General features: G+C 42.1%; 11 protein-coding genes and 1 non-coding gene across 16 annotated transcripts in view; 8 read left to right on the top strand and 4 right to left on the bottom strand.

The window, feature by feature from the left end:
• pex7 (peroxisomal biogenesis factor 7) overlaps nt 1-4,840 on the bottom strand; it is an 87,926-nt gene extending 83,086 nt beyond the window's left edge. The window contains exons 1-2 of one of the 3 annotated variants that reach the window (XM_033647896.2): nt 4,702-4,840; nt 1,309-1,453 (exon numbers count right to left, since the gene is read on the bottom strand). In XM_033647896.2, coding sequence (XP_033503787.2) covers nt 1,309-1,417 — 109 coding nt within the window. In that variant the 5' untranslated portion in view covers nt 1,418-1,453; nt 4,702-4,840. Of the gene's footprint in view, nt 1-1,308; nt 1,454-3,434; nt 3,623-4,701 lie in introns of those variants that run through there. The other 2 variants (XM_033647897.2, XM_033647895.2) reach the window with 2 other exon arrangements.
• A 529-nt stretch (nt 4,841-5,369) lies between these two features.
• LOC117270631 (uncharacterized) lies at nt 5,370-9,166 on the bottom strand. Its single transcript, XM_033648348.2, has 3 exons — nt 8,965-9,166; nt 6,510-6,782; nt 5,370-6,223 (listed from the first exon to the last, which is right to left on the bottom strand). The coding sequence occupies exons 1-3, from the start codon at nt 9,092-9,094 to the stop codon at nt 5,550-5,552; spliced, it is 1,077 nt and encodes a 358-aa protein (XP_033504239.1). The 5' UTR covers nt 9,095-9,166; the 3' UTR covers nt 5,370-5,549.
• Nucleotides 9,167-36,809: 27,643 nt separating this feature from the next.
• On the top strand, nt 36,810-47,366 carry hey2 (hes-related family bHLH transcription factor with YRPW motif 2). Its single transcript, XM_033649071.2, has 5 exons — nt 36,810-37,572; nt 39,957-40,035; nt 40,138-40,221; nt 42,539-42,620; nt 43,656-47,366. The coding sequence occupies exons 1-5, from the start codon at nt 37,487-37,489 to the stop codon at nt 44,372-44,374; spliced, it is 1,050 nt and encodes a 349-aa protein (XP_033504962.1). The 5' UTR covers nt 36,810-37,486; the 3' UTR covers nt 44,375-47,366.
• A 4,846-nt stretch (nt 47,367-52,212) lies between these two features.
• On the top strand, nt 52,213-65,805 carry tdrd6a (tudor domain containing 6a). Of its 2 annotated transcripts, none has more exons than XM_033648370.2 (15): nt 52,213-59,071; nt 59,303-59,382; nt 59,502-59,582; nt 59,770-59,815; nt 60,803-60,882; nt 61,080-61,134; nt 61,649-61,716; nt 61,805-61,856; nt 62,483-62,586; nt 62,971-63,022; nt 63,155-63,207; nt 63,297-63,351; nt 63,443-63,516; nt 64,998-65,052; nt 65,282-65,805. In XM_033648370.2, the coding sequence occupies exons 1-15, from the start codon at nt 52,213-52,215 to the stop codon at nt 65,371-65,373; spliced, it is 7,806 nt and encodes a 2,601-aa protein (XP_033504261.2). In that variant the 3' UTR covers nt 65,374-65,805. The 2 variants fall into 2 exon arrangements, with proteins under 2 accessions (XP_033504261.2, XP_033504262.2); XM_033648371.2 differs by having other exon boundaries at nt 61,805-61,868.
• Nucleotides 65,806-66,441: 636 nt separating this feature from the next.
• Nucleotides 66,442-81,120, bottom strand: pla2g7 (phospholipase A2, group VII (platelet-activating factor acetylhydrolase, plasma)). Of its 2 annotated transcripts, none has more exons than XM_033648243.2 (11): nt 80,963-81,120; nt 79,166-79,287; nt 76,293-76,443; nt 75,727-75,820; nt 75,554-75,622; nt 71,907-72,078; nt 70,778-70,891; nt 68,434-68,525; nt 67,990-68,160; nt 67,753-67,901; nt 66,442-67,255 (listed from the first exon to the last, which is right to left on the bottom strand). In XM_033648243.2, exons 2-11 carry the CDS (start codon nt 79,259-79,261, stop codon nt 67,155-67,157), a joined length of 1,209 nt encoding a protein of 402 aa, XP_033504134.1. In that variant the 5' UTR covers nt 79,262-79,287; nt 80,963-81,120; the 3' UTR covers nt 66,442-67,154. The 2 variants fall into 2 exon arrangements, with proteins under 2 accessions (XP_033504134.1, XP_033504133.1); XM_033648242.2 differs by lacking the exon at nt 80,963-81,120 and adding an exon at nt 80,787-80,944.
• A 295-nt stretch (nt 81,121-81,415) lies between these two features.
• On the top strand, nt 81,416-89,934 carry ints9 (integrator complex subunit 9). The gene is made up of 17 exons (XM_033648241.2): nt 81,416-81,696; nt 82,345-82,472; nt 82,571-82,631; nt 82,827-82,889; nt 83,163-83,302; nt 83,492-83,578; nt 83,874-83,994; nt 84,300-84,434; nt 85,037-85,148; nt 85,238-85,418; nt 86,049-86,109; nt 86,393-86,564; nt 86,666-86,790; nt 88,485-88,652; nt 88,921-89,019; nt 89,107-89,244; nt 89,552-89,934. The coding sequence occupies exons 1-17, from the start codon at nt 81,688-81,690 to the stop codon at nt 89,726-89,728; spliced, it is 1,977 nt and encodes a 658-aa protein (XP_033504132.2). The 5' UTR covers nt 81,416-81,687; the 3' UTR covers nt 89,729-89,934.
• A 991-nt stretch (nt 89,935-90,925) lies between these two features.
• glrx5 (glutaredoxin 5 homolog (S. cerevisiae)) lies at nt 90,926-96,538 on the bottom strand. The gene is made up of 2 exons (XM_033648245.2): nt 96,125-96,538; nt 90,926-93,634 (listed from the first exon to the last, which is right to left on the bottom strand). The coding sequence occupies exons 1-2, from the start codon at nt 96,420-96,422 to the stop codon at nt 93,462-93,464; spliced, it is 471 nt and encodes a 156-aa protein (XP_033504136.1). The 5' UTR covers nt 96,423-96,538; the 3' UTR covers nt 90,926-93,461.
• A 1,123-nt stretch (nt 96,539-97,661) lies between these two features.
• On the top strand, nt 97,662-99,805 carry prkrip1 (PRKR interacting protein 1). The gene has a single exon (XM_033648081.2). It carries the CDS (start codon nt 98,142-98,144, stop codon nt 98,709-98,711), a length of 570 nt encoding a protein of 189 aa, XP_033503972.1. The 5' UTR covers nt 97,662-98,141; the 3' UTR covers nt 98,712-99,805.
• A 122-nt stretch (nt 99,806-99,927) lies between these two features.
• Nucleotides 99,928-100,203, top strand: LOC117271328 (small Cajal body-specific RNA 13). Its single transcript, XR_004502874.1, has one exon.
• Nucleotides 100,204-105,054: 4,851 nt separating this feature from the next.
• Nucleotides 105,055-117,025, top strand: clmnb (calmin b). The gene is made up of 10 exons (XM_033648374.2): nt 105,055-105,487; nt 105,904-105,965; nt 106,056-106,151; nt 109,264-109,347; nt 109,465-109,557; nt 109,685-109,911; nt 111,442-111,635; nt 111,972-112,054; nt 112,285-113,801; nt 116,277-117,025. Exons 1-10 carry the CDS (start codon nt 105,409-105,411, stop codon nt 116,401-116,403), a joined length of 2,562 nt encoding a protein of 853 aa, XP_033504265.2. The 5' UTR covers nt 105,055-105,408; the 3' UTR covers nt 116,404-117,025.
• A 1,610-nt stretch (nt 117,026-118,635) lies between these two features.
• On the top strand, nt 118,636-126,472 carry LOC117270655 (serine protease inhibitor A3N-like). The gene is made up of 4 exons (XM_033648387.2): nt 118,636-119,524; nt 121,149-121,416; nt 124,402-124,546; nt 124,778-126,472. Exons 1-4 carry the CDS (start codon nt 118,741-118,743, stop codon nt 124,964-124,966), a joined length of 1,386 nt encoding a protein of 461 aa, XP_033504278.1. The 5' UTR covers nt 118,636-118,740; the 3' UTR covers nt 124,967-126,472.
• A 3,171-nt stretch (nt 126,473-129,643) lies between these two features.
• LOC117271293 (alpha-1-antitrypsin homolog) lies at nt 129,644-138,837 on the top strand. The gene is made up of 5 exons (XM_033649452.2): nt 129,644-129,798; nt 132,258-132,882; nt 133,114-133,384; nt 133,559-133,706; nt 138,150-138,837. The coding sequence occupies exons 2-5, from the start codon at nt 132,267-132,269 to the stop codon at nt 138,339-138,341; spliced, it is 1,227 nt and encodes a 408-aa protein (XP_033505343.2). The 5' UTR covers nt 129,644-129,798; nt 132,258-132,266; the 3' UTR covers nt 138,342-138,837.
• The last annotated feature ends 2,616 nt before the right edge of the window (nt 138,838-141,453 follow it).

The following is a 141,453-nucleotide window of genomic DNA, read 5'->3' as shown; positions in this document are numbered from 1 at the left end:
ATTTTTAAAACTCAGCAGACAAGGAGTCCTCTCATTCATAGCTTCCACCGCCATGTAAATGAAGAGACACGCCAGAAACCCAGCAACAACCTCAGCTCCTTCCATGTTGATAATCGTCTTTCTTATGTCTGCTTTCTTCTTCTTACTTCTGCTTCTTCTTCTTTGTTGTTGTTCTTCTTTGTTTGTTTCTTTGCCACGTCGCCCCAGTCAAAATGGTCGCGCAACGATTACGTCACATCCAGAGCCCGGTAACTTTACAGGAACCTTCCTCCTACTCCGCTCTCAGTGGAGACACAGCGGTTGAGAGGGCCGAGCAAGAGGACGTTCCTGTAAAGTTCCTGCCCCCCAAATACTACCAGGAACTTCTTGAGTGGAAACGGGCATTATGAACTAAAATAGTCACCGATTATTTTAATAGTCGATTAGTCATCGATTAGTCGACTAATCGTTGCAGAAATCTCTAATCGTCAAAAGTGTTCGAGACCGAATCACAGCATGGATTTTTCTATGTTGTTCCTCAACGTCTTTGTGTCTTAATGTGGCATTCTGAAGGGTTTTCCAACATTAACTCCATCTTCGCTAAGTTGGGGTATGGTGTGACATGAAACAACATGTTTTTATGGTGCTCTGTGTGTGCCACCTCTAGATATCTAAAGATCAATGAGTAAGGCAAATAAAGCTTTGTCACTTTGCTAGTAAACCTCCTCTAAAACCTTTTATCTTTCCCTGTTTTTTATGAGCAGACAAAAAATATGTAGGTAACAGGCTTCTTATTTTCAGCCAGTAACAGATTATATCAGCCGTCACTAATTGAACTCTATGATGGCTGTAATGAAACATTTGGTTTTGTGAGTTCTTTGCACGCCGGGGTGCGTACTGACACAAAGATCATATGTGGGGAAAGAAACATCCTCAGTAAGACTCTCAACCAGAGGGGTGGCTCTTCTCTAGAGTCACATCCAATTTTAATGAGAATTTCCCACTTCTATGGATATCGTATCAACATTATGAGGTCAACGACTTAATAATCATGCACAGAGAGAAGTATTTTGAACAAGCCGCTCATGTAAGTGGAAACATCAGCGTGCCGCTCATTCAGGTTGCAGCTGCAGACTGTGAACATTAATGAGGCTGCCTCTAAAAGCTGCCGTGTTTTCAGCTTCTCAGACGACAAATGTTGAGTTTTGGCTGGCTGGAAATGTTTAAAGCTGAAGCTAATAACATTTATTAGTTCTGGATTTCATAAGCAGATTGGATACTGGACTCAGATGTGTATGAGCCATTATACAGTAAATGCACCATACTGACCAGCTATGCCATAGTACTGGGAGGCAGCACAGGCCACTCTGTTGGGTATGAACGGAGACACCTCCACAGCGTAGCCATGACGGTCCGGACAGCGAAACACCTTCACCATTTTCAGTAGCTTCCTGCAGCCCAGCTGGGCTCCCTGCTGGAAACAGAAATTAAAGTGTTGGCTATTTTCTTCCACTGAGACCGACTGTGGAGTTAAAGGAAAACTTCCCCTCTAAATGATCATTTGTATGTCAGTTACTTGCAAGGTGTTGTATTGAATTCATGAAGAAAACTTTGATTTTCTCTCATGGTTCCACAGTGAACCAAGAATCCAAAAACAGAGAAATGTCTTGATGAATTGAGGTCACAGGGGTCCACGTTTGACAACAGGAACACTGTATCAAAACAGTTTATAAACTCTCACACAACACGTGCAGTATAACCCAAATTGACAGCCCTTTCTGAAACTGAACAGAGAGTGGAGCTCACCTCTGCGAGCCAGACTCCATTGACAAAAACAATAATTTCATCTCACTGAATCTGGGAGCTGCTGGTTCGATCAGTAAGGGGGCGATCACAAAGAAATGAGACGCTAGAAAGGCAATGCCATTAAAACCATTGTTTTCCTATGATACGGCGCATCTGACCGGCGTTCAAGCGACTTTTTAGACAGGCGTTTTTCCGGCGTCTTTTTAGATGCACATTTTTAGACGCGCGTAGACGCTGAAAAGTTAAAATATTTTCAACTTTTTGAGTGTCAGACACCAGTAGCACCATTTGTCATTGTTGTCATTGGGCCAGGCAGCCAATCAAATCCTCCTTCCTGTTTTGTTGTGGCAGTTTGGTCAGTTACGGCAGTTACGAGCGACAGACAACACAATGCAATCCGAAGACGAGAAATTTATCCTGACAATATTTGATTTTGATGAATTATACAACACACGCACACCTCAGTACTCGAACAAACACAGGAGGAGACACGCATGGAGCTGTGTGAGCAGCGCAACAAATTTGTCTGGTGAGTACAATGTAATTGACGATGACGATAATATGCTAGCTAGCTAGCCATCGTAGCAGCTAGTTAACTTTCAGACAGTGGGATATGTGAGAGGGCTGGTGACTTTATTTCGTAGTTCACAGTTTTTGTGCTGCATTTTTATGTATGAAAAGTGCTGTATAAACAAAGTTGGATTTGATTTGACAGCTCGTGATAGTTTCATGTAAGCTACTGTCTCTAATGTCTTTGAGGGAAACACTAGATTCAAGGGGAGACATAGGGAGATGACAGGAGGTGTGTGCGTGTGTTGCGCACGCACCCCCGCTCCACAGACGCCCCTTGATGTTTTTTTTGTCTAGCGCGCATTGAATAAGCGCTTCCAACGTTTCAAGCGTCTTTGAAGCATCCGCGTTTCTGCGTCTCATTTCTGTGTGATCGCCCCCTTAGTTAGTTTGTGTGACTGTGTGACTTTGGTGAATCTGAATGAACCCTCTGAAACACCAAAGTCACACAAACTAACTAACTTATAGAGGCAGCAGTAGACCAGCAGCTCCTGTGTTCAGTGAGGGAAAATTACTGTTTTTGTAAATGGAGTCTGGCTTTGAAGAGAGCACAGGTAAGTTTCACCTTTAGTGCAGTTTAAAATAGAAAGGTTTTATTGAACATTCTGAGTACTGAGAATACGACTGCACAAATGAAAAATGTTTTGATGTAGTTTGCTGTTGTTAAACACAAACCCCTTTTACTCTAATTCATCAAGAATTTTCTCAGTTTTTGGATTCTTCGACTGAGAAAACTATATATAAAACTATAATGTTACTTATGCTAATTCTAAATAATGGAAGAAAACTATCTTGGAAAACTTTTATACACACACACACATTATTATTATATTCATCTTCAGTTGCCGGCCCCTGTGTTTTGTTTTTGTCCACGTCACATTAAAGCTGGACAAATATATCTAAAATGAGGAATTAATGGACACAGTTAAACAAAATTTTGTTTGAACTTATTGACACTTTCACTCGCTCTGACTCTGGCTCATTTTTTTTTTTTTTTTTTTTTTCAAGATATAAGTGCGCAGTCTCCACATACATGCATTAAAAACTCTACGTCCACTGGATTAAAATGGAGGTTCTACCTTTTCTTGACCTGTTGCCATGGTGAATCGTTGTATCAGAGCTCCACTGATGATGGCTTTTTTCATTCAACACTTAAAGATAGAAAATACTCAGAGTAAACTAAACTGACTCTGATCAGCTGTTCTGAAACCAAAAACTAACTCAGAGTTCAAGGTTAGACTCATGTTTGTTAAGTCTGACGTTCTGAAACCGGCCCCTGAACTGACTGTGTAACTCATCAGCAGATATCATAAATAAACAGTCTCCAACTGAGCGATAAAATCACCGCTGCACATCTGATTTAGAGAACACAGCACATATTCAGTCAGTCATGATCTCAGTTATTCATCTCCCACACACAGGGGGACAGAGTGCAGGTCAGAATGACCTCAGAATGACCTCTTATTCAGTGGTGCAAAGTAACTAAGTACTTTCACTCAAGTACAGTACTCAGGCACAATTCTACGGAAGCGTATTACTTTCACTTGACAAATAAAAAAGCCCTGTTTTTCTAAGTAATTTTTTCTGTTTTTCGGAGTAATTTTTTTCTGTTTTTTTTTTTTGTTTGTAATTTAAGTATCTTGTCTCCTCCTTCAGGAAAAAAAAATTACCACGAAAAAACAGAAAAAAATTACAAAAAAAAACAAAACAGAAAAAAAAATTGCTCAGAAAAACTGAAAAAATTACACCAAAAACAGGGAAAAAAAATACCCCGAAAAACAAAAAATATTACTCAGACAAGCAGGGCTTTTTTTATTTGTCAAGTGAATGCAATACGCTTCTGTACAGTTCTGAGGTACTTGTACTTGAGTATTTTAATTCTATACTTCTTTCTACCTCTACTTTACTACATCTCAGAGGAGGGCAGTTTTGTAGATTCAGATTATTAATCCAAATATAAATCAACTAATAATATATGATGTGTTATTGCAGATTAAAGTGAGCTGCAACAATGAAGTGATGAACACATTTATGCATTAATGATTTAAATTATATAATACATTTTGCTCTGTGATTGGTAATTCTGCATAATGAGCACTTTTACTTTTGCATGCTGATGCTACAGATTATTTCTACACTGTGATGTCACTACTTTTATTAAAGTATACGATCTGAATACTTCTGCAATATGCATATATGAGTTTAAGACTTTTATAATACTTTACATCTTCTGTAGTGGTTAAAATAAATGTATAACATCCAACATGACCAGATAATCACTGTAACACGTTATAAACTGACTCAGACAACCGTTACCGACCGTTACCGACATGTCCCTGTACTCACAGATGGAAGAGAATCAGTTTCAGACTTCACCGGAAAGTCGAAACGTTAAAACAACTTGACAACGGTCCACAAAACCATAAAGAAAGCGGTTCGAGCTGCTCCTCTGCTCCTTAGCGCCTGACAGCTTCACTACTGCAGCACTACTTCCGTGTTTTGATCAGCTGATCCAAATACCCGGATGAGCGCTGTTGCAGTTGTAATACTCCTAAGACGTCGGTAGATGGCGGTGTTTCTTCTGAATTAAAACACCAGCAGTGATCCAACCGTCTCTGTTACAGAGGTTCTGAGTGTAACCCTGGACTCTGGAGTTAATTTGGTGATGCTGTCACCATGGCAACAGGTACATAAAAAGCCTCCATTTTAATCTGGTGGACACAGATATGCCTACTGCACATATTTATCTGAAGAAAGGGAGCCTGAGTCAGAGGAAGACACAGAGAAACTCATTTTCATTTTTGTTCTGGGTGCTTAAAAAATTATTTCAATAACTCAATTTCACTTTGAACTTTTCTGATTATCTGTCTTCAGATAGCTTTATTTTGTCCATCAAGTAGGTACAGATGAAATCAGTGCGCTATGCTATGTTGTGTGCTGTGATTTGCATGATTAAAAGGTGCATCACCTCTCAGATAAATCAAATATAATTCAGACTCAGACAAAAAAAAAAATACTGTCACAGGAGTCATTTTATTATAAACAGCACAAAAACATGAGGAAGAAAGAAAAGTTCAGTTGCTGTATCATAAAAATGCAAAAAACAAAAACTTTGTCAGCAAGTTAATTATTGTTCAAGTCCACAAATATATATGATTCATATAGTATTTATAAAAATGTAAAATAGTTTGACATCACTGAACACTCATCGCACCAAACTCGGCCTCGTGCACAAACTGCTGGATCTTTGTTCTGAGCCACGACTGTTTCTCCGCAGGAAGTCTCCTCATGGCTGGAGCCAGGCTCAGTAAGAACAGCGTGACATCGTCTCTCTGGTCCAGGTCGCGCTCTTTCTGAGCGTCCCTGGCCTCCATCCTCCTCAGGTACTCCTCCAGCAAACCGTCGCTGCTCTTCCTCTTGGCGCGGGTCGGCCGGGGAGACACAGCAGCGACACTGAACTCCTCCTCTCCGTCAGTTTGGTCCAGCAGCTCGGCCGCCTCGGCATCCTGCTCCTCTGTCTTCAGCCTGGAGGCGGAGCAGGGTGGCAGCAGGCCGCGGTTCGTCTGAGGGTGATGGAGGTCGGACTGCGCAGCGGGAGGCATCAGCTGATCTGAGGGCTGCGAGGAAGAGTGCGAAGACGCTAAGGACGCAGCTAGAGACGTAACTGAATGCATCATCATCTCAAACAGCTCCTTCATGTTATCCTGTTGTTGGATTTGGACGCAGTCGTCTTTGGCGGCAGTGTCCGTCAACTCCATCTTTGGTTCTTTAAATCTGATCATGTCTGTGATGGCAGAAGACGAACGCTTCCTCTGAATAAACTCCAAGGATGACGATGACGTCGTCGTGGCATCTACCACAGAGATGTCTGCAAACACAGATGAAACAATTTCATTTTCACCCCACAGCAGAATCTTTTAATATTCAATACACGGCCACCAACTCCAGCTGAGTATCTGATCTCAACACCTGATGACTGACACACACCAGGAGACTTCGAAAGACTTTTAAATTGACACCATCCCTCGTCTTAAGACCACGTGAGTTTTTTGCCATCTTAAAGAAAAAAATGTACGCGAATAAACTTCCTCAAACTGTTCCTTCAGCCTTGGATCAATATGTGGGAGGAATTCTCAGCATCCTTTTCTACAAACCGTAACTGTCGTCGTCGTCGCTCCGCGGCTCTGTGGTCGTGCTGCAGCCCATTTCAGACGCGTGGAGGTGAGAGGGCTGCGGGTCCAGAGCCCAGCCGTTGGTGCCTGCAGCCCTGGCATCGATGAACGGGTTCAGAAAGGACAAAATGGCCGAGTATCTCCACGGCCTGTAGTTAAAGAGCCCGATGCCGCTCTCGCGTCTCTCCTTCTCCCGCTGCCTCTCCCTCCGGTGTTGGTCCCTCAGCGTCTTCCACTTCCTCCTGCATTCAGACTCTGATGGACACAGGGAGCATGAATATGACGACATTAAAACAAATTTGACATTGGATTTTTTTTTTCTTAATATCCAAAAAAAAATCTCATGTGAAGACTCAAACCAACCAACTACTCTGTGAGCATTTCGATATGTAACAGTAGAAGGATATCTTACAGTTAAACCATAAACTATATTGTCGAGAATGACATCAGTGCACTGACACAGTAAACTTCATTGGGAATTTAATAATCCTAAATTACTCCAACCTTTTTTTTTTCTACATTATGTTCTGTTTAAAAAAAAAACAACTTTTCATTACAGTGCATAGTGGACAACATAAAGTCCAACACTGGCTGATAACTAATGATTATATTTGTTACTAATAAATCTGTACAATATTTTATCGTCATCGATTGGCCTACAAATCTATAGAAAACTGTGAGAATTGTCTGTTTCGAGATCCTACGGCCTAAAGTGACTTCATCAAATGTCTTGTTTTGTCCAACCAACATTTCCAAAACTAAGAATATCAAATTTAATATTTTATAAGACCAACGGGCGAGGCAAATCCTCACATCTGACAACCTGGAAGTATCACAGTTTGCCATTTTTTCTTTGTAAACCATAAACAATTGATGATCAAAATAGTTGCTCTTTAATTTTCTGTTGAACAATTATTAATAATAATAAAAATTATAGCTGCTGCACAGCGATGGGTTGGGTCCGGGCATTTTAGGCAATTCTGGGCAACAAGCAGAAGAATTGGAAGACATTTAGGAATTTAGCAACACAATCTGCCTTTTGCATCAGCTGAGGCTTGAACTCACAACCTCTGAGACTACGAATCAATTTCTATCTCACTATCTCATGTGTAGCTTCACAAATTGACTAAGCCAGACGTGCAGGTTTAGCAGCAGTCCGTGCATGGAAAAGCAGATTTCAAACCACTGTAAAAAATTCAGTTATCGAAACAAAAATCTGAAAACACACATATTGCATCTAGACAGCATGGAGATGTTGGTAATTTGTTTGTAACAATGATTGATTTGCTCCATAAGTGAAAAACTGATGTTTAAAATTGCCATTTTTACATTGACTCCAATTGTTCACATTAGAGCAAAATTCAAAATGCTGTCAAAAATTCAGTTTTTGAGATTTTGAGATTCTGAAATTTGCCACACATCATCTACCATGACTCTAGAATTTTGTCATTTTTTTCATGAACATTGAAGATTTATTTAGCAAGAATTTGCATGTATATGTTTACAGTACCGTTTACAGTCAAACATTTTGGTGCACTGTAGGCTCAATTTTTGATAAATCAAAAATCTGAGAAACATAGGACAGTCTGAAGATGCTCTGGTGTCAATTGAGCAAACATTGTGGGAGGAGATAGGTTTAAGAAGTTTTACAGTTTTTGAAAAATAACAGAGTGATGAACTTCATAATTTTTAATATATTTAAATGTACAAAAGTTTCTTCAGTATTGGGGCTACAGTTTGATGAAAGCTGTGAAGTTGTAGCACGTATGGTTGATTTGTTATGAACTTTCAAAGTTCTGAACTTTAGACGCTTACTGTAGCGCCACCATCAGGACTATTGGCTTGAGTTTACAGCTGAGGATATCTGGCATGAGACTGGACCTTTGTGCAAAGTTTGGTGAGTTTTCACCCATGGGAGGTATGATTTCCTCAGAAGAAGAAGAATACCTAGGATTACAATAGTCTTAGCTTAGCTGCCTGGGCCCTAGTAAAATAATAATAGTACTTAGAGGGGTATTTTTCAGCATTAAGAGTACTTCCACTGTACTTATAATGCACGTGTTTTGCTTGTAAAGAAGTGTTTTGTTCTTGTTATAGTGAAAGTTACCAATAACTGCAGTGAGCAGCTTTTTACTAAACCTATTTTAAGGATGAAACCATATATCTGTATCTGTGAGGTGCTTTTAAAGATTGACGTCCTCGGTAGGAACCAATGTGTCCGCAGCCACAGACAGTCGGACCGTGTTCACAGACGGACCTTTGATCTTTTGTTTTGATCTTTTCCAGAAGAGATTTGTAGAGAACTGTAAAACTAAAGTGGCCTGATAAAGTCTCAGGTCACAGCCACGGTGACTCTGGTGCGTTCGGTCCGGTCGGTGACACTCCCGGTGGTCACGGAGAGTCCCCGGAGCGTCCGGTAACATCAAAGCAAACTCACCGGGAACACCGACGATCTCTGAGACTTGTCTCCACGAGTCGGCTCTCATGTTCAGGTCCCGGTAGGTCGGAGAGTTGGTGTCGTAGAGACTCGGGAAGCCGGAGACAGCCATTATGAGTTTGTGCTCCATCTTCTATTAAAACTCCTGTTACCTGCCTGCTGGGGAAAAACGAGAGAAGAAGAAGAAAACAACGGTGTGTTTCCGTTTCCGGTCAGACGTTAAACGACCGCCCCCGCGCGTCACAACGTCACATTTCAGAGGTGATTTGCATAAAGTTTTATATTATTATTATTTATATGATACTATTTAATCATCTATCTATTGTTCTTTTAAAACAATTTAATAATGTTTTATTGTTTTTTGTTAATTTATTTATTCTATTTTATTTATTGTTTTTATCAAACTTGATTGTTGCACATTGTTTTGTATTTATGATATTAAACAAGTCTTACTTTGAAAAGTAAGAATCTTGACCTGACAAACCATATTTCTTTACTTCCTGTTTCATTTCTTACTGAAGATTTCATCACTTAATTGTATTTATTTATTTATTTATTTATTTATTTATTTATTTATTTTATTACAGATTACAGGGACAGTGCATAGTAATAAACATTTCTGAAAATCTTCCAGTTAAGCCAGCTTGGTGAATTTTCAGCTGTAGTTCCTGGGCAGGTATGATGACAACTACCTTAAAAAACAAAGCACATTTAAAATTTAAATGAGTTACAGTCACACTCTTGATTGTCTTACAGCCGTGATTTTAGGTTATTTTTAAATGAATGTGTCACAGTCTCTGACAAGTGTTCATAGACTGATCCATGTGTGCACTGCTCTCACTGAAAAAGCTGACTGTCTGAAGGCAGACCTTCCCTCAGGTGTTGCACAGTCCCCTCTTGCCACAGATCTACTGTGTCTACCGTCAGTTGTTTTCTGCTTTAAAAGAAAAGTTTGAAATTTGGAGAATATGCTCATTTGCCTTCTTTCCTAGAGGTGAGGAAAAAGGGGCTCTTGGGGTGCTTGTAGGTGGATATGTTGCCTTTGGACAGAAACAGGCAGCTGTTTTCAATACATTCACATTTCAGGACAAGACAGTGAGGGCTGCAGGTCTCATCAGGAGCCTCTAGGAGGCAACATCGCTCCAAAAAGTCCTGAACTCCAAACTCAGATCTGATCTGATAATATGAATATAATGTACAGTAATAAATGTGCCTGTCTGCATCATAAATCATATTTTTAAGATATTTTGGTTAATAAAACATATAAAATTGGGAGAATTTCTTTCAGATATTTTCTCCTTTTGCACTTATTACTAAGTTGTTGTAAAAAAATATAAGGATTTTTTTTTTTTTTACCTGATTGTTCTGACAACAAAACTTTTGTCAACTATGTAAAACTTTCTCTGTTTCTCTGTTCAGGAAACGTCGCCTTCATGATTTAAGATAAACTTTGGGTATTTTTTTAATTGATGTGGAACATTTTTAAACAATCTGTAACCGTAAAACAAAAACTGAGACTTTTCTAGAAGAGATTATGAAGTACATTTCATGTTTTGTCAGCTCTTTGTTATTTATGTTTTACTATAATTCATAACATTGATTTTTCATACTGTTCCTGCTTCTATAATTTTCGAGCTGCTGTTCACATGCAGACCTTTGTCCAACGTTCTTGAAAGTAAAGATGGTTATCAGAGGGTGTCTTCTTGGAGAGAACTTTTTTGGGGGAAGGGAAGTTTTCAAGCACTCCACAGAAGTCTGGTTGTCTGATCTGTGGTCGTCATATAAGTTTGCAGCAGCAGTCAGTGATTGACTGAGGACTGAACTTCTCAGTTACTGAACGGACCATTCAAGAAGGAAAACCAATTTGTATCACTTATTTTTGGCTCCCAGATTGACTTCAGGCTTCAGCTGCCAGTGTACAGACAAATCAGAAGGTTTGACGCTGATAAAAGTTTTTGTTTTTTGCTGAAATCCCCTTTTAATTAAAAAGCTCTGAGGATGCAGTGTAGCTGACGTTATCCAGACACTGACGTTACATTTCAGGGAGTATCTCACGAGAAGCTCAGATTTCAGAGGAGTGAAAAGTCTCATTTTATGCACAGAGCACACACACACATGATCACAAAAATAAATGCAGCATGTTGGGGAAATCCCTTTTTGTTTCCCAGACTGTTAACTGGCCTAAATAAAGCAACAGGGGGTCAAAGGTCACCAAGTCTAAAAATAGAGCCTCTAGAAATCAGAGGGCTCAACTGGGCAGCAGGAAATCCTAAAAACACACACAAACCACAGACTGAGAGCACCGTGGATGTGCAGTTTATGACGTCACTCTGAGGTTCATGAAGGGATGAAGAAAATCTGTCCAGAGAATCGACCATAACATTTGTCAGAATCAGCAAAATATGCAGCCATTTTATGATTAGTTTTTATTTACAACACATGTAAGACACAATCTACCGCATCAAGCTCAGATCTGTGGAGTGAATTCAGCTGGAGAAACATTTAAAGCTTCCCAAAATTAAAAAATCACAAAGCAACAAACCTGAACATAGTCAGTGGTGCTGGAGAATGTCTGGTAACATGTCTGCTGGTCACTGTTGTATTTTTTTGAGAGTGTCCTAAAATGTCTTCTTTTACTGGATTTTTACTCAAGTGTAGAGCGGAATTTATACTTCTGCATCAAATCGACTCCGTACCTAAAGTTTAGGCTCTGCATCGACTTACAGTCTATGCTGTAGCCTGATGTGCACCTCCCCAGAAATGTAACCACACATCTGGGCAGCGCAGACCTCCTGTCTGTTTCTGTAAGCTGAAACCAAACAAAGCGTTTATTTACTTTAATTTCACAGATAAGAAACAATAAATTGTGAAGACAATAAAGCCTCCACAAAAATAGCATTTTAAGTCCTGTGTGTGATTTATCCTGGCTTCATATGAGCAGAGAAAACCTCCACTAGCTGCTAGGCTAATTTATACAATGTAAAATGCCATAGGCTTGTGCTAATAACGTTAGCATGTTGTATTTGTTTGGAAAACGTGTTTAGTATAAGACAGTTGTTTTGTCAGTGAATGTTGTGAGTTGTAATGGAGCTGAATTTTGTAACATTACCTTTGTTAAATGTTGCTGTTGTCCCTGGCTTCATATGAGTAGAGGAAAAGTCTGGTAGCTGCTAGGCTAATTTATACAATGTAAAATGTAATAGGCTTGTGCTAATAACATTAGCATGTTGTATTTGTGGGGAACATGTGTCCAGATAAAGACAAGTGTTTGTCTGTGAATGCTGTGAGTTATAGTGAAGCTGATTTGTGTACGTGTGTTTGAAGTTGTCTCTATTAAGCCATGTTTAATGTGTGTTTAATGTGTGTTTTGAATCAACTAAACTTTACAGCACTTCACAGAAACCCCAACACCGACTAGTGTTTCGGACCGCACTGCAGAAGTATAAATGCTCACAATGGCGTTGGCCTCGTGTGTAGGCTACGGCGTAGAGCTGACACACAAGTATAAATCTGCCTTAATGTTTTTGTGTCAACTGGGCTGATAAAGCAGGACAGATATTTAGTACAAAAAATAGCAGGTTGTAAAAAAACAATAACCAGGACATGGCTGAGTAAAGAGTCTCCAACAAACTCTGAATGGATAGAAATAGTAGATTGAAGTTATGGACCAACTGACTTTTTCTCTGAAACGTGCCACTAAAAAAGTCAGTTGTTCCTGTTTTACAAGATATTAATCATTTCACCTTCACCGGTGATGTCTCCGCCTGCTGACCTTGGTTTTTCTAAAAAAAATAAATAAATAAAGTAAATATTTAAATAAAGTAAAGACACAGTATTTTACTGTAAATTCAGCCGTCATTCTGTAAAATCTTCGTCTTTCCTTTTCGTTCGTATCACATTTCTGTCTTTTTCTTTCTCTTCTCACTCCATCCCTTGTTTCGTCTCGTTCTCTGTTCTCTTGTTATGTAACAGTGAGCCGATCAGCAGACAGCGGCAGCTCTGTGTGTGTGTGTGTGTGTGTCGGGGTGTTGGCAGTGTCTTGGGAACGGGGTGATCAGGACGTGGGAGCAGACGTATGCACACACACACAACACAGTCCCAGACAGGCTGAGAAATGGGTCACTGTTGGCCAGAAGAGATACAATTACACACACACACACACACACACACACACACACACACACACACAGTCTTTTGAATTACAGAAAATGCCTTCTGTAATTACTTTGCAGTACAATTCAATACCAGTTCGTACATAAACTGGTCTAGTCATGGATCCAGTTACTAAACCAGTGAGTATATGAACTGGTCTAGTCATGGATCCAGTTACTAAACCAGTGAATATATGAACTGGTCTAGTCATGGATCCAGTTACTAAACCAGTGAATATATGAACTGGTCTAGTCATGGATCCAGTCAGGAAACCAGTGGCTCAGAGAGTATTTAAAACTGTCGGGGACTCTGAGCCTGAGAATCTGACTTCAGGGACTGAAACCAAACAATTGCTGTCGTGCCTCTCGCTGCCTGAGTCAACAAACACACACACATACACACCCTAACACACACACTCCGGCCGCCGTGCGCTACTTCCTTGCTTTCTGCCTCTCCAACATCCTAACGCTGCTCTCGCTCACAGTCCTCTTTCTTCTTCTTCTCTCTCTGATTAATTACCACTAAATCACCTTCAGTCACGCCACGACGGGCGGCATTTCTTTCTCCGAGTCCTTCACTCTCTTCCTCCTTTTCTCCCACTTCCCTCCTTCTTCAGTGGTATTTCTGATGGTCCTCCTCCTCTCTCATTGTTCTGCAGTAAACTGGAGGATTGCTGATTCACTGGCGCTGGACTTGTTTTTCTCCTGATTTTATTTATCCAGGGCAGAAACAAACGTACGGCCCTCTCCACGTTCGTGCTGCTTCACGCATTCACACCTGAGAGTTCCAGGTTTTTAATGGATGATGCTTATGGAAGAGGTTACAATCACCAATCACCTCCGGGCCAAATGACTCTGCAGTAGTCACAGGTATTTATCAGCTCTGATCGACATTGATGGAAATGTAACACCTGGGTGAACACACAAATTTTAGTCTCCTTAACCAGAGAGTTTGCAGAGAGATTGCAACGATGCAATCTCATCGTCTCCCTCACTCAGCCACACTCAAACGTCGACTGAGTTTGAAAGAGAGACTGAATAAATAATAATGATGATAATAATATTTATTTATACAGCACTTTTCAAAACAGAGTTACAAAGTGACATGTCAACAGTTAAAACAGACAAGACATGAAAACAACAAATTTTAAAAGAACCGATAAAAACACTTTGGAAAAACTGAAGAAAGAAAAGACAGTTTGACCTCCTGGACCTGAACTTTTGTTTGATGTGAATTTTTGATTTCTCATTAGCCCTTTTTAGATAGGAATTGTGCAAATTTGCGGGAAAGCCCAATCAGTCTTCTTTCAGCATTGGCAGTATGAAAGCAAAATCGGGGAGTGCAGCAAAATGCCGCCTACCTACTTTTGTTTATACAGAATGCGCCTTTTTCGGGGCAATGGGGGGCGTGATCAAGTAACAAAACGTGTAGCTCAGCGTGTGACATAAACAGTGACGTGGGAGGGAAGCCGCTGCTGGTCAGTCCTTTGGCGATTCTCTCATAAGTCGGCCCGTTCTTCACCGTCCCCGTCATCTGACAATTGATGGCCTCTTCATTTGCGAGGGCAAGGAGGGCGCACAATTCCTTGTCGCCTCAGTTGCTCATCTTTACAGTGTCTGTCAGGTTTGTGTTTCCCTCTTGCTACTAGCTGCTCGCTAATTCCTGCTATCAGCGGTTTCCTGTTTATCCACGACCAGTGGGTCGCACGTACGGTGTCATCAACAGCTCCTCCCGTTGTGGAAGGCCGCCTCGGTCTGTTTAAACCAAAAGTGTTCCGCCAATATGTCTACCCTACGAGGCGGAAAATTGGGCACCTTGGATCAACTCGCCAATCCGGCTCTGTGTCTAAACGCTCGCAGCTTGCCGGCAAAACGGCCCAACATTCGCTGAAAATCTGGCAGTGTAAAAGGGGCTATAGGTACTTGAAATCGGTAGGGCTCAATAACTGTAATATGTTCTCAAATGAGACAACCATAAAGTCCCAGTGACCGAGTATTTCCTAATGAAGAGTGTCTTAGCTTGTTACTGTTGCTAAAAATGGTCAACTTTGTTGCCATGTTACACTATAGACATTAATCATAAATAAACAAGTTTCATCCATAACATGTGATCAGGTTTTGGACCTTGTCAACTTTTGTTGGGATCGGCTGCAGACTGACCTGGCATTGATGGCTGTCATCTTGTTTTTACATGGATTTGTGTGTTGTGCTCTTACTATCACTAGATGGCACAAAAAGTGTCCACGAACGAGGACAACAGGTCTATGTAAGGAAGAATTAAGTATTAGGTCAAGTAAACCCAAAATGTGATGTCCTCATATGAGGGCACAAGGTCTCAGGAGGTTTTAAATGAACTTAAAACTCAAGTAAAATCAGGAGAGGCTCACCAATAAAAGTATGTTTTAAGAGACTTAAAAGAGATCACTGACCTGGCTGTCCTGATTTCCTTGGGCAGACTGTTCCAGAGCCTTGGAGCCCTGACAGCAAACTACCTGTCCCCTTTAGTTTTCAGTGGGACCTCTGGAAGAGACAAGAGACCTTTGTTGCCCAAGGACCTCAAAGTATGTTCTGGCGTAAACGGTACTAAGAGGTCAGAGATAGAGCTAGGAGAGAGACCATGAGGAGCCTTAAAAGTAATCAGTAAATCTTAAGATCTATTCTGAAACGTACTGGGAGCCAGTGTAAAGAGGTTAAAACTGGAGTCATGTGATCATGTCTCTTGGTTATGGTTAAAAGCCTGGCAGCTGAATTCTGCACAGTCTGGAGTTGATTCTTCTCCCTGTGCTGTTACCTTGTCGTGGAAGAGAGGCTTGTGGTCTCAGACAAGGCGCCAGATGAAAGTCAGCACACTGGTCCTCCAGGCTTGGGGATTGGGCGTGACGCCAGTAATGCCAAACCATAGAAAACACACTGTTACAGAAACTACAATGAAGAAGACTATTGACATCAGGCCCTTCATAGACCCCAGCCACTAAAATGGTGGCAGGATGAGCACTCCTGATGAAAGCCGAAAAGAAAGGAGTGTGAAAGAGGGTCCACTCAGTGAGATGAAGAGATACCACCTGGACATCCTGGGGATAAATGAAAATCACTGGACTGGCTCCAGATGCCAAGTGCTGCGTGATGGATCTGTCATCCTCCATTCAGGCCATGAGAATACCCACACATGGCGTAGCCATAGCTGTCCTGGAGTCAATGAATAGATTTTTGATTCAGGCAAGAAAAGACTGTTGCAATGATCCAGGCTTGAAAGGAAGAAGGCACGTAAAATTGTCTGTGTCTTTAAAAGTTATAATTGATTGTATTTTTGAAATATTTCTAAGATGACGTAAACATGATTGCTCAAACTTTGTGACGTATCTTGCAACAGGTTTTATATAATCCAACAGAGGACCAGCCAAAGGCAGAATTTGTTGGGTAACAGTCTGGGGCCCGATGACGATAATCTCTGTTTTGTCAGCTGAAGAAAATAGTTTTAAATCCAGCTTTTAACATCAGCAAGGCACTCATTGAGTGAACACATTGCTCTAGGGTCTGTGGATCTAACAGTCAGGTACATCTGTGTATGATCAGCATAAAATTGAAAATGTCTTTGAGTAATGTGTGCAAAGTGAAGCATTGGTCCCAGGACTGAGCCCTGAGGCACACCATACTTAAGAGATGAAAATTAAAAGAAGTGATTGTTGACAGAGACACAAAACCTCCTGTTCAGCAGATGAAAACCACTCCAAAGCTGAACCACATATCCCCACCCAGTGCCTCAGTGTGTCTAACAGGATTTTACAGTTGACCTTGTCAAAAGCTAAGTTAAGGATATGCTGTGATATAGAGATATATATAACAAGAAGTACCCATGGTCACATTCACACTGGCCTCCATGCTGCTTTCTACTGTTTACTATGTTTTCCAGCCTGCCTATGACATTGAACATGACACACCAGTACAGAAAAAACAAAAATCAGAGAGGTTCGCTTGTCTGCAGCAGAGCCATGTATGCGGCTCTGGCCTACTGGTAATGGGACAGGAGTCTATCTCATATCTTAGCAGGTTTTCCTGTGTTTAAAAAAACCTGCGCTAATGTTAGTGGAGCAGACAGAACATATGATGTGGTTCTGTTGGCTTCATCACACCGTGACCTCCAGCATGCACTGGGGCGGTTTGCAGCTGAGTGTGAAGCGGTCGGCATGAGAGTCAGCACCTCCAAATCTGAGGCCATGGTTCTCTGCCAGAAACCAGTGGATTGCCCCCTTCGGGTTGGGGGAGAGTTACTGCCTTAAGCGATGGAGTTCAAGTAACTCGGGGTCTTGTTCACGAATGAGGGTAGAATGGAGCATGAGAGCGGTTTGATGCTGCTTTTGCAGTGATGTAGACGCTGCACTGGACCATCATGGTGAAGAGGGAGTTGAGCCAGAAGGCAAAGCTTTCGAGTTACTGGTCCAGCCACCCCATGAAGTTTCTTTCATGGGGTGGCTGGGCTCATCCTTAGAGATAGGGGGAGGAGCTTGAAGTAGAGCCACTGCTCCTCCCTGTCGAAAGGGGTCAGTTAAGGTGGTTCGGGCATCTGATCAAGATCCTCCTGGGAACCTCTTGCTGCAGGTGTTTTGGGCACATCCCAATGGTAGGAGGCCCCGGGGCAGACCCAGAACACGCTGGAGGGATTATATATCTCATCTGACCTGGGAACACCTCGGGGTCCCCCAGGAGGAGCTGGAAAGCTTTGCTGGGGAGAGGGATGTCTGAGGTGCTTTGCTTGGCCTGCTGCCCCCGAGACCCGGCCCTGGATAAGCGGATGAAATGGATAATTTAGGTGGAAAAGGGGTCAGCTCATACAAAGACAAACATGATTAAAATAACAACTAAACATTCATTAAATTGTTTCATCCACTCACAGTAGCATTAAAGTAACCAACATATGTTAAGTAGCAGTAAAGCAGTGTCCAGTAAAAATTGGTCATTTCATTTGACCAGCCAACTATGTTTGGTAAACATCGGTTTTAATTTATGTTTTAGTCTATGTCTTTACTGTTTATACATTCTAAAACATTTTCTATACACACAAAAGACCATTTCTCACAAATATTGTTCACAGATCTGTCTCAATCTGTGTTAGTGAGCACTTCTCCTTTGCCGAGATAATCCATCCCACCTCACAGGTGTGGCATATCAAGATGCTGATTAGGCAGCATGAATATTGCACAGGTGTGCCTTAGGCTGGCCACAATAAAAGGCCACTCTAAAATGTTCAGTTTTATCACACAGCACAATGCCACAGATGTCGCAAGCTTTGAGGGAGCGTGCAATTGGCATGCTGACTGCAGGAATGTCCACCAGAGCTGTTGCCCGTGAATTGAATGTTCATTTCTCTACCATAAGCCATCTCCAAAGGTGTTTCATACAATTTGGCAGTACATCCAACCGGCCTCACAACTGCAGACCACGTGTAACCACACCAGCCCAGGACCTCCACATCCAGGATGTTCACCTCCAAGATCGTCTGAGACCAGCCACCTGGACAGCTGCTGCAACAATCGGTTTGCATAACCAAAGAATTTCTGCACAAACTGTCAGAAACTGTCTCAGGGAAGCTCATCTGCATGCTCGTCGTCCTCATCGGGGTCTCGACCTGACTGCAGTTCGTCATCATAACCAACTTGAGTGGGCAAATGCTCACATTCGATGGGGTCTGGCACGTTGGAGAGATGTTCTCTTCACGGATGAATCCCAGTTTTCACTGTTCAGGACAGATGGCAGACAGCGTGTGTAGCGTCGTGTGGGTGAGCAGTTTGCTGATGTCAGCGTTGTGGATCGAGTGGCCCATTGTGGCGGTGGGGTTATGGTATGGGCAGGCGTATGTTATGGACAGCGAACACAAGTGCATTTTATTGATGGCATTTTGAATGCACAGAGATACCGTGACGAGATCCTGAGGCCCATTGTTGTGCCATTCATCCACGACCATCACCTCATGTTGCAGCATGATAATGCACGGCCCCATGTTGCAAGGATCTGTACACAATTCCTGGAAGCTGAAAACATGCCAGTTCTTGCATGGCCAGCATACTCACCGGACATGTCACCCACTGAGCATGTTTGGGATGCTCTGGATCGGCATATACGACAGCGTGTTCCAGTTCCTGCCAATATCCAGCAACTTCGCACAGCCATTGAAGAGGAGTGGACCAACATTCCACAGGCCACAATCAACAACCTGATCAACTCTATGCGAAGGAGATGTGTTGCACTGTGTGAGGCAAATGGTGGTCACACCAGATACTGACTGGTTTTCTGCCCCCCCAGACCCCCCCAATAAAGCAAAACTGAACATTTCAGAGTGGCCAGCCTAAGGCACACCTGTGCAATATTCATGCTGCCTAATCAGCATCTTGATATGCCACACCTGTGAGGTGGGATGGATTATCTCGGCAAAGGAGAAGTGCTCTCTAACACAGATTTGTGAACAATATTTGAGGGAAATGGTCTTTTGTGTGTATAGAAAATGTTTTAGATCTTTGAGTTCAGCTCATGAAAAATGGGAGCAAAAACAAAAGTGTTGCGTTTATATTTTTGTTCAGTGTATATTATATGTTGTACTTAATTGTCATGTGTGTGTGTTTGACTGTATTTTTTTTGTTTTTTCTTAACTGCTGTCACTGTCGTACAACCAATTGTTCCTCTGGGGACAATTAATGTTGTATAGTTCTTTAAAACTGTGTGTGAATGTGAGTGTGTGTGACGGTTGGGCTGGTTTTCCCCCTCAGTCACCAAGGAGGCACGAAAGGAAGGGTGTGTGTGTGTGTGTGTGTTTGTGCTTTCTACATACATGCATCTTAAAGACTGTGTGTGAGCTTCCTGATCTTGATAGTGCTTGGTGGAGGGGCTGACCCATATCTGTGTGTGTGTGTGTGTGTGTGTGTGTGTGTGTGTGTGCGTGTGTGTGTGTGCGTGTGTGCCTGTGTGTGTGTGTGTTGGTTGAATGTTGTGATGTCAGGTGACCAAAATTCAATGACAGACAACGACTAGCTGCTAAAATACATGGGATGCAGTCACGGTGCAACACGTCTGCCGCAGGATGTCCGCAGCAGACCTCCAAAGTTGCGCTTGTACGTTATTTTAATGCAGCTGGTGTATTTATTTTTCTCTGCGTTTCTGTCTGCTGCCCTCCAACAGGTAAAAACTACAAAGAACTATGTGAAAAATACAATCAGTTGTTGAAACGATCCAGTTAATTAATTCAGTGCCAGTTAATGGAGTGTAAACTTCCAAACCCTCTGTTACCAATCGTATTATTACTTTGCGAAACTCAATACACACAGTGAAACTAGCAGCAACCACATGCTGCAGAGATGGAGTCTGTGTAGTAGATAAAAAGCCTGCTCTGTCGCGTTAGCCCAGCGTTAGCAAAACATCATAATGTGCATTACAGTATTTCTCTCTTGTGTGTTTGCCTGCCTCTGTATGTATGAGCATTTTTAATATGCCTAAGTGGCAGTGGCAGGCGTAGGCTCTGCTACAATAAGAGCCTGTGTCGCTGCAGCAGGGGGCAGGAAAGCAGCGAGAGGGGCAGAGAGAGGGCAGAGAGGGGCATGAAGTCGGGTCAAACACCCTGGGAGAGCAGGCCTGGGAAAACCATGGGAACAGAGGGGAGGGAGTGACAGGAGGAGAGGAGGAGGGGAACATGTTCGAAGCAGTGCGGATATTTCCCACCTTCCCACAAACACCTGAACTCACCATCGGCAATCATATTACCACACAAACATTGTAAGGAAGCCAACTTTTGACTTTAAGTTTAAAGTCTTTGCAGTTACATTTTCGTGCTTCAGCGCCCTGATATGAGCGAGGACTAATGGCAGTCTTCCTGTTTTCATAGGAAATGTACAGTTTGCATACAGTCTCTTTCAAAATAAAAGCACTACGTCAGTACAACACTGCCAACAAATGCATGTGGTTATGTTTACCCAACACACACACACACACACACACACACACACGTGTTTGAGTTCAGGAAAATAAGAACAGAGTTTGGCTTTACAAATGAACACCGGCCTCCTGGGTGAAGGTGAGTGGTTGTTGGACCAATCCAACACCCCTCCCGCCTAACCTACTACCTCCACCACTTTCATTGTTGTCCCACTGCGTTTTCAATGATGCCGCTGGGTGCTGTTAAACAATATGGAAACTGGCTGTGTAACATGCCGACATGAAAGGAAGGCTTTTTTCATTCGTGTCTGACGTCGGAAGTCACTGACCAAGCACTTGTTTTCGACGTTTTCGGAGTGAGACAGGGTTGGGTTATCTTGGAAAATAGGAAGTGCTCACTAGCACCAAAATTTAAGAGAAATCTATATTGAGTGCATGAAAAAAGTCTTATAAGTTTAGCTTAAACTTGTTGAATTTAATTTTTTTTCAGTGTAATTTAGCCTCCGACCTTCTCCAGTCTGAGTTTTAGCACTTCACATCCCTCAGATCAACGTCATCTCGCCACTTTTTATTTTTCATCCCTCTGTATCGCCCTGTTTTCACCGGTGTAATTATCGTGTCTGTCCCCCTGGCCTAAAGACAGACAGCTGTAAGATGCATCACACTGATATTTTTTCTGGGACATCGCACATGATGCATGAACAAACAAACGAGTAAACAGGCGGTCTCTCAGTTTTGTGGTCGCAGTCTTTGTGCTGAATCAGAGAGATAATCTTGGGTAAACCTCCTCCGGCGGCTCGTGGAGATCAGGTCTGAGGGCGACTATCAGGATGTGTGATCTCAGATGACCGCTGCCACTGGTAAACTCTGCTCAACAATGATCGCCTCTCAGCAGCACCAAAGAATAACACGCATTCACAGCAGAAACACACAATTATCCTTTTCTCTCTTCATCCTCTCTGCGTCTTCCTTCCTTTCTTTCATCGGCCAAATGTTAATTCACTTAAAGTGCAACTTTACACAAAGAAATCCCCTTCATCCTCTCCATGAGGGTCGAACACTGACAAAGCTTCTCGTGCTCTGTATTTATAGAAACTGATGGGAAATAAAGAAACGGGACTTTTGTGGAGTTCGTGCTCGCTCTGAGGCTCGTTTGATGGATGGTGCAGAGTGCTGCTTTTTCCCAGAAACAAACCCAAAAACTAATGACTGGCTTTTCACTTGTTGTCAGGTCGACAGGATCAAACAGAGACTCCTGTGTTAGTGAGAAGGGCGAGGACATCAGCACCGGCAATGATAAAGATCAAACACTTGTGTGTGAACTGTTTTCTTTCATCAGTTTAAAGGACATTAGTTGTTCTTTTCACAAGTAAAGGCAAAGTAAAGACGTGTCTTCATGGAAGCGCACACATCTGAGTTTTAAGAAGTAAAAACTTGTCTAAGATTTTAAATGGAAACTAAAAATCATGGCAGATGTGAATGTGAGTCAGAGAACTTGACCAAACTTAATGTACCACAGCAGGAGATTAAACTCTGCCCCACTGGGATTCAAAGTGAAGCAAAGCACACAGCAACAAGAGAGAAGTTGTTTCATTTCAAATGATGTCCATGTGAACATAATGTAATCTCAACGTGAATCTGAAAATCATCTACATTACGTCTTTCTCACCTGAAAATTTAGCTTTTTTTAAGTGGTAGTTTGGATTTTTTGAAGTGGAGCTGTGACGGGTGGGTGTAGGACTCAAAAGCAACACTGCTGACAAGCAGGACAGCTTATAATGAACTTTAATACACCACTTTGATAAACACAGAATGAGCAGACAGGTGATACAACTAGGAGAGTCAATATCTTGGCTCAGAGCCTCCCAAGAAACAGGTTCAGTCCAAGGTTCCTGGCGTGGCTCGGCAAAGCTGAAAGCAGGTGAGTAGCCGGCATCTGCCAGATGCACACACACACACACACACACACACACCAAACAGCTCAATAGTGTGCAACTGTAGTGTGAGAAAGCAGGCAGAAGACAATGTCAGACAAGCAGAAGATACGAACCCAGGAGAACACACAAGGGAAGCCAACACCGCTGTAGGTAGGGTGGCTCTGGTGAAAAGTCAAACAACCAGCGGTGATGATGAGTTGAATCCATGGTGTACTCACAAAGGCAGAATGTGCACCCACACTGCGAGGTAATCCACAGCACAGGAAACCACAGGCAGCACAGCAGGTAAACTCACAACAGAGCTTTTGGTCGGGCACAGAAGGCGGAGTGGTTTACCAGGGAGCAGACGAAGCAAGAGAGTCAGAGGCAGGCGAAGTCAGCAACGAGGAAGCAATCTGGGGATTAAAGCTGGAAAGAACAATCTGGCAATGAGTCATTATAGTAGCAGGGAGTAATGAGCCACAGGTGAGCAGAGTTGGCTTGATAAGGTTGGTGTGGTGGACCGGCAGGAGCGGGAGATGTGCCGACAGGTGATTGGCTGGCAGGTAGATGTAGGGGTGAGGCAGGTGAGTCGAAATCTACTGGGTGAAGAGAGAAAATAGAAAGTATGGCAGGTCAGAAGTCCATTACCAAGCGACGATATGTGACGAGGTCGGAGTGAGAATGTGTTGGCTCTTCAGCAAGTGTCCTCACTTATTTTGTGGTGGTTACATAATCCTCTTTAGAGAAATGTTCACTGCAAATGCGAGTTATCTCAGTCTTGCAGGTGGAGTGTCGATGTCTATATTCAGTGTAGCTCACTATAACTGTTTTCATGTCTTTGTCTAGAAAATATAGGAAGTGAAAGGAAGTGGTTGTCTGACAGCAAGGTAAAGTGGTAAAAATATTGTAAAGATAGCATCCAGTTGAGTCCAGTTTAAGTGGTTCAAAGCGATTCTGAAGAAAACCCTCACTGAGCCTCAAAAACGATGGTTGGGCAGTGACTTCCAGTGTCAGACGTTACAAAAAAAGCCATCCTTTCACGTTGGCATGATACACGGCCAGTTGCCATTAATGTTTAATGGCGCCCAGCAGCGTCAGGGGGAAACCAAGCCGGACAACAGTGAACGTTAAGGCGGTGGAGGTCTGATTAGGGTGAGTGAGATAGATTCAACAACCACTGACTTTCACCTGGGTGGCTGGATTTTGCTTCCTGTGTGATTGTAAAGATTGTAAATCTAACTAAATTCCTACAAACACGTTTGCCGGTCATTACTGTTTATGAGAGGCTCAAATGTAAAACAACAAAACTAGTTTTCAAGGGTTTCCCTCCATATTTGTAGCCTGGAAATCCAGACCCAAATCTAGAAAGATTTAGGGTCTGGCTATGAGTAATGCAAATGGCCCAACTTGAGGGGTGGCACCAAGCATGCATTTGAAAATATCACTGCACGCAATTGGATAACACTACGGCCAATCAGAACAATACACGGGGTGACGTATCCAGAGCGCTACCAGCGGAGCTAATTGGTAGATTAGACTCTTGCCGTATCCGGTCGGCAAAACAGCAAAAACATCCTTCTTGCAAAGGAAAGATTCGAGCGCCGTCTTCTGTTCCTATTTTAGAGAAAAAGCCAAGTCTAACTTGTTCATTGTAGTGGCCAAAGCCGTTTCAAACAACTGGTGTTCATCTGTAGCCATCTTGCAATGTTTACTGACTGATTCCGGACTTCGTCGTTGCAGCGCTGTCGTCATCTGTTTAGCTCGCCTCTGGCCCGCCTATATCAGATACACCGATGTGATTGGTGCAGCTTGGCTCCAACGGCATGGGTAATGAGCATCGTTACTGATTGCCAGAGTGACTCGCTGAGCAAATTCAAATTGTGCTCTCGCGAGAACTCTGGATTTCCAGGGTATCATATTTGTGTGTATAGAAAGCAAAAATTGTTAGAGATTGAGCTGACAGGGAGAGATGGTGACGGACTTGGTGAGGTCAGCAGAAGGATACACGTTTGACTTCGTCTGGTTTCAAAATAAGAGGTTAACAAAGGGAACATAATGCCAGGGTTGGAAAAAAATTCGTCGCACACAAGGGCAACCCATTGGGAAAATTCCCGAACCGTCTGATGGCCAGTCCGCTCCTGGTTCACAGCAAACACACTAAAACATGCAAACCACTGTGAGGCTCCTCTGAGCTCTTCAGCTGGACTCTGTCTGCACAGATGTGATCAAAATTTATTTATTTCAAAGACTAAAATGTTTTGCTTGATGATGGTCAAATTGAAATCATTATTTCTGCAAGAGAGACAGTGTGCAGGAGTTTTTACTACAAAGCCTAAAATGTGAAAGAGAAGAGATGTTTCTGAGAGTCTGACATCGAGTCACACTGAAATATTATCAAAGCTGACGGGACTTTCCCAGCAGCTCTGCTCTCAAACGACACACACTCTCTCTCTCTCTCACACTCACACATACACACACACACACACACACACACACACACACACACAAACATAAGAAGATAAAGAGCTGGGAGAGTTGGGGGAGTTGGATATCAGCTGACCATGTGTGAGAGTGTGTGTGTGTGTCGTGGAGAGATGGGCGAGCAGGTCTTTCCCACACCCACTTTCTCTCTTTAGAATGTGCCACAAATGTCAACACACACACACACACACGCACACAGGCTACGGCCCCCCATCGGTGGAACGTGTGGGGTCAGGAGGGCCACAATGAGCCGGGTCACGTTCCTGAAGAGAAGAATGTCAGAACCAGCAGGCTGATCTGAGGTCTGCAGTTAAATCTGAATTAAACTTGCATGCATTCGGGTCCGTGCCCACAGGCTTCATCATTTCCACGCTTCCCATTCATTGCCTGTGTAAGCAGCTGCGGGATGCATTCTGGTAGCGCCACCACCAGTGGCGTACAGTATTTAGGATGGGCCCCGGTGAACACTGTTAAGATGGGCCACATTTTGCATCGAAACATCTCTCATATATTTTATAGTATTGTCCCATGATCAAATACAGACTTGACATACATGTTACCAGTCGTCACTGCAAATCTGTGTATGACAAAAATACCCAATAAAATAAGAAATTATTCATTAAATTGATTTTTAAAAGTTTAAGAGTTTATATAGTTTATGTAAAATGAACACGTAATTTTGTTATAAATTGCTCCTGACTATTTCACAAAAGAAAAAAAGAAACAGACAGAGATGGGTTTGCTCGAGGGCAGATATGGCAGAACAGTATTTAAATTTTACCGTGTGTTCCCCTTTGAACCCAAGTGTGTTTCTGACGTGTTTACAGTAAAAATTTTTTTTAAAAAAACAGCACAAATGACGAATTGGAAGTGTGCAACAACATTTTTTGCCGACACTAGATATCAAACAAAAGTTACCGACTGTGTCATATTATCTGTGAGCTGTAAAATCACCACTTTTAAGCAGAAGAGAGAAGATAATAAGAATTTTTGTTAAAGACCTTTTTTCCATGACCAAAAAGGAGACAATGATGCACTAAAAATAGATTTTGTTAATAAAAACTAAGACGAAATCTATGTTTAATTTTAGCTGAGAAGATGTAACGAAAATGCTGGTGGTGGACTACCAGGCACTGAAAGCCAAATACAGCCGTACTTGTAATTATCTCCAAATGCCACATGAGCGACAGGCTGGTAAACTCCAGTAAATAGTCTGCACCAGCATGTTTAGCTAGCTGCTGAACGGCGGTGGAGCTAGCAGCCAGCAGCTGCCAGACTGGGGGGCAGAGTAACAACATCAATCAAAACTTTTAAGATTTTTGAAAGAGCTTATCAAACAATGTTGCTGCAGACCACAGATGCCCTTCTCCAGTGTGTGTGTGTGTGTGTGTGTGTGTACAGGCATTAACAGGAATGTGTGTGACGTGTGTTAAAGCCTTCTGAGGTGAGACAAATGCTGAACAGGACGTCTGAGAGGAAAGTGGAGCTCTCACTGCAAACACAGACTCTCACACATACTGACATGAAGAGATGAGATTAGTGTTTTAATGACAGCTGGTGATGATGATGAAGAACATGCTGCTTTAGTTCTTCATTAAATATGTATATATATTTTTTTGATGCAGGGAATGACCTGGGACTCTGAAGATGTTGCTGCGTCACAGCGTTACAAAACTTTGCTCCAGCAGAAAGATGAGAGAATAAAGAATTCAGAGGGCGGCTGATAAAAGGAAATCTTGTGTTGCATGTCAACAGAGGAGACAGATTTATGACAAGAAATATAAGAAATGTGTGTCATCTCAGGCAGGGGGAAGATTATTAAAAAATGTATTTCACCGAGTATTTGTAAAGTCTGCTGTTGTGAAACCTGCGGCGGTGAAACACACACACACACACACACACACACACACACTCAGCAGCCTCCTGTGGATGAATAAAGACTTTATAAAAGCACTTTAATCTGTGTGAATTTCCAGACTGGGTGTTGCCTCCGATAAATTCAAACCGAGGACGACTCTGGGCGACAGAGATAAGAAACGACTGGGAGAAATCGACAGCACCTTTTTTCCAACACAAGAAACAAGTATCAAGAATTTAACTAGAACATTCGAATTTAAGACCTAAAAATGAACCTGTGTGTGTATGTGTGTGTGTGTGTGTGTGTGTGTGTGTGTGTGTGCACCTGTGTGAACAGACTCCAGACTCAAAGGTGTGACTGGAGGTAGTGGTGTTGCTGGTGACAGCTATGCTCCATAATCTGGACACATAACAGATTCCTGAGGGTTCCCGTTGGCTGTCGAGGGTGTGCTGACGTGTTGGGAGATTACAGGTTCAGGCCTCACTGCTGGGAACTCCTCTTCTTCTCCTCTCTGTTCCCCTTCTCCTCTGAGAGAATAAAGGGTTGCTAAGGGTTCTTCAGTGAGGTCACTGCATCTGTTTAAAGAGTAACTTTGGCATCTTTCAACTTGCGGCAGTTAATTGATTGGTTTCAAACTATTAAATTCATCACCAGCTGATTTGTAACTTAAAAAATATTTTCTGGTTTCTCTCTTCCTCTATGGCAGTAAACACAATATCTTTGGGGTGTAGCCAAAAAAGACACTTGTGGGGTTTGTGAAACATTGATCAGCATTTTCTACCATTTTTCTGACACTTCTTTTGCCAAACAACTAATTGATTAAACGAGGAAATTAATCAACAGATTAATCAGCAATGAAAAATCACCTATAGTTGTAGCCCTACATCGGAAAGATCAGCCAAGATAACTGTTTTTTTAAATGGAGTCTGGTGGGTTTGCTGATGGTTATTTTTGGGCTGTTTAACAAAAAGCTCTATTTCTGTAGGGATCCTTTCCATAAGGTTGTCCGATACTTAGAATAACAATCTGAGCCTGTCACTGACAAAAACAAACGCTTTTAGTGGATGTACATGGACGAGTAGTGAGATTTCAGTCTGTTTCACTGCTGCCAGTTTCTTTTATTGTTCCCATTAGTCATTTAGTAATAAAATCATGGGGAAATTAAGGTCCAGGTCATAAAATACAGAACTTACCTTTTAATACAACAATAGCTCAAACAAACTTTCAGATTTCTGCAACTTAGCAGCAGCAAGGACCTGAATTTGTACCAACATTTGGTTCCTAGACCCTGACACACCAAGCCAACAGTCGGCCGCCAACCAAAGTCGGGCCATTGGTGAGTGTCTGTCAGCCTAGTTTTTGCAGTGTGTCCCGCACAGTCAGCACTTTGGCGTCGGCGTCAGCGGCTTTTTGGTCGATTCAGCATGTTGAATCGGCGGCGGAGCTTGTTGGTGAGAGAGATCACTCTGATTGACTGTTCAGGTTTTATTTCCTCACCCCTGTAGCGAGTGAATCTGCCTGTAGTGAAACTGGGGCTAACAGCTGCTTAGGCTCCACTTCACTTAGCTGCCCAACAGATCCGCTGCTTCTTCACACTTAAACCTGAATAACAAACCAGAGCTAGCTGGGAGCGGCTAGCAGAGCGTTAGCCACAGCATGACCGGAGGGAAGCACAGCCAGTTAGCCTCCGCTCGTTTCCCAGCTAGCCCCGGCTCTCCGTTAGAATCCTAACGAAGAGCCGGGGCTAGTGGAGCATTAGCCGCAGCATGACCGGAGGGAAACACAGCCTGTTAGCCTCCGCTAGCCTCTGAGTTAGCCCCGGCTCTCCGTTTGGATCCAACCGGAGCACCGAGCCCTGGTTTGTTATTCAGGTTAAAGTGGGAAGAAGCAGCGGGTTTATCGGGCAGCTGAGTGAAGCTGAGCCTGCAGAGGAAACACCGGGACCGTCTGGATGTGATAGTCTGTGGAGGTGCTGCGGTGCTCGGCTGCAGATAGGAAACCCCTCGGCTGTCAGGATGTACCACTCTCTCTCTCCGCTCTCTCTCATGCAGGCGCAGAACATACGTGCCACTTGGCCGTCGGATGTAGTCTGTGTAGTGTGTTCAAATGCAACTGACACAGGGCGACGTGAGGCGACGTAGACGACGCAACAGTTGGCTTTCGTCGCCGCTAGTTCTTTGATGTTGGTTTGGTGTGTCCGCACCTTAAAAGAACCGTTTTATGGTCCTATGTTAAATCATTTTTCTTCACAGTGTTTCTGACAACTTGTCCTTTATTTAGAGGAGAGGTGGGAGGAGGGTCAGAGGTCAAGTGAGCAGTGAAATAACTCTCGACACATTGGAATGATAACAATAAGATTCTTTTGTCTCTGGATCATTGTTGAAACGCTCTCTGTCGGTCATGTCTGATGTTAACGTCTCTTTGTAATTGTTCCAAAATTTCACAAAAAAATTATATTCTACATGTTTTGCACTGAGATTGGCTGAGTGTTTTCCAGAGCTTTTCACACTCTTACTGTGACATGAATCAAATGGAGCTCCTGGATCACACACACACACTCCGCTCTTTCCCCCCCACATCGTGTCCTGATGGGAAGCGTGTGTCAGGTGACAGGAAGGAAGTGGAGTAGCGCAGCACCTGCAGGTTGGTAGTACGACGCTCCCGGAGGACGTGTCTGCAGGTTTCCTTCATCACAACAATAGACTATTATATCCTCGAACAACAGACATTCATACAGTGTGTGGGAGTGCATTAAAGGCTGCTGGTGAACGTCGTAAATTTCTCTTCACCCAGTCTACACACAAACAATCACACACACACACACACACACACACACTGACCTTTACACGCTCCAGCATGCTCTTATTCTAACTATTAGCAACAATTATTATTATTATGGATTTTTTGTCATTTTATTATTATGTGTTGTCACTTTTTTACCAGTTAATTTTTAATTTTCTCTGAGTTTGAAGGTCAAGTGACTTTGATTTGGTTCTTCTTCACTTCTTGTGACACCAGATAAACAAAAGATTAAATTAACTTCTGAACTATTTTGTCTTTTATGTCTTGAATTCTTATTTTTCCTGCACATTTTTCTTTTATACATTTTGTGGTCAACGTATTTTCGTAGAACGCTGCATATAATAACCTACGAAAATGGCATGCCCAACAGTTTGTATGATATTCTACGAATCTGCACCCCACAAATGACTTTACCTACATCCCTAACGTACAGTTATGTAATTAACGTAAAGTTACTATGGTTAGATTTGGAAAAAGAAACATGGTGAGGACGTACCTTAAATGACTCAAAGTTCACATGGATCTGAAGATGTGACTCTAGGGCAAAGTCCCTGGCAAAAGTCCCAACCTGCCTCCTTACAAGTGCTCGGGACTGCTTCCTTGTTCACAGCCATCAGCGCACTAGTCACATGATCACAGCCTTTCAAAATACGTGGGATGTGTACGAATTTGTGAATTAGGAAAACATACAGTGTGCTAGTGTTGTTGGACAGATCCAGAGAACAAAGAATTTCATCGCTAATGACGGCTCTGCTGGGATTGTTGAACATAAGACAAAGAAGACCGGAACCAGATTTGTCCAGATTACAGAAAAACAGATGTAGCTTTAAAGTTCAGCACATCAAAATGCTACGTTTTTATTGGAAGAGAAATGTCAGCCAAAAAATGAGTAACTGGGTAAACTGGGATGAAACGCTTCTCTATTCTGATAGAAGCCCAGCAGGCAGTCGGGTACAGAAGTCCAGTGATATGTCATACATTTGTGAATTGACCTATGACTAAGTCCCGCCCTCAAACGCGATGAGCCAATCACAGTGCGTATAGCCATTCCCATACACTCGGACATTCTCTGCCTGGACGTTCATTGAAATGCATTACAGAAAGTCAGTTTTGTTCGGTTTTATGAGCTTTTTTGGAGATTTGAAGTTTAAAAATGGTCAAACGGTGTGCATGGGGTACATGCAACTCTGACACAAGGTATCCTGAGAGGCTGGGCGACCAGGTGTATTTTTTACACTTTAAACCACATCTCAACCGAGAAAAGTGTCTCCTTTGGATAAAGTTGTGTGGTAACGTTAGACCACAACATCAACTCAACGTGAATAAGATTAACAATGATGTCTACATCTGTTCTAAGGTAAGTCAACATTGTGTTTGAGGCAACATATTGTCACTTTGCTGGAAAGAAATATAAAGTTATCTTTAACATCTCTAGCTAACGTTAGCTAAAGTTAGCCTAACGTTAGCTCCTAGCTGCGTTGTTCATCATGTCACCTTGTTTGCTGGGAGTTCATTAGCCTATTTTGTTCTAGTTTTGTACTTTGGTGATCGTACATCATTGTTAGCTGTTGTCCAAAGGGCTCTAGTTAAGCTAACGTTAACTTCTGGAGCTTAGCTTCATTAACTTATCTGTAATGGCAGAGATAACAAAGGTTGGCAAACGTTATGCTGAATGATTCAGTGTAAATACTGTAGCACCAAACTAACGGAGAGACACTCTTGGTAAAGATGGTAAAAAGGCCGTTATCCTTTTCTCATATTCTGAGCCAAAAACCTTAACTTCAGTGGCACTTTAACTTGTTGTCTTTGATGGTGACGGCAACGAGATGCGGTTCACAAGCGTACACTGTGACCTGTAAATTTTGGCTTGTAATTTAAGCTTTTCATCGAGCTTCTCAACAATAAAATGATGAATATATCCCTCCAATGCGTAGTTTAGGCCCTTTTGGTTACTTCTCAATGACATCTGATCATTATGTCCCCAAAAATCATCAATTGCCTCCTGTGAAATGCCGTGTACTGTGACACCTGCCATAGCGCCGGTTACTGAATGTTGATAGTTTGTCCGAGTGAGTTGAGGGGGGCGTGGCTTAGCCATAGGTCAATTGGAAGGTTTATTAGCTGTACAGATATTTCTGATACAATGAGAGAGGATCAAATCTGTCTCCAGGTGAGTCCACCTGCAATGTGCTTTTAAAAATGTTTCTGAGTAACGATTCCCAAAGTGAAGAATATTCGAGGAAAGTAGCAGAAACTCAAAACTGTGCTGAGGCACATCAATGAAAAGTGGACTCAGTTTGTTTCTGCGTCTTTAAAATGGCCAAAAAATAATTTATTATAGTTACGGGGAGGTGAGAAGCTGCTGCCAACACAAACCCAGTGTGTGTGTTAATGTGTGTGTGAGTGTGTTAATGCGTGTGTGAGTGTGTGTTGATGATATCAGGTTTATTAGTGTCAGGGGTCATGAAGGACAAGCAGGGCCATCCTATAGCAGGAAACACTGAGTGTGGAGAAAGGAAGATCTTTGTGTGTGTGTGTGTGAGGAGGGTAATATCTCGGGGAGCGCTGGGCCAGAGCGCCGAGCAGTAAGTCGGAAATCCTTTGGGAACAAGAGAACATGACTGGAAGCTGTTTGTGTGTGTGTGTGTGTGTGTGTGTGTGCGTGTGTGTGTTCAGAGAGAATGGGAGGAAGTGGTGTATTATTCTCAGTTAGACGGAGCTCGCCACCCGTCCGTCACTACGACGCCTCAGACCTCACACCGCTCAGCCCCTTGTTCCCACAGGACGTCCAACACACACACACACACACACACACACACACACACACACCATTTACCAGCTACCTGCCATGACTTCATCATCACAAACACAAATATCCAAAAAACAATTATTAGTCATATTATTCCAAGAAGAAGAAGAAGTTTACACTTACTGTGTACTTACTATACGACTTTACAAACTGCCCCTGAGTCGTCCTAAAATATGCCTGTAAACGTCCATCATGGAGGAGAAGCTCCTGGACCAACTGGTGGTACTCCCCATGATCCAGCATCTTTTTTAGTGTCGCATGTACCCACACAGATCTCTGCTTATCTGCTGACAGCCTCTCACCCTCAACCAGAGCTACACACAGTACCCTCTGCCTCAACATGTCAGGAACTAGATACAAATTACCATGAAATAAATAAAAAATAAAGAGTAGATTGATTACATGGGAAGGTTAGGTAAGGAGATGATGGGGTGGTTGTCCGGCAACAATAAAAAGACACAGCAAGCATTTTTTTTGACGAGTGGTATTCAATTAAAAAAAAAAAAAATAGTTATGTTGTTACAGCTGAGTTTGACACGTCCACCATGAAAAAACATCTGTTTTTGATTGTTCTTGTTATTAGAAATAAAAATACATTTAGAAAGTCAAATTAAAGACTTAAGAAAATATAAATAAACATATCAGTTTTTTTAGTTTTACAGCAGCAAATGTTCAAATGAAATAAAGCGGCCGATGTTTGGACGGACTCGCTGATGTGTAACAGCCACAATCTGAGATTAAGACACACTGATTTATTTTAGTGACAGAAAGAGTTCAGCCAATGAGAGGCTGCTGACAGGTCTGAAGTTATCAGCTGGCAGAAGAAAGTGTGTGGTGTGTGTGTGTGAGTGTGACCTCTCTCACACGATGATTGGGTTTCAACGCACACAGGCAGGAGCTGTGGGAACGTCTCACACACACACACACTCTCTATTTTCGTCTCTGTGTTTCTTCAGACTCAGAACACACACACACACACATACACACACTGCGGTTATGTGAGAACGTCGCTACTTTAGCATGCTAACCTGACATCACTTCATTTCACTCGATGGCTTGTTGGACAAGTGGGAATTTTTACCTCGTGGTGACACAAGAGAAAAATCTCAGGATCAATTAGAACCCTCCTCAGGAGAACACGAATGTCAGAACAAAACTTCTTGTTAGTCCATCAAACAGATGTTAAGATATTTCAGTCTGGACCAGCCACCACTAATGGTGTCAGGTGGAAGCACAGTAGGACAACAATCAGTACGTTTACATGCACGCAGTAGTCGAGCTAAGCTGATAGCTCGGCTAATCAGTCAAGTCGGACTTCTTGTCTTGTCTGAGCGTACACAATCTCGAAATCCATCGGTAAAAAAAAAAAAAAAACACTTTTTTTTCCCTTTACCTCTGGAGGCACAGCCCGGAGTTTTTCGACTAACGGAAGTGCAGGGGCCTCAGCGATCGCTCACGCCCTTCACTTCCGGCGGTGCCCCAGGGAATCACCGTGTTGTTTACAAATACTTCGGGTAGAAAACCAGCAGAGTTTAGCTATATATCACATTTTTCACGTCACTATATCACCATGTAGACTAATCTGATGTTTGTTAAGTCTATTAACACAATGATTGAACAAACATTACTATTTCTGTGTGCACGTTTTGTAATTAACATGGTTATCGTAGATTAGCTGGGCTAACCGTTAGCTGTTAACGTTAGCCGTTAGCAGTGTCTGTAATAACCATAGACTGTATAAAAATAAGGTAACGTTAATAACTCAATAAACGGTCTGTGAAAAAAATTTTTTACCAGCGGATATCGCAGTTACAACATGATTGAGCTAGCAAAGCAGTTTTGTGTTGCTATGTGTGGTATTTATTCAGTTATGGGAAATCACAATGTCTAGAAAGCATCAGTGGCTGCAGTTAACAGAGACAGTTAGCAAAGCTAACATCAGGACGTCATCTGTTAAAAGCCTCCCGTTGTCAGATACGACAAGAAAGTACTCCAGTTAGCTCAATCATGTTGTAACTCAGACATCTGCTGAAAAAAAAAAAAAACATTCACGTTGACGAGACGGGTGTTTTGGGTGGAGCGGTCACTATGGACGCAGAGCTTGCTGTTTCTGTAGGTACACATTTCCTGGGGACACCTGCATGTCTCGGCCACACCCCCTCCCCTCCCCAAACCACAGCATCGTTCAAACTCAAAGCCCCGTCCTCCCCCCCTCTGTAGTCGTCTTTCACACAGGGCTGCCGACAGATTTTACGATGTAAATTGCAGAATCTGTTTTGAAAGATTAGAGCGTACGTGCAGAAGAAAAAGTCAAATTTCTGACCAAGTACGTCTGACTCGGCTTTGATAGGCGGCGCTATGTCCTTTTTGATACAGTGCGTATTGAACTAGTTCCGGTTGACCCATAGAGGAAGCTAACAATAGCCATGTTTCCATCAGCCTGTTTAGATGCACATCTAGAAGTATCGCATCAGAAAATTATGATGGAAACACCAAAATTTGAATTAAAATCCCCTGATTCACACAAACTAAAATACACTCGCTTTAGCCGGGTTTTGGTTGATTCGAAAAAAAATTTGATTTGCAAAACAGGGGATGGAAACAGTTATGTTCGAATTAAGTCTGACGTAGCGCACCTCACTCCATGGTGATATCCACACTTCGGGTCGGGAAGGCGATAATGCATTTACAAGCTGGTTGCCAACCGCCAGAAAACGTAGAAGAAGAAGAATGTGAGACTTGTTTTGTTTCCGGTTCTGTGGAAAACTCGTGCGAGTTCATAGTTTTCACCAAAGTCCGTACATTTAATGGAAACACACAGGATTCGTATTTCTTTTAATGCGCATTTCCCAATGATTCGAATCACTTTTGGATGGAAACATAGCTAATGAATGAAGCTGGTGGAGCATGAATGTAGTTTCCTCATCCGTCCAGAATCTCATCTTCTGCTTCTTGGTCGCCATGGTGTTTGTTTGTTTGTTTTTCCGGGAGTTACTGCACTGCTGCTACATCATCTCCTTCTTCTTCTGGGTGAAAGCCCGTGAAAGAAAAAATGGTGCATGTGCAGAACGCCAAGTCCGACTCCAGTCGGACTAAGTGAATACATGCAGCAGTAGTTCGATTTTCAATTGAATTATCTAGGTGTGTTAGTCAAGCTACGGATAGTCCAATTTCAGTCGGACTAAGCTGTTAACATTCATTTAAAAGTCAAGTTTCAATCGGACTAAGCCAATAATTCGATTTTCTCAAGCTGCATGTAAACGTACTGAGTTTAGAGAACTTTCACCTGGGAGGTCAGTGTTCACCTCCCATAGGAGCATGGGCCAAACCCTGTATTTTTTCTAAATCCAACCAAACGTGTGTGTTGTTAAGGTAGAAAAACATCAATTCATGTTGTTGTACAGACGTAGTGCTTTTATTTTGAAGGAGACTGTATGCAAACTGTACATTTCCTGTGAAAACAGAAGTGTACTTTGAAAACAGACAATGTAACAGACTGAAGTTGACACAGCGTCCCAGAACGTCAACAACCAACACACCCAGGGTACCTTGGACGTCATATGTGGACGTGGAAAGTCCATGACCAAATGTTGAAGAATTCAGACTTCATAGAATAAAACAGAATAGAATTGGCACTCTGGATGTGTTCAGCTTCACTGCATCAGTCTGAAACCTGTTGACTTATATGATGACCATTTATTGAGTGTCAGAAGTGGCCTCATTCCCACACACACACACACACACACGCACACACACACACACACACACACACACACCGACTGAAGCAGACAGGCGGTGTTATCAGGAGAGGAGGAGCAGAGCTGCAGAAATCTGCCATCTCAAAATTGTGTTTGAGAGCATGTGGGCGGTCCCAGTGTGTGTGTGTGTGTGGGAGAGAGGCTCCGTGGGAAAGCTCCAGCAGAGGAGGGAGAGGAGGAGGAGTACACACCGGTCACCAGTCCAGTCTGCAGCCGACACAGGGGCCACCTGCCCCGGACTATTTACCGGCCACACACCGCTGGATAACAACTCCTGGAAGAGAAAAGATTTCACACTCAACATCAGGACTTTTACTGAGACTGAAACAGTTTAACAGGATGATTTGCATCGTGTTCACCAGTTCCTGCGTTTGCTGATGTTGGAAAACTTTTTGTAACAAGTCCTGTTTGACTTATTTTTGGTTAGGGATCACTGATGTCACGGCTCTGCTAGAGGAGAAAGTTTGGGAACTCACCTGAATCCTCATCAACTCCTGGATTAAACAAACCAAATAATCTCTTAAATGTCCTGTAATGTTCCTGTAAAATTATTTAATTCATCACTCTCTCTCTCAACAGTGCCTTTGTGGTGTTTTATATTATTTGTATGTCACTGCAGGACCTCTGTTAAAACATTCCTGTAGTGTCTATATTTCATATTAATTCACTCCTGAGGTGGACTTTACATGTTATTCAACAAAAATATATCATAGGAATCAAGGAAGGTGCATTTTTATTCAGAGAGAAAGAAACTTAATTTTCTATTTTAACAAACCCCCACTCCTCCATTCCTCGACACGGACTGTCCTCCCCACCGTCGGTGCACCATGAAGCGGCCATGTGAGGACAGCAGCTCGGCAGAGAGTGACATGGAGGAGACCATCGATGTGGGCAGTGAGAGCATTTATCCAGGGTGAGTCAGGAGCAAAATGTACTTCTGTCTTCATCATATTTTACAATGAAAAGCTTCTGATGCTCATGATTAAATCTAACAATAGGAATAATTGAATATCCCATCTGAAACACACTTTTCACACTGATTTAATAGTGACACACACATTGTGACTTTACGGTGATGATTTTATACTTTATTTATAAAACTGTGAGTTTTGTCTAATTATTTTTATATTGTATATTACTGAATTGTTCGACATTATGATCTATGGATATATTACTGCTTGTTTTTTTTAACTGTGTCTTGTAAGATGTCCTTGACTTCTTTGAAAGGTGTCTATAAAAAATGTAACATTATTATTATTTAATTCATTATATTAAAAATAAATTAAAGGGGAAGATTTGACACAAATTGCTTAAATTGATGCTTTTTGGGCCCAAAAACAATTTAACATAAACAGTAAGCTGCTGTATGACTATATGGCAGCATGTTTTTCATTTTATTAGAAGTAAAAATAGTGTACTGTAACAATTACAGTTAAATCTGTTATATTACAATAGCAACACTGTAAAAAATACAGTATATTACTGGCAGGTTAGCCACAGTGTTACACTGTAAACCTCACATTCTACTGTAGAATACTGTAATAAATTCAGTGGTAATATACTGTTGTAAATTATGGCAGTGACACTGTAATATTACAGTAGAATGCTTGAAACTACAGCTGCCAGTAGTTTACTGTAATTTTACAGGAAAAATTGTTTAATGGTTGTTTTTGCTTGAACTTGTGGAGTTTTTGCATGAAAGCAGTCTGCAGAGCTCAGCCTGTAATCTTAATATGTTTAACAGTATGCTTTCAAAATATTTAAATTCTAACTGATGGTCTGAAGATTTTTAATTTCATATAAAAAATATAATAATTTATGTAGCTACAAAGATGATTTAATTGTTACGCCAAGATTTTTAATCTGCTGCAAAAAGCTACCATGATGTTGGTACAACATTGCCCTGCACATCAGACAGTATGAGACAAATTTAAATAGAAACTGAAACCACAGGTTTATTTAATATACAGTAAAAAGTTCTACCTTTTCAAAGTAGCCTGCAGTTTACCACAGTTTATCGTTAATTGGAGGTAAAAGATGAAACACACCAGATGTTCTGCACTGCATGCCACTATTGAAATGAAATGAAAAATAAATAAATAAATAAATAAATTTAGGGCCTGTTCTTATCAGAGGAGGGGTGTCTTTTTTTGACACTCCCTGAAGCTACAAATATTTTTCCTTGATCCTCCTTGAGTGACTGGCAGAAAATTCATGGCCCTCCCTCCACCATGAATGAGTTATTAGATATTTAATATTTATTCAGCCTTTGATGTTTGAAAGTTAAAAGTTGAAGACAAAATCCTGGAGATGAAAACAGCCTCAGAGTTTCCACATTTGTTGTGCACGCTGGTTTGTTCATGCAAGCGGTTTATTATTTTGTCAAATTCGAAATGAAACATAGAACAAACTGATTTTGATGAAATATCACTATTCCAAGCTCAGATATATTTTCTCACAGAAGTGTTCGTCACACCAAGGACTGTGGGAAATTTGGAAATCCAATGATAATTTCTGTTTTTACAGTTTTCAGCTGTGATAAATGGTGTAATTTTGAGGATTTTCAAATAAAACATACCGATAGGTTTGGAGGGCATGTTGCCTCTAAAACTCGGTGGTGAAATAAATACAGAATACAGCCATTTACATGTGTTTGCCTCTCCCCTAAGCCAAAATAGAAATAAAAAAAAATCCCTTTCCAGTGTTTAAAAATGATTTGACATGCCTCCTCTCCCGTCATAAATAACCAACAGCCCATAATGAAGTTATCCTTTTGGGACTTTTCTTTCCAAGTGGTCCAAAATTCTCTCCGTGCTGCCATCAGTGTTTCTAAAATTAGTGAATTGAATTTAGAAATGCACATTTTATTTTGTATAAAAGACCTCATTTATATGTTATGTTTGTCTTATTTAGCTGACAAAAAGGTTCAGTGTACTTTCACAACTGACAGTGTCGAGCAAGTTGCTCTCAAAATGTAATATATTACTGTGACACCTTTGCTACAGCTGCTGGTTACATTTGGATGTGACGGCTGAAATAACAAAAGCACTAAATACTGCTGATTCTGTGAGACTCGCTGTTTGTCCTCTCTACCAACAGCTGTAGATTTTCTTTATTTTATGTCTCCGCTTTTAGACATTCGTCCACTTCTGCAGCAGCAGGATCATTTTTCTTGATCTGATGTCACTTTTAAAACTGAAACATTTCCTTCACTTTTCTTCTGGATTTAAGTCTCTGATAAAACTGCTCACTTCAGGTCAAATATCATTATTGACTGAGTTAAAAATTTTGTTTCAGGCACATGAAGGCGTCCTTTATAAGATGTGGATCACCGACCACGACCACTCAAGTGATGGCGAGGAAAAAGCGCAGAGGGGTAAAGATATAGACTGTATTAATAAACACAGTATTGGCTCTGGTGTTGTGTTCACAGTTCACAGACAGTTTGAGGTTTTTATTGTTTCCTTGTGTTTGTCAGATTATTGAGAAGAGACGCAGAGACAGAATCAACAACAGCCTGTCAGAGTTACGGAGGCTCGTCCCCACAGCTTTCGAGAAGCAGGTGAGTCTGTTTCTGTAGAGCCACACGAGGTTCCTCTGGGTTCTCACAAGATCCAAATATAACCAGTGCTGTTTTAATGCTGCTGTGATCAAGTCTTCATCTTAATCAGCACACCTGTCTGATTAATGATTCCTTTCACCTGTTTGTGGCAACCTCAAGGAGGTTGATTAGACCTTATTGATTACATTACATTATAATGCTTGGGTTTGAATTATTGCATGTGATTATTATCAAATTCTAGACTAGCAAGAGTAATGCGACAACAACAAATAAATAGTAGATGACACAATTTTTTAAGCCTTTATTGATAGGACAGACAAGCGTGAAGGGGGGAGAGAGAGGGAGTGATATGGGGCGGCAGTAGCTCAGTCCATAGGGACTTGGGTTGGGAACCGGAGGGTTGCCTGTTCAAGTCCCCGTCCGGACCAAAAATATGAAGCGTGGACTGGTAGCTGGAGAGGTGCCAGTTCACCTCCTGGGCACTGCCGAGGTGCCCCTGAGCAAGGCACCGAACCCCCCAACCGCTCAGAGCATCTGTCATGGGCAGCCCACTCTGACATCTCTCCACTTAGTGCATGTATAGGTCCAGTTTGTGCATGTGTGTGTTCGGACCTGTGTATAATTGACAAACAGAGTGAAAAATTTCCATTTCCCCTCGGGGATTAATAAAGTATATAAAATTTAAAAAAAAAATGCAGCAAAGGGCTGCAGCAACAGCCTCGTACATGGGGCTCCTGCTCTATCCACTAAGCCACCCACGCCCCAGCCAGTAGCTTTCAACCCATTCTGTCACAGCTAAAGCTTCTACTTCACTTCTTCTTAAACTTTAAAGGGGCAAAAAGCGAAATTGTTTCACTGTCAATTGTTTCACTGCTAGGTTTGCTATTGTGCACTGCCTGTAGACCAAACCAAAGTGTGTCATGAGCCACACCTCCCTCTACCTCTGCTCTCCACCCCCACCCCCCACTCGGCTAGAGCCATCGCCGGATCCTGGCTAGTGCTAACATCAGGAGCTAACGCTAATGTTCCTACTCTTCTCCGTGAGTGAGGGCGATGTTTTAGCCTGGCTACATTTTACAATGTTAATTGCAAATGTTAGCTGGGCTGCCGGGCTACTCACCTAACACTGACCCATTGCTGGGACCGAGCCACTAATAACTCAAGCTCCAGACATTAACCCATGCTACGATTGTAACATTAAATTTAATTGAATCGACATAGCAACATGTGCCTAACGTTACTGTAACACTAATTAAAACAGACATTTGACTTTATGTTGTTACTTAACGTTACCTGTCCAGGAGAGGAAGAGCTAGCTCCGAGTCAGATTGTAGCCCCTTTAGCTCTCGCAGTGCTCTCCACCTTGGAAATGCAAGGCCAATGTTAATCCGAGTTCTGTCCCTTTCTATATCCGCCAACTTCTTCGCCAGCAACCGTTGTTTCTTTAGAGGTAATGTCGGATCCTGGTCGTCTTCAGGTAAACGTTTCGTTCCGCTCTCCGCCATTTCACTTCGAAAATACGTGCTGCCATTGTTCACTGGCTGTAGCCTTTTACAGGGAGGGAGGGCCAAGGGCTCTGAGAGGAGGGGGGCGGGATTCACATGAACGTACATGAACGCGCAGCCAGACCAGCTTATAAACAAGGGGCTGGAGATCAACGCAGAGAGAGGGTGTGTGACGTCATGCTGTACTCCAGATGAAATTACACCTCTAGTTCTTCACATAGCGATTTTTTAATTCCTTCAATCTAGAAATGATGAATTTCTGCTTTTCGCCCCTCTAACTTAAAGTGGGCTGCTTGGTCGTCATTAAAATAATAATAAAATAACTGTCATTCACTCACCTCGTCTGTCAGCTAGCAGTATCGTCGTCTTCCTGTCAACTGAATTCAAGTTTTCCGCATTCTGCCGATACATCAGATAACTTCCTGCTTGTCATTTCAAAATGAAAGCTGTCCGGTGTGTTAATATGTTTACCATGCTGTTTGGGGCTTCTTCTGTTTTTTTCTCTTTGAAATTTTTACCGAGGTCCGGACCTTGGTGACCTCATAGCTGGCTACTGCCATGGAAGCATCCATGTTTTCACAGACATGGATGGAAACTGTCAGAAACACTGGACTGGTGCACAGAGGCCTACAACTGGCAGTAATTCTAGTTTTGGAATATCATTTTGGGGAACTGTACAGTCAGTGGTGTGTGAACCAGTGAATCCAGCTGCTGTTTGATTGGACTGAAAACTAGTGCAATCTCAGGTGTAACTGTCATGATTAAAGCTGCTGAACCTGGTTCCTGCTTTAACAGTTAATTTGTTTTCTCAGGGTTCAGCTAAACTGGAGAAGGCAGAGATTCTGCAGATGACCGTGGACCATCTGAAGGTGCTGCAGGCCACCGCAGGGAAAGGTAACTCTGACTCTGACTCTCTCCAGTCTGCAGTTTAACACACAGTGCAGCACTGGCCCACCGGCCCCAACCACTCACTACTTTTGTTATTAATCCACCACGTCCTTAATGGATGATTCGATCACGGGTGTGTTCATCCACTTCAGGGTGCACACCTGAAGACATACAAAGAAAAGAAACACAGGAAACCAGTGAAGAAAAAGGGCATGCCCACCAACAACGTCTAATCAACATGCTGAGTGTGTGTGTGTGTGTGTGTGTGTGTGTGTGTGTGTGTGTGACAGAGGGAGATGGTGAGTCCATGGGAAAGCGCTGCAGGGATAAAAGCACCACTTGACCCTGAGCAGCGCTGCATGCTTTCATAAAGCCAGCAGGGGTGGGGGAGAGGGGGGAGGTCAGTGTTGGCTGCGTTCACAGGCCGTCTCTCTGCAATGTTTGTTTGGGTTTACCACCAGCAGCGTGCATGGATAAATAAATTGAAAATATTAAGCAAATGTTTCAGATCCGACAGAGCAGAGGACTCTGGGAGAGAGGGAGAGGAGGAGTGTGCTTTACGGTGAATAAGGAGTGGTATGACAGTGGCAATGTGAGGTGCTGTCCTGTTCCTGCTGTGGATCACTGTGATACATGACCGTGCGGCCATCTTATTGAGGTCGGGATGCGTGAATGTAAATCATTCCACAACCCTTGTTGAAGCTCTGCCTTCTAGTGCCATCTATTGGCTGTATCTATGCCATCATTAAGGACGCACAGAAGTACGAGGGCAGTGATGTTTACAACGTTTGAAACCAATGTATCTATTTCCATACGTGAAGGGAGAATACATGAGCCATAAGTGGAACCAAGGAATTCTCATTTGTCAGCCTCGGCTCCTCCATCCCTCTCTTCCTCACATCCTCACACTGGGAGGAGCTAACAAGCAAGGAAAATACTTGAGGGAAGGAGACAAGGAGACACGTTAGCACATTGAAAAGCACTCACTGTTGATCTGACGCACAGTGTTTAACCTCTCTCTCCTTTTTTCTCTGTCTGCAGGTTATTTTGACGCCCACGCTCTGGCCCTGGACTTCCTGTCTCTTGGTTTCAGGGAGTGTGTGACGGAGGTTTCCCGCTACCTCAGCACCGTGGAGGGCCTGGACTCCGGCGACCCTCTGCGATCCCGCCTCCTCTCCCACCTCACCACCTGCGTCTCACAGCATGACGCTGCTGCCTTCACCATGACCTCGCCACATCACCACCACCACCACCACCAGCCTCACCCTTTACCTCCCCCCTTCCACCCCCATCACTGGGCCGCTGCAGCCGCTGCAGTCGCCACTGCAGCTGCGTTTCGACCTCTGCCGGCCGCTGCCACTGCCACGCCATACGGACTGAGTGGGCTGGTTGTTTCTCCAGATTCTGGAGGAGGTGGAGCCCCCCAGAGGCTGGCGGAGTTGTCACAACACGGTGTGGCTGCCTCCTTCGCCTCCCACGCAGACTCCTCCTCCTCTCCTTCCTCCTCCTCCTCTTCGTCATCATCCCTCGTGCTCCCTTGCACCCCCACTCCTCTCTCTGCTTCCCTCCTTTCCCTCTCAGCGTCGTTTCCCATCACCCTCCATGGAGGTTTCCCCATCCTTCCTCCCTCCTCCTTCACCTCCACCGCTGCCACCACCAGTCCTCCCATCTCCTCTTCCTCCTCCTCTTCCTCCCAGACTCCTCACAGCAGCAGCAGTAAACCCTACAGACCGTGGGGAACTGAGGTCGGAGCGTTCTGACTCTTTAACTGGCTGATGATGCTGCTGCTGACTAACTTCTGACAGTTTAACAGTCTGGAAAGTGAATTTATAAACCGTCTGGTTTTAACTGTTAACTTGTTAACCTGTGAGGTGTTTTGACTTTTTTACATCTGCTAATTTCGCAAAGTGACCAGTTCTGAAACTTTTTTAAACTTGCTACCTTTCTTCGTTCTGCTCAGATTTTCTGAGCTGTTTTAACATGTTTTAAAAGTTCAGCTGATGTTTTGTTCCTGTATGAGATGTAAAAGAAGGTGACACTCGCCTTTGAAATGTTGCCATGAATGTAAAACCTAACCAAGTTACTTTTGAAGAACATTAAATCCTCAGAATAAATGTTGGCATTGTTTGTTTCTGCAAATGACAGATAACATTTGTTTGTTAGCTATTACGCAGAGGATATGTTGAAACTTTACGTTTCTACAACACTGTGGTTAATCTGGGGTTATGCAAAAAAGCCACTTGGTTAGGAAAACATCATGATTTGGCTTTAAATATCCAGTTTTGGTGCCACATTCAAGGCTAGAAATGCCATCGATATCTCACTTAGGGCCCGTCCTAATACCACCCCCTTAGCCCTACCCCTTGACCCTACCCCTACATCTGCGTGTTCCCCCCGATGGGTAGGGGTGTCCCAATTCCTTTTTGCGTGTAGGGGTAGGGGGCATAACGAGGGGTAGTGGGTATGAAACTAGCCCTTTGGAGCGAGGGATTTCAGATGCTGACTTGCCAGCGAGGGGTAGACGTCGCCATGGCTACCACTGAGCAAGAGACGGGGGGAAAAGCTCATACATAGCTAACGTTACCATCGTCAGGTTGCTTGTTAGCTAGCTAGCTAGCTCGCACTATCTGGCGTCTGTCACCTGTCCTGCTCTGCAAAATTGTTGGATTTTTCACATTACGATAACACGCCAGCTAGTATAACTATGCTGCCTCGTAATGTTAGCTGGTTAGCTAGCTAGCAGAAGTCCCCTGTCGTCTGTCGTTCATCAAACGAAGCATGATGAATACAGCAAATGCGATCGGTAGGATGAATGAGACTCCATTGTAGATGCTGGTTGGAAATGTAGATGGCTTGCAGCTTCCTGTTTAAAATAGTTATGTATGCATGAACGCGTGACATAGTGAGTGGTGTCCCAATTCCTAGGGAAAGATTTCAACCCCTACCCCTCGTTGCTTCATTTCGAGGGCCAAGGGGTAGTGGGCAATGGCTAGGGGTAGGGCCAAGGGCTAAGGGGTAGTGGACAAGGCGGGGTATTGGGATTGGGCCTTAATCACAATCCCTTTTTGTTGTTTGTAGGTCCCAAACAGTGGTGGCTTGCCAGCTGTTTAACTTGCCATTGTCACCATCCAAGACAATTTATTCTTGGACATACAGTTAAGGTGACTGTACCAGGCGGGGAGGTGAAAAGTTAAAACACTGTCAGCCATAGTTTTGTACATTAATTCTAAAATCTGCTGACTGACACTGAGGCCACCGAGTTTCCTAAGGACATAAAGTCACTGTGAGCATCTCTTGAGAATTTACTCAGTATTTTCAGAGAAGCTCACATGGGAGAGAATTGTACCAAGATATTAAAAATGTTCCCCAGTTTCAACATGTTGGCCATCAATCGTTCCATGGCTTCTCGCATTCTCGCCCACCATCCCCTCCACCCTCCGATGACAGTCAGCTCATATACATGAAATCAGAAGTACATTACTTTACAGACGTTGATATGATCCATATGAAATATACAAATGTAAAGTACAATACATTTTCTTCTGGCGACTGGGCTGAGACTGGACTTTTACTGAGCTCACTGAGAGAATCTCGCAGAACGACCACGTTTATTGATGTTTAACTTTAAGTCTGCTGATGTTCTGTATTTCTTTCTTATTGTCAACAAAACCCATGAAACCAACAATGACTGTATCCACTAACAACTACAGTGTGTGTATCACCAGCCTGATATATATTCTTCCTCCATTGTTGCTAAAGACACATCAGTGAGCCACATTGTGTCGATGGGTGACATGTTCCTTATGAACACACACTGTAGTTTATTTGGACTCAGTCCCACACACACACACACACACACACACACACACACACATTTGATTATTTTATTAAACCAGTTTTTATATTCAGCAGCCCTAATTTCAGTGCAAACATTAACTGGCATAAACTGTAAATTGCTGCGACAAATCACATCAATGTGTGTTCACTGTTCACTACCAAAAATGTTTTGGCTGGTCAGGCTGAGAAATATTTCAAAGGGGGTACATTATTTAAAAAGGGTTAGAGCTGCTGCACTAGAGCACCAAATGTGGACTAATCTGCCACTGAAAATAGTCCCCAGCAAATGCATTATTTCCTCCTGTTTAATAAAAGCTACAGTGAGCAGATGTTGGAATTGATGAAACTTTTTTTTTTTCAAGTTTTGCCCGATCGTTCACTTGGACTCAACAATGAACTAATTAGATTTTGGTGGTCATGGGTAAAAGGTCAAGGTCGCTGTGACCTTGCATCCATCTTATTCTCGTGAATGCAATATTTTAAGAACACTTTCAGGGAATTTCTTTAAATATGATGAAATATATAATTTGTTTTTATATAATTTGTGTTTGTAGATCTGTAGATGGGATTTTTTGACAATAAGAAAATGTATGATTACAGCAGACTGATCCTTTCAAACCTTCAGACCTTAAATGGCGACTATGTGACAAAAACCAATGAACCAAAGTTTGCATCTGAGATAATCACTTCACTGAAACTAACAGGAATGGATTCTTTTTAATTAAAGAGGCCAAAACTGTGCGACTGCAGACCTGCCTAAACCAGCACAGCCTCAGATGGCTGTTTGTTCAGACTGGTGCAAACTGGGATGAAAATTAACATTATAATAGTGGTGAATGTAATATTGCACTTCATTAAAAACCCTTTTTCCACTTTTATTATCTGTGGTTTACTGACTTTATCATCAAGTCATTTTCCCAGCAGTTCTGACACTTGTTGAAGTGTCCTCAGGTTCATTGTGGCGCATTGGCTCCCCCTAGTGGTGAAACACAGCCAGGGAAATTATGGATTGGGTGGGAAGGTGCTGTATTTATGTTCTTACTCTCTTGAGGTTCATCCAGATTGATTGGACAGCTCAGATGTTACTGATTCGTGTTGCTGTATTGCTGCCATGAGTTTAAAGTCCTACATACATTCAATGTTACTTCAGATCCACATGGAGTAAAACATTCACATTAAAATACTGGGGTATTATGACATAATCACAGGTTTCAGTAGTCCAGTCTCTCAGAATATGCACTACCTTACAGGCCATACTTTGTTCTCTTGTTGCTTTCTCTAAAACCTTTTTTTATGCAAGGACACTCTGACGTGCCAAATAACTCCTTCATTGGTGACAATAATAACTGAAACTGAAAACAAACATGTTGGTTCCTGTGGTCGGGGGTGTGTGGCAGCTCTCGAGCTCATCGTGATGAAACCATCAGCTTCACTTTTGTGGGTTTAATGGTTCTGCAGGACAGAAGATGGCTCTGTTACTTAGGCGATAATCAACCAAATAAAACTTTTAAGACACAAAATGTTTTGTGTTGAATCATGCTGCTGCTCCTGTTTACACATTATGAGTGACACAGTGGATGATAAAACGCACTCTGAGTGATGTTTCCTTTTGTTTCCATCCTGTCAGTGTGGGGAAGGAGCTGGTGAAATAACTGAGGCAACACTTTCCCCATCAGCCTTTCGAAAGTGTTTCTTTGAAACAAAACATATAGAGACTTGAGCAATGCATTTGGCGTTTTGTTCCTTTCAAGACTTTTAAGAGTTACAGCAGTCAGAGGAAGACGTGTCATTTCAGTGTTCACAAACAGCAGCTTTAATCTGCAAGTGGTAAATGAAAATGTGATTAATTTGGTTATTCTTTTTTTTTATTCTTTTGTTTTTGGCACAAGTTGCCCCAAAAAAGCATTCTTGAAGAGATAAGAATAGAGACCAGTCACTGTTTTAAATGAGACCACATATCTTTTCTCACCACCCCTCAGCTTCAATAATCATGTCTCATCTATCTTAATAACCTTGGTTATTTGTATAATCCCCTTCAAAAATAAATTGGTGTTTAAGGAAGCTCTTAAATCTGTAGGTGTTTAAAGATTCTACTCCAGTTGCCTTAAAATGGACCTTTCCCCCAATAATATGAGGTGTAAACTCATTTTTGAGCACATTTTGTGAACCTTACCCCAAAATGCAGATACAATACCAAAAAAGAGAGACTGTTGACTCATCAGCATTGATCTGATTCTCTAATACCCCGTGTATTTAGCATTTTTCTATGAGCCAGAAACTTATAAATTATTCTTAATTGAAAATACTAGGGATGCACTGATCCGATATCTGGATCGAATATCGCCCCGATATCATCAAAATAGATGATACCTGAGGCGATCCTTTGCCTTTAAATCTATTGCGACGCGAGCTATGTCAAACGTCATGGAGCGAAGGAGAGAATCTGCTGTGTGGAGGTATTGTTTATTTTTGTTAAAAATAAATAGTTCATCATTGCTTTAATCTGTTTCATCTTGTTTCATTTTATCTTAGGAAAGAACTGTGTAGTCATCAATGCCTGATGCCTCTAGTCTTTTCTGTTCTATGTTACGGTCAACTTCAGGTCAACCATGGTATTGGATTGGTATCGACTGATACTCAAAGCCACAGCATCGGGAATGGTAACTGAAAAAGCTGGATCGGTGCATCTCTAGAAAATACCTTGTGAATGAGTCAACGGTTGTTTTATATACTGTATCAAACCAAAAACCAGTTTCCATGGTATAGGGCAGTCGAGAGAATCCTCCCATTTTTGATAAGTAGGCTTCTGTATGGAATATTTCCCAAGGACCAGTATGTTAAATTAAAATGATAAATGTTTTGGTTTATCTTTCTGTTTTGCAACCATCTGTGTTTTTTTTATAGCTGGTTGACAAACTAACAGTTGATCATTTCCATCATTATTTTTACTTTTCTAGTGCACTCTAAGAGCAGAAACCAATTGATTAACGTCTTTTTTCTTAATAAACTTTAACAGAGACCTACAGTAATGCAGTAATGTGGTGATACATTTGGTCTTCAAATACTAGTTTTTTAAGTATTTTTATTGCATTATTATCTGTACTGTGTAGATGGTAGGAACAAAAAAAAAAGGCGCGGGGTCAACACCGACAGTTCCGGGTCAAGGATGAAAAACGGGGGGGAAAAAAAAAAATCGGACTTTTCCGGAGTTTCTCGGCAGTCGGCACGCGCGTGCTTCAAGCTAACCGCCGTTAGCTTCTGTCTAACCGTCACTAACGTCTGTTTGCTGCGGAGTTTGTTAACGTTTTGGCTCTGCTGAAGAATTTTTGGAGGCAGTTAACGGACCATCAGTCACAACAGCGGATACCGGAGCAAAAACACCGGGACTGGACCGACACCGGGCGGCTGAAGGTGAAAAGTTTCGGTGGTCGGAGCAACGCTAGCGCCGCCGCGGCTGTGCGCATAGTCTCTGGGTCCACGGTCATTTGGTGAACCTGTGCTAACCGTCATTGTCGTGACTTCAAGAAGACTCAAGAAATAAAACAGGTGAGTTATTGTGTGTCTGTCGAGTTACTGCTAAGTAACGTAATATATTAAATCATAATGCTAATGTGCTGGCTGATGATGATTGACCGTGCCGCAGTTTGCTAACGGCAGGTGCTAACTTTAGTAACTGTTAGCTTAACTACATCCGGTTGTAAGGTGGTTAGCTAACATTCAACATGTCCCTGTTGTAGCACTTTATTTATCTCACTGTGCAGTGTTGGGTTTATTTTTCTGGAAGGTCTGTGGTAGTTTTATGATTTATAAAAATAAGTGATAGTGATTCGTGAGCTAAATGTTACCGGTCATACAGCAAACCGACATTTTTAACGGTTGTTAAACGGTTGTTGTGTGTGTAAAAAAAATGAAAGTCATTATGTTAGTAAGTCATGTGTTTCTGTAAAGCCTCATATGGTCTTTAGAAAAAGTAGTTGTGTAGGATTGTTGTTGTAATAAATAACTTATAAATAGAACAATTCATGCATAAAACGCAAAACATCTGTGATGGAGAAAAAGATGATAAAAGAGTATGATTAAATACAAGATAAAGTAAAATCCAATTCAAACTACATGCTAAGACAAGATAAAATGTGTCATAGGTTTGAAAGTTGAACAGATTTCGAGCCCCCAGGCAGACTGTTGTTGTTTTTCAGGGTCGCAGGTTTTTGTCTTTGTGGCTCATTTTGTGTCACTGGATAATAAGGTTGAAAAACAAGACACTTTTATAATGTCTTTCTGTCATAAGAACGTTTGCCTACTGTCACAGGAGTTTGGTGGTGTAGTGTGGGTGTGTCAGGTTCACTGCAGAGTATGTTTAATAAGGGAGGGGTCTGATGATGGTGACTGAACATGTGTCTGAAGCAACTCATAATGACGATGGCAATGTGTTTGTGCTTTGGTCATTCAGATAATATGGAGCAGAAGTAGAGCCTGAGTTTAACATTGGTTGCTCTAATTAAGTACATTAGCTACTAGCACAGCTGCACAATTAATCAGAAATATTATTGACATCTCAATAGGTCTAAGTGCAATATCCAAATTGCATGAACTGGAACATTTTGATAAAGGTAAAATGTGTCATTTATTACGTTATAAATGAAGCATGGTGGTGCCACAGAGATGCGTGGGCCTGTAAATTATATTCCAGATGTAAGGCAACATGCTAGTTTGGTGTAGACCCCAGTGACCCCATTTTTTTTCTCTGTGAAAATTAAATGCAAAAATAACAATTCCCCAAATTGCGACTCATTTTGCCATATCTGTCAAAATAATATTATAATATGATTTATTTTTGCATATTGAGCAACCCAGTGAGCACGACTGCACCACCACGTTGCAGTAAACACATAACAGTGACTTTGACTTTCAGTTACAGGGTGGCCTTATTTGTGTTGCTAAGAACCAGTCAATGAGCAGTTAGAGCAACCTGTGAAGAAAAAAACATATATAAATAAAGTTGTGTAAAGTTTTAGCATCTGTAAACAAATTAAAAATATCTAGAAAGTTTTTTTTTTTTTTTTTGAAGTCAACGGTTGTCACTTTAAGGTTTGTATTATTTGAAAGATGCGTGATCAAGAAAATATAATATCCATTATAAAATTTGGGCAACCTATGTTATCAAACAGGTTTTAGGGCAAGTTTATGCCTATTTTAAGTTATATGAATATTAGGGGTGGGGGAAAAATCGATACAGCATAGTATTGCGATATTTTGCGTGGCAATTTTGTATCAATACATGAAAGCTAAGTTTTGATTCTTTTATTACACCGAATATTAATATTGCAACTAAAAATTTAACTTTGATAGAAAACTTAAATAATACAATCAGTTGCTGCAATAAAAATGACTGACACAAAATAAACAGACTGAAACCTTATTAGATAAAACAAATGTTATTTGTTCAATAACATCTAGGATTACACTGTCATAAACCAAAAACATCAAATTATTTTATCCAACCAACACCCTAAAACTTAAAGATATGCTAAGGAAATGATGGGCAAATTAATCTGGAATGAAAATTGTTAGTTGCAGCCCTTATTATGATCTGCCCTCTACAATGCATTGGAACAATAATTCTTGGTGAGTCATATTTAAATGTGTTTTTGTGTGTGTGTATGCTGTGTGCCTTGTGTTTTCCAGATAACATCCAGTGCTCACAGCTGTGTTGACGAGAGGTGACAAATCATGAGTAGCTGGATCTCATGAAACTGCCAAAATGTCTTCAATCAAAGGACTTCCTACAAGAGGATCAGATGTAACAGTTCTCATAACCAGGTCTCACTTGCATCCCCAGTGTGTGCTCGTAGAGTTCTGGGGAAAATTTTGCCAGGAGAGGACAGCAGATTATGAGTACCTCGCTGAAGACATTCAGTCTCCCGGAAACTCATTTCAAGAGTTTGAAGGGAATCCTGGTGACCAGTGCTTGGTTCAGATAGATGGTATTTGGTACAGGTCCCGCATAGTGTCAAGAAGCGGCCTGAAATGCAGTGTGTTCCTCATTGACAAAGGAAGGACATGTAACACCACCACAAGTAAGTTGGCATGGGGTAAGAAGCAGCACTTCCACCTGCCACCTGAAGTGGAATTTTGTGTGCTAGCTAACGTGTTACCCCTCACGCCTGAGAACAGATGGTCCCCAGTGGCTCTCGAATTTCTGAAATCTCTGTCTGGAAGGTCTGTGAAGGCACATGTGCAGGATGTACTGGTGCCACATAGAACATTTCTCCTGCACATCCCCTGCATATCCAAACAAATGTATGAGATGGGAATTGCAAAGAAGCTGTCCCCAGATGCGTTTCAGGGCTTTGTTCTTAAGTCACTGCAGCCCCATAGTGGAGCCTTAGTGTCTCCAGAGGCTCAGATTTCCATGGGAGCAGTTGAGCAACTGCACAAGAAAGAGCTCTATATGTACCCAGAGCTGCCAGCAGGAACTGTGGAAACTGTCATCGTCACTGAGGTGACAAATCCGCAGCGGATTTTTTGCCAGTTGAAGGTCTTCTCACAAGAGTTGAAGAAACTCTCAGGGCAGTTGACACAGCGCTGTGAAGGCAGAATGGCCAATTGCATTGTAGGGCAAGACATGATTGGGTTTCCATGCGCTGCAAGAGGAAGTGATGGCAGGTGGTACCGCTCTGTTCTACAACAGGTTTTCCCAAACAACAATGTGGTGGAAGTGTTGAACGTCGACTATGGAACCAAACAGATTGTTCCAGTGGAGAATGTCAGACCACTGGCTCTCGAGTTCTTCAGGATGCCCGTTGTGACTTACATCTGTTCCCTCCATGGAATCATTGACAAAGGGGTCGGATGGACAACAAGCCAGGTTGAGTATCTTAGGACGCTTCTCCTGCAAAAGACAGTGATTGCCAAATTTGAGTACCAAAGTATTTCTGAGGGTGTTCACTATGTCACGCTTTACGGGGATGAAAACACAAACATTAACAACATGTTTGGTACCAAAGAGAGCTGTTTTCTAGAGGGAGAAAAAACTCTTGGAGATTACGCCATCTGTAGAACTGCAGGGAGCCGCCAGCATCCAGCTCAGCAAGAGAGGAATCAGAGAAAGATGTTCTCTTTAGGACAGGAAGAAGATGGAAAAGATGAGAAAGGAATGGCAGAGAAGTTGCCAGCTGAAGACCTTGCTCTCAATTCATCACATGTGGCAGTTGTTCCGCATGTATCTGACCCATCTGAGTTTTGGATCCAAACCCAGAACTATGCAAATGAGTTGGACGAACTGATGGATAGCATTTACCACCTGTACTCAGATTCAGTGAATAAAGATGTGGTGAGAAATCCGACAGTTGGGCTCTACTGTGCTGCCAAGGCAGAAGACAGTGAGTTCTACAGAGCAACTGTGGCTGAACTTGGCGAGCAACAGGTCAAGGTGTTCTTTGTTGATTATGGAAACACTGAAGTGGTTGACAGGGGCAACATCAGGACCCTTCCAGATGAGCTCAAAAAGCTGCCATGTCTTTCACTGAAGTGCTCTCTGGCTGGTGTCAGGCCGAAAGATGGGAGATGGAGTCCAGATGCCTGTGACTTTTTCATCAAAGCAGTCACAGATAAAGAACTAACTGTACATGTGACAGCAAAACATGATGAGGGCTATGTTGTCCAACTTAAAGACCCCAAAGCTCAGGGAGAAAGAGATCTCAGCACACTGATGTGCAGTTCTGGCTTTGCTGAAAGGGCTGAGATACAGAGACAACCCAAAGCCAAAATGACCACACAACCTGCCATTCTGCCACAACTTACAGATGCCAGGCTCTCAGGTGTATGCAGGAACAAAGCAGTGTCTTTCCAGACCCCATTCACAGTTGGCTCTGCCAGTAATGAAAGACTTACTGCATTCAAGGAGCACATGTTTCCCATTGGAAGTGTCCTTGATGTCAGTGTGTCCTACATAGAAAGCCCAAATGACTTCTGGTGTCAACTAGTACAGAATGCAGGGCACTTGAAATTGCTCATGCATGACATACAGGCTCATTATGCAGGCAGTGAGTTTCAGCCCTTTGTGGAAACAGCTTGTGTTGCTCGCCACCCTGATAATGGAATGTGGTACAGGGCCCTTGTAATTCACAAACATGAAACGGCTGATGTGGATGTGCTGTTTGTCGACTATGGCCAGACGGAGACCATCTCCCTCTTTGACCTGAGGAGGATCAGCCCGCAATTCCTCAATCTGCGTGGCCAAGCTTTTCGATGCAGTCTGTTAAACCCTGTTGACCCAACATCCGCCATAAACGAGTGGAGCGAAGAAGCAGTAGCAAGGTTCCAAAACTTTGTGGAAACTGCAGCATCCAACTTTGTGATTTTGAAGTGCACCATATATGCCGTTATGTACAGTGAGCAGAAGATTGTTTTCAACATTGTGGATCTCGAAACTCCCTTTGAGAGTGTCTGCACCACTATGGCCAATCTAGTCAAAAGCATGCCTCCAAGCATGGCTGCTGGACCATCTTTCCGTCTGGACACGTACTACTACTCAACGCACAACATCAAAACTGGAAAAGAGGAGCAGGTCACAGTGACATGTGTGAACACTGTCAGTCAGTTCTACTGCCAGCTCGAGAGGAACGCTGATGTGATGAAAGATCTCAAGAAGAAAGTGAACAATCTCTGTCATCAGCTTGAAAATGTAAAGCTCCCAACAGTCTTTGCAACTTTGTGCTTTGCGAAGTACACTGATGGGCAGTGGTACAGGGGACAGATTAAGGCCACAAAGCCAGCGATTCTGGTTCACTTTGTGGATTATGGTGACACCATCAAAGTGGAAAAATCAGATTTGCTCCCAGTTCCCAGAGAGGCTAAAGACATCATGTCTGTGCCTGTGCAAGCAGTTGTGTGTAGTCTCTCCGATTTCCCTGCCGATGTTCCCAGTGAGGTAAATGCCTGGTTTGAGACAAGTGTGACAGAATGTAAATTTCGAGCACTAGTTGTGGCCCGAGAGCCTGATGGGAAACTCCTGGTAGAGCTGTATCATGGAAACACTCAGGTTAATTCAAAGATGAAGAAGATGTTTCAGATTAAGATGCACACAGAGACAAATGTTGTCCACCAGGGTCGGAGAGCACTTGAGGCTTCCACAAACCATGCACAAAAGACTCCAAAAGTTGTCCCAAAACAAGCTGCTGAAACGGAAGATCACACTCAAATCTCAACGAAAAATGTCTCCGCCCCCAAACCAGCACGACGCGTGAGGGATGCCAAGGTCAAAAGTGCTCCGTTAGAGCTGTATATACCTCCACACCAAAGGCAGTCCTGTAAAAGCACACCAGGCAATACAGGAAATGGTTCTGAGCCCGGAGGTGCCCAAATCAAACCAAGAAGGAAATGTCCTCCCATAGACAACGAACAGCTCATCAAATCCACATCACCTGGCACAGAATCTCAGAAGGAAAGCAATGCTGAAAAATTCCCTAAACTTGCAGACCTGCCCTCAAAATCTATCGCATCAGATATGGAAGCAGATATTTATGTCTCGCACTGCAACAGCCCATTGAGTTTCTATGTGCAACTTGTCAGAGAGGAGGATGGAATTTTCTCCCTTGTGGAAAAGCTAAATGATCCCCAATTCATCCCCCAAACCAACGACATCAAAGACCTGCATCCAGGTGATCTGGTTCAAGCAGAGTTTGCAGATGATTCCTCGTGGTATCGAGCAGTTGTAAGAGAGATTCACGGAGAAACGATGGCTCTTGTTGAGTTTGTTGATTTTGGAAACACAGCAAAGGTGCCAATTGCCAAGATAGGCAGACTCCATAAGTCTTTCTTGGAACTTCCTGTGTACAGCACACACTGTATGCTGAGTGAGGCTGCAGGTCTTGGAAAAGAGGAAGTGCCTGACCCAGAAGTGGTGTCAGCTTTCAAAAAAGACATTGGTGGCAATGGAGAAAAGGTTCTCAAGTGCCATTTCATCAGCCAGTCAGGATCTGTTTGGGAAGTCAGTCTTCAAGACAGTGGTGTGAATGTCATGTGTAAAGTACCTACTAGACGCTCAACCGATGCTTCTGAAATCGGTTCAGAGAAACTTCAGCAAGTCGAGGAAAAGCCTGCCCAGAATTCTGACATCAGGAAACTGTCAGAAAATTCAGAAAAACCACCACTGAACTCCTACCACCAGCAAGTGTTTATAGAGGGACAAAAGTTGGAGGTCTACATCACAGCTATAAATGACGCTCAGACCTTTTGGTGTCAGTCTGCAGACTCGGAAGAACTTGATAAGATTACATCAGGTGTCTCAGAAGTGGGCAGTGCAGTTGATCACAAACATATTGATCCAGGCTCAGCCTCTCCTGGCAGCCCATGTGTTGCTCTCTTTTCAGACGATCAGTTTTGGTACCGCGCAGAGGTCATTGACAAAAATGGAGATGAGCTTTCTGTTCTCTTCGTGGACTATGGAAACAAGTCCTATGTCAACATTACAGATGTGAGGGAAATGCCCCCTGATCTGATGGAAACTACTCCTCAGGCATTTCTGTGTGAGCTTGAGGGCTTTGATGCTTCTCACGGATCCTGGGACAGTGGTGCAGTAGATGAGCTGTCAGCGCTTACAACAGACAAAGTGTTACAGCTGACTGTCACCAGAGTAGCAAGAGAAGAAGGAAGAATCAAATGCCTCGTGTGGATGGAATGTGAGGGCCAGGGGATAAATGAGGCAATGAAAACCTGGTGGAAGAGCTCCAAGATGGAAAATGAACCTGGTGCAGTTGGACTGATCACTTTGAAAGAGACTGCACCACCCGAGGACCAACCAGAGTATCCTGAAAGTCAAGAAATGGATAATACTGATACTTACATTCACCCTCAGAGGGACCCCAGTGAAGAGCAGAGCACTGGTGAGCTTGTCGACCCCCAAGCAGATATTTTGCCATGTGATGGTGGCATCGATCCATCACTTGAAAAAAAGGGTGGAAAGGGAAGTTTGACCTTGACCTATGTTAAGAGAGCAGGTGAAACTGATGAAGGCACAGAAGAGGAGGGTTCCTCAGTTGACACTATTGGACTAGATGATTTAAATCCTCCATTGGAAGAGAACCCTACAGAAGTCATAGATGAGTCAGAGATTGAAACAACCGTCTTTGAGTCTCTGGATGAGAACCTCACTGAGGCCACAGATGAGTTAGAGATTGCAGTAGCTGCATTTAAATTACTGGATGAGAACCCCAAAGAGGCTGCAGATCAGTCAGTGATTGTATCTCTTGTATATGAGTCTCTGGATGAGAACTCTGTAAAGGCCACAGACGAGTCAGAGATAGTAACTATAGACTCTGAGTCTCCAGATGAGAACCCCACAGAGGCCACGGACAAGTCAGAGATTGCAACGACTGTGTTGGAGTCCCTGGATGAGAACACTGTGGAGACTGTAAATGAGTCAATGATTGTACTGCTTGGATATGAATCTCTTGATGAGAACCCTACAGAGGCCACAGACGAGTCAGTGATGGCAATGACTGCATCAGAGTCTCAGGATGAGAACCTTACAGAGGCCACAGATGAGTCAGAGACAGTAACGACTCACTCTGAGACTCTGGATGAGATCCCCACAGAGGCCACAGATGAATCAGAGACAGTAACGACTCACTCTGAGACTCTGGATGAGAACCCCACAGAGGCCACAGATGAATCAGAGAAAGTAACGACTCACTCTGAGACTCTGAATGAGAACCCCGCAGAGGCCACAGACGAGTCAGAGACAGTAACAACTGACTTTGAGACTCTGGATGAGATCCCCACAGAGGCCACAGGCGAGTCAGAGACAGTAGTGACTCACTCTGAGACTCTGAATGAGAACCCTGCAGAGGCCACAGACGAGTCAGAGACAGTAACAACTGACTTTGAGACTCTGGATGAGAACCCCACAGAGGCCACAGGCGAGTCAGAGACAGTAGTGACTCACTCTGAGATTCTGGATGAGAACCCCGCAGAGGTCACAGACGAGTCAGAGACAGTAACGACTCACTCTGAGACTCTGGATGAGAACCCCACAGAGGCCACAGACCAGTCAGAGACAGTAGCAACTCACTCTGAGACTCTGGATGAGAACCCCACAGAGGCCACAGACGAGTCAGAGACAGTAGGGACTCACTCTGAGACTCTGAATGAGAACCTCGCAGAGGCCACAGACGAGTCAGAGACAGTAGGGACTCACTCTGAGACTCTGAATGAGAACCCCGCAGAGGCCACAGACGAGTCAGAGACAGTAACAACTGACTTTGAGACTCTGGATGAGAACCCCCCAGAGGCCACAGACGAGTCAGAGACAGTAGCAACTCACTCTGAGACTCTGGATGAGAACCCCACAGAGGCCACAGACGAGCCAGAGACAGTAACGACTCACTCTGAGACTCTGGATGAGAACCCTGCAGAGGCCACAGACGAGTCAGAGACAGTAACGACCGACTCTGAGACTCTGGATGAGAACCCTACAGAGGCCATAGACGATTCAGAGATAGCAACGGTTGCAATAGAGGCCATAGATGAGGTGGAGATCCTAACAACTGACTCGTCTCTGATTGAAGAGGTTAATAACAACAGGATGGAAAGCAGCTTTGACATCATGAATTTTTCTGGTAAGCAACAGTTTTTTCTTTTAATCTTTGTTTTGGATTAGTAAACAATATGTTGCATTTCCTGACCATCAAATAAGCAGTTGACCGTAAATTAATACATGGGGAATCATGTCAGTATGGACAGTAAACATATTTAGTACTCTGATTATATCTTATGTGCATGTAAAGTTTGGTCAATTAACCTTGTTAATAATTTTACATTTGTTGTTTCTTATTTTGTTGCATTTTCAGATTCAGCCGAGGAAAGAGACAACAGTGAGGTTACCACTGCAGTGGACATCCCACCTACCAGTATGACAACAGTGAAAATGGTAAATTGTGTGACACTGATTTAGGTGCATAGTAGGTGTGAACGTCTATACTGCTGACTTGAGTACATATGGTGAAACAGACTTGATGATATCTAATTAGGTGTTGTATTCTTTTAAAGGTTCCCTGTGAAGCTTTCAGTCTCAGGGAGAGTGAAGATCTGCTGGAGACACAGGAGAGCATTTCTGAAGACTTGAAGCAGGTACATCACATCGATCTGATCTTCAGCTGTACTTCATCTCCATACAAAGCACGTAGTGAGATTAGATCTTTTGATGATCCGTGTCTGAAAAAAGACACTTAGAAAAAACTGTGGTCATGGAGTAAAATACTTGCAAAGACATGATTTTTTTTAAAACTGTGGTTTTACTTGTTTTGTCATCTTGTAGATTCAGACTGAACTGGTGCGGCCCTGCTGCGTGCCTCCTGTGTTTGGTGAGTGATTACTTATTCTGACCATGTAACACTCATACAGTATGGGCTAAGGGTACCAAGTAAAATGACATTTTTAAGGCTAGCTATCGATTAGCCTACAACACACTGAGTGTGTCTCATATGTCATACTTCTGTTAGTACACTTCAGTGTAGTACACTATGTACTTTGCGTGGTGCACTGAGTTTAACAAGGTAGTGTTGCCTCAAATCATGCACTGATGTTTTGCACTTAACAAAAGTGACAGCGGCTTTCCTTTTTCTTTTCTTTGTTGGTCATCTTCTTTTTAAACTGCAAATTGCAAACGGACGGTGGAGCATCATCGCCAACATTTGACCACTATCTCCGCCCACAAAGACACCAAACTTGTGCCACATCCGTGCTGGTTAAAATGTGCTGCCATAGCCAAGAGCAACTTAGCTAGCCAGCAAGCTAACGTTAGTCTTCGCATTATTGTTTGCTGTACCAAACCATTACAGACCCAACAAACATTACTGACTGCCTCTATTCGACAACAGTTTTGGTACTTAGTGCAAAAACATGTATAACTAACATCTGTATAACACGGCGGTGTTCACTGTAGCCAGCTCAGGCTCCTTGTTGTCCCCAGCTGCCATGTCAAAAGTTGAGAAGTTTGTGATGTAGCAAAGATGGCGACCGTTGAGGTTGAGAAGTGTCCATCTTTCCATGCTCAATGTTTGGACCGTTTTGAGTGTGCCAGTAGTACACTGCATTTTCCCGTACTATGCAGTGTGAATGCACTTAACTATTAAGTGTGTAGTACAGAGGTATGTGATGTGAGACACCCTGACTGTAGCTTCAGGTAAATAAAATGAAGACAGAAAGTCGGAGTGCATCTTTGCTTTATAGGCAATTAGGTAAAACACTCATTCACATAAATTTGGTTAGCTAACATAAGTGCAGTGTGTAACACTGCGTGTGCTGTGAAATGACTGTATTTTGATGATGGACTGTGATTGTCTTCATAGATGTTCCTACAAAGTGTGAAATGGGAGCTGGAGATGAAGTGCCAAAGGAAGAGCTGCCATGTGTTACCACACATGTGGAGGTAATGTTATGGACATACAGGGATTTGGATGGTGTTTTTACCAGTACTTGTGTTCTTCTGAAAGCCTCGTCCTGAACGGTCCAATAAGAATATGGGTCTTGTTACACCTTGTTGATCTTTGTTCCTGTGTATGACATGACATCATTGACGTAAAGTGCATCAGACAGGTCAGTGATGGATACTCTGTTCTGTTGCAGAGTGACTTGATGACTGCAGAGGAGAGCTCAGCTCATTATGAGGATACAGATTCAGGTTTGATGACATCATCATTTGTCAAACTGAATTTTGGGATTAAACACCTTTCAGGCATTTCCCATTCATTGTCATTTGGCATCTGTGTGTGTGATCCAAACAAAGAAAGGCAACCACGAGTCGAACATGGAGTGAAATGTCCCTTTAAGCATCTGACTAGCTGTTAGCTAACATGCTTTTTACCTTGCGTTGCTGTTTCCTGTACAGATTATACTAACTATGGTGGTAAAGTCATGTAACTTTGTCCCCCACTTGTCACAGAAGGCCCACCTCTCAGTTCATCTGATTGGACGCTTTTTGGCTCTGATTTGAAGTTTTTCCAATGACTCCAAAGCAGCGAGCAAAACACTCAGCTGATAAAACACGCTCTGACTGACAAGGCCAAATGAATCATTTGCTTGCGTTAAAGGGGCTTCTTGGTTTATCTGATATTGTTTCCTAAGTGTGGAAGCACTTGGAAGCCTCTATGTGTCACATTTGATATCATGTGAATAATCTGTCTTTGTGTCTGCAGCCCTGAGAGCTGACGCTGACACAGCAGCCAGTGAGTCACAGATCTGCACAGCTTCCTCTCAGGATTCGGTAAAGGATTTAAACCCACAGAATTCTGAAGTGAACCTGAAACAGTGATCACACCTGATATGTGAATTTTGTCTTTGTTGCTGCTCAGGGTGACGGGGTTGAAGAGTTGACCTGTTGTGTTGAAGAAGCCTGTTTGACAGGTATCTGCACAGGTATCACACCTCAGTGGTGACTGAATAAACAGCAAAACAATGTGCCTGGCAGAACGTGTCATTACCATGGAACTTGACAGTCTTACCACAGTGTTGCTTTACACTGGGCCACACTGCCTGCATGAGCAGAGCTGCTCAGGCACAGCGTGGCTGATCTAGAGATTTGGAGTCACCTATTTTTTCCCATGTGACACGTGTGGTTTGCAGAAATAGACAGTGAAAATGATTCATTTGGACATCATACTGGCAACATTACACCTGTCACTACAGTTTCAGTATTTATATCAGTAGAGTAACTAACAGACATGTTTAACTCAACACTTAATTTCCATTTTAAATGAAAGCTTTTCAGCCTCTTATGTGGACAGAATCCCTTCATTTTTTTAACACAGCCTTTATTGTGGCTGTGTGAGACAGACTCAGTGTAGAGATACAAGGCTGGCAGGCAGCAGTGCCACAGCAGCAGTGCAGTCCATGTGAACATAGATTCCGTGAAGCAGCCGTCACGCGCTGCTCACACAGGCAGTGTGATCCAGTTGTTTGCATTGGGAGCAACATTATTTCTGATTACTGTCTTACCAGTGATTTGGCTTCTTTATTCCTTTGCTCTGCAGATCCAAACGAGCCAGGTGATGATGTCACAGTCAGCAGTGAAAGAGAAGAAAGTCTCAGCAGCATGACAGCAGAGGACATTCAGGCTCTGTGGCTGCAGCTCAGGGTGGGTACAGCACAGATGACTTTAATCTTAAGAGGCTGTTTAGAGGTGAACACCATCAGTTACTGTCAGTGCAGTGGGTATTCTCTGTCCCATATATCAACTCTGGTGGCTGAGCGAAAATCAGCAAAAAAAAATCCAGTGTCCACAGAAAAATTCTCCAAAAATGATTCTGTATTAATTTTAAACAAAAAATAGTACATTGCTCAAAAAGTATAAATTTAAGTCTTCATAAAGATTCTAAGAATAAACTAAGGATTCCTTAAAAATGAAAGCATGTTGTGTTGACGAGCTGCAGTGTGGCGTGTCCACGTGTTACATGATGCGCTGCTTGGCGACACTGGTGTGTTTTCAGCTTTAGCGAATTGGTTGTGTGTTCTGTTTCAGATTCAGTCAGCGACTGAAGATGAGACTGCTCTTCACCAAGATCCACCCACAGGTTTGTTGCTCATCTTCATTACTTGTATATCAGATTGGAAAGGTCTTCCTCTGGGATCTCTTTACATTCTTTATAGTATATTTTATATTTTAGGTGACAGTTCATTGAAAATGTGTGTGTGTGTGTTTGCAGCTCTGCCATCTGACACTGAGCCACAGGTCCACTCAGTTCCCTGTCAGCATTTGGTAATAAAAAAATTAGTCGACGTCATTCTAAAATGAAACGCATAAACATGACAGTACTGACGGATGATTCTGTCTTCATTGTTCTTCAGAGTGACCTGGATGAAGAGGTGACGTGTCTCGTTGGTCCGACAGACGTCAGCAGAGGTATCTGACCTGATGGACACAATAATGTGTGAGCTACGTGCGATGAATTAGACATAAATTAATTTCCAAATCAATATTTTATTGATGGCAGAAACAGATGATGAGTCTGAAGCTGAGACAGAGGACAGTGAGCAGCTGCTGAACACAGCCACCAGTCAGGAAGAGGTAACTGTTTGTATTCAGAGGCACAGATGAAGCCAGTGGGTGGTTACATTCATTCTAATGTCCACAGAGATGATGTCCAAATGTTTACAGATGCTTGTAAACCTAATGGATGTGTGGAGATAAACAGCATGTGTTTATCAGAGGCAGAGCTGTGGACTCGAGTCACATGATGTGGAATCAAGTCAGACTTGTACGTAACTCAAACTTAATTCAACATCGACAGCTGTCTACAAATACGTGTCTAAAGCCCTCCGTGTCAGCAGACGCACTAAATATCTTCCAGGGACACAAAACAAAACATACACACGTCAGCACCTCTGCTAGAGAAAATCTTTGAGGACACACACTTTATTTTATTTAGGCATAAAACATATAACAACATACATTATTAGTTAGAAAGAATAGTCTTCCAGAAAATGTCTTACAAATTCGGGAAGAGAAAGTTGCAGTGTTTTTTCTAATATAAGATGAGTTTACAACAACATTCACATGGTAGTGGTCAAAGGTTAAGGTCCCGATCACACAGGAAGTGTTTCAGCAGCTGGAGGTGCTTTGTGAAATAGTTTTTAATGAGAATGAAGCTTTTTTGCTTTTTCGTGTTGCTACAAGCCTCGTTTTTCTGCGCTCTGGGCACCTGGTGTTTTTGTCGCAGTGCTCTGAGCTCCTCGAGTTGAAAAAACTTCAGCTCAGAGCAGAAAAGCGCCTCACGTCCATTGGGATGATTTGAGAGGCGGGCCTTCTGTGGTCGTCACGACAACAAGTTTTAAATTGATTTTATTACTCTTGTCTAAGCTTACATTTGGTGACGAGGGCATTGTGACTTGTTTAGAACTCAATGCTCAAAGTTTAGGACTTGGAACTCACCTTGGGACTTGTTAGCCTCGACTCGGGACTTGAGTCAGGACCTGAGTGACCTACTTGTGACTGATGAGGTGTATTATGTAGCGGTAGACTCACTCACATATAAAGCAAAGCTGATGTTGGTTGTTTGTCAGTGCAAGTCGCCATTTTTCTTTCTTTGCCAGCTTCTCAACCTTTGTCATGGTGGCACAAGGGGACAACAAGGAGCCTGTTAGTGACAATCATACTGACATATCACCTTTCACCACAGTTTCCTGAATATATAAGTATTTCTTTTGAACTCAACACTTCGTGTTTTTGTCTCAGATTAAACACCCTCTGACCCTCTTGAGCCTCTTTGTTTGTAAAAGGCTTTTATTATGAAATATTTGCAGGAGCGGGTTGTTGACACTGCAGTGGCTTGCATGGCTCCATAGATGAGGAGTATCATCTTTTAGTTGTGAAAACACAGTAGATACAACAGCAGGCAGCTCTGTTAGTGTGAGCAATGCATGTGTGCGAGCTGCAGCAGTTCAGCGAGGCCGCCGTCATGCACTGCTCACGCAGGCAGTGTGGCCCGAGTGTAATAAGATCAAAACACACTCCCTGTCTACGGTTATAATTTGTTGATGATTTTACAGGATTTCAGTGATGGTATGCTCGAGGACAAAATGTCGTCTGCTGCTGACAGTTTTGGTGAGTGATGCTGTGAATACTTGATAATTATATCAGTTTGGGTCAAATACAACATTGTTAGCATGAAGCAGTCGTCACATACATCAAAGAAAATTACAGGGATCATCAGCTGCTCTCTGGTGTGAAGCACGACTCTGTTACCTGTGTGTGTTTCATTTACAGGATGTTGTGTATGCTCTGTGATGAGTTTCATGTGATGTTAAATAACTGTATTTTTGTTGTGTTTCAGAGGCGCAGCTCTCACAGAGAACTCATCTCTCTCTGATTATCAACGAAGGCTCTGCTGATCCGCGGCTGGCTGAGCGGCAGCCAGAGGAGTAACCACCTCCTGTTTCCTTTGTCTCCATCACACACATTTATCAACTGTTTGCTTTCAGTTCCAACAGGTTCAACTTCAGTGTTTCTTTCTTTACTGTTTGCTTCTACGCGCTCAGTGTGGTCTTGATTTATTGGATAGAGCCGGCAGCTCATCTTCATCCTTTGGCCCAGCGGCTCATTTTGTCGTTGAAACACAAGCTTCTGGTGAAAAGTGTTTGTGCACAGTCACAGTTTGTGTCCATGTGTTGCTCTGTTGTTACACATGATCTGTTCTGTTAAAGTGCCACATAATTCTTTGAAAGTGCTGAATCTTTTGTTGAATATAAAACACAGATTAAAGTGGTTGATGTGAAACGCACAGTTTTCAGGACAGTTTTTGTATTTTGTGTGAATATATGCATGCGTTGAAGATATTTATGTTGGCACAATAAATATTACAGATCTTTAGAGATGAGTCGTGGTTTTCTTTCCTTCTTGCAGTGCAGATTAAAGGGATACTTAGGATTTTTTTTTAACGGGCTGTATGAGAAATTTACCTTTAGTCAATGTGTTACCTTCAGTAGATGGAGGTTGGCTCACCCCAAGTTTTGAGAAGCAGAGAGGAGTACTGACACAGAAGCTAAGCAGCGTACTGCTGTGGATGGGGGCAGCAAAAATCTAACAGTTTAAGTGTATGCTGTATTGATATTTTCATTGATGTTTTTAGGCAGCTAAAATTTGTTTTGCTGCTGCCCCATTTGCTTAGCTTCCATCTTGGTACTCCAGCCTGCTTCTCCAAACTGGGAGTGTGTTGACTGACATCAACTGGAGGTAATGCACTTATAAAGATCCAAACTGTGTCTTTTAATTTTAAAAAATATATATAAAGTTACATCTGGGTGTATTTCCCTGTTGGCAGCTCTAGTTTGTGAAGAAATAAAATGTTACCTGGTATTTTTTCTGTGATGTGATAATTTAACAGCTGTTGCTTGTGGACTTTGTAGTTTTAGCCTTCGCACCAGTTTCTCCTCTCACAGCATTACAAGGTTTAAACTCAATTAACAAACATGGAAAATGAAGCCACACAAACCATTTGTATACAAACCAGGTTTATTAGATGTCTTATGGCAGGTTGGAGTCTGTAAATGTATAAAAGTAGACGGCTGTTACATGTCATTGACCCAGGATGAACAGTACTGTGAGTTAAGGCACATCTTAGTGTTTGAAAGTGTTTAATGATGCTGATCTGCTTCTGTAGCTGCCCTCTGTTGAATCAGGATGGATACATTTACTTTAAAATATCTTGGCTGGGTTAATACTTCATCTCAGATTAACCATGTCCATCCCCAGCCCAGCGTTTGGATCTGATTTATTCCATAATCACACTGCAATCACTGCAGAGCTCGTCTCCGAGACGTACGGTATTTATGCAAATTAACATCATCTCAGTTTATATACACTCAAAGATGAAAAAGATTTAAAGCATTTCTCTGAGAAATTGCCGGTAATGGTGAAGATTTCAACAACAGTGAAAAGAAGAAGTGCTCAGCAACATTCAGGCCTCATGAAACAAACACTGGAACACCGAGCGAGTGTTTATCTGTCACGAAAAACAGATGTGTCCTGCTGATGAGGTAGAGATGATCCTTGCTGTCTGGTACCACTCCAGATTGTTATCCTCAGTCTGTGTGAAATGCCAAGCAGGCCCGGCTTCACGTTTGGGGACTGTTCCACTGACTGACTCCCATGCATGAGGTGAAATCCTTCCGGCAGTCCCGGGTACATTCAGCAGTACGTGAGGCGGTTCAGATGGCAGACTGAAGCATAGTAACGTTAGTTCCTTGAATGAGGTTGTCATCCTGCCCGTCAATCAGAGGGTCCCACTGATCAAAGTTCTTATCCAGACCTGCAAAACACAGAATTCAGAATGTGTATTTGTGCTGAAAGTGTCGAACAAACTCCAAGATGAACCTGGGAGATCCTACAAATGACTGTTGGGGAATGTGAGCACTTTATTAGGGTGACAACACTGCTTGTGTCTGTTTTAATGCATGACTACTGCTCTGTTTACACCTAGCGTCCACACTACTCGTTTGGTGTACTACTACTCGTACACACTGATTGGCTGTTGAAACAGGTGACGTGCTTTAAAACCAGCCGCCGGCCATTTGACCAGCTGACTTGCAGGTGACACCATCAGCCGGTTTGAGTCGAGCTCAGACCGGCCAGTTCACACCGCTGCAACGTGTTTAATCAGTTTCATCTAGTCGTCAATCTTTGGTCTGAGCTGGACTATAGTACAAATGGAGATTATTTTGAACTCTATTAAAAAGCTCACGTGTGCAGAGATTGTTTCCGTTTTAAAATGAGAACACATCAGTGTGAGTGTGTCCTTATTCTCACCAAGGTGGCGCTGCAGAAAGGCTAGTGTTGCTTTGTTGGAGAGGTCTATGGCGATCTCGGGGTCGATCTCTCCCTTCAGCTTCATCAGCTTGCCGATCCAGTTGCCCGTCAGGAAGGTGAAGTCTGGGAAACTCTGGTGGACTGTTCCTCTGATGAAGGAAAACATCACCACAAAATCAGGAAACAACAAGACTAAAACACCCGACCAGATTATAACCCAACGTCAGTCTGTTGTACCTGATGGTGATCATTTTCCTCTGAATGACCGCCGACTCCAGCTTGTTCATGCGGCTGATGTTTCCCGCCCACTGAAACTTCTCTGAGTTGATGAAGAATATCGGCTGCTTCACCCGAGGAAAGATCTCGTCATCTAAAGGGAACATCCAGGCGTCCAGCGCTACGCCACACCTGATGGGAGAGACGGTTTCCAGGGACGGTTATTGCAAAATACAAAGCGGATTACTTCAATATCTAACTTTAGCTTTACTTCACTATCTTGTTTTTATACGACTGTCATACTCTATGATTTAGCAGATTTCCATCTTCCTTGCTTGAGGACAGGTTGAAACTCATTTGTATCATTTAAAAAACATAATTCATATGTTTAATCATATCCCTGCTTCTCTGACACAAGGCGATGTGATAATAAATGCAACCCTGATGTAAACTGAATCCACGTACTTGAATTTAACCTCTTTGCACAGAGCTTCGATCACTGTTGCTCCTCCGAAGGAATGTCCCACCACTGCGATCCTGCACAGATCCATGGAGTTCTGTCAGGACATGAGAAAAACATGACCACTTAGAAGATCAGAATACACTTCTTTGTTAGGTTGGGATTCCTGCAGCTTAAAGAGACAACATTTTTTCCTAAATATATCATTATGAAAATAATGTGGGTTGCACAGGGTAGTGGCCACCGGAAAAACAGACTATCAGCGTTTACATAGGGTACTTAGTGGCTTTGCAATCTTTGTAATAAGCTTCTGCCACCGGTGCCGAAATTTCGTGGAAAAAAATCTGCTTTACGCGCCATGTATTGCGAAATTGGTCAGTCAGCCAATCAGGGACTGGAGCTGGTCCTTATGAGGAGTTGGGCATGAGATAGTTGAGTCACGAGCACAATGGCAGACGGACAAAGTTTGGAGACAAGTGAAAAACGGCCTAGCAAAAGAAAAGGAGCTCCTCTGTGTGAGGAGGCAAAGAAGAGCAAAAAGGAGAGTGATAAAAGAAGAGGAAAAACAAGAGTAAACCTCAGTCAGGCGTTCAAGAGATGGAGGGAGCTCCATCACCAAAGAGGCTTCAGAACCCATGTCCAGCTAGCTTTCTTTCTAATGGATCGGTAAGAAACACGGCTAAATGTTAGCTAGACGAGAGAGGACTGTACTGTACTGGCTGCTAGTTCATTCCTAGCTGGCCAGCATCGCAAATCGCCGCAACCAGGGACCAGGTAGCGAGTGTTGGTCGGCTATTTGTTTTTTCTTCAGATAAATCTGATAATTGTTGCTCGGTCTCTTTACTCATTTATTTAGTATAGTGTCCACACACATTCTCATTCTACATATATATAGAGGTATACTGGTGGCTTTACAGCCTACATTTTATTGATTATCTCGGTCAATTTGGTCGTTGCGACAGTGCGAGCAATGCCGCTGACGCTAGGTGGCGCCAAGCTAAAAAAACCCGCATCCTATCTGTTGCCTTTTTAAGGCAACTTAGATTTAGGACTTTTTAAGTATTTTTTTAAGTGAAATTTAACACCAATTTTACAATAAACAAAACTGAAGAAGAAAACATGCCAAAAATCGACATCACTTGCTTCGGACCTCCCAAATGTTAATTCTAACATTAAACATGTATTTGTGGTCATGTTAAAAAGTTAATGATTGATTTCAAATGCTGAAAAATTGTCAAACTAAATAGAAAACTGTTGTATCATAAAAGCTCCATTTGATTTGCCTTGAAGAAAAGATTTTTGGTTGGATGTGATGAACGTATGTGTGTGTTGTTGGTTCCGCTAACCTGATCTGTGTGACGTTATGTGAGAGACATTTAGTTAATTATTAAAAAAAATAGATATTACCAGTTATTTTGAGATTTTCCAATGTTAAGTCAGAGAAAAAATAAAGATATTATTTGGGCATTTTTTTGCCTTTAATCAATAGGAAAGTGATGTGTGAAGTGGGGAGAGAGAGGGAGTGACATGCAGCAAAGGGCCACAGGCTGGAATCGAACCCGGGCCGCTGCGGCAACAGCCTTGTACATGGGGCGCCTGCTCTATCCACTAAGTCACCGACATTTTAATACCAATTAAAGCCTTATTTTTAAACTTCCAATTCAATTAAATTCAACAGGCTTTATTAGCATGACATTTAACATATTGCCAAAGCACAAATACAATTAAAAGACAGTGAATAAAATTTACAGCATACTACACAAACAACAATAGTAGCGCAAAACAGGTCATTAAATTAGTGAGCAAAACTGAAAATATATATACAATACATATCATATGTCTGATATATGTTAACCTATAAACACATTTTATGTGTTTGTGTGTGAAAACAAAAAAGTACTACTGTCGACTCACGGCGTCTATTATCTAGTGTTTGTGGAGTTATGTGTTTTCACAGTTGCGTAAGGATTGTTATGATGTCATATTTCTTAAAGGAAGTTGGGTGTAATAATTTCCAGGAAATGTTGCTCTGTCTCCACCTGTGTCTCAGTGCCTTTCAAGACTTTTCAAGGATCTTTTCCAGTTTCTTTTTTCCCTTTGAATCTGTTGAAGACTTGCAAACTACTACAACGCATGAATGAATACTTCAACATAACGAATCTTATCTACTGTAATCAAGAACACTAAACCAACCCTACAGATGTTTGTATAAATTCCCGTTTTTGCCTGCTGACGTACTCCGGCTTGTATAATCACCACTTTGTGTTCAGCTCATATTCTCACGGTGTGCAGCTGCTGCCTTGGTTTTCATTTCAAAAGAAAGAAACTCAAAGGTCATGAGTACGTTACCTCCAACGTCGTCCAGTCAAATGGTGTTTGCAAAACATTCTGCACTGGAATCCCTGAGTTGATTTCAATGAGTTTATCCAGAGCCAGAATACATTCATCTGCTCTCTGCTTCACCTGGGAGAGACAGAAGATTCACAGCATGCACTAAATATCACTGTAGTTTTACATAAATTCAAGCTTTTAAAATACAAACATAAAGCTCAGTATTTAAAATGATAAACGCAGCAGAGATTAAATGCCAAAATAAACAGGGGGAGAGATCAAATGACAGACCTATCACATGAAAGATCAGTGAACAGAGTACAAACAAGGATGTGGTTTGATGTGAACATCAGTCATGCAGCATGTTGGTTACTGTGGGTAGAGTTCACATGTTGCACAATCCAGCTGAAGCCACGGTGTATAAAGGAGGAATACAGCCTCCACCTCCACCTCCACCTTAAAGGGATAGTGCACCCAAAAATGAAAATTCAGCCATTATCTACTCACCCATATGCCGAGGGAGGCTCAGGTGAAGTTTAAGAGTGCTCACAACACTCCAAGGGGAGAGTGGGTAGCAACACAACACCACCAGCACAGGCTGACGGCGCCCCAGATTCAAACATCCAAAAACACATAATTGAAACCACAAAATATCTCCATACTGCTCGTCCGTAGTGATCCAAGTGTCGTGAAGCTCCGACATAAAAAGTTGTTCGGAAAGCGCAAGCGCACACACGTGAGCGCGGTACACAGAGAGGCACTTAGAGCTACAGGCTACAGTGAGGCTAAAAACAGAGTTCAAATGACGTTTTTCCAAACATCTTTTTATGTCGGGGCTTCAGGACACTTGGATCACTACGGACGAGCAGTATGGAGATATTTTGTGGTTTCAATTATGTGTTTTTGGACGTTTGAATCTGGGGCGCCGTAAGCCTCCATTAGGTGGAGTTGTGTTGCTACCCCCTCTTAGAGTTTAGAGTTGTGAGGACTCTAAAACTTCACCTGAGCCTCCCTCGGCATATGGGTGAGTAGATAATGGCTGAATTTGCATTGTTGGGTGCACTATCCCTTTAACATGACTGCTGACTCATGTATGCTGCTGTCAGTGTGTTAGAGGTCATGGATTCTTCCTCCCATAGTAAAGTACCTGTTTGTTTCTGAGGGCGAATTCACTCTCTCCGTGCCGCAGAGCTCTGTAGTACATCCACTCTTTCACCAGGTTGTCTTCGGCTGAGGCCGACGTTTTAGGCTTTTTGTCCTTTGCCTTCTCTGACTCTGTCTTCTCACGAAAATAATACGTAGCTGAGGCTGACTGGTCTCTGCGTATGAAAAGAAACACATAGTTTTTATGAATCAAAAGCTGAGTACCACATACGAAACCCTGAAATAATATAGTTTTATATCAGTGTTTATTTTCTGGCTCTCTGTTTTCTCTATTAGATATGACAGTAAACTGTAAGTTTGTGACCGTTATTACACCAGATGACTTTTCAAGTAATTTTACTGTCGCAGACACATTTCAGATGTCAGAATAAAATCATGAGAGTTTGCTCCTGCGATCTCTATCATTTTGGTGCTGAGTTGAGGCGACAAAATCCAAACTGTTTGAACACAAATGTAGTTTATCTTTACGGATTATTTTGATGCCGAATTGACAAGAATACTGTCGACCTATGATGCCATTTATCTTGTGTTTGTAGAGATATGTGTTTTTGCAGCCTTGTTAAAATATCATATTTCTTGAAGGGAGTTTGGTGCAATATTTTCCACCAGGAGCAGGACCGGAAATAATCTCAAGAGGAGTCTAGTTGTAGTCAAGTAGTGACTTTGTAAGATCCCCAGTCTTTGCAAAAGGGTGCAACTGAAAACTCACATCGTCTTTCAATGTCAAAAGGTGTTTTAGGTGCAGTAATCGAACAAAGCAAAAAAATTAAAAATATCAGAATGGCTCTGTGAACACCACCCACTGTTTTTAAACATTTCATAGACTAAATGTTTAATCTTGAGAATAAAGATCAAATGAATCACTAGTAAAAATGATCATTAGTTGCAGCCGCAGAGATGAATATAACTTCCTTTGTTATCAGGAAGCAGCACCGCCTCAGAATACATCCTGTTTCAAGCGAATAAGAAAACAGATAGCCGATCAACTATCTGATAAATATTATGTAATCTGCACGTCCGTTAGAAGCTCTCCGTGTTCAGACTTGCTGTTAAAGTGAACGGGCTTTCGCTGCGACTCAACATGACGCTGGAGGAGAATTAACGTTCTTTATGACCGCTGGTTTGTTTGCTATGACAGACTAAACAAACTAGTCTGGCACTGTGACAAAAGCCCCAGCGGCTGAGCGGCTGGTTTGACCTCTGACCGTCAATAGAGGCACGTGAAACAAAGTCCGTGTCGCCTCACACAGCCATGAAGTAGGCCCAAACACTGGCACGTCCTTTTTCTGTGGCTTTAGCCTTTAATCGGCTGCGAAAATTCAGTGGAATACCACTTTAACCCACATGAGTGACGGACTAACTGTGGCCATTATGTTCATCTCCATACTGTCCCCTTGTCTCTATACTGAAAAGAAATGTGATGACCTGGTTGATTCGTACTATTGTCTGCACACCCTTTCCACTTTTACTCCACAGATAAACAGACAGCTGCCTGCAGAAGAGACTGCCCTCTGTTATTGTTTGCTTGGCCAATGCTCAACTAGAATTTCCTCCAACTCGCACGTGGCCTTCCTTTCAAAGGTTCAGTGTTCATGTTGTCAGCCGCAGTTTGAATAAAGATTCAACATGATAGTCTACAATATTAAAGCTGTTTTAAAGGAACACTTTACCCACAAAATGATCAACTGTAGATCAGTTACTTGTCCTGTGTCACATGGAAGTCATGATCCAAACTTTGTTTTTTCTTACATGCCTCTGCAGTGAACAGAGGATAAAAAAGAAACGAACATGCTTCATGAATTGAAGGAATCAGCTTCCATGTTTAACAAAAGCAAAACTATATCAACACATCAGTTTACAAGCTCTCACACAACTCGGGTAGTATCACTCAGGTCTCATTTATTGAGTCTTACACTCAGTACTCAGCAGTAACACTTAAACAGAAACAGTCTCAGGCGCGGACGAGAAACATGCCTGGCCTGGCGCATGCATTTGAACCATAGACTGCATGACATAATGGGCGTAGCCACCGGGACGTCACTCGGTTTGTGAACTGCAGGCCCCCAGGAAGTGCTCCTGTCTGAAAAGGCAGTTTTCGTAGTGGCCAAACAGTGAAATTACAATGAGCGGGTCCATCACTCGATGTCATTGGGCCCAAAAAGACTTTTCCCATAGACTTACTATCAGGATTGAATCTACTTGGTCCAATAACATCTGGAAAGTCTAGAGTAGCCGCAAGATTAAATCTCTTATCCCCATTCAAGTTAGCGGAGCGCTAAACTGGAGGTAGCCCACTCATGTTTTTTTAAAAGCCCAAAGATGTGGAAGCAGCACCTATCAGTGTTTCCCATAGAATTAAAGTCTATGTGTGGTGGTAGCTGACCATAGAGGGTGATTTGAATGTCTTTGAGGGTCCGTGAACGCAGCGCATGAGTTCTTTTTTCCTCTGCGGCAGTTTGTGACTCGTAGGGTTCAGAGTTGATCAGATCAGATCAGATCGGTGGTGAAGAGCAGCTGCTGCAGAGGCGAATTTAGACCCAGTTTAATGTGCCTGACATTCTGCTGCTCCATCTGTGCCTCGAGTACGCTCCTGTGCTCCTACAGTGTGGTGCTATACATAACCAAACGGCATATATATTTAATCAGCGCTCCTAATGAACGGTCCAGCTTCAAAAATTGAAAATCTATTTGTGGCGTCAAATGTTTTAATCATGGCTGATCGCCACAAATAAACACAAACAAGTGGGAAACCTTGGAATATTCAACTTAGGGGATCTTTTAGTAAAACCAAACCCTGAATGAGACGTTAATTAATTAACTTTAATGTCAACTGACTGCACTCACCTGTCAGCCAAAGCAGCTACGGAACTAATCATGCATAACTTTAAACCTTAATAAAATGTAAACAGGTAAATTATATAAAAATTCAGCCTCTGTACAGTTGCATGTGTGCTGAAATTAGCTACAGAGACCAAATTGTTTTTGTACCAGGCTGTAAACATGTTCATTTCTGCTGTAAAGTTGGACACTTTAACATGGAGGTCTGTGGGGACTGACTCGCTGTTGGAGCCAGCCTCAAGTGGCCATTAGGGGAACTGCAGTTTTGGCACTTGACTTCATTTCACGTTGGCTTCATTGTTTAGCCGCAGAGCTTGCCACTTGATCTGAACTCTGCTCAGTGGAACACACAAGCAGTGTTCAAACACACTCACTTACCCAGGCATGCTACTCTTACGCAGAAATGTTTTAAATAGGGACATTTTTGGGAAAATGCATGCTTTAGAAGTACTGAACACACAACTGAACAAATGAGACTTGGATTACACTGCACCAGGTGTGTAACAGTTCGTAAATGTTTTGATACAGTTTTTCCTGTTGTTAAATGCAGCCCCCTTTACTGTAATTCATCAAGACTTTTGTCCACTTTTAGATTCTTTTAGTGTTCTTCACAAATTCACATAAGGGGTGAGTAACTGACATACAAATGGTCACTTTGTGGGTGAAGTGTTCCTTTAATAACTGCCCTCCGATCCTGATTTGTGTTCTATTAGAAGCTTCTTTTTTAATTAAATAAATCCAGACAGCAACATGATTCAGCAAAAAGTGTAAGTAATAAAAATAATCTTGTACCTGTGTTCCACGGACGCCACAATGAAGCCCTGAGAGGCCAATTCGGCACATATAGCTGAATACAAAGTCCTAGAAAACACCAAGGAGATGTAAATTACACCACTGCAGCTGATCAGAGCTTCCAGTTCATAATGAGTAAATACTGTAGTCGTGTTAAAATTGATTGTGTGTACCTAAAAGCTCCGAGGCCATGAGAAAAGATAATGACAGGACATTTTTCATTTGATTTAAAGGGAGCATCCATCGAGGCTGGAATCTTGGAACAACCTGAAACAACAAATCAACAAACATCTTAAAGCACAGGACCATTTGTGTTTGTGTTTGTGGACACTTTAGGCAGTTTACTGGAGTTATGGAGACTTTATTTTACTGATGACCATTTCTCTGCAGTCACACTGTACATTCTCCCACCTTTCAGGCAACTGCTGGTTCCCATATATTTCTAAAGTGTGACCACTGACTTGCAGAATTGAAACACACCAGAGTTTGGTAAGTTCTGATTGTAGTGGGTGGCATTTCTGCTTTCGCTATTATCAAAGTTTTCAAAGCTGATTTAAACACTTTGTAAAAATGAGGGTAAACCAGTGTTTGCTTGGAAGGAGTGAAAAGTGGAAACTTACACTTATTATATTTGTCATTAATGAACAAAAACATGCAAGAAAAAAACTGGTATGGTTCAGGAAAAATTAGTTTAAGTACATGTTTTGAAAATGTTTTGCATTTTATTAAGTGAAGTTACCAAAAAGATAGTTGAAAATCCGTTCACTGAGGCTCCTGTTGATTTTCATGAAGTCTGCCAACCCGTTGAAATACTCCCTGCACGGTACCCAGTCTGGTTTTTCGGCTTTCTCAGTCTCTAGACAGGGATAGTAAAGCCGGAAGAAGCTGCCCTGTAAATGAGACACACACAGGAGAGACAGGAAAGTGTCGTTGGCTTACATCAGACTCAGCCATACGAAGAAAATCAAATATCATTATCACGTTTGACCAAATACCTCAGTAATGTGGATATAATGAGAGAGTGGGTGAAGGAAATGTGGCAGAGTTCAGAAAAATGACACCACTTTAGTGTAATGCCGCCTTTACAACCAGAGAAAGACACAAAATCACGTTAAAATATTCAAAGTCTAAGACGATATCTAGTCGCATATCATAAGGATATAATATTGATAAATTAATCAGCCCTATGTTGATAATTACACTTTTAGCCGATGTGTAGAATAAAGCACACTAACTGTACGTCCCTAACGTGTGTGATTGTTACTGTGTACAGATTCTGTCTCCCTCTCACGTTGAACTTTGAAACTCTTATCCTGTGAACTGCTGCAGGAGTGACCGATGAATGGCGTAATGGAATTGATTATCAACTTCTTATTGCTGCTGACAGAACAGTTTTATAGCAGCTGTACAAACTGTAATCAATGGCATTACAGAATAAGAGCTCTGGGGCACTTCAGGTGAGCCCCAGAGCTCTGTCCTGGGGCCCCTCCTCTTCATCACTTACCTCCTTCCCCTTGGCACTATCTTCTGCAAATTCAATATCCATTTCCACTGCTTCGCAGATGACACCCAGCTCTACTTATCCAGCAAACCAACTTCCACCCTCCCACCCTTCTCCCTCAATACCTGCTTATCTGAAATAAAATCCTGGTTCACCTCAAACTTCCTAAAACTAAACAGTGATAAAAACCGAAATCCTCCTCATCGGAACTAAATCTACATTATCCAAAGCTGACAGTTTTCCCTCATAATCGACAGTTCCTCAGTTTCCCCCTCCCCTCAGGTTAAGAGTCTGGGTGTCATCCTCAACAGCTCTTTATCATTTCATTCTCACATCAATAATATTACCCGGTCTGCATCTACACAACATAAATCGTCTCCGCCCCTCCCTCAGCCCCCACACCACTTCGATCCTTGTTCACAGCCTCGTCACTTCTTGCATTGATTGCTGTAACTCTCTCCTCTTCGGTCTCCCTCAAAAAACCCTCAATAAGCTTCAAATGGTCCAGAATTCAGCCGCTCGCATCATCACCAAAACCCCTTCATTTCACCATATTACCCCATCCTACAGCATCCCCACTGGCTCCCGGTTAAACACAGAATAGATTACAAAATCCTTCTGTATACCTTCAAGGCCATCCATAACCTCGCCCCTCCTTATTTGTCGGATCTCCTCCACATTGCCACCTCCTCCCGCTCCCTCAGATCCTCCTCCTCCATCCACCTCTCTGTGCCCTCCGCCCGCCTCAGTACCATGGGGAGCAGAGCCTTCAGTCGCTCTGCTCCCCAACTCTGAAACTCACTCCCAGCAGACAGCCGTAACATTGACTCTTTTCGTTTTCTGAAAGACGCTTATAAATAAAATGTATTATTATTATTATTATTATTATTATTATTGTTAAACCCAGGTGTGCTGCCTTTGTCAGTTTCATTTTTATATTTACAGTGTCTTTAGAGGTCCAGTGTGCATGATTTAAGGCAGGGCTCGGCGACCTTTAATATCAAGTGAGCCATTCTTAGCCCCTTTTATTTGAGGATGATAATGATGGTAACACAGTTTATTAAGTCTAAATTATCTAAAATAGCCTATTAATGTTACAAATAGGTCTTAATGCACATTCATTAATTTATGATTATTTAACTTTGCAGCATTGACAGTGAAAGTAAACCAATTATTTCACATACTCACAGGTATACATTAACATATAACTGCTGTCAGTATCACCACACATGTAGATATTAGTGCGATAAACAAAACAGAGCATAGTAACCAAAAAAATTAACACAAACACTGTCTGACCTTCTCTTAATAACATCATACCTCATGTAACACAGAGAGAGCAGTCAATCCTAACACCCAAAATTTCACACAGACGTTTTGTTATTGGTTCCCATTGGAATCCATGACGACTCTAGCCAGGGAAACTCAAGACGAGCCCCAACTACTGAGGTAAATTTAGAGAAAAAGGCAACGTGCTGTAGACGTGTGATGCACATTTTAGTCTACAAAATGTTAAATATAATTTTTAATTCCTTGTTGAGGCGACACATTTGAATTTAAGAATCACTTTAGGCTTACAGCAATGATAAATTAAAACAAAAATGTTACAAAATAAAAACCTCTTGAACGTCTGGATCTTAAGTTATCAGAGAAAAAAGGTGAGCACACATTAGCAGGTGCCGAACAGCGTCAGAGAAACACTGATTTGTAATGTAAAACGACTATATTCAATGTTTTTCCTGGTTAAATTCAGCTGGCTTGTTTGTTTTGGAGAGGAAGAGACACCAGTAAAAACCTCCTGAACAATGAACACTAAATGAATTCTAACCAGGAGAAGTTTCAGCTGGTTGCAATCTGCAATCCTCACCACTACATGCCACTAAATCCCTCTAAATCTGACACACTGGACCTTTAAACAATGCTGATGCTGTTCTCCACAATATACAGTAATAATATCCGATTTCTGATGGAGCACTTTGGGGAAGAAAAGCATCTGTTAAACTGCCATTCCCATGTGAAGCACAGTGAACACCTCTGTGCCTGTCTACATGAAAACACACATGTACAAACAAAGACAACTTCTCCTCTGCGGTTTGATGTTCTGCTTTTACCTTTACAGTGTGGTCCATCATGAAGTCAGTGCATCCCACAGCATGAGGGCCCTTAGCTGGAGGGATCCCAAGGTGATTACTGCAGGTGTTCCCCATGGCGAAGAGTGTGTACCTCCTCTGGTCTGTCAAACAAATACACACTTAACTGATATAACACTGCTGACAGGAAGTAGGAGTGTTCATATTACATTGATATACACGTGATAACATCATGTAAACAACACAGTGCATTTTAAATGATTTCAGTTTATTTCTGTTCTCGCTTTGTCTCATGACAGTCATGATTGAGAGAAGATGACTTGACAAAAAACAAACACAGACTTCTTCTCCACAATAAACCGCTGATAAAGATTTGAGGCAGTGAATATCAAATGTCAGCAGATTATAAATACAGCTCCAATTTTAATTCTTTGATTGAACAGTATCAAAATGATATTTTTTGCATATTATTAGTAATGTATGAGAAATTACATTTTAATGTGGACAAATACAACTCTTATTTTAGAGCTGTCTATATTTTATTTTGTATTTTTGTTCCATGTTGTCTGTCTGTAACTTATGTTGCTGCCTGTCTCAGCCAGGACACTCTTGAAAAAGAGATTTTTAATCTGAATAGATTTTCTGGTTAAATAAAGTTAACTAAAAAAGGCATGTTCATAACACAAACATTTGTTATTAAGAAAAATAAATGCATATAAACATCATAAATAAAAATCCAGGACGCCAAAAAAAAGAGGACCGTCATGATTGAGATTAGATGACTTGACAAAATCAGACTACTTCAAATGTCATTATATTAATTATATATACAGTCCAAATTTTAATTATTTCATTGAACAGTATAAAAATGCTTTTGTTATTCTTTCCATATTATTAGTGATATTTGTTAATGTATGAGAAATTTCAATTTAATTGAATTTAATTCAGTTTTAATTTCAATATAATTTCCAGGCCAGGACACCCTTGAAAATATATTTTTTTTTTTTTATCTCAAAAGGTTTTTCTAGTTTAAAAAAATAAATAAATAAAAAATATAAAAAGGACTGTTCATACAATAAAAATGTGTTCGACAACAAAAATAAATGCTAAATAAATAAATAAATAAATAAATAAAGGATGACAGCCATGATGTCATAAGATGACTTGACAGAAAAAACAGACTAATTCTGCAGAATTAAACTGCTGATAAAGATTTCAGGCAGTGAATATTAAATGTCAGCAGATTATAAATACAACTCCAAATTAAATTCTTTCTTTGAACAGTATAAAAATGCTCTGCGTTATTAGTGATCTTTGTTAATGTGTGAGAAATTACATTTTAATGTGGGGAAAAACAAACACTTGTTAATCTTTCATCTTCATTTTTGACTGAGTGATTACTGTTTGATTGTGAGCTTCAGTTTTACTGACGGGAAAACTTAAATAACTATAAAATAATTATGACAACATGTTAGTGAGATCATGATGTATCTGAGTGTGAGTCAGAGTCAAAGTTCACCCATTGATGTAACAGCTCCACGTAACCTTTCAACTGCTTTCAACAAGCTGACTGTAGAATAAATGTGTATTAATAAAACCTGTGCTGTTTCGGTCCCCCACCTGTCCCCTACCTGTCCCCTACCTGTCCTCGCCCACTCGTTTGTCCTCTTGACTAATAACCGTACAAATCCTCCATGAGACAACATAGACGTGAGTAGTGTCAGAGCGAGGTACCCTCGGTGTCTTCAGGCTACTGTTAGCCTCAAAAATACCAATAAAACTAACGTTAACTATTCAACAAAACGAAACGAGACCTACCGGAGATACAGGCGTAGCCGTGTGCCGAAGTCACTACATCAGTTTCGCAACATTACCGCGTAACAACCGTGAATATGTCCCGATAAATGTGCCGGTGTGAGTCACCCGGGGGCGGTTTGACAGGTCGCTGCTGTCGGTGTTAGCTTAGTTAGCCACTGCTAGCATGGTGGGAGGGGCTAAAGCAGAGTGGTGAATGGAGAGGGTTTGTTTTCTTCACCGTCACACACCAGCCGCCTCGCCTCTTACTGTCTAAACACTCCCTGAAGTTTTTATAACTTAAATAAAAAATAGATCCAGGGCTGGAAACCAAGATCGTATTATTATCATGATTACAGAACATATATTCTACGTAAAGTGTGTCCTCTAAAGTCCTTCTTAAAACTGGCTGAACTGATCTTTACATATGGCTCTGCTTTGGATAGCCGTTGGAGTATGGGCACGTGCATCTGTTGACAGCAAACATGGCCGCTGTGGTTAATAATATTGTTGTTTTTGTGCCAGGACATGAACAAACAAACAAATACGCGCTGTTTTGTTGAATATTTGGTCCAACGTTACCTGTTTACGCTACTTACTGCGGCTGAGTGAACACCCCGCACCTGTAGGGGGCAGCAGGGAGCAAGTGTCATAGAAACAAGGCGAGTGAAGTCACGAAGAACACCGTAGAAGGATGCAGTGTTTGTTAACGGAGCCGGCGAAATAAAACTCATTTATCAACCGTTGAAATGAAGCTGGTGAGTTAACAAGCTGTTGGCAGAATTAAAGTCGCCAACACAACCTCAGCTGGCTATAATAATGGGTCACGAAGCCGTCAGGGTGTCTTTCCTCTATCCTGTTAGCTTAGCAGCTATTAGCCCTGTGTGGTCCTCTCTCAGTAGTCAGTAACGTTATCTAGCCAGCTAACAGCTAGGCTAACAGTCAAGCTATGAAAGCTAATATGAAAATACTCACAGTTGGAGCGCTTTGTTCTTAAAATGAGCCAAACGTTACAGCTGTTTGTGTTTGGTTTTTTTTTTTGCACAGATTATAGACTCTCTGCCTGCACTAAATGTGTGTTTTTAATTGTATTATTTCATGACTTTATAGCTACAATTATTCAAAGTAACTGTCAACAGAGGCGAGGTGTTGTACAGAGCAGTAATAGGCTACAGAAATAATATTACTCTGAAACAGAACACAGATCTCACAGGTGTTTTTAAAACCAGGTAAGTTAAGGGACACTTGCACAGAAGGTGAGTCACCTACATCAGTAAACTAGACACACCAGACAGGAGAGCATCAAAGACTGTGGCTGTATGTTTTTATTCTGCTCTGTATCTGTCATGTATTGTGTTGCTGACACAGCCATGTTTGTTACTAATCACTTTCCTTTCTTCTCTCAGTATTGTCTGTCTGGCCATCCCACATTGCCTTGCAATGTGCTCAAATTCAAATCCACCACCATTATGTTGGACTGTGGGCTGGACACCACCTCTGTCCTCAACTTCCTGCCCCTTCCTCTTGTCCACAGGTGAGTCAGTGACATCAAGTGGTGCCTTCATTTATTCATTAATAGATGGACGACTTGTTTTTAGTCATGATGGGTCTTTCTTTTTTTGTTCTTTTCAGCCCACGACTGTCCAAACTACCTGGCTGGGTCTCGAAAGACAGAACAATAAACTTGGAGAAGGTATGAGAAGCTGTTTCTGTTGCTTTTAATTCACTGAGTATTCCGTATCTGAACTAGAGCTCATGTTTGATTGTTCCTTTGTGAGGGTTACCTAGAGTTGTGTCTGTTTCTCTCTCTGTCTGTAAAATGTAAATACATTGATATTTGTCTGTGACGCTACAAAAGGAAATAAGCTATTTCTTTCCATCGTTGCAGGAGCTGAAGGAGTGTGCAGGACGAGTGTTTGTGGACTCACAACCAGAGTTCTGTCTCCCTGAGGTAGCAAACATGGCCGCCATACATGCAGGATATTTAGTTGAAGTCCAGTGTTTCAAATGAATGATTCTGCTCCGGGACATTAAAACGCTAACACATCCTTTTTCTAGTTATGTGTCAGTCAGTTTCCTTTTGACTGAATGGCTTGATTAACTTGCCAGCCCAGATATTTCATTCTCTTTTCATGTTATTATTATACAGTCCAGTATTTCTAATATAGATTATAATAAATGCTCCTCCCAGTGTAATAATACACATCATTTATATTGACCACAGAGGGAACTGCTGGATCTGTCCACCATCGATGTCATCCTGATCTCCAACTACCACTGTATGATGGCGCTGCCCTACATCACTGAGCACACAGGCTTCACTGGGACAGTGTACGCAACAGAACCAACCCTACAGATCGGCAGGTAAGGAGATACGAGGGATGCAAACTTCATCATATTATTTTTATATTAATTTGAAGGACACTGTACATTTTGTTATTTGAAAGTTGAGTTTGAAGAACAAATGTAACGTCAGGAAAATAAACTCTGGCTGATGTTGTGGCTTCAGTTCTTTAAGAATTGCTTATTCCTGTTGTTATTTCACTTTCACAGACTGTTGATGGAGGAACTGGTGAACTTCATGGAGAGAGTTCCCAAAGCCCAGTCTGCCACCTGCTGGAAAAACAAGGAAATACAAAGGTAAGAAAATTGGTGAGAAAAATTGAAAATGTACAAAAAAAAAAACCCAACCTATCTGTGGGTAATTGTGGAATATATTTATTTCAGAGTATTTTTGCATTATAATTATATCATGTAAAAATATAAAATGTGACATTTCAAACACAGTCCTAGAGGCTTTTTACCTTTCCACTGTTGATCTTGTCATGTATTTGGTTTTAATTGGCTCCATTTTATTTTATTTTACCGTCAGTTACTTTTCAACAGATTAACTAATACAATCAAATTTTTAAAAATCATTATTTTATTACATTAGGATGCTCCCAGGGCCACTGAAGGATGCAGTAGATGTGTGGACGTGGAAACGATGCTACAGCATGCAGGAGGTCAACTCTGCCCTCAGCAAGGTGCAGCTCGTGGGATATTCACAGAAAGTGGTAAGAACTTTCTTTCCTCCTACATCACACAGGATCAGGGTTATTTAGTATACATTGTTTTTGTATAGGTAACACTCAGAGCTGAAATAGTTTGAAGCTTCTTTTCATAATGTTGACATACGAGGGTGTCACTCTGAGCCAGTGCAAGTTATATTCAATAAATAATGACTAACTCTTTTAATTCGATTATTCACTTCATTCAAATTGAGGATTTTGGTCAGGATTAGTTTTTATGTTTGATCTTAAATATCCATATACATCCTCTTGTATTCTCATCGTAACAACCTTCTTCCTTCTCCCTCCAGGAGTTGTTTGGAGCCGTACAGGTCTCCCCCTTGAGCTCTGGTTACTCTTTGGGAAGCTCCAACTGGATCATCCAGTCTCATCATGAGAAAGTTTCCTATGTGTCAGGTTCCTCCCTCCTCACCACACACCCACAGGTCGGTCCAACAATGGAGGAAATAACACTAAGGGGCCGACCGAAACCTGCACGATCCAGAATGTGACACCAGTGTTTCACTTGACTCTCAGTGTTTGTGTGTGAAATGCATTTAAATTAACATCACAGATTCTAAGATGGTTTTTCAAACTGAAAGATGATCAAACCCTCCTCTTATATGTCAGCTTTTGTTTATATGTTTATAAAAATCCCAAAACACATGAAACATTGCACAAATTCATTCCTTGTATGACTAATATACAATATACTGTAGAGCGCGTGAAATGTCATTAGAACTACACGTAGACCAGAGTGAGCAGGAAACAAACGTTTGTTTAACAAGAAATAAATTCATACAAAGTTGAAAATTTTGACTCCAAACACGTCAAAGTACATTGACATCTCTTGTATAGCTATATGGCTGTATAGGCCTAGTCACTTTAAACTATAATAAAGTCTAAATTCTGCAAATGTAAAATATTGTCAAAAAGTTTTGAAAATTCATTGGTAAAAACGTGTGGGAACTCTGGTACCATGACAAACTTAGAGGAACCTTTTCACAGGGCTGCTGATAATATAAAGTCTCATCTTCTCTCCTCCCAGCCGATGGACCAAAGCTCCCTGAAGAACAGTGATGTTCTGATTCTGACAGGCCTCACCCAGATGCCCACCGCCAACCCAGACGGCATGCTGGGAGAATTCTGCAGCAACCTCGGTAGGTCCAAACGTACTGGATTATGTTAAATCTAGAGATTTAGGCGGTAATTCTAGTTCTAAGTATTTATTCTCTCTCTGTGTACGTAGCCATGACGATTCGAGCAGGAGGAAATGTGCTGGTGCCGTGCTACTCGTCAGGGGTGATATATGACCTGCTGGAGTGTCTGTACCAGTTCATAGAGAGCGCCAACCTGGGGACCACGCCCTTCTACTTCATCTCACCCGTCGCCAACAGCTCGCTGGAGTTCTCTCAGATCTTTGCTGAGTGGTAAGGAGCTGTTCGGCAAAATGTCCATACTTTAGAAATCTGTCAGCATACAGAACACGTACAGCACATGTAAGAAGTAATACTGAATCACACACAGTGACAGGTGAAGAGAATCATATTGATCATCTCATTACACTGCAGCATCATGCTGGGAAACCTTAAATTCTGGCATTAGCGTTGATCCCATCTGACCCAGGTTCCAGGGTTAGGGTTAGGGTCCATGCCTCGACAGGTCAGAACCAAGTCCAATCCAAGAAGGCCCCAATGTGGATAGGGGGCACAGGCACTTCCCATGAATCCTTGATCAGACTGGGACCTGGGGAATTTGAAGGCCAGGTTGATACCTTGAGCTCTTCATCACATTCCTCTGGTCTGTAACAATGTTTGGGTGGGTGGAGCCAGTCAAGTTGCATCCACATGAATGTGAGGACCAAAGTTTTCTCAACAGAACATTTTATTGTAACGTGATTCTGATTTTGTCACTTGATTTTGATGTTGGTTTAAAAGCACATAAATGCAGTCGAAACAAATTGTAAATGGTGCTTATTTACTTGATTGGCTGAGGCCGTTGAGAGCTGTGGTTTCCCGTCGTCACGTGCATTCACTTTTTTTTTGTCTCTCTTTTTTAAGGCTTTGCCACAACAAGCAAACAAAGGTTTATCTTCCAGAGCCTCCGTTCCCTCATGCAGAGGTGAGTTCTGCAGCTGTGTCTCCTACCAGTGAAGAACAATGTTGCATTTCAGAGATTATGGATAGTCAGAGATCCTGATTTTAAGGTAGCAGATGACCCTGCAGGCCAGTGAAAAGCTCAGGGCATTCCATACAGTCCCTCAAAACGGCGCTCTAAGCACTACGATCGTTCCTAGTTCTTACGCCGAGGGCACAACAAAAAAGGGGTAGAACTGTGAAAAAGTTCCTTCGGGCTTTAAACGTTTACAAACTTCTGTCTTATATGTGCTGCGTTGTTGTTTCAGCTGATCCAGACCAACAAGCTGAAGCACTACCCGAGCATCCACGGAGACTTCAGCAGTGAGTTCCGTCAGCCGTGCGTGGTGTTCACCGGTCATCCATCTCTGCGCTTCGGGGACGTGGTTCACTTCATGGAGCTGTGGGGCAAATCCGGCCTCAACACCATCATCTTCACTGGTAACTACAACTCTGTCACAAACACTCCCACATCATACACTGAACATGAAGGAAAAGCCTGTAACTATAAATCCTCTGTGACTTTTCTTTCACATCACCAGAGCCGGACTTTTCTTACCTGGATGCTCTGGCTCCGTACCAGCCGCTGGCTATGAAGTGCGTTTACTGTCCCATCGACACTCGGCTCAACTTCCACCAAGTGTCAAAGCTGCTCAAAGAAGTCCAGGTACGGTCTGCACCTGTTTGGGTTGTGGGAGAAATAAGCAGTAAATGGATCACACAAATATGAACGGGGAGTTTATCATTGTGTAGGGTTCTTTGGTGAGGTTGAGAAGTGCCAAATTGAACGAGATAATGACTGGAAAAAATATCCTGATTGTGTGGCTCAGAAATGGCCGCCTCGTGGGTATTTTCTACACACAATACTGGAGAATTGTGCAGTAAGCAAATAATGAAGTCCTGTGGGTGAAAGAGAAGGATGGAAACAATTTTACAAGCTAACAGGAAAGGCACAAACAAGATAACAGAACAATATTAGATCAGCATTCAGAGCAGAGCAGGAGGGAATACACAACAGTCCTGGAAGGTAAATTGGACGTTTAATGGTTAGTCTTTCAGTTGACCTTATAATTCTTGCCACATCCACACTAATACTACAATCTCCATACACAGAAGCATTTTAGCACAGTTTAAAAAAATTATATCCGCCCGTACCTACAGGCCTGAAAACACTTTAAATGGCCGTTTAAATTCACAGGGCATTCAGGTGTAAACAGGAAGCAGATTGTCTACTACAGAGACAGCAATACGTAAGACCAGATTTCTTTGCTTGGATCGACGACGACACGAGATTTAAAAGGCCCAGACACACCAAACTGACCTCAGAGAACTAGCGGCAATGAAAGCCGACTGTTTTGCCGCCTGTTGCCTCATGTCTCAGCCAAGCAGTTGCGCATGAACACACTGCAAAGACTACAGCCAGCAGCTAACCATCACGTACATTCTGTGCCTGCGTGAGAGGAAACAACTCTTCACACCAGCAGACGGCAATCATCTTTATTCATCATTCAGAAAGGGAAACTGGAAGAGACCACTAGTTAGCCAGTTAGCATGTTAACAACACAATCCAGTGTTGAAAGAACGCCACGCACCAGTGAACCATAACACAAACCATCAGGAAACATTTCTGCTAAAGAGCTCAATGGATAAAGAAAAATAATCTGACCTCGTGGAACAAGTTTGTTTCGGTCTCACTTCCTCTGGACTTCAGCTCTTTGTTTACTTTCCTCACTTCTGATTCTCGCCAATTCAACATGCTGAAATTGATTGGAAAAAAAAGCAGACAGGAGCCGACGAGGGGCAGTGAAGCGGGACGCACCGCACGAACTAGAGCGACAGACGTTCACTGGTGGGCCAACATTAACCAACGACCGACTGTTAGCTCGATGTGTCAGGGCCTTAAGGTGATCAAGGTGGCGGAAAAGAGATTGGGAGTCATTGCAAAACAAATATGGCATCCTAACAGAGTGCTACTAGTCATGTTATCCATCACCAGAGGAAGCCATGGTGATGGGACATGAGGAAAAAATTACAGAAGATATGAAGACCTTTGTATAATGTTGTGGTTGACACGTCATAACCGATGTTTGTGTCATCATCTCCACAAGTCTCAGTTTCCAAACAAAACACAACCGCATTTTTCTGTCCCCATGCAAAGTGATTCAGTCCCTTTCTCCTTCAATGACATCGACCAACAACAGTGATGAGAAGTTCAACTCCCTCTGCAGCCATAATTTAAACCTTTCAGTCCCGTCTGTCTTCAATAAAAACATGCTCAGTCTAGACTTCAGTTAAGCTACCTCAGAGGACTGAATGAGCCATCAGGAGCTGATCACTGTCTCCTGTCTGTCCCTCCTGCAGCCCCTCCATGTGGTGTGTCCGGAGCAGTACACCCAGCCTCCACTGACCCAGTCGCACCGCTCTGATCTGATGCTGGAGCTGCAGCCTCCTCCGATGCCTTACAGACGCTGCTCTGTGCTCAACCTGCCCTTCAGACGCCGCTATGAGCGCGTCTACATCCTGCCTGAGGTGAGTCACATCAGAGCAGTAACTCACGAGCTTAAACTCATGTCGGTGTGAGTATATTCTGCTTAAGAGAGACCTAACAGACTCAGCAGACGATGTGGAATAAAATATAAAATCTTTGAAAACAGATGACGAGTGCATATTGTAGATTGTCTTGTGTTGGTAGGAGACGATGACGTGTATAAACCTGTCAGAGTTAAAGATTGTGTGTCTCCTGTCAGATCCCAGGTGGCCAGTTATCAAACCTAAAAGTCGATTCTTCCGTTCACAGCTGGCCAACTCGCTGGTGCCGTCTGAGATCAAACCTGGCATCTCACTGGCCACTGTGTCTGCAGTGCTGCACTCCAAGGACAACAAACACACACTCCAGGTGCGTCACATGACTGTGTTAATATGGATGTCACTGTTGAACCTGCTATCTTTTTAAATTAAAGTTTTTCCTCTCCTGTGTTGCCAGTCGGTGCCCAAACCCCCTCCGGTGCCCCCCAGCAAGAAGAGGAAGCGATTAATGGAGGAGCCCCCGGTGGTGCTGGCCCCCAAACCCCTGCTGAGTGGAGCTGTGCCCCTGGAAGCTTTCCTGGTCACACTGCAGAAGGTGAAACATCTGTACGAACCTCAGTGTTGTTTTTAAAACAGCCAGTGGTCACATATCTGTGCTTTGCTGCCCTCTCGTCATTGCTCCCTCATTCACGGTGTCTTTAGTGTTCCCAAAGGAGGTGACTGCAGTCTGATTGGTCTGTAGAGCATTCTCCAGAAATAACTACAACTTTTTTTTTTTTCTTTTTTTTTTGTTTAGCAGAAATTACTTTTGCATTTTTGTGTCCATTGCTGAATGACAAGCAGAAGAACATAGTATCTATGAAACTTGATTGTGTATTCATCATGTAGTCTTCCCGTTGCAGCACGGTATCACAGAGGTCAAAGTGGAAGAGACAGCAGACGGACACATTCTACACCTGCAGGCGGAGGACACACTGATTCAGCTGGAGGAGGACGGGACACACATCGTCTGCGACAACAACGAGCCGCTGCGGACCACACTGCGAGACCTGGTGCTGCGCTTCCTGCAGAAACTCTGACCCGAGTCCTCCTCGCGTCTCCTCACTGTTCCGCTGTTTCTGCTTCACTGGACTGTGATTTGTAAAAAAGAGAGGATGGTGGAGGGGGGAGGAGAGGACAAAGAGCTGTGAACTGGACTGTCTCCACCTGTAGATTTACTGTAAAGTCCAGTTATATTTTGTAAAATAGTATTTTGTATTAAAATGTTTTTCAGAGATCCTCTCAGCTATGTTTTTATCACTGCAACTTTTGCTGACAGTTAGCCATTTCAGTGGCAGCGCTAACTTCCCCACATGTAAATGTTCCACTAAAAAAAATTCCCCCAACACTATTTTGCAAGAGCACTGTCACTGCATCCTGGGTTTTGCCCCACCCCAGACAACTGTGATTGGGTTAAGTTTCCTGACCTGTCTCTGGCGCTGAGGCAGGACTGTCTGACTGAATGAGATCAGTCTGTGATCAACCCATCAGCTGAAGACGTGGCAAGTTTCCAGATGTGATGATTAACCAGGCGTTGGAACAGAACAGGTCGGGGTGCTTCTAACTGTGAACTAAATCTTCGAGATGTGTCTGAATGAAATGTTTCATCTTTTGCTCCCTTATTGAAAGAAAATAGGGTGTACTTTTTTTTTGTGTGCAGAGGACATTTTGACATGTCGCAGCATAGAGTATAAAACACAGCTGAATTTCATTGAGCTGTTTCAGTTTCAAGCTCCTGGTGCTGTGCATGCTGGAGCCATCGTTACGGTCATCAGTAACACCTGTGCTAGTCACGTCAAAATGTCTGCTGTTTAAAACAAAAAAAGCCTATCAGACAGCACATGGATGGAGGTTTTAGGACTGGTTGCTTGGCAATGGTGTAAGTGCAACTGAAGCTGTTTGAAGATTTACCGCTGGAATCCTCAGCTACTTTTGACAGTGTGAGTATTCAGAAACTGGTCTGTATTTATATACCTTGGTCAAACCCAGTAAATCAGTGTTCAGTTGTATTATAGGTGAAACTCAGTCAGGTGATGGAGAATTAAAAAGATCACGTAAACTGTCACCATCTGCTTCACTGGATGACTCTGTTCTCCTCTGGTCTGAATACGTTTATGTGGTAGCTTTGCCTGTTTTTTTAAATTAGCCTCTTTGCCACATTAAACTGAACAAACTGCTCTACCTCTCTGCATGTTGATGGTTATAACAATCAAAAAACAAAACAAAACTCCAGGTCGTTTATTTGTGTCACAAAATATTTAATCGGTGCAGGGTTCACATGGAGCTAAAATACATTTCATCATATGCTTACAATGTACAATATCTTACAGTGTACTACATGACTTGTGATAATACAACTGTGTGCAGCAGGAGGAACATTTGGGACAGATAAATGTCAGGCTCAGTGACGAACAAAAACTCCCCGCCCCTCCCAAAAAAAATAAAAATAAAATCAAATACTCTTCCTTCAGTGATGAACTGACACAGACGCAACAAACTGCCTCTGGTTGTCCAAACGTGTTGCGTATCACACCTCCTCCTAACTGCAGAGCACAAATGCTCCACCCACAAGCGTTCACTCGCTCGTTTTACTTGGGGAAGACGTGTCTTCAGGAAAAAGAGAAAAAGGTATCATGGTATGTTTGTTGCGTTTCAGCGGGTGTAGACTTTAAAATGGGGACACTTATGGTTTCTCACAGGAAGAACAAACAGGGGACGCTGGTGTTGATTCCATCAGTCATATTGACAGTGCATGTGTGTTGCGAGGTCAGTGAGGTGTGGTCCGACGAGATGTAACTGGTCAGATATTCAACTAAAATATATTTCTACTACTATGAACCCACATCAGCTTTATTAATCCCTGACGTATGAACATCAGATCGCCCCCTCTTTGTTCTTCCTTCTAGTAATCTGTACTTACAGGCAGTGTGCATCTGGAAGCTTTCTAGTTTGATGACGTTTCCTGGTGCGGTCAAAAAGGTCTTAAAGGTGAACTTCAATATTTTTTAACCTGGACCCTATTTTCCGCTCCTATGTGTCCACGTGACGAATAGGAGCAACATTTTTTTAACTGGTCCAGTACTGAGTCAATATATGTGCACTAAAAGTTTTTGTCACTGACAGGCTCCAAAACTATTAATGGCGTATGCCCCAGGTGAGCAATTCCACTGGACTGAATAGGTGCCATCTTGGAGTCTGGTATCTAGTCATTATTAAACATCTATGAATTGTGCGCTGTCAATGTACGTCCACTAAAAGTGTTCGTTTTTGCCACTGACAGACTCAGATTATGCTAAGTGTCTGACAACCTTATAGAAAGGATCCCTACAGAGAACAGCCTTTTTGTTTACCAGAAAATCACTGTCGCCAAACCCACCAGACTCCATTTAAACTCCATTTTATGGTGAAATAAAATCTCTATCTCTGTAGGGATCCATTCCTTAATGTTGTCAGACACTTAGAATAACAATCTGAGCCTGTCAGTGACAAAAACAAACACTTAAAGTGGACGCACACTGACAGCTGACAGTGAAGTGCCTGTAGGAATTCTATTCCAGCGCTCAATACTGGACCAATTTCAAAATGTCTTGTTCCTGTTTGTCACTTAGACACAAAAACCTTAATAAATAGGATCCAGGATAAGAAATCCTTAAGTTACCCTTTGTGCACCCTGAGGCTTGCTTGGTCTTATCAGAGTGTGACTTCAGACAAAAGGTGGACAGCAGAGGTAGCAGAGCTTTTAGAGGGCAACATGATCGAGGTGTGCCGACATACTTTGCGTAAACTAATTAAAAGACAGGGAGGGAATCGCAACGTCTCCCTCTGGCAGTAAGTGTCCAACATGGAAGTGAAAGTGACGTTCAAACATTTTTTTTTTTTTTTTACAAATATTTTTAGGGGTAGTAATTAGAATTTGGTGAATTTAAATAGAAAAGTATTCAAAACATAGGAACTACGGAACAAGTTTTTCCACCATGTCCTAAGTGACAGGGAAACATTAAAGCTGCTGTAATGAATATTTTTCTAATAATGCATAAAAAGACTGTGTGTGATGATAAAGAGGTCGCTCCTGGTGACAAACCCACCGAGAACGATCACCAGAGTTTACCACGTAGAGGTTTATAGCAGCTTTCAGCTCCTGGTTTTGGTTTTCTTGGCATCAACTTCATGGTTTTGGTTTGTTTTTTGCTGCGGCAGGCAGCGATAAAAGCTCTCCTAAGGCCAGTATAGCTACCCGCCCAGCACCAAGCGGCTGATCGAGACAGTCTGCAACTACCTGGTGAACACAGTGGAGCATTTAGCACCTCAAGAGCTGGATTATTTTTCTCAGGAGCTGACGGGGCTCAAATCAGGACAGTGAATATCAGAATCCATTCATCACATGGACACAAATGTGACTCCAAATTAATGTTAAAAGGTGATAATATGTTGTTGTGTTCGCAACTTGTTTCTGATGCCCTGAAAAAGACTGAAAAACATCTTTGCTGAGAAATGTGGGCAAACTGTCCACTATTTTCTTCCTAAATTTAAGTCCTCACCTGTTAGTCACATGATCTTTTCAAATTTAGAGGAGCTCTGTATCACACTCTGAGCTCTTTGTGGGTATGGGACATGGTAAAGCCAAAACGTGTCATTGTCATTGTCCTCTGCGCTCTCACTGTGCCGTCACTTTTGCCCGTGGCTGCCTCGAGGGTTGATATTCACGTGTGATCATCTGAGTGGGGGATTACACCTGATAAATGTGTCCTCTGTCCTGAAGTCTCTCCTCCTCCTCTACTTGGATTCCTTCTCAGCCTCCAGCAGTGCAGAAGTGATGCCTAGCTTCTTTAACTCCTCCACCAGGTCTCCGTTCTGGTGCATCTGCAGCAGGATGTCGCAGCCCCCGACAAACTCGCCGTTGAAGTACACCTGAGGGATCGTGGGCCAGTTGGAGAACACCTTGACTCCTGTGGAAGGAAGATGGCGTCAGAAATCGACTAAAACCAGTCAGGTGTCAGGGTTAGGGAACCGAGAGAGAAAGACTAACCCATGACAGTTTAATGTGAGTACATTTAAGTTTAAAACCAGTCACATAATATCCTGCTGTTAACACCCAGCACCAGGAAATGATTGCAAGCACTGTTCGATACAGCACAGTATAGGGGTATTTTTGTGTGGCAATATTTCATTGTAACAGTGCCTTTTTTTATCATATAAACTATTAATATTACAAATACAAATTAAACTTTAGATAGCCGGCTAGAATAATATAATCAATTGCTGTTTCAGTCCACCACAAACAGATTCCTGCTGCAAAAACACAGCCAGAAAACTTTATTTTATTAGATAAAACAGATAGACATAAATTTAGAGTTTAAAAAAGAAAAGGTGATAAATCTCAATATATCTTATTGCAATACTCAGCATAGTGCAACACATCCCAATAATATTGTATCATGACTGAAGTATCGTAAAAGTGTTTGTTTTTGTCACTGACAGGCTCAGATCATTATTTTAAGTGTCGGACAACATTATGAAAGGATCCTTACAGAGATAGAGCTTTGTGTTAAAGAGTAAGATCCTTTTGTTTAACCAGAAACAGCCCAAAAATCGCCTCCGCCAAACGTATCGATTTCGGGGCTGTTTCTGGTTAAACAAAAAGGATGTTACTCGTTAACAAAACGCTCTATCTCTGTAGGGATCCTTTCAATACGGAAGCGTATTGCATTCACTTGACAAATAAAAAAAATAATCTGTTTTTATTGAGTAAATTTTTTTTTTATTATTATTTTTTTTATTTTTTTTTATTTTTCTGTTTTTTTTTTGTGGTAATTTTGTTTCTGTTTTTCTTGGTATTTTTTTTTTTTGTTTTTCGGGGTCATTTTTTCTGTTTTTCTGAGTATTTTTCAACAGACACTTTCATTCCTTTCTTGAGAGCTCGATATAATGGAAGCAAACATGACATTGTTTAGTTTAATCCAGTTTTACTTTGTTTTGGGTTATGTGTCCAACTGATTCTGGAGAAACACTGCAATGTCCTGCAGATCTGAATGGGCTTTTCGTCTGAAATACTCAGAAAAACAGAAAAAATTACACCGAAAAACAAAAAAATACCACGAAAAACAGAAAAAAAAATGACCACGAGAAACAGAAACAAATTACACTGAAAAAAACACAAAAAAAGAAAAAAAAAATCACGAAAAACAGAAAAAAATTACCACGAAAAACAGAAAAATAAAAAAATTACTCTGAAAAACAGAAAAAAAATTACTCAATAAAACAGATTTTTTTTTTATGTGTCAAGTGAATGCAATATGCTTCTGTATTTCCTAACATTGTCAGACACTTGGAATAACAACCCGAGCCTGTCAGTGGCAAAAACAGTGCTCAATTGCCCCGAGTGGTTATATTGTGGTTATATAGCTGTAGCATGCATGATACGATGTTAATTCCACTACAGAAGAGACGTGATGCTCACTAAAATTGGGTGGGGAAAGAGTGGATATATTGATGTTGGTATTAGTTATCAGCCAAATAGGTTGTTTATATCGACATATCGGATATCGGCAAAAAATCCGATCCAAATCAAATCGCACATCCCTAAAACCCACAAGAATGACTGTAACTGAACGACTTGTATTTATAAAGCTCAGCAATACAGTGGATATGTACCATGATGTCACCTGTGTGTTAATATATTAAATTTTGATTGAACAAGAGGTTTGAGGACGTCACCTTGGACATTGGGAAACACTCATCTACCTTTTTTAACCACGTTCTGACACTTTATGGACCAAACAACTAATTGATTAATTAAGGAAATAATAACGGATAATAAAAATAACTGACAGCAGCAGCTCTAATTAAGTAAATTGTCTTTAGTAACATCTTCATGTGCTGAAAGAAGTTGTGCCCTGACCTAATCTGAACTCCACATGAACCTGATTCTGGGAGACAGTCTGTCCCTTTTGAGCATGTGTGTCATGACTGTGCATTTTTACACTGCTGTTACATCATTAAGACTCAAGTGACGAAGAATACAAAGAACAAACCCAGACATTTCCTTGTTTCTTCGCCTATGTGCTGCCATTGTTTAAAGCAGCTGCGCTTCCAGTTGTGTCTGGATTAGCTGTTTAAGTCAGACATGTTCAAACTGGTGGGACAGTGTTGGAGGGCCACACCCTGGGGTGCTGCTGCAGGGACCTGATAAAGAGCAGTTAGAGGCGGCTGCTGACAAAAGGCTGATATGTTTGGATGGTTTAAATGTGCCAGTAACACAAGAGGTGTAAATAACTGGGACAGCTGATGAGGCTGATTGATCAGTGATCTGATCACATTGATTACAAGCAACATGTTGAAGTTAGTGTCACCTCCACTAACAGTGATGAAGAAGTTCAGCTGACAGTTATGCGACTTGTTGCTGTGATGTCATGACCGGGTTATCTCAGTTAACTGACCTTCTCTGAGCTCCGAGTCCTCCAACACGTTGTACGAGGCGTAGTGGTCCACTCCGTGCATCCGGAGGATCTGCACCACTGCGTTACTAAAGCCACACATGGGCTGAGCCGGAGTCCCCTTCATGAAAACCACCACTTTGTCCTTCTTCACCATCTCACCAAGGTCCTTCTGGAGGTCCGCCGCCGCGCACAGGAACCGGGCCGAGGCCGACCACACGCGTCCGTCGGCCTGTCTGGGCAGATACACCGCCGCCCCGGACCGCAAACACCGAGCGGTGCTTCTAATTAAACTGTTCATGCTCTTTGGTGACTTCTGTCTTTGAACAAAGCGAGGAAAATGTCGGAGGAACTCAGGAGCCTGTTTCTGAAGGAGCCGGAGTGAAACCAGTTCGTCAACACACAGAACCCTCGCGAGAAGAGGCGGGACCTGAACGCTGCTCCCAAACAAAATCTAATCTGATTTCTCATTGGTTCAGCTACGCGTCAGTTACTTTAGTTAAACAAGGGAATTATGTCAAAAGTGACGATTCATAAAAATAATAATAAATAATTTACACCATTATCACAGTCGTTATCACAAATCTAATCAATTATGTTTTCTCTTTAGAAAAAGACAACATGGAAAAAAAAAAAAGTTATTTCCAGGAAGCGAATTTGCGTTTTTTGTTTTTTTTTTTATTCCAAACTTTATTGAATAAATTCAAAACATAAATCTTGTAAAAACAACAAATATCTATGTTTTCATTATAAAAGATACTGGAAATTATTTCATATTTAATTGCACAACAAATAACTACAATTGTAATTGTAAAAGTGGTAGAAAAAATGTATATGAACATAATAATGTAAAAATAAATTTAAATGCACAGCAAATTAACATTTTCATTATAAAACTTGTAGAAAATATAATTAATAGTATGAAAATAATGTAAAAATAAATGTAATTGCACAACAAATAAATACAACTCTAATTATAAAAGCTGTAGAAAAATGTTTTATACTAAATGAATAATGCAAAAATAACTAATTGCACAGTACATTAACAAAATTTTTGTGACAAAAGTTGTAGAAAAAATATTTCATGGTATAAAAATACTGTAAAAATAAATTCAATTGCAATAAGGAAATGCATAAGGAAATGTCACTAAGACAAAAACCTGAGAGGTTTGCTGAATATATGGAGTAAAACTGTACGGCCCAAAATATCCAGTAGTTTTTGCCCATTTACAATTTATGAGTTTTACATTTTCAGCTGTAGTCAAGCATGTTTTAAAATCAGTATCTTTAAAAATATAAAGGGGGGAGGGGTGTCTTTCAAGGGACTGCTCTTTAATTATCAAACAAGGGGGGTGGCTGGGGTGTTTGTTTTTTGTATTTCCTGTTTTTTCCCCAACCCTCCCCGGAGGCACAAATATTTTTTTCCTTGAGCTGAAAACTATATTTATCACTATTTTAACTATTTTTTTTTTCTGATGGAAGCGTTTGTCACAAATGATGTGTCCAAGGACTGTTGGGTATTTGGATATCCAGCAATAATTTTTTTTCTTTTTTTTTTTTTTTTTTTTACAGTTTCAGGCTGTGAGAAATAGTGTCATTTTTTTAAAGACAACATGAAAGGCATGCTGTCTTTAAAAATCTGTGGTAAATAATTTCCCCTCAGGGATCAATAAAGTATTTCTGATTCTGATTCTATAAAATAAATACAGAATACAAGCATTTAAATTTGTAGTCCCTCCCCTAAGCCAAACCAAAAAATAAGTCCCTACCCAGTGCTTAAAAAATTATTTAACATGCCCCCCTTCTTTTTTTTTTTTACAACACCCTCCCCCTCACAAGTAACGAACAATCCCTTAATTGTATTACTGTTGTACAGTAATAGTTTGTTTAAATCCAGTAGGTGGCAGCAATGCAACTCTATGGATGCAAACCGCCATTAAAAACCAAAGAAGAAGAAAAACAGAACTCTTCAAGAACTTCCGGGGCGACAAAGAGGAAGAAGACGACGACAGTTTGAAAGATGGCGGCGCACACGCAGAAGAATAACAAGCCGGGGAAACCCGGAGGAAAAGAGGCTCAGCCTCTGATTATCGCCAAAACTCCGGCGGAGGAGCAGCGTCTGAGGCTGGAGAGGCTGATGCGGAACCCGGATAAAGCCGCTCCCATCCCGGACCGGCCCAAAGAGTGGAACCCGCGGGCTCCGCCGGAGTTCGTCCGGGACGTGATGGGCTCCAGCGCCGGAGCAGGCAGCGGAGAGTTCCACGTTTACCGACACCTCCGCCGCAGAGAGTACCAGAGACAGGACTTCCTGGACAAGATAGCAGATAAACTGGATGAGGACCAGCAGTACCTGGACAAGGTGGAGAAGAACAAACAGGAGGCGGAGGAACGGACCGCCAAGCGCCGGAAGAAGCGCGAGAAGCTGAAGCAGAAGAAGCTGATGGCGAAGAAGGCGAAGCTGGAGTCCAAGAACAAGGAGGACGAAGCGGACAAGAGCTCGGACAGCAGCGAGGAGGACAAGGAGGAAGAGGAGGAGAGAGAGGCTGAGGATGATGCAGAGGCTCCTAGCTTCATCATGGGGAGGAAATGACGTCCTGTGTGTCCTGCAGGGTGACCGCCAGGACCGGGACTGCTGGGTTTAATGCCTCTTAGTGACACTGTGGATGATCGGACATGAAGACCAGGATCACACAACAACTTCTCATGTGCATCCAGGATAAAGAGCCCCGTACAAGAGAATCTGCTTCCTGTTTTACTGCCAGAAAAAAATGGATGGATGGATTTCTGAAGGGGCCCTGGGTCCCGGAGTGTCAGGGGGCCCCTGGCTTTCACTTACAAAATGTCAGATTAACACTTTTTATTATTCTTATTGTGTCTAATTCACACAGACTGACCAGGAAGAGACTCAAAATGACCACAGAGTGTCATGTTCTCATCCCAACGCGTCACATATTACCGTTTCCTAAGTCCACTTTCACGTCTGTGCCTGTTGTTGCCGTTCTGTGAGGTCATGTCAAATTACACTTGTTATATGTGTTGTTTCTTTTCAAATCACACCTCCATTTTTACAGGAAATGGACAGTTTCTGCTTGTACGGTGCATGCAGTCTTTGTCAGTAAAACACTTCATATATACATTTATCTCCTTGTGCAACAAACACAAGGTGGTTATGTCTGGCAAAAAACATCATGGTTTAGCTCAGCATTCACACAGGAAGTGAACAGCGGCCTCCGAGGTGGAAGTCTGGGGCTTGTCAGATTCATCCACCTCCACTCCCACACACCCTATAGAGACTTTGCAGCTCCTTATGTTATGTTGTCAGCAGCAGTGTTTCAAACTGAAGCCACCCGACGGCAAAAGGTGCCTTTTTACGTTCGTGTCTGACGCTGAAATCACTGACGACATGGCAATATTTGACGACTTGGGAATCAGAACGGGCTGCAGAGAGACACAAACTCACAGAAAGATCCATAACATGTGCTGTGTGTGTAGGAGCAGAGGTGGGGCCTTTTGTGCGTCATTGCGATTATGCTCTCCATAATCTCTCTGCAGTGTTTTTCACGTGTCAGCTGGCAGGGCAGGTGTGCTGTCGTCTTCAGGGCTTCTCGAGTTTGTCAAAAATTTGTGATAATTATTAAGAACTCTGATTTGAATAGTTTTAATAAAAATGTGAATACACACAGACATCAGGGTGTCGTGCAGTCTGTTCACTAAATCCTCCTTGTTTTGTCATCACTGTTAGAGGTCATGAGGTAATTTTAGAAATGCAGCTGTTTGCATCTCACCCGTCTGTATTCTGATTTGAGCCTTTGCAGCCTTGTGAATCCGCCCCCTGCAGACTGTTGCTCGTGGGCACAACGAGGCTGCAGACAGCAACTCAAAGAATGAAAAGGCGTGGCTCCTGGAGGTTCAGGAGATTCACGTGCGATGTTCCTTGGACACACCTCCTGCTTTCCACGGCGGTGACGGCCTCGCTCTGTAGCCGTCACCTTTCTTGAGGCAGGTAGAGAAACACCTGACAGTCAGATATTGTTTGAGGCAGGTGGAGCTCTTCCTGTCAAACACTGTCAACTGTCACATTTTTCTTTAACAAACACAACATTTCAGATTCAATATCTGATGATACAGATGACATGTCGATATTTTACATCCCTAAATTAAACTCGTTTACTGAAACTGAAACTTCTTCACATTTCTGCTCTGCTGAAATCAGCTCAGGTTGTGATTTATAAATGACACGCAGCAAAAATACGTTTCTCATGAGTGATTCTTTTTGCTGATGGAGGATTTCAGTCATTAAACGTACTGAAGTTTCCTGCTGAGGTCAAATACGACTTAACTGTATTAAAATATTGGTCACTGCAAAAACCTCAGGCTGCATTCCATAGCTTGTTTTATCCAAATTTCATGACATCATATAAGGATTCAAAATGAGAATTTAGACTCTCCACAGATCTTCTTAACTGACTGAAATCCTTTCTCTGTGTGATCTTTAATAAATGTTTGAAAGGAGGGAGCCCATCAGCCGACTGGTTTATTTTAAAGAATTAAATCTCACATTAAAGCGGAACAACACCTAAATGAGGAATTTTAATGTGTCACTATGTCACTTCCATGATCGAGGAAAATTACAAATATTTGCAATCATGAAAGACATTCTCAAAGCCAGAAACCAGAGAGAGAGAGAGAGGGGAGTCTTTCCCTACCCTCTCCCACAGTGTCTCAGAGTGTCACTCTGTCTATAACCACACACACACACACACACACACACACTGGGCCTCGTGCAGGAAGTGAAATATGAAATATTTTGTTTAATATCGATAATACCCACAGATTTCTGGGAATCCCTCTTATTTATGCTCTTGCAGGGTGTCTATAGGTCCTTGAAAAGTCTTAATATCAGGCCTTAAATTGTCTTAAATTCAGATTTGACAGGCCTAAATATTTTCGAAAATCCTGACAGACCCAGTACTCTGGAAAATCACATTCACATTGTATACGTTTATTTCACAGAACGTCGAGGTTACTACTGTTAAAGTTCTCCTCTCAGCTTTTTTATTTGTACTTGGAAGTCGGAAATGGGAATGACGTCACCTCCGAGGTGACAACAGTTTTTGCATTCTAGTTTACAACGGTGGACAAGTCGGAAAAAAACATGGACGCCCGCAAGAAAGCCTTTGTTGCCCTTACACTTTCGGAGTATAGACAGCTTCAAAACCATCATGCAGTCCAACTGATGAGCGCCGCAGATGAGGCGTAAAACAAATAAGATAAAATTGCTGTAAACAGTACTTTAGCAGAGTGTTTACTCACTGTATGTGACTGGCAGCCATCTTGAATTCGTAAGTCGGGTTTGATGCGGTTGCTCCGAGTTTCCGAGTTGGAAATCCGATCTCAGGGTGCGCTCGAGGACAGGTGTTGTGCTGCGTTCGTTTTGTACTCGGAGGTCGGAAATTCCCAGTTCCCAGTCAGAAGTTTCAACTCGAACGCACCCTGAGATTGTATTTCCAACTCGGAAACTCGGAGCAGCCGCATCAAGCCCGACTTACGAATTCAAGATGGCTGCCGGTCACATAATAGTAAGTAAACACTGTGCTAAAGTACTGTTTATAGCAATTTTATCTTATTTGTTTTACATTAGGTCAGCCTCATCTGCGGCGTTCATCAGTTGGACTGCATGATGGTTTTGAAGCTGTCTATACTCCGAAAGTGCAAGGGCAACAAAGGCTTTCTGCGGGCGTCCATGTTTTTTTCCAACTTGTCTACCGTCGTCAACTAGAAACAAAAACTGCTGTCAACTCGGAGGTGACGTCATTCCCACTTCTGACTTCTGACCTCCGAGTACAAAACGAACGCACCATTATATACAGTGTTCAGGGGGCGAAATAATTGTCCTGTACAGTATTTCAGAGGGGCATCCCAGAAAGTGCAGGTGTAGCAGGGTTTGTAAAGGAATGTATATACATGGCACCTAAGGCCACCCTACACGTTAAATTTTACATATGTAGTGAGGGCCCCTGCTTTGTTTGTCTTTCAGTTATGGGGTCCCTATAAGCCCTGCGTGCTTACACTATGTGCAAACAAGTACATGCAGGCATATCACAGCATTCAGGGATGGGCAGTATTTCTATTACTTGTATTTAAAATACGTATTTCAACTACATTTGAGTATTTTGTAATTTGTATTCGATAAGGCCGATAAAAAGCAAATGTAATTTGTAACAAAATACTGTTGAGTGGAGTCATTATGTATTTAAAGTACTCACAATACTTTCTCCATGAATCAAAAAACAAAAATAATAGGCTACACATTCTTATAATATTGGATGTAACAATATCTTTTACTAATTTGTTTTTAAATATTTTTATCTATATGTTTTCTTGCAATGACCTAGTGGTCTGTTTTACTGGACTGTGCATAACATAGGAAATTGTATGTTGTTGTGGTTGATGCTTGGGATGAGTATGCTACAAATGAATTGCCTCACATGGGATCAATAAAGTTGTGTGAATCTAAATCTGAATCAATAAATAATATTTTAGGGTAGCCTACACCAAATTGTGAGAAAACAAGCGCAGATTTGCAAAAGCTGTGACCAGATTTGCTACTATCACGCCATTAATGGATGAATCATGGTTGTTCTTTCTGGCATAGTTACTTGTGGTCTCTAATTGCAGCATGTACATTTTGAGCATTTTGGTCAAGGACTTTTTGAGTTATTCACAGAAAGATTTGTGGACCGACCGACTGACAGAGTGACCTATAGAGCTGCGGGTCGATGCCAACAAGAAAAAGAAAAAAGTATTTTCTGTATTTGAAAATATAAAATACATGTATTTTATTTTGATACATTTATTTGAGTATTTTGTATTTATCAAAATACATTTTGATGTATTTTTGCCCATCTCTGACAGCATTCACTGTATTCTTTTCTCTAAAGATCATTTTACTTGATGCCTGCTGCACTCTGCACCTCTTACACATTCTCCTGTTGAAATACTGTAAAAGGAAAAATGGCATTTTCTTAATTTCATTACATCCATTATTTATATATTTACGTGTCTTTGTCCTCTTTTATCCATGTTTGCAGATAGCAACACACAGGTGGCATCTTTTGTAGGTGGATAAGGACTGATGGCTGTTGTGCAAAGACGTTTAACACAGGTGCATCAGAGATTCATAATTATCAATTAATTTGTGTCGGCTATGAATAGATGTTTTCCTTTTAACACAGTCGATCCAACAGCGCCTGTGTTAACTGTTTTGAAAAAACGTGAAACCTAATGAAAAAGCTGTACGAGGTGATCAAGACTGCGTAGGATCCATACTGAAAATGTACGTATGGACAAAAGGCAAAAATGGCATGTGCCAAAAAATGTTTGACAATTTCTACAGTTAGGCTTTCACCTCACCATCTGTGTCGCCAATTTCCCGTCTCCAAAGTGTTCATAAGCATGGGTCAAAGTTTCTCCCATCAAGTCTTTTTTTTATAGATCACTTTTGCGTGGGAAGTGGTGTACAGCTCCTTGAGGTCTCGCTGTGTGCCTACATACACAGAGACCCCAGGTGGATCCCATTTCGTAGAGCTGGAATATAAAAAAGGTGCATATAGTGCATAAAATAAGCATCAAAATAGAGTTTGTGCCACGGGAGGCTCCTCCAGACCCCCTGAAAGAGGCCCAGAGTAATTATTCATATATTAATTATCAAGGTTTATTTATTAACTGGCTCCTGACCTCGTGTCATTTTGAATTGTATCAAAGGAAGACTCATACACAGAACAATAAAAGATTCAGACTGAAGTCTGGACTTCAAAAATCTCTACTCTACATGTTGCAGGGCTGCACTGAGGACAGTCCAACACAGACTGAAACATTTGCACATTTCTTCACTGCCTGTGCCCTGCAACATGTAAAACAGAGTCTTCCTTCACTACAATGTGACATTATCGTTGACTTCTGCACCAGAATAGAAGACTAACAGGACAGTTTATTATTAAGGTGCGGCTCATCTCATGCTGACCATCCCCTCCTGTCATTCTGTCCCCAGAAGCAAGCTGAGTCTCCCTGGTCTAATGTCACTGTTTAATAAAGAATACAATGCCTGAAAGGTCTGTAGTGCGGGAAGGACATCAGAGGTGCCTTCCAAATCTCATACTGTTTGTTTTCACTTTTAGTACGGAGTCCTTCTGTGCGGATTTTGCATGTTCTCCTCGTGTCAGCATGGGTTTCCTCCAGGTGCTCCCGACATGTTCTCCTCATGTCAGCGTGGGTTTCCTCCAGGTGCTCCGACATGTTCTCCCCATGTCAGCGTGGGTTTCCTCCAGGTGCTCCGACATGTTCTCCCCATGTCAGCGTGGGTTTCCTCCAGGTGCTCCAGCTTCCTCCCGCAGGACATGCAGGTTAATTGGTGACTCTAAATCGTCCATAGGTGTGAATGTGAGTGTGAATGGTTGTCTGTCTCTATGTGTCAGCCCTGTGATAGTCTGGTGACCTGTCCAGGGTGAACCCTGCCTCTCACCCAGTGTCAGAACCAACCTGACTGCAAAATCGTACCAGATGTAGTAGAACATCCTGGTATTTTTGGCATACTGCAATTGACATACAACATACGATATATTTGGGCATACTAAATCTATTTCTGGCATACTGTTTAGTGTGGTAGTGAGGGTATTGGGATGCACAGCAGCTGTTGGTGGTGGGGACAAGATGTGCGGCAGGTCTAAAAGCAGTTTCAGTCCCATATTTAACTGAAAAACAATAATTATAATTTAAAAAAAAGTCCACTTGGCTGCTCTCAGACATCACTATAGATAACACAATTCGTTTTTTATGTGCGAACACCGTGAAATATTCTTAGTAAAAACATTTTTCTACATGTGTTCACTCCTGCCAAATGTCTCATTCCTTCAGTGTGAGCTGAACATGCTGATGTCAGAGTTATGAGAAATCAGTAAGATTTATAACAGGCCTCTGCAAGGAAACCAAACACCTGTGACCCACCACACTGTTCCTTCATTTGAACAGTTAACGTGAACGCCTTCACATAGTTTTATGATCCACAGCCTGCCAATAGGATTCAGGTGGAGTGAAGCTCAGAGTTGATCAACAGCTCAGAGCGTGTTGAGGCAAGACGCAGTGCCTCACTCTGCCTTTGCTTCATCCTCCCTCTGTGAGGAAACCTCAGAGCACCTCTAATTACCACAAGCGTCTGACATTTTAAACTGTTGTCCCGTCTCATCTCCACACTGGATCATCAGTAGACGTGTGACTGGAGTTATGTGACAATGCAGGACAAGGCCAACACGGATTCACAAGACAAACCAGAGGGAGAGATCAGTGATCGACGTGTGCAGCAGCCTCAAGGTACTGTGAAGAGAAACTCTGTTTGATACTGTTTTTAATAACATGTTAAGTCACTTTACTGTACTGTAAAAAGAGTTTTAAACAAGAGTTTTAAACAATTCAACGTCTGTCTCTTAACTAAATTTCCTGAGTCATTCTCCAGGTGGCTGTTCTTGGCACTGATGCATCTGATTGCCCAATCATGCACTTTTTCTTTTTCACTTGTTGATGATTTACTGCTAAAATATTCTCATGTGTGTCATGTAAAATAAATGATACAAAGGACAGTAAAATAATTCTGAAGTCTTAGGGTTAACACTTATGTGCCATTTCCTACATTCTGTCCAACATATCCAACACCAAATCTATTTTAAATCAACTGAAAATACTACATTCAGTTGTCAAACTATATTTTCAGTGTCCTTGTTTCTCCCCAGATGAGAGGACAGCAGTGCGGGCAAGAGCCTTCACCAGGTGGATGAATGTGTTCCTGCAGAGAGTAAGACACAAATCAATACAGATTTACTGTCACATTATGCTTTAGCTCATATAAATACAGTCACCGCTAAGGTTTATAATTTATTTCCAGCGTGATCCTCCGGTCGAAGTGCACAACCTGTTCACAGACATCCAGGATGGCAGGATACTGATGGCTCTGCTGGAGGAGCTGTCCGGATGCAAGCTGGTAAGAGTCGAGTTACACAGTGGAAATATAGTACAGTGCTGTTAAGTTATCCAATGTGTCCCTGGTTCGTTTCATTTTGGTTCATTTGCTCTGAATTGTTTGTGAGCCTATAGGAAAACTCATAATACTCTGTTTCCACCCAAAATATAATGTTGGAGATTAATAATTTTCTCATGTCTGTACAGCAAATATGAAGCTACAGTCAGCATCAATTAGCTTAGCTTAGCACAAAGACTGGAAAGAAGATTGAAAAAGTAGTCTGGCTCTGTTTGTAGGTAACAAAATCCACCTACCAGCACCATTAAAGGGATAGTGCACCCAAAAATGAAAATTCAGCCATTATCTACTCACCCATATGCCGAGGGAGGCTCAGGTGAAGTTTTAGAGTCCTCACAACACTTGTGGAGATCCAAGGGGAGAGTGGGTAGCAGCACAACTCCATGTAATGCAGGCTGACGGTGCCCCAGATTAAAACGTCCAAAAACACATAATTGAAACCACAAAATATCTCCATACTGCTCGTCCGTAGTGATCCAAGTGTCCTGAAGCCCCGACATAAAAAGTTGTTTGGAAAAACGTCATTTGAACTCTGTTTTTAGCCTCATTGTAGCCTGTAGTTCTAACTGCCTCTGTGTACTTACTTTTTATGTCGGGGCTTCAGGACACTTGGACTTTTGCATCAGCTGAGGCTTGAACTCGCAACCTGAGACTAAGAATCAATTTCTATCTCACTGAGCTAATTAGTCAGTGACAATTCATGTGTAGCTTCACAAATTGACTAAGCCAGACGTGCAGGTTTAGTGGCCGTCCATGCATGGAAAAGCAGATTTCAAACCACTGTAAAAAATTCAGTTATTAAGACAAAAATCTGAAAATACACATATTGCATCTAGACAGCATGGAGATGTTGGTAATTTGTTTGTAACAATGATTGATTTGCTCCATAAGTGAAAAACTGATGTTTAAAATTGCCATTTTTACATTGACTCCAATTGTTCACATTAGAGCAAAATTTAAAATGCTGTCAAAAATTCAGTTTTTGAGATAAAGTTCTGAAATTTGCCACACATCATCTACCATGACTCTAGAATTGTGTCATTTTTTTCATGAACATTGAAGATTTATTTAGCAAGAATTTGCATGTATATGTTTACAGTACCGTTTACAGTCAAACATTTTGATGCACTGTAGGCTCAATTTTTGATAAATCAAAAATCTGAGAAACATAGTTTTTGTAGGACAGTCTGAAGATGCTCTGTAGCAAGTTTGGTGTCAGTTGAGCAAACATTGTGGGAGGAGATGATTAAGAAGTTTTACAGTTTTTGAAAAAAACAGAGTGATGGACTTCATAATTTTAAATAGGTTTAAATGTACAAAAGTTTCTTCAGTATTGGGGCTACAGTTTGATGAAAGTTGTGAAGTTGTAGCACGTATGGTTGATTTGTTATGAATTTTCAAAGTTCTGAAATTTAGACGCTTACTGTAGCGCCACCATCAGGACTATTGGCTTGAGTTTCCAGCTGAGGATATCTGGCATGAGACTGGACCTTTGTGCAAAGTTTGGTGAGTTTTCACCCATGGGAAGTATGATTTCCTCGGAAGAAGAAAGAAGAAGAATACCTAGGATTACAATAGTGTCCTGGCAGCTTAGCTGCCCGGACCCTAATAACTTAAAACTTTATTAAAAATAGCTATTTTTTGTGTTTCCTTTCGACAGTGCCAAGCTGTTCACTGTCTTTACGTTGGACAATGCTAACCAGCTGCTGGCTGAACTGCGTATATGACAGTACATCTAACTATCAGCAATTAAGCCAATAAGTGTGTTTCTCCAACTATGCAAAACGACCAGTTTCACTGTCGGGATTTGATCCATTTGGTCAGATAACATTTTCAGTCTAGAAGAGTGGCAGGATAAAATTGTTTCATCCCCATTCAAGTTAGCAGAGGTCTAAACCAGAAGTATCAGCTTGGTTGGTGGAGGTTAGCCTCTCATATGGTGGAAGTGTCCACTGCAGCTGCTCTGTGAGCCCAAAGATGTGGATGATCTGGAGATTTTACTCCTGAGAAAAGTCGAACTTTTTGGCTTCTTAACTTTCATAGGAATCAACGGGGCCCTGTCTCCAGCGTTGTATCCAGTTCTCTTTATACATCCAAAGGTTAGGCTGTTTAAAAAGATGGAGCTCAATAAACGTGAAGCCAAGAACATCTGGAATGCCCCCTGGTGGCTGGCTGCAAAATAGTTCATAAACCCTGCCCCCTCCATGTTTGTGGATGGGACATGGGCCAAACTGAAAGATCAAAGTAGATGTCAAATACATTTTCCCCAAAGATGATCTTGGTCATTTTATGTAATTCATGTGTTCATTTGTCCTGATAAGTTTGGTTCTAATTAGTTATTTGATGCTATAAAAAAGAGAATTAAGGTCAAGGCTCACAGCTGAGGGTGTCAGTCTGTTTGCTTGGACCTGTGAATGGGCAGGAAGTTGATTGCAGCTCCACTTCCCGATCGCTTCTGTGCAGACTCCAAATGACGTCACCCGTGCAGGATGGAAGCATATCCAGGATAGTTTGGCTTCATTTTCGTGCAGCAGGAGGAAGTGAAGATGTGTCGTCCATCTTTATATACTGTCTATACAGACATATGCAGTATTTTTCAAGCCATTTGAGAATATGGGATGCCTAAAAATCTGCACATGATGTGGGAAAAAGTCTGACAGTGTCTAAGGAAAACAAATCTTCCTTTAGACGAGAGCCTGTATCCAATTTTGTATGCAGTTGTTCTCCAACTGTCTTCATCATTCTGAGAGCAGAACACAAATGAGGATGACTAATTTTCACTCCTGCCACCTAAAAAGAGGCAAAAATTGTCTGATTTTTAAATTGCACAACATAGGTAGAGTAGTAATTTGTCTTAAAAAGCATTGCTAATCTCAAGTCATATTAATCTGGGCTGCTTTAATTGCAAATCAAGGATCTCCAACAAGGACGAGTAAAGGTGGTCTTCACTGCTCTGAATTGAATTTTCAGCCAACAGAAGAACATTTACTTTCAGATGTCTTCGGGGAAATCTCTGCCCCTGCTTACACATTCCTTCTGTAATATCTTTTATTAGCTTTACAGGTTCAGGGCGTCGTCTCACCGCATTTTCAGACTGAACAATATTTCCAAGGCCCTGGCTTTCCTGGATGATCGACATGTGAGTGTGTTAACTTGCAAGTCAACAAAGTGATACTGCCTTGACGTGTATTACAGTTACATTTGAATCCGGACAGACTAGATTTCAGCTGACGTCTCCTCCCTGTTGTGTCCTCAGGTGAAGCTGCTTGGCATCGATGCCTCCGGTATTGCTGATGGGCTTCCCGCTGTTGTTTTGAACCTAATCTGGAACATGATCCTGTTTTTCCAGGCAGGTGTTTTTTTTATCCCCTCATCTATCATGCTGATGTGTTCATGTTTTATTTCACACCTCACCTGGGTGTTTGTCGTTGTCACTGACCTTACATACACTCCTCTGTTTCACTCTAATAATGCAGGTAAAGGAGGTGACGGGAGGCCTCCAGAGGCATTTGTCTTCTAGCCTCTCCTCCTTATCAATGAGCAGTTACCCCTCCTCCGGCGACCTCTCCCCCCAGCCAAATGACATTGGCAGCTACTCCTGCAGCACCCTGCCAAGCAAAGGCAGAAAGGCTGCCAGAAAGCCAAAGTACCACGGGAAAGCAATCAAAACTCTCCTGCAATGGGTCCAAAGATGCACATCAAAGTGAGTCTGAAAAAGATCCAAGCGCTTACAGGGCCATCTTTGTCAACAAAACCTCTCAACCCAAATCAAATACCTTTACATCCCATAAGCTGTATAAAATAATGGATGTAGCCACTGTGACGTCACCTTTGTCTTTGTGGACTGTTATTTTAAAGCCTCGAGCTTGGCATTTTGGCAGTCGTTATTCTTGGTTTTTTGGAGCTAGAAGTGACCATATTTGGACAAGAGGGTGGAGGTAACCCCAATGCTAGCTGCTAGCTTGATTAGCATGGTGCATTTACAGCAGAGGTGTGGACTTGAGTCACATGACATGGACTCAAGTCACAAATTTGATGACTTTAGACTTGGCTTGACAAAATCAAAAAAGATTTGCTACTTGACTTGGACTTTAACACCAATGATTTGTGACTCCACTTGGAGCCAACACTTGACATCCTACCCCAAGTCTAAAGATTTCAGAGTATGTTATTTTAAGTGTGTCAAGGATCAGTTTATTCCCCTTCATTTCCTGAATCAAGTAACATTCCCAGCAAGACTTAACTACCAGATCCACTTTGTTTGGACCAATCAAAGCATCTAATCAAGCTGCAGAAGGGAACCATAAGGAAGTAACATTAAGCTACTGAGCGCCATTTGGAAAAATATTATACCAGAGATAATTTTAGAGACATACAAAAACTACACGATGGTCAACAAAAAACAACCTGCAGCATACAAAACCTATGGGTTGAAAATTACAGTCTTTCATCTTCTGCCGACCTTTGAATTTGCACAAAGAATAGTAAGTCAAAGCTAATATTAGTGTGATTAGCGAGCTAATGCTTAGCTAATGTTAGCTTAACAAATGCATTCGCATCCCAGCTTGTCAAATATCATCGTTTTGCCAGTGGACATTAACATCTAAATATGACACACTAGGTATCATCCTGCATTAGGGGCAAAGTCTTTTTCAAAATACACTTACAGTGTTGGCAAAACACCTAATTTTTACGTTTATTTCCTTGTGCAACAAGAACATGTAGTCAGATCTAGGAAAAAAAACATCATGGTTTTGGCTTAACACAGAAAGTAAACACGGGGCTCACAGGTGAAAGTCCAGGGTTTGTTGGACCCATCCAACTCCCTTCCCACCCGCTATACAGGGACTTTTCTGGTCGCCACGTATTGCTTAACTTTAAGCCTTAACAACATTTAAACAGGTGAGTTCTTTAAAGATTCACCCCTGTACAGTTGTCATGAATGTTGAAATTAGCTACAGAGACCAAACTGTTTTTTGCACCAGGCTGTAAACATGTTTATTTCTGCTGTAAAGTTAAGCATTTTAACATAGAGGTCTATGAGGATTGACTTGCTCTTGGAGCCAGCCTCAAGTGGACATTAGAGGAACTGCAGTTTTTTTGCCATTTCTGTATTGGCTTCATTTTTTTGCCCCAGAGGCGCTGCTTGATACAACCACAGTGCGTGAAGCAAAATGTATAATCTGACTGTGCTGAAGTTATGTTTCTCTTTTATGCAATTATAAATCTGCAGGTTTGGGGTGGACGTGCATGACTTTGGGAAGAGCTGGAGGAGTGGGCTGGCATTCCTAGCTTTGATTAAGTCTTTAAACCCGGCCTTGGTTGACCTGAGGGAGAGTCTGTCCAGAGAGCCAAGAGAAAACATTCAGCTGGCCTTCACGATAGCCAGTCACAGTTTGGATATTCCACCTCTGCTGGAGCCTGAAGGTAAAGACTTGCTGAGTAGAAAGGACTTCACACTGACCCATTTTCATCCACAAAGACAAATACCCTTCTGCACCTTTGCCCACTTAGTGTAGGTGCTAGAAGCCCGTAAGGTATAATGATACCACCTTAAAAGGTCGTAGGAGTTAATCAAAAACACCTTGCAAACCAATTCAGAAGTTGATCTTTGCCAGAAATGAGCAACATTGCTGTGTGCCAGTGTGATTGTATTTTCAGTACCACACAGAGGCTCAAACTGGCCCTCCAACAGCAGGATGGCCTCTTTAGTAACAGTCCACCTAGCTCACGTGTGAAAACTGTCTATTCTTCTTTCCGCAGATGTGTTGGGCACTTCACCAGATGAGCGGTCCATCATCACCTATGTGTCCATGTTCCTGACGGATTACTCAGGCACAGACAAGGTTAGTACGGCTCTGAAAAGTTTGGCATTGTTGCTTTTCATCCTTATTGCTGAGCGTTAGATGATAAAATTAATACAATACTCATATCAGTCAGTTAAATATGAAGCTATCACCAGCCAGACGGAACAGATAGGGAGCTACAGTGAAATGAAATATTGGACCTGTCCTTTAATATCTAGGTGATGTATCAATCTTCCATCTAACTCTCACTAATAAACTTTACATTACAGTGTCATACAGCAGATCTTGGAGTTCTTGAGATCCCAAATTTTGGATCGCTTGAGTCCGTCAGCTTTGGAGAGACCCTCGCTGATGACCCAGAGGCCCAAGCTTTGCTCCAAGGCATGGAGAAGTCCAGTGAGCAGGGACTGTGGAAACGATGGGCCAGAAGATCCTCAGGGAGCCCCCGCACCACCCTGCTTTCTGCAAGTGAGGCCACGTCACCGTTCAATAAAAAGATAAGCAGGAGTCGAGGCATTTTACAGCCACCCAGTCCGCTGGATGCAGGCATTGGCAGCCCAGAGATCCGATCATGGATGGAGAAAGCGTCTGTGGAGCAGAGCTACAGCAAGCCGAGAGTGGATGAAAGTCACTTTTCTTTGAGCTCAGAGGAAGGAATCTACAACTTGTCAGCACTGGACTCAGACGAGGAAGAAGCCTACAGCTACATCCTGGATCTGAATAAAGAGGTTTTCCCACCGTATAATCAGCTGAAGAGACAAGTGCCAAGAGTTGAGGAGGAAACAGAGGAAGAAATGCTCCTGAACGGACAGCAGACTGAAGAGTCGGCTCATCTGGAGATATTTGAGACGTTAAACGGCAGCGAATCTAAACATCAAGAAGGCTCACTGGAACAAAATGTTGATTCAGAAGTCAGGGCTCAGTCAGTCGTTCACAGGGCGTTTGATAGGGACACAGATGAAAGTAGTTCCAGAGAGACGGCAAACGGCATAGTTGTGTTTGACGTGCAGCCAGAGGAAGACAGCACAGAGGAATGTAAAAATGAGACAGTTGTTCGAGGACAGAGTAATGATGATGGCAGTCATTGTGAGGAAGAGAAGGAGGAGGAGAAGACAGAAAATACTAGATTGGTGAAATGTGGTGAAAGAGAGGCTCTGGTGGATGAAACCGAGAACACAAAGCTTCTTGAAGCAGCTAGTTGGAAGACAGAGGTTGAGGATGACACTGATAGAGGGCTTTTTGAAAAATGTGGACAAGTGAGTGAAAAGAAAACAATGGACGAAGAAGATGAGGCAGAGAATGTGACGATATTTAAGGAAGTCCAGGACAGAATGTTAGGGAGAGAAAAAGAGGAAGAGGATAGTGTAAAAGAGGAAGACGGTCAGCAGAGTGTTGTGAGCTCAGAAAGCTTTAAGGTCGGAGTAAATGAAAAAATATTAACTGACGAGGTTGTATGTGGGGCAAGATGGGCCGGAGCGACTCATGCAAAAGAACAAAATGACGGGAAAGATGATGCCCCTGAAATGGAAGATTTAACTTGTGAAGATGAAGACAAGGACAGATACAGTGCTGAAGTCATGAATTCAGTGGATTCTGAAGCAGTGAGAACAGAAGAGGAGAAAGACGGGGAATTAAGGATTAAAAGACGTAAGCTCACTGAGAAGACGGCGACGACAACAGACCATCCCAATGAAACAGCCCAAAAAAATGACACTAATGGAGGTGTTAACGTCCATGATGGTGAGCGATGGACTCCTGCCTATGGTGCAACTTCTCTATCATTCAGGTAGGTCATGGCATTTATGATGTACTCCTGTGGTTCCCAACTGGTCCAGCCATGAGGTCCAGATTTCTCCTTAGCCATTAGTTCAAGGTCAACACAGTTTAATACATTCAGCGTCATACTTATGTTCGGCCATGTCATCGAGCTAGTTTGCTGTCTCTGTCAAGAAGCTGTCCATTAGTCACTGACTCTACGGCAGGAAACGGCACTTCAAAATAAAAGTGCAGTGCCGGAAATTCACTGTACTTAAAAATTAAGTATGTTTTTTACAAACTTGACACGTTGGGAGTCACTTGCAGTCCATTCAGAATTGACCCAAGACCCACCAGTTGGGAACCACTGATCTACTTAACTTGCTTTGCCCAAGGGCCACTCATGCTTAATGACAGGAGGCCAGGAGCTAGTTCATAAACAAACACTTTCTACTATCTATGCAGTAGAAAGACACACATACCCAATTGAAATTTGTGCTACTTGGGGGAAACAGAGAAAGAGGACTGTGGCATCACTTTTGCTCAAGAGGTAGAAAACCAACAACTACCGCAATGCACTGCACCAAACCAGACAAAGAAAGGTACCCGCTGGTGGGTGGTGTAATGCTGAACTGACACAATGGTGGCCGGCTGGCAACAAACAAGAGAAAACATCCACCTGTAGAGCTGGATAACTGCCGTTTTTAGACGTGCACACATGCGAGTTTCAGAGCCACCGTTCTAGATGCCAGTATCAGACCCTAAATCCAAGTGTAACCTCTTTCTCGGTGTCAGCTTACCGGCTCCGAACCGTAGTTGGGAACAGGCTGGCTTTTTAACATTACTTTTACCTTTGCTGGTCAGTAGCTGGTAATTAGCCTCTAGCGATCTGGACCAGTCTGCAAAAGGAAGGATGGCGAGGCATTCGGGTGCCGTTCACACCCTGAGCTCATCTAGACACTTAATTCCAGAGATGGGGACTCGAGTCATTGTGACTTGGACTCGAGTCGACTCGAGTCGCTGTTTTGATGACTTGCGACCTGACTTGACAACAAATAAAAGACTTGAGACTTGACTCGGACTTGGAAGTTAAAGACTCGGGACTTGACTTGACTTGAGACACGATGACTTGAATGACTTGAGTGTTATTCACATCATGTTTTCGGTTAGAATATAAAATTAATAAATTAATTTAAAAAATAATGTCGATTACCCGGTAGGAGCGCAGGCTGAGAATGGCGCTGTCATGATTGGATCATTACCCTGTCAATCAGTCATGCCCTCTCTACGTACCTTACCTGTTTATTGGAGAAACAGGCCCTCTTATATCAGATAGGCATCAACATGTCAGCGGGAGGGGTACCAAGAGTCATCGTCTTCGGCTTTCGGAATTACCATTATTACGGCAAAAGACGAACAGCACAGTGCAAGACATGCGACATAAACATCTTGGACAGCCAGGCGACAACTTCAAACTTTGTTCGTCATTTGAAGAGCCATTCTGCCCAGTAAGTGCTTGTCAATTAGCTAATATTATCTGGTTAGTCGGTAGTTAGCTAATGTTAACTTGATACGATACAGGGGTGGGGTGGGGGGTGGGGTGGGGGGTGGGGGGGGGGGGTCGGTTTGGTGGAACTTGTTTTTTAATTTATTTGCTAACATTAACCCCAGAAAACGTGAGACATCACAAGACCGGCTGTACGTTTTATGAACGAGCAACACAGGGTTAAACGAGCTAAATGGGTGATTTTGGCCGCTGCCTTGGTTAGTGTGTGTGTGTGTGTGTGTGTGTGTGTGTGTGTGTGCGCGCGCGCACACATGGGGGTCGTCCCTGCAAAGTAAACATTATTCTACTGCTATCATCACTCGTTGCTGTGTGTGTCTTCACCATGACACCCGAGAGAGCTGCTTTCCTCCACACACACACTGAAGCACACATCACAGCCTCACACCGCCCTTAAAAGGTGAGCCGGTAACACAAGACACACTGTAGGGTTTGTGAAAACATTAAAATGCCTTTATTTTACATGGAAATATAGATTTAAAAAACAGACCAAGGCGTTGTGTCTCACGGGTCTTCATTAGGGTTGCACTGGTCTCTTTTTATCTGTATTGCCATATAAAATAAAGGCATTTAAATTTAGTTTAGTTTGTGTTATTGAGTGACTTTCAGAGCCGAACTAAGGTGGCATCCACAGCAGTATGTCGGTTTATATGCAGCAACGACATCATGCAGAAGCCTACACAGGTCATGTGGAGAAAAAGTTTTCAGAAGGGCATGGCAAATAGCATTTGGTGCTTAAATATAAGTACTTAAGCCAAACTTTAGATTTTTTGGATTTGAATACATCAGGAACACTTCTGAAAGCTACAGAATCACATAAAAACACTTTAACATGCTGTGTTTGACTGCATTACTTTCTATTTCTTCATAATAAACATGACCATAAAATGCCTATTTCCAGTCTGAATCCATCACTCCTGTGTTTTATCTCCTCTCCAACAGAGCAGAGGGATTCACTCTTCACTCTTCAGCCGCCTCTTGTGACATAACCCCATCAGAGCTGGAAATGCTTGTGGTCTTGTGGATCCTGCTCTTCTGCTGCTTCATCCTACCTCAGCTGAACTTCTGAGTCCCTCCTGCAGTGCTCCCTCCCTATTAAGATATGCTTATTAGCCCAGTTCCCACTAATGAGCCAAACAAGGACACTCAGGGCTGACTCTTTATCTGTGTCACTAAATTTCCCTCAAGGCAACATTTAATGATTGTGTTTGCTTTTTCGCTGCCAGCAGAAATAATTTGTCTTTTGGGTTATAGTTTCAGATAAAACACATGAATGCTGTTATCTCCATTATGACTCAGTTTGTCAGATACTTGGTCTCACACAACTCAAATTATCAGACATGGGTTTTTTTTTTTCTGCATGTCCAAAATTCTCTGTTTGATTTATTTTTTCTGGCAGAAATCCTCCTTTCAATTTCAGTTGACTTTATCGACCACATGGAGGCAGCGCAGCATCACAGCAGAGACTGTCTCAGACGACAGACCGTCTCTGCAGCATTCTGTCGACTACTGAGAATCTGACCTGCTGTTTAATTAGAAGCTGTATTGACACGCTGAGATTAAGCAGATAATATTTAATGAGCACTTTGACATTTCGCACTCAGAACGTATACATTGTCATTGTTTTGATCAACAATGTTGACTTTTTACTTGACTTTTCTGTGACTATGAAATATAAATAATAATTCATACTCTCATGTATCTTCTGGTCCTTTCCATGAGGTCAAATCAGAAATCAGCCTTGTAAATATTCTATTTGAAGGTGCTGTAGATGCACTGGGGGAATTAGTATTCAACATGTCAACATTTTTTTCATTAAACATATTCTCAGTGCAGCTATTCACCTGAAATTGACACAAGACATTGACATTAACTCAGTAAAATTGCACATCAAATGGAATCGTAACATTTCCAACCATAAAAATATATGTGCAATAAAGTGTAAAAACATAGGGAAAAAAGTTTTGAACACACCAACTGAAATGTTTTTTTTAAAACAATCAAACATTTATATCATTATTTCTGCTTTAAATAAAGCAAACAGGTATTAAAGAAACTTTATGAAATGATATAAAGAAGAAAAACAGACGTAAAAATCAACATTTTGTTTTTTTTCTTTAAATACATTTGGTGTGATATCCTAACTCAGTGTTTCCCAACTGGTGGGTCGTGGTCCAAAAGTGGGTCAGTTATTTTTGACTCTTTCCCCACCATTGACCAGATATTCCGGCAATCTGTGTTTTCACTGTTATAAGATAGGGGGCGCTGTTACACATCTTGTAAAATAGAACAGCACTCCCGTATCCAAAAACAAATGAAGAAGACAATCTGCTGGAAACCGGAAGGAGATGTTGTAGCTTGTGACTGCACGAAAATGCGGATGACGACAGAAAGCTGTGGAGATGTTGATGGACTCGGACACCGTCACTTCCTGTTTTGATCTACATTCTGAATCTGATTTGGACAAAGAAGCACACGAGTTTGGTGGGACGAAACGGGATCTCCATGGTGGTGACAGTGACACACAGACAAGATGACCACAGAGGAGGCAGAGACAACAGAACACTGTGAGGACCTTGAATGAATGACTAAGGAGAAATCCGGACCAGTTGGGAACCACTGGTCTAACTCATGTCGTTCAAACAATCTGATGCTGACCTCATAACACCTTTTCATCCTCAGAGACCAAATTCATTTGTTACCACAGAACATTCTGTACCCTGAGCCAACTTTGGGCCAATGCCCGTAATGAGTACACTCATTTACTTTAATGCTAATGTGCAACATTAACCTCGCAGCACCACCAACAGTTCAGTGCAGTTATAACTTGGTGAGACGCACTGGAAGAACAGTGGATCCCTCTGCATTGGTAATCTCTCGCAAAATCCCATTCCAGCACATGTCCGACTCCTCATATCTCCAGATGTCTGTCGTCTCTGTTGTTGGATTGAAATGTTAGGACTTCTTTATCTGTGTAGTTTCACTGAATTAATATAAATGTCTGGTGTAAATTTCATGTCAGTAGCTGCATTGCAAATAGGTTCAATGAAAGAAAATGTTGGCATGTTGAACACTTATTTTCCCTCACTGTATATTAGGCACATGTACGGTGTCTTTGTTACATCACCAGTGTGCACACAGTGAAACTAGAGCAGTGTGCCCTGTCCTCTCTGTCCACACACACACTCACACTCACACACACACTCATTCATTGCTGAATTTCTAAGAAACTAAAAAACATGCCGCTGTTGTTTGCTTGGAGCCCGACCCACGGGTCAAAAGCTCAGCCCCTGGAGATCGATGCGCTTTCAACACCACTACCAACCCCCGCACAAAGCCATGAGAAGAACACACTTCCCCAAATCTGGAGGTCTTATGAGAGATCAACCTGCAGCGCCGAGCCAGGATGGCGAGAAAAGAAGCGACGATGGCTGTTATGTATTCTTTTACATGTCTGGTGTTGTTAACGGGTCTCGCAGCAGATGAGTTGCTTCCACCAAAGCCTGAGAAACTCTTCAGCAGGCCTCTGCAAAAGGAACAAGAGGTCAATCAGCACCTCAACACATCAGCCCTAAACACAGCCTTGGCCTTTGAACTTTACCGCGACATGGCAACCAGAACCGCCGCTGAGCCTGAAGTCCAGCGACAGCCCAACATCTTGTTCTCGCCTCTGGGCTTGGCGTCAGCTCTGGCCCTGCTGTCCCGAGTGTCTGGGTCCGAGAGTCGGCACCAGGCCCTGGAGGCCCTGGGGCTGGCAGCCAACTCTACAGAGGAGAGCGTTGAGGCCACCATATCAGCTCTTACTGATCTGCAACGTAGCTTCACTGAACAGGAGGGAGGGGGTGGAGGCGGGGTCCAAAGGGCAGAGTCTGAGGCTGGACCTGGAACAGAAGATGAGATTGGTGCCACGCCAGGGGTGGAAAATGGAGGGGCGGATGCTGGAAGCAGAGCTGATGTAGATGATGGGCCAGAGGGTAGGAATGGAACTGAGGATGGGGTTCATCCTGAGGGTCAGCTGAGAGTGTGGAGCAGCCTACATATTGATGGAAAACCCTCACTAGACTATGACAGCTTTTTGTCCAGGCCTCAGCACACTGAACCCTCCACCCTCAACATCAGCTTTGACACACTGATCAAAGACTTGGAAGCCTCTGACAAACTTGAACTTAACAATTATGTGTATTTCAAAGGTAGCGTCTCCTTGTATGGGTGATTAAAAAATGCAGTTTTTATACATATGTATTGTCAACACAAGTTGGGAAGTATTCCTGCACTTTAAAGCTGGGGAAGGCAGTATAATTTTGGTGTCACTGGGCAAAAATTCCGCAATAAACTTTCAGCATATTGAAATTCAAGTGATCTGAGAGAAAAATTGGTTTCTGCACTTCCTCTTGGCTCCATTTTTAGGCTTTAGAAAATCTAGCCTGTGGCGGTAGACTATGGCCAATGGCTGTTCTACAAATCCAGATTCGCGTGCACGTCCCCTCCAGTTCCAGTATTGGCAATACTGCCTACACTGCAAAGCAACCAGACAGAGACAGACTTTCAAATAGAGAGTCAATAAACAAAACAAAACAGATGTCAGTATTGGGGAAGTGTTTCAGAGATGGAAAGATGCTGATAGTTTAGCCATCTGCTAACTGGAACCAAGACTACTGGCTGCTGCTTCAAGTAAACGTTTCTGTAGCTAACGTTAGCTAGAGCCTAAAATCACAGTGTGTCTTCCACCTCACTCACCGCCGCATGCACGTCCCTTTAGATGGTGAAAGTTGGGTTCCGCTACAGACCACCTTGCTGGGAGGAGAGCGGGCAGCAGCTCTAGAGACTGACCCACGGCTGCCACTTCACAATTATGTTAATGTAGCTAATGTTATTGAGAGCCTCAAATCACAGTGTTCTCTGCCTTACTCCCCAGTGCTACAGACCACTTCACCAGGTGGAGAGCAGGCAGCAGTACTGACCCCCAGTCAGCGGCAGCAGCAACCTGAATCTGGCTAGCGCAAACCCCAGGTCCAGGGGACCAGACAGCCCTGACTGCCGGCCAAATCAGCAAACTTTCTGTTGCTGCAGTTACACAGTTTAGACCATGCACTGCTGCTGGGCACCAACCAACTGTGACACCCAACGCTCGCCAAAGTTGAAGCTGCTACAGCCATCTTTTCTGTGCTGGTGCCCGCTCTCCTCCCAGGAAAGCTGTCCACAGCAGCGGGGAGCAAGGTGGAGGAACCATAGGATGGCTAGCAGCTAATTCTTGTCTCATTCGTCTTCTGATAAACAGAGAGAGCGGGGCAAGGAGGGGCTGAGTGAATGAGTGAAATGCAGTTGTACAATTAATGGGAAACACATACATACTTACTGTCTGAGGCACGTGCATATGCTTGTGGTCACCTGGTGGGAGGGGCTTAGGACAGAGAGGGCAGACTGCAGGGGACGGTGTGTTCTCTAATTCTACTGCTTTTTTTTTTGCCTTTTCCAGATTTCTGCCTACCCCAGCTTTAAGAGTATGAAAAATCAGACAGATCACTTTGCAAAAGAAGAAACATTCACCTTCAAAATCATCTTCAAATGAAAATGAGCTGCAGCTAAATTCGAGCTCATTGTGTCAGTGCAGTACCACCCACTGCACAGCATACTGAGCACCTGCTTCTTCATCAGTCATTGTTTTTTATGTAGAGCAGATGCTCCCTGGTGACAGTTGGTGGTAGTAAATTTACACAGCAGGTGCTTTTTATAGGTGTGCGACCTCTATCTTTGACAATTTATTGTCATATTTCATCCGTAACCTGTTCTCTTTATTAATGACACATAAATCAGGTCGTCAGCCGTTCGAGCGGCGCCACACAGTGCCACGGAGCTTCCAGCTGAATGCCACGACCAGCGTGGAGGTTGCCATGATGTTCAGGGATGACTCCTCTGAGGTGATGATGCTGTATGACACCAACTGCTCAGCCACGGTGGTGCAGCTGGCTTACACAGAGCGGCTGGCCTCACTGCTCCTGCTCCCCAAAGCCGAGTTGCAGCCTCTGGAGGACTGCCTCTCTGCCAGCCGCATGAGCTTCTGGCTTAGCAACCTGAAGCCAGGGTAGGTGGGGACGCCAAACTGTTGAACTGGAATGAGCTGCAAACCATGTCAAGTTATCCTCTCACTCTTGCATGGACTTTTTGTTTCAGCAGCTTGAAGGATGAGTGGAAGTGAAAAAATTTACATGTGAGGCCAGGCAACCCAGTCACCTGAATAAATGTTGGCATTGTACGTTTCTGCAACCACACATGTTACATTTGTACATTATTATGTAGCAGATAAACTGAAACTTTACATTTCAACAATGCTGTGGTTAAAGTGTGGTTAGATTTAGGCACAAAAACTACCTGGTTATGGTTAGGAAACAATCATGTTTTGGCTTAAAATACCCGCTTTTAGTGGCACAATACCAGCAGTAAACAGGGAAACATTTATGTCTTTGTAAAAAACAGCTTTTTGCAGCACTATCCAGGCAGAAAAAAAAGTGATGTTGCAATGTTCTGGTAAAGAAAAAGGACCCCTTTCCGTGGCACTATCCTGACATGAAGCCTAAGCACTGCCTTTGTAAAAGAAAGAAAAAAGCAATGCTTTCGTACAAAAAAGGATGCTTTTCATGGGAACTGCCCATTGGTTCGACAGCCCATTGGTTCGACATCCCATTGTTCCGACCATATTAAACCCATTGTTCCTAAGTCCGTTCCGAAATCATCATGATGCCCTGTGGTTAAGGTCTGGTTAGGTTTAGACACAAAAACCACTTGGTTAGGGTCAGGAAAAGATCATGGTGTGGGTTACAATGAAAAAGAAAGTGACAAACACATAAGCCATGAGCCTGCTCCGCCTCAAGCCGGTCGCGGACACCATACGCCCGCCGCGAGCCGTTCAGCACTGCGGACAGTCGGACTAATGGGATGTCGAACCAATGACATGGACCCCTTTTCACAGCAGTATTCCGGTGGGAAACGCAGTGACGTCTCGGTTGAAAACAACCGCATTTCATGGCACTATCCCAACAGGATACGCAGCAGTTTCTTGGTATAAAACAAGTGCTTTTTTTGTGGCACTATCCCCAGAAATGCAGTGATATTTTGGGGGAAAAGAAAAAAAACAAAACCTTGCTTTCATGGCACAATTTACCTATGGCTAAGCCACGCCCCCCTCCACTCACTCGGACAAACTATCAACATTCAGTGACCGGCGCTATGGCAGGTGTCACAGTACACGGCATTTCGCAGGAGGCAATTGATGATTTTTGGGGACGTAACGATCAGATGTCATTGAGAAGTAACCAAAAGGGCCTAAACTACGCATTGGAGGGATATATTCATCATTTTATTGTTGAGAAGCTCGATGAAAAGCTTAAATTACAAGCCAAAATTTACAGGTCACAGTGTACGCTTGTGAACCGCATCTCGTTGCCGTCACCATCAAAGACAACAAGTTAAAGTGCCACTGAAGTTAAGGTTTTTGGCTCAGAATATGAGAAAAGGATAACGGCCTTTTACCATCTTTACCAAGAGTGTCTCTCCGTTAGTTTGGTGCTACAGTATTTACACTGAATCATTCAGCATAACGTTTGCCAACCTTTGTTATCTCTGCCATTACAGATAAGTTAATGAAGCTAAGCTCCAGAAGTTAACGTTAGCTTAACTAGAGCCCTTTGGACAACAGCTAACAATGATGTACGATCACCAAAGTACAAAACTAGAACAAAATAGGCTAATGAACTCCCAGCAAACAAGGTGACATGATGAACAACGCAGCTAGGAGCTAACGTTAGGCTAACTTTAGCTAACGTTAGCTAGAGATGTTAAAGATAACTTTATATTTCTTTCCAGCAAAGTGACAATATGTTGCCTCAAACACAATGTTGTCTTACCTTAGAACAGATGTAGACATCATTGTTAATCTCATTCACGTTGAGTTGATGTTGTGGTCTAACGTTACCACACAACTTTATCCAAAGGAGACACTTTTCTCGGTAGAGATGTGGTTTAAAGTGTAAAAAATACACCTGGTCGCCCAGCCTCTCAGGATACCTTGTGTCAGAGTTGCATGTACCCCATGCACACCGTTTGACCATTTTTAAACTTCAAATCTCAGAAAAAGCTCATAAAACTGAACAAAACTGACTTTCTGTAATGCATTTCAATGAACGTCCAGGCAGAGAATGTCCGAGTGTATGGGAATGTCTGTACACACTGTGATTGGCTCATCGCGTTTGAGGGCGGGGCTTAGCCATAGGTCAATTCTGGTTGGAAATGCAGTGATGTCACATCAAAAAAGACAACAGCATTTAGTTGCACTATCTTGATAGGAAACGCAGTAATGTCTCCATCAAAACCAACAGAATTTTGTGTCACTATCTTGGCTGGAAACACAGCAATATCTTGGTAATAAGCAACTGCTTTTTGTAGCGCTATCCTGACAGGATATGCAGCGATGTCTCCGTAAAAAAACAGGTGCTTTTTGTGCACTGTCTGCAGAAATGCAGTGATGTTTGGTTTAAAAAACCCTTGCTTTCATCGCACAGTCCCAATTGGAAATGAAGCAATATCTTGGTAAAAAGAAACTGCATTTTGTGGCACTATCTCAGCAGGAAACGTTACCTCACCAGATAAGTCAGCTCAAATGCTTCGTCACTTCAGAAACGTACCAGTGTAACGTATGCATGGCTGCAGAAATATACGATGCCAACATTTTCTTCTGGTGACTGATGTGTTTTGGGCATGCTCAGGAACAAGTAGTGAAGCATCTGGTGGTATATATGGGTTTGAGTGCCTCCATGAACAGTACATGCCCTCCATAAAGGGTGTTTGCTTCCCCCTGAGTGTACAGTATATCGATCCATGTCACAGCTCTGGTCCCCTGCAGTCACTCGCTTTCTGTTGTGTAGCATGATGAATGATGCTGAGTAGATTCTAAGTCAGCAATAATTACTGCTCTCTACACATCAGTGAGCGAAAGCCTGCAGTACGGGTCCCACGAGTTGTAACAAGACAACTTAGAGCAAATCCATTAAAACATTGATTGTTGTTTTCACAGGCGGGCAGAAATCCGTTTCCCAAAGTTCCAACTAAGGAAATCCTACAGTTTAGAAAGCCTCCTGAGGAACTCCGGCGTATCGTCTGTTTTCTCAGACTCAGCCGACTTCTCAGGAATATCGCAGAAGACACTGAAACTCATCAAGGTTAAGAGAAAAGTTTTTTTCTATGTCATAATGAATTAGCATGAAACTTGCAGGCTTATTGCGTGATTGGGACCTTATTACACCTCAGAACTTCACTTTCATTAATGATGTGGAAAGGACATGCATGCTGAAGTCCTGTATTTGCTCAGCTCTCTGTCTTCAATGCTCACATTCAGTGTCTTTATTCTGTCTCCGTTCTCTCACCACTCCTGTTTCCTTGCCATTACTCAGGCTCCCCATGAGGTTATGCTGGAGGTGGAAGAGACCAAGTCAGAAGATGGGGGGAGACCTGACATCACACTGGACTTCTTTGTCCCCCCGAGAATTACTTTTAACAGACCATTCATGCTCATAATCTATGATGACCTCACAGGGCTCGTCCTGCTCATAGGGAGAATTATCAATCCTACAGATGTCTAGACTGGAGTCAACATCACAGTCTCCTTTAGTGCTTTTTTTCTTTTGCTATTGATTTTATACTGAATTCACTTACATTACCAGCCCAGTCTCCAGGAGAAAAAAGTTGGCATTGTACATTTCTGTTAACCATGAATATGTTACCTTTGTAAGTTTAATACATGTCATATCAGTGTTTCTGAAGTGATGTAGTATATCAGCCGTCTTTGTCATCTAGAGGTGGAGGAGATAGTGGATGGTAAGACACCTGCCAAGCTGCAGACCACTGTTTGAGACCAACAAACTACAAAACTGGTTGTTTTTTAGCAAGTCGTTGATGTGTTTCTGCTGAGGATAGTGCCACTAAAAACGATTGTTTTTATCACACTTCCCTGCATTTACAGCCAGGATAGTACCACAGAAAAAGTTTTTTTTTCTTTTTTTTAAGTGAGACATTGCTGCATTTCTAGAGGCATTTTTGGCAATCAAATGTGGATGTTTTGTCGTGAGTCTTCGCTACATTTCCAGCCAGGAGAGTGTGAAGAAAAGTGATTGTTTTTACAAAGACATGCTGTGTTTCCAGGCAGGATAGTGCTACAGAAAACTTTTTTTTTCTATCACTGAGACTTTGCTGTAATCCTAGTGGATTTTTAGCTACTAAACGTGGATGTTTTCTAACAAGTTTTTGCCACATTCCCAGTCAGGAAAGCCCCATGAAAACCGGATGTTTTTCATCAATACAATTCTGAGCTCCCACCTGGGATAGTGCCACAAAAAGCTTTTTACAGAGACACTGCTGCATTTGTAATGGCTTTCTAGCCACCAAACAGGGGTGTTTTGTAGTGAGCCGCCGCTGCATTTCCAGCAAGGATAGTGCCAAAAACGGGGGTTGCTTCTCACCAAGACATCGCTTGTTTCCAGCTGGGATAGTGCCACAGAAAACTTTTTTGTTCTTTTTTTTTTAACTGAGATATCACTGCATTTCTAGCGGCTTTTTAGCCACCACAGGTGGATATTCTGTAGTGAGCCTTCACTGCATTTCCAGCAAGGATAGTAGCGAGAAAAGCAGTCGCTTTTTACAGAGACATTAAAGGGATAGTGAACCCAAAAATGAAAATTCAGCCATTATCTACTCACCCATATGCTGAGGGAGGCTCAGGTGAAGTTTTAGAGTCCTCACATCTCTTGCGGAGATCCAAGGGGAGAGTGGGTAGCAGCACAACTCCACCTAATGGAGGCTGACAGGGCCCCAGATTAAAACATCCAAAAAACACATAATTGAAACCACATAATATCTCCATACTGCTCGTCCGTAGTGATCCAAGTGTCCTGAAGCCCCGACATAAAAAGTTGTTTGGAAAAACATCATTTGAGCTCTGTTTTTAGCCTCATTGTAGCCTGTAGCTCTAACTGAAAGCGCGCACACGTGAGCTCGGTATACAGAGAGGCAGTTAGAGCTACAGGCTACAATGAGCCTCTATTAGGTGGAGTTGTGCTGCTACCCACTCTCCCCTTGGATCTCCGCAAGTGATGTGAGGACTCTAAAACTTCACCTGAGCCTCCCTCGGCATATGGGTGAGTAGATAATGGCTGAATTTTCATTTTTGGGTGCACTATCCCTTTAATGCTTTTCTAGATTTCTAGATTTTTATCCGCTTAACATAGGTGTTTTGTAACGACCTGTCGCTGCCTTTCCAGCCAGGATAGCACCAAAAAAATGGGTTGTTTCTTACCAAGACAACGCCGGGTTGCTGCCAGGATAGTGCTATGAACAACAGTTTTAACCCAGTGCTGCATTCCCAGTAAGGAGTTTGCCCCCAAAACTGCAGATTTTAAGCCAAAACATGGATGTAACCACACATTAACCACAGCATTGTTGAAATGTAACGTAAAGTTTCATTGCATTCGTTACATTATAATGTACAAATGTAACGTATCTGGTTTGCAGAAATGTATGATGCCAACATTTATTCTGGTGATTGAGTTGGCATAACATAATTTCTATTTTCCCAATATGGCTGATTATTCTTGAGGAAAGAAATGCATTTCCAGCAATCTCACTTAAGTTTGAGTGTGTTTTGTTTTACCTCCAAATAGGATGATTTACAGTTTATTTCTCCATTTTCACAAAATCATGAAAAGACATTCAAATGGCAGTAATTTATCCCTGTGACTGGATGTCTGCTATTTTTGCAAAAACATAAAACACTTTCCTTCCATTACAAATGCATTTCCTCTCTTCTTCTTTTTCACACCGTAACTCATTTCCTCCTTTAACATCAATTTATCATCTTATGCAATTACCGGAAATTGCTTTGCGAGACCATCCAGGCTTATTCACCAACACAAGAAGTAAACTCAGACAAATAAGTGATACATTTTCACACTGCAGGAGAGTTAAGTAGCTTCAGGACATTTTTACCTCAGCATCATGTCCTGTTGATGATACTGAGCTGATTGAGGAGATGATGAATAGAGGATCGTTTGATGAATAGGACAACAGATCTATCACAAGTAACAGAAATGTCAGCCTATTAATCAAGAAGGGTCCCTCTGACTCCTTAAAAGCCCAGGTTTGAGAGCCGATAGGAGGAGTGAAGGCTCCCCAGAGGTGAGGTGCGTCACTTTTTCAGCAGAAATGGATGTTCACAGGTCAAACTTAGTCTGTTACTTCTTAGTCTGGAACTCTTGTTCAGCTATGCAATCTTCATTTTTATCTTTTTCTTCTTGTTGTTATTCAATATGGGAGGTATCTTTATAAGCCATTTTTGGCCTCTCAACTGCACAATGTTTTAACGTTTGATTTCTTTTTTCTGTATTTTCTCTACATGTATGAGCAAATAAACTAAACTATACGGGTCGAACTTAGAGAAGCTGATCCTTCTTTATTATCAACTTCATAGTAAGGCTTTCAGTACTGGAATCAAGTAAGTCGTGAAAAATAAGACGTGTCAGATTTAGACACTGCAGATGTTTTTTTCAGTGTTTCAGATATAAATTGAATCATTATTTATCGGATCGGACTCAGTATTGGCAGATAATTATGAGTGAAGGATTCAGTTAGGAATCAAGGCCAAAAAAACCCTTGATCAGGACATCCTGAGTCTAAATATTTCATTGAACTGTTTACTTCATATGTTGTAAAGTTAGTAAAGTTGTGGTTGCATTGAACCGTGTTCGGTGTTATTATGTTATTGTGTGGTGTTGTGTTTGTGCATGTGGAGGAAACCCACACAGATACGGGGGAGAACATACAAATACCACATAGAAAGGCCTCACATGGCTGAACCATTAATACTGATGGATGGCTGTAGGATTTTAAAATACTAGTTCATGCTATTTTATGGGAAAAAAACATACCACTTATTTATGTCAGAACTGAAATGAAGGGATCAGAATGACTTTACGATCTGACAGGTTTGAATGACCAGTGATTTCTGGTGTGTCATTTGAATTCTTAAAGGATGTCATGATTAAAGCTGGGGTAGGCAGAAATATGCAAAAGGAAAAAACTGGCCGAATTTGGGCTCTCTGCCCTCTCTGTCCTAAGCTCCGCCCACCGGACAACCACGAGCATATGCGTGCATTTCATACAGTAACCCAGTGTTTCCCATACACTGATTTATTTCATCTTATTTCATTGTAGAGTTGCATGCAGTGCATTGACTCAGCCCTTCCTTTCTACGCTCTACGTGACAGTGCTGGGTCTGACCTGTGTAACAGCAGCAACAGAAAGTTTGCTGATCCAGCAGGGAGTTAGGGCTGTCCAGTCCAGGAGCTGGGGTTTGTGCTGGCTGGATTCAGGTTGGGTGCGGACGGTGGGTGAGTCTCTGCTCTCAGTGCATTTACATGACTTTACAAAGAATGGATTTATTGTGTCAGTCCGATGAAAACCGGACTTTTGATAGACATTTAAAGACGTCAGTCTGACTGAAATCATACAAAATTTAATTTCTCAAAGTGGGACTAACACACCAAGATAGTGTGATTGGGAGTCGAATTCCTCCTGCATGTTAAAAGTCAATCAGACCCAAACTGGCCGAGCCACTCTGAGCATGCTCCACAGTTTCGGCCAGTAGCCTTGTCATTGCATCTCGCAGGTAAAGGGGCTCAAATTAGTGCGTTCACCCAGACGTTGTATTACCATCACTGCTGATCACAGCTGGAGCCAATAAATACCCGATTACCGCAGAGACATTTGACCTGGGTGTGAATGCCAACTGTAACCTTTCCCATTACATTAAAGAGCCGATGTTGGCAGTTTTTTTTTTTTTTAAAGTCCATCTTCCTTTTTTGGGTTTCTTTGCAGTGTAGGCAGTTGTTTTGCTAATGCTAGAAAAGTAACTTTCTCTGCAGGATTCTCCGCCATTGAATCAGACTGTCACCATCTGAAGGGACGTGCACGTGCATCTGCATTTGTAGAGCAGCCAATAGGAGCACCCGCTCTCTGAAATGATCTGTGATTGGCTCACAGTTTAGATCTTCTAAATCCTGAAAACAGAGCTAAGAGGAGGTGCAGAAGTCTAGTTTTCTCTCAGTCCACTTGAATAACAATATACTAAAGGTTGTTGTGGGGTTTCTGCCCAATGAGGTCACACAGCTTTAATGTTAACATGTGATGCAATACAAAACACACATTTATTTTTTCATAAAACACTTCCCTTTTTTTAAATGGCCTGTCATCTCACCAGTGGCTCATTCCACATGTTGTGCAGAGACAGTTGTGTTGCATCAGTGAAGATATCAGTGCAGATATCCTGGTTAATATTTGACCCGACCAACAGCTGACTCTCACAGCTCGTGTATAAAAAGGGGAAGTTTCTGGCAAACTGTCTGCAGCAAAGAGGACGTTAAAGGTAAGCATGGCACTTTATTGAAATATACTAATATATAACTTGAAACATTAGATGTATTAGACTTTCATTCATTGTGTGGAGCTTTTGAGAGGCTAAATCACTGTCCACTTGTAATTCTATTTAAAAAGAATTCTGCTGAGCCCATCCAGGGCCGTAATCACCTATTTAACATTGGGGGGACCCTTTTTAATGTACACCTTCTGCAATGCAACCTTCCAGGCAGGTTTGAGGGAATTAGAAACTTAACAGTAAATGACCATTTTAAACGTTTAGAAACACACATCTTGGATTAGGGGTTTCCAAAGTTTTGAAGACTGAGTGCACACACTGACTTTAAAAAAACAACAACTCTCTTTATTGACATTTCCAAGGTCCAAACAGATAACTTAATCATCCTTATATCTTTCCAAGCCTTCTGTGAGACACTGCAATAGCAGAGGGTAACATAAAAATGGTTACAGTAGAAAATACAGATGCCAAAAAGGACCAATAAAGTAAATGTAGATACAGGTACGAAGATAGCAAAACAAATACAACAAAGAAAACTGAACTTAATAAATAGGACCAGAATGTATGGATGTGTCTTTGTAATACTCTAATTCAGTGGTTCCCAACTGGTCCAGCCACGGGGTCCAGATTTATTCATTAGTTTAAGGTCCGTCCCATTTAATACATTTGGCCTCATACTCATACATCGTGTTTGGCCGTGTTGTCGAGCTTCTTTGCTGTCTCTGTCAAGTAACGGTCTGTTAGTCACTCAATCTAAAGGCTAATCTAAAGGATATTCACTGTACTGTACTGTGTTATTTACAGAGGTGGTCTCTTCAGAATGGACCCATGACCCAGTTTTAGACCGTGACCCACTAGTTGGGAACCACTGCTCTAATCATTTTACAAAAAAAGGACGAGAAAAATATTAAGATTAAAAAGATAAAATAAATAAGAGAGGATTTTTTTTTTTTTTTTAAAAAAAGACAAGAATTCCCCTTAAACAAATGAAGAACCTCCAGGCCTGATATGCTTCATCCAACTTTCCCATCTTTTCAAAAACTTGCAGTCTCATAGAAAAAAATAATCCCTTCCATCTTAAAGATGTCACATATAATGTCAATCCAATCACTGACTGTAGGTGTTACTGGTTTTTGCCACCTTCCAGTAATGGCTTTCCTTCCGGCTGCACTTTGGACTCAAAATAGATCTCTCTCATGACAGCAAACATTGTCTAAAGGTAGAGCGTCCAAATATAGGGTCTCAATTTAAATGCATCGTCCACCTGGTGCACTTTTTGCAAGGACCAGAATATGTGATGGTCATATTGTCTCCAGCAGTTGGAACATTTGATATATGACTCTGTTGAACTGGAGTAATAAAGAACCCAATGAACAACAACAATAAAACTTTTTGGTTGACATAATTTCTTCCATTCCTTTTCGGTTATACCTACGTTTCCTTCCTTTTCCCATTTTTGTTTTATATACAATGCCATTTGATAGTTGTAATCCCCTAATAAGTCTTGAAATGGTTTTTTGGTTTGAGTTCAAAACACAAGCCTCTATGAAGACTTTTAATAAAATATTATCCACGTGCCTGTTTTTTAAATATATCTTCATTAATCGGTCAATATGGTGCTGAACTTTAAGAAATCAAAAATTAGCGTCAACTGTTAACTCCTATTAGTAGAGTGTAGACCATGCTCACCCCAGCGTCACCTCCATGTTCAGCTTTAAAAAATTACAAAAATAATATCTCGGATTGTGTAACTTCTGCTTTGTAGTCTTGACAGAAGTGGTATCTGGCTTAGCCACGGCCCAAACTAGAGGTCGCCCAGTACAGTGGTGGTTTTTAAAAGGCCAATGTAACAGTTTGAAACGGGAACATTTTTTTGACAGTGTCAGAAAGTGAATTAATACATGTAAATTTGGAACTGAACATCAAACTAACTGTAAAACAAAAACTAGGTGGCTGTGAATTTTATTTTATTGTATTTTCTTAGCTCTGATTTTTCCTCGATTGCTACCTGAGATTCTCAGGTACACAGTGAAACTACCTACCCTACCTACTCAGTGGTAAAAAAAAAAAAAAATCTAAATGTTATTTCAAACAAAATACTTTAAAGTGAAGCAAATGTATCTTTTTAAATACTTAAAAATACTTTTTAGATGAATCATTAAACATAAAAACAAGACTATAGGTTAGTGTATGGCAGGACTGAACATGAAACACTGGAGGGCTTTGTTTTAAAACATTTGAACCCGGATATGGGACGTCAGTGCATTCTTGCATTCGAGGTTCACTGTTGTGCTAAAGTTAAAGTTGATGGATGCCCAGTTTTATGCACATTATGACAGCATGAATATAGTCAATACATTATTGGGCTGGACAGGTTGATACTTTTTGAATACTGGGGTAACTTGTACACCCCAGAGCTCAATTAATCTCTTCTGATTTTCCCTGGCCAGGCTGTGAAGATGCGTGGGATCTTTGCTAGTTGTGCACTCGCAGCACTGCTGCTGGCTGCAGCCTGGGCAGACCACCACCACCACCATGGCTCTGATCACAGCCACGAGGGAGAGCTGAGCTGCCACAAGCTCTCTCCTCCCAATGCTGACTTTGCCTTTGCCCTCTACAAAAATCTGAATGCCCACACTGCTGCCGGGAAGAACATCTTCTTCTCACCACTGGGCATCTCCGCAGCCCTGTCCATGCTGTCTACAGGGGCCGGTGGTGAAACCCACAATCAGCTGCTCTCTGGCTTGGGCTACAGCACCCTCACCCAGGCGCAGGTCAACGAAGCATATGAGCATCTCTTCCACATGTTGGGACACAGCCAGGAGGATCAGCAGCTGAATGTCGGTAACGCTGTGGCTGTGCGCTCTGGCTTCAATCCTTTGGAGAAGTTCCTGAACGACATCAAGCACCACTACTCCGGTGAGGTCTTCAAGGTCGACTTCACCAAACCTGCAGACGCTGCAGCTGAGATCAACAGATTCATTGCCACCAACACCCAGGACAAGATCAAAGACATGGTGAAGGACCTGGACCCTAATATGGCCATGGTGCTGATCAACTATGTCTTCTTCAGAGGTAGGAGGCATGCAAGTACAGATCAATTCTGAAAGACAGCAGTTAACGCAGATAGCCAATCGTTCTGTCAACACATAGAGATGCAGCATTTACAAAAGTTCAGGCACCCATTAAACTCTTCAAGGAGCTCGAGGACCGAGCATGCCACGAATATGTAAAACAGTCTGACAGATATTAAAAGAACGTGAGACCGATTTCGTGCAACATTTTAACATTGTTTGTCTCATACAGGACAGTGGGAGAAACCCTTCAATGGAAACCTGACACACAAGGAGGACTTCACTGTGGACGAAACCACAAAGGTTCAGGTGGACATGATGAGGAGGATGGGTCGCTTCGACTTCTATCAGGACTTCGACAACCACACCACCGTCATTATGCTGCCCTACAAAGGAAACACCTCCATGATGATCGTCCTGCCTGATGAAGGCAAGATGCAGGAGGTGGAGGGCTACATCAATAAGGACTACATCAGGCACTGGCATGACTCACTCTACAGGAGGTAAAAGAGGAGTTTGATTTGTCTTGTCATATGTTGGGCCTTTATGCATAATCAGTGACTGGACTAAATGGAGGGAATGCTGAATAGATGAGGTGTCCTTATTATGTACAACTTGAGTTGAGTCAGCTGTATATTCCAGTGATTGTGACACTGGTGATGTTTTGTGTTTCTCAGTTCTGTGGATCTGTCCTTGCCAAAGTTTTCCATCTCTGCTGAGGCCTCGCTGGGCAGCACACTGACAGAAATGGGCATAACTGATGCTTTTGCAGACAACGCTGATTTCTCTGGCATCTCTGACGAGATCAAGCTCAAAGTCTCAAAGGTAGGATCAGCACAGCAAACATGCCCTTTACATGTTTGCTATGGGAGTTGAAATGACAGTGCCTCATGGGGCAGGGTGTCCATGAGTATCAGACACTCACATTTAATACTTCTTAAGACATTTGCATGATCATTTTGAACAAAATATTAGACAGATTTTTGACAAATCATGTTTTTCTTATTTAAGCATCGCAGGTAAGGGACTGTTCTTTATTCATCAGAGAAGCGGGGTGGCAGGGGTGTGACTGTTCTTAGTGACCCTCCCTGAAGCTACAGATGTTTTCTTTGAGCCTCCCTAAGTCACTGGCGGAAAATGCATGACCCTGCCTCCACCATAAATTAGTTATTAGATTTTTAAAACTTAGGCTCTGATGTTTGAAAGTTAAAGATTTAAAGTTGAAGTCCTGGAGTTGAAAAAACGAATGAAAAAAACATCTTAAACAATCTTTTAGTATATAATATTTATGACCAATATCAGGAAAAATGGTGCCAAGAAATGAAGCTTAAAAACTGTCAATAATGATCTACTAGTCCATACCCATTGAGTACAGCATACCATACCATGACTTAGTCATACCAAAAATTAGAAAAAAACAAACATTGGGCCACAGGGGGAGCCACAGCGATCGGTCGCATTTTAGCCATTTTTAAGCATTTTTCTGTTGTTATAGCGCCACCCAGTTGCCAATTAGAGTTAAATTTCTCCAGTCGCCTTGAGGCATCCTGTTCTACATATCTACTAAGTTTAGTAAAAATTGATATGGCGGTTAGGCCTAGATAAGAAATTAGCTCTCTAGCGCCCCCATTTTGTTTGATGGGGTCAATAATGGAGGGGTCCCCTCAGATTATGTGTGGTCACATGCCTACAAAGTTGTGTGGTGATCGGTGAAACCCTTGAGATGTTATACACCTTTATGTGAAGAGCCACGCCCTCTGCAATATTCATTGCCTTATAGAAGCTCAGTTTTAATAAGTTTTCCAACTTTTGCCAAGAGGGAACATTAGATAATGGTCCCTAGATTATGTTCACCCAGTTTCATGCAGATCGGTCAAACTTCCTAGGAAGAGATCGATTTTAAGTGTTTTTCAAAAAATTCAAAATGGCGGAAAATCTATATAACCGGAAGTTATGGGTTCTTGAGGCAAATTTGTTCCTCATGAGGAGAGGCATCTCTGTGCAAAGTTTCATGTCTCTACGACATACGGGACATGAGATATGCCCATTCAAAGTTTGCAGTTTCAATCAGCTGCTATCGCGCCCCCATTTGGCCAATTGATGTAATATTGCTTCATTCACATCCTCCCATGACCCTGAGTTTTCGTCATTATATAGTAAGAATATAGTAAGATAAAAAAAAAAAAAAAAAGGCTTCTTCTTGATTGTTATGGACACTCCTCCTATTTGTGAAGGGTATACCATTATGTACCATACAACTTTTTATATTGTTTTTTGAGTTGTGTGCACTGCTATTTTTTATCAGGTTGTTCCAATAATGAACCCATCCCCTCCAATCCCCCTCCTCCATGGTTGAGGAATTATGATAACAATGACGATAATAACAGCAACACGTACCAGCTAATAAGAGCAATAATGAATGAGATACATAGTGTAAAAAAGAAGGGAGGGAAAAGGGATTAATATATTTATAACAAATTAATAAAAAATAATAATCAATAATAAAATAAAATAAAAATAAAGGTATGGGCATTGCATATTTTGCCAGAATTTAAGATTCAACTGCTATATTTAATAATTCTCTCACCTAGGTATTTGTTCTGGGGAAAGGGAGGGCAGGCTCTTTATATAATTGATCAGGGGCTGCCAGTTACTATAAAACTTGTCTGTCGAACCCCTTATGGAAAATTTGATCTTTTCCAACTCCAAAAAAGAACTTGTATCAAGTGGCCATGAAATAGGAGATAGGGGCAACAATTTCCTCCATAATAAAAGTATTCTCTGACGGGCCATTAAAGAGGTGAATGAGATTACGTTTGCTTGTTTTTTGGACATATCTTTGCCTGCCTCTGGTACACCAAATATCGCTGTGGGGAAGGTTCTATTACTTGCTCTAATGTTACTGAAATAATTCTGAATTAAGACTTCCAGGACTGCCCCAGACTCAAACATGACCAAAACATATGAGTGAGATTAAAAAGAGACTTGGAGCAACAATCTTTGCAAGTCTTTTCTGTAATGTACCCCATGAACTATTTTGAACTGTATGAGCTGAAATTTTGAGAAAGATCGTCAGACATCATATTGCAACCTGGTCTCACACTGAAGTCATTGAAAACAACCAACAACCAACACACCCAGGGTACCTTGCACGTCACATGTCACTGTGGAAAGTCCATGACCAAACGTTGGTATGTGACGAGGTCAGAGAGAGAGTGTGTTGGCATTCACGCTGCTCTAAGTCAGTCAAATGGGATTTAAATTGATTCAAAGGAATTAGCTGATCGAATTTTACAAACTTCTGCAGATTACTCCACTTGTGTGGTGAAAACTATGCAAGAGCCAGTTTCCAGGTCTCAGTATTAACATGATGATTTTCTAGAACCAAATAGTCTTGGAACCTGCTGCAGTGTGAAATTGTTCTGTAGTTTAAAGACATGTGAGATACTAATGTAGTTTGCCAAGAAGTGCTTTATAAATAAATAGCACGCAGTGTTGTTCTCTTCTCACCACCAACAACTGCCACCAAACTTCCTCATACAATAAACAACCATGCGTTCTAAAGCCATCACCAGTTTTAAACCCAAGGGCGGAATGATAAACTGCATTGAGAGGTTTAAGAGTAGAGACAGGAGAGTGCATATAAATTATATCAGTCATCAGCTGATAAAAAGGTTGCCTGATCTATTTGCTTTCTAGAATTCTAACATGTCTAACATGCCTTATTTCTATAAAAATGAAATGTTTTGCTTTTTAGAACCGTTCATTAATGGGTTTTTTTTTTAAAACACAGTTCATCATCAGGTCAGAACACAAGGTTTTTATAGACCCTTATAGGGTCGACGTCACAGTGACGTCACTTTTTTTTTATCAGCAGGTAAAGCTACCTCTCCCCCACAGGGCTGTAGGCTACATAGGAGTCTTAAAATGTTTTTTTTTTTTTAAAAGGTGCGACCAGACACTCAGAATGAGTATTTCTGAACGCACCACTCACATTCATCTTCCTCCATTGTCTAAAACAAGATGACAGAACTTGCTAGCTAGTGCTACCTAATGTCTGTGGAGAATTATTTTGCCTCCAGCTAAGCCCCACCCACCAAAAAACCTCATACTGTTTTGTAATAGTAAAAGGGTCTATCGCAAGATACTCTTTGAATTAGTATCCCATTAAGGCAAGTAATATTCACTTGAGTCACAGAGTTTAACAGTAATTTAAGATCAATTTCAGTTTGATGTACAGCACAGAAATCAAGATGCTAGTTATTAACTGCTTGGGCAACAGAGGGTGCTGTTGCATATAAAATGGCATCATCCGCATACAGATGAATTGCACTGTTTAATAAAAACTGTGAATAAAAGTGGTCCCAGAATAGAACCTTGTGGCATGCCTTTATTAACACCCATAAAACTAGACTGATAGCCATAAGCCACAATCAGTGTTTATTGCAGCTCACAACTCCCACCAACGGCTGAATCTGCTCTGCTGTGAGTGCATTTGCTGGCTAAAGAATCATCTTGGCACAGGCTATTTACTGGAGGTTGCCAGCCTGTTGCTTATGTGGCATTTGAAGATGTTCTCGGCTTTCAATGTCCATTTATCCACCACAAACATTTTTGTCACGTCTCATCCCGTCAACAAAAATGAAACATAGATTTCATCTTAATTTTTATTATCAATACCTATTTTTAGCTCGTCACCATCTTGTTTTTGTCACAGAACAAAGTTCGTTGACAAAAACATTTTGTCATAGTTTTCATCAACAAAATTAACACTGGCAGCAACAACTTGTGCTCTACTGCAAAGATCGTTTGAAAAACAATTACATGTTTGTTTTCTTTTTTAATCAGATCCAATAGATTCAACAGATCCACAGTATTGAAAGCCTTAGATAAATCAATAAAAAGGGTGGCACAGCTCTACTTGTTTTCTGATGCACTTGGAGCATCATTCAAGACTTTCCCATCACAGCACTAGGCCCCGGTTTAAAACCTGATTGATAGGATTTTAAAATGGAGTGTTGTGATAAAAATGTTTTCACCTGATCACTTACTAAATGTTTCATTATTACATATTAGGATGTTGAGTGGGAGTGCGTTCCAGCCAGTGTTTTTTGATTTGTTGCCAGATTTTCAAAGTGTACATTTTGAGACATTGTGAAGAGCTGCAGACTCTCTAACATGTTCATAACCTGCAAAGACCGTTTGTTAGCTGCAGTTTTCTAAGTCCTGCGCTCAAACTCTGCCTGCCTCCTCTTGTTTCCCCCCCAGGTATCCCACCAGGCCGTGCTGAGCGTGGATGAAAAGGGAACAGAGGCAGCAGCCGCCACCACCATTGAGGTCATGCCCATGAGCATGCCCGAAACCATGATACTCGACAGGCCCTTCATGGTCTTTATCCTGGAGCACTCGACCAGGAGCGTCCTCTTCATGGGAAAGATCAATAACCCCACAGCCGTGTAAAGACGCAGGGGGAATAATGAGGGGTGCATTTTCACACTGTAGTCGGTTTAAGCAGCTGCGGGACAAGAGCTCATTTTTACCTCAGCATCTGTGAGCCCTGTTGACATGTCACAGCGATACTAAGAACATTGGGGAATGATGAATGGGGGATAGTTTGACAGATAAGACAACAGATCCATCATCAGAAATGTCAGTCTATTAATCTGCTTGCAGTCTGTCAGCGTGAGGCATTTATTACCATCTGTCATCTGAGCCTGGCTAGGTGTATAAATACCTACATGCATCATTATATATTGTGTCCAGCTGACTATATGATACAAATAATAAAAACATTAGTAGATATATCACTCGGACCATCTGCTCACACACACTGAGCTAATGTGCTATTGCTGTTTCAACATGTTGAAGTGAAATATTTTAATCTTGAGTTCATGGATCCAATCGATTTAACTGTATGATTTTCACAACACCAATAAATGCTGAATTACTGAGAAAAGGCACCAATGTTTGTCATTCTTTAAATGATTTGAAATGAGTTCTCCCTCAAAGGCCGCTGATTCTGCAACACCCTCTTTTCTAGACGCCCTCTGCGCCAGCAGTTCTTTACCCGTGTTGTGTTCACTGACTTGTGTTGCATCAATAAACGCAACCCTGCCAAATATCTCTTGGCACAGGACAGAAGACGAGGGTTGTTAATTTTTAATAGAACTGTCGGATAACTCTTGGATCAATAGCTTTTTTTTAATGGTGAAGTTTCTGCCAAAGCTGCAGCAAAGACAACACAGACGGCAAGTGGCTCCTTATTGAAATACACTGAATATTTTATACATGTTTTGAGAACTTATATGTAAATCTCAGGTATTTGCGCTGACGCATCAACATTTCCTTCATCTTTGGAGTCCACTGTCATTGGGCGACTCCTCTTTCTCTTGATATACACACAAGGCAGACAGCACCACAGTTCTGGTGCATATGATACCAACAAGAATCACTACAGCTTTTAGTTATGATAATTGACCTATGGCTGAGTCCCTCCCTCAAACGCGATGAGCCAATCACAGTGCGTATAGCCATTCCCATACACTCGGACATTCTCTGCCTGGACGTCCATTGAAATGCATTACAGAAAGTCAGTTTTGTTCGGTTTTATGAGCTTTTTCTGAGATTTGAAGTTTAAAAATGGTCAAACGGTGTGCATGGGGTACATGCAACTCTGACACAAGGTATCCTGAGAGGCTGGGCGACCAGGTGTATTTTTTACACTTTAAAGGGGCAATAAGCGGAAATTCATCATTTCTAGATTGAAGGAATTAAAAAATCGCTATGTGAAGAACTAGAGGTGTAATTTCATCTGGAGTACAGCATGACGTCACACACCCTCTCTCTGTGTTGATCTCCAGCCCCTTGTTTACAAGCCGGTACAGCTGCACGTTCATGTACATTCATGTGAATCGCCGCCTCCTACCTCCTCTCAGAGCCCTTGGCCCTCCCTCCCTGTAAAAGGCTACAGCCAGTGAGCAATGGCAGCGTGTATTTTTGAAGCGAAATGGTGGAGAGCGGAAAGAAACATTCACCTGAAGACGACCAGGATCCGACATTACCTCTAAAGAAACAACGGTCGTTGGCGAAGAAGTTGTCGGATATAGAAAGGGACAGAACTCGGATTAACATTGGCCTTGCATTTCCAAGGTGGAGAGCACTGCGAGAGCTAAAGGGGCTACAATCTGACTCGGAGCTAGCTCTTCCTCTCTTGGACAGGTAACGTTAAGTAACAACATAAAGTCAAATGTCTGTTTTAATTAGTGTTACAGTAACGTTAGGCACATGTTGCTATGTCGATTCAATTAAATTTAATGTTACAATCGTAACATGGGTTAATGTCTGGAGCTTGAGTTATTAGCGGCTCGGTCCCAGCAATGGGTCAGGTGTTTCGGTTGTGTTAGGTGAGTAGCCCGGCAGCCCAGCTAACATTTGCAATTAGCATTGTAAAATGTAGCCAGGCTAAAACATCGCTCTCACTCACGGAGAAGAGTAGGAATGTTAGCGTTAGCTCCCGATGTTAGCACTAGCCGGGATCCGGCGATGGCTCGAGCTGAGTCAGCTGCCACCGGCTACTGGAGTAACTTACAGCTATGGAGCGCTTCTACCAGCTCTTCTAGTAACTGAGCCTCACCTCCATCTCAGCAAATATATTACATTTATTACAGGTACCATCATCATTGAAGTAGGCAGGGGAATAGCTAAACACAGCAGAGACCGAGAGTGAGTGAAAGACATCACTAACTGCTAAACTAAGCCAAACTAAGTTGGCTGTTTAGGTTTTATTTCCTCGCCCCTGTAGTGAGTGAATCTGCCTGTAGTGAAACCGGGGCTAACCGGTGCTCATTCTTCAGGCTCCACTTCACTCAGCTGCCTGACAGATCCACTGCTTCTTCACACTTAAACCTGAATAACAAACTGGAGCTAGCTGGGAGCATGACTGGAGGGAAGCACAGCCAGTTAGCCTCTGCTAGTGGGGTCATCCCTATGTTCCCAGGGTTCTATGTTTCCCGGGTTCTATGTTCCCCACTTAACCCTGCAAAAAAGCTTCTATATTCCCCGCTTACACAAAAAGGGTTCTATGTTTCCCGCTTGGTTGAGCGGCCAAAATAGAACCCGGGAAACATAGAACCTTTTTTGTGTAAACGGGGAACATAGAACCTTTTTTGCAAGGTTAAGTGGGGAACATATTTATTTATTTTATTTATTTATTTGTTTATTTAACAGGGACAGTGCACAGCTCTAAGCCATACCAGAGTTAGCTACTAGCTAATTTTCATCTGTAGTCCCTGAGCAGGAACAGAAAACATATAGTGTTAAGACAGAAATCTAACACTATAGTATAAAACAAACAAGCACACATGAATACAAACAAATATAAAAACATTGTCACAGAGCGACATCTTCAGACAACAACAATAACAAAATTTCACACTATTAAGACACAACAGCAACAATAAAATCACAATGTTAAGACACGACAATAACAACAAGATTACGAACCAGTGAATTATGAGCCTGTGTTTGACAGTTTATGATTGATGGGTGCATGATTGGGTTGATTTTAGCCATG

The sequence above is a fragment of the Epinephelus lanceolatus genome, chromosome 13, assembly GCF_041903045.1.
Source record: "Epinephelus lanceolatus isolate andai-2023 chromosome 13, ASM4190304v1, whole genome shotgun sequence".
Classification (NCBI taxonomy): domain Eukaryota; kingdom Metazoa; phylum Chordata; class Actinopteri; order Perciformes; family Serranidae; genus Epinephelus; species Epinephelus lanceolatus.
The sequence above is the reverse complement of the archived record's forward strand: the minus strand, read 5'-3'. Positions and strand labels throughout refer to the sequence as shown.

What these genes read in the sequence shown, in the direction of transcription:
- LOC117270631 (XM_033648348.2), bottom strand. Translation starts at nt 9,094, where the DNA reads ATGGAGCACAAACTCATAATGGCTGTCTCCGGCTTCCCGAGTCTCTAC. An exon ending in AGAGATCGTCGGTGTTCCCG is followed by an intron (nt 6,783 to 8,964) that starts GTGAGTTTGCTT and finishes TGTGTCCATCAG; the next exon opens with AGTCTGAATGCAGGAGGAAG. An exon ending in CGACGACGACGACAGTTACG is followed by an intron (nt 6,224 to 6,509) that starts GTTTGTAGAAAA and finishes CTGTGTTTGCAG; the next exon opens with ACATCTCTGTGGTAGATGCC.
- hey2 (XM_033649071.2), top strand. Translation starts at nt 37,487, where the DNA reads ATGAAGCGGCCATGTGAGGACAGCAGCTCGGCAGAGAGTGACATGGAG. An exon ending in AGTGAGAGCATTTATCCAGG is followed by an intron (nt 37,573 to 39,956) that starts GTGAGTCAGGAG and finishes ATTTTGTTTCAG; the next exon opens with GCACATGAAGGCGTCCTTTA. An exon ending in CGAGGAAAAAGCGCAGAGGG is followed by an intron (nt 40,036 to 40,137) that starts GTAAAGATATAG and finishes TGTGTTTGTCAG; the next exon opens with ATTATTGAGAAGAGACGCAG.
- tdrd6a (XM_033648371.2), top strand. Translation starts at nt 52,213, where the DNA reads ATGTCTTCAATCAAAGGACTTCCTACAAGAGGATCAGATGTAACAGTT. An exon ending in GTATGACAACAGTGAAAATG is followed by an intron (nt 59,383 to 59,501) that starts GTAAATTGTGTG and finishes ATTCTTTTAAAG; the next exon opens with GTTCCCTGTGAAGCTTTCAG. An exon ending in TTATGAGGATACAGATTCAG is followed by an intron (nt 61,135 to 61,648) that starts GTTTGATGACAT and finishes TTGTGTCTGCAG; the next exon opens with CCCTGAGAGCTGACGCTGAC.
- pla2g7 (XM_033648242.2), bottom strand. Translation starts at nt 80,850, where the DNA reads ATGTTGTCTCATGGAGGATTTGTACGGTTATTAGTCAAGAGGACAAAC. An exon ending in GATTTTCAACTATCTTTTTG is followed by an intron (nt 75,821 to 76,292) that starts GTAACTTCACTT and finishes TTGTTGTTTCAG; the next exon opens with GTTGTTCCAAGATTCCAGCC. An exon ending in AGGAAAATGATCACCATCAG is followed by an intron (nt 67,902 to 67,989) that starts GTACAACAGACT and finishes TTCCTTCATCAG; the next exon opens with AGGAACAGTCCACCAGAGTT.
- ints9 (XM_033648241.2), top strand. An exon ending in TGGGATATTCACAGAAAGTG is followed by an intron (nt 83,995 to 84,299) that starts GTAAGAACTTTC and finishes TTCTCCCTCCAG; the next exon opens with GAGTTGTTTGGAGCCGTACA. An exon ending in CAACACCATCATCTTCACTG is followed by an intron (nt 86,565 to 86,665) that starts GTAACTACAACT and finishes TCACATCACCAG; the next exon opens with AGCCGGACTTTTCTTACCTG.
- glrx5 (XM_033648245.2), bottom strand. Translation starts at nt 96,422, where the DNA reads ATGAACAGTTTAATTAGAAGCACCGCTCGGTGTTTGCGGTCCGGGGCG. An exon ending in GGACTCGGAGCTCAGAGAAG is followed by an intron (nt 93,635 to 96,124) that starts GTCAGTTAACTG and finishes TTCCTTCCACAG; the next exon opens with GAGTCAAGGTGTTCTCCAAC.
- prkrip1 (XM_033648081.2), top strand. Translation starts at nt 98,142, where the DNA reads ATGGCGGCGCACACGCAGAAGAATAACAAGCCGGGGAAACCCGGAGGA.
- clmnb (XM_033648374.2), top strand. Translation starts at nt 105,409, where the DNA reads ATGCAGGACAAGGCCAACACGGATTCACAAGACAAACCAGAGGGAGAG. An exon ending in ACGTGTGCAGCAGCCTCAAG is followed by an intron (nt 105,488 to 105,903) that starts GTACTGTGAAGA and finishes GTTTCTCCCCAG; the next exon opens with ATGAGAGGACAGCAGTGCGG. An exon ending in CTTTCCTGGATGATCGACAT is followed by an intron (nt 109,348 to 109,464) that starts GTGAGTGTGTTA and finishes TTGTGTCCTCAG; the next exon opens with GTGAAGCTGCTTGGCATCGA.
- LOC117270655 (XM_033648387.2), top strand. Translation starts at nt 118,741, where the DNA reads ATGGCGAGAAAAGAAGCGACGATGGCTGTTATGTATTCTTTTACATGT. An exon ending in CTTAGCAACCTGAAGCCAGG is followed by an intron (nt 121,417 to 124,401) that starts GTAGGTGGGGAC and finishes TTGTTTTCACAG; the next exon opens with GCGGGCAGAAATCCGTTTCC. An exon ending in AGACACTGAAACTCATCAAG is followed by an intron (nt 124,547 to 124,777) that starts GTTAAGAGAAAA and finishes GCCATTACTCAG; the next exon opens with GCTCCCCATGAGGTTATGCT.
- LOC117271293 (XM_033649452.2), top strand. Translation starts at nt 132,267, where the DNA reads ATGCGTGGGATCTTTGCTAGTTGTGCACTCGCAGCACTGCTGCTGGCT. An exon ending in CATGACTCACTCTACAGGAG is followed by an intron (nt 133,385 to 133,558) that starts GTAAAAGAGGAG and finishes TGTGTTTCTCAG; the next exon opens with TTCTGTGGATCTGTCCTTGC. An exon ending in TCAAGCTCAAAGTCTCAAAG is followed by an intron (nt 133,707 to 138,149) that starts GTAGGATCAGCA and finishes TTTCCCCCCCAG; the next exon opens with GTATCCCACCAGGCCGTGCT.